This window comes from Athene noctua, chromosome 2 (assembly GCF_965140245.1).
Source record: "Athene noctua chromosome 2, bAthNoc1.hap1.1, whole genome shotgun sequence".
Taxonomy (NCBI): Eukaryota; Metazoa; Chordata; class Aves; order Strigiformes; family Strigidae; genus Athene; species Athene noctua.
In genome coordinates, this window is record NC_134038.1 from 14,744,785 (window position 1) to 14,866,680 (window position 121,896).

General features: G+C 41.9%; 1 protein-coding gene across 2 annotated transcripts; it reads left to right on the top strand.

Annotated features, from left to right (window-relative positions):
• Positions 1-5,888: 5,888 nt before the first annotated feature.
• Positions 5,889-121,132, top strand: SNTB1 (syntrophin beta 1). 2 transcript variants are annotated; one of them, XM_074898498.1, is made up of 9 exons: positions 5,889-6,489; positions 64,111-64,327; positions 79,527-79,734; positions 90,187-90,191; positions 93,138-93,153; positions 106,590-106,711; positions 114,242-114,438; positions 116,214-116,404; positions 117,690-121,132. In XM_074898498.1, the coding sequence occupies exons 1-9, from the start codon at positions 5,967-5,969 to the stop codon at positions 117,780-117,782; spliced, it is 1,572 nt and encodes a 523-aa protein (XP_074754599.1). In that variant the 5' UTR covers positions 5,889-5,966; the 3' UTR covers positions 117,783-121,132. The 2 variants fall into 2 exon arrangements, with proteins under 2 accessions (XP_074754599.1, XP_074754598.1); XM_074898497.1 differs by lacking the exons at positions 90,187-90,191; positions 93,138-93,153 and having other exon boundaries at positions 106,572-106,711; positions 117,690-121,131.
• The last annotated feature ends 764 nt before the right edge of the window (positions 121,133-121,896 follow it).

Sequence of the window (121,896 nt, forward strand, 5' to 3'; positions counted from 1 at the left end):
CACGCTACTTCCTTCTCTTAGTTCGGGGGCTGCTCTTGGGAGACAAACTTGTGCTGAAGTCATAGTGTGAGCTCAGCACCATCTTTGCAGGATCAGTCTTGGAGAATTGCCTGTGTCTAAATTACAAACTCCTCTCTTCATTTCCCTTCTGTCCTAGTAGACCATTTCTTCTTCCCACCACTCTAACATGTTGATTTATGGCCCTGGGAGTGGTATGGAAAGGGGGAGGATGACCTTAGTTCACCTGTGCCAGGGTACAGCTGGAGCTCAAGGCTGCAGAAGGAGCAAACTAGCTTTTCTAGCCAGACTGCTTTGCAGAAGGGAAGCAAACACTTCTGGCACCTGCACAGCAGCACAGCCTCTCTCCTGCTGTGGGGCAGCAGGCTTCAGGCACAGATGTCTGCAGACAGATGAGCAGAAAATACTGCAGGAGATCCCAGGGCAAGAAAAGCCCGAAGAACTCATAGGCAGTGTGCTTCACAGGCACCATAGCATGAGTGGGGTGAGAGGCAGGGCACCTCCAAGTGAGTTTTGCAGTAATGCACAGGATTTGACAGCTCGAGAACATGGGCATGAAGTCTTTGGGCTGTGGGGTCAGAACCACACAGTTGTAACATGTGACATGTCACACCACTGCAGCATTAAAAAAAAAATAGGTTAAGATCAGTAAAGAACAAGATGGTAGAAATGTTTTGGTGGCTTTGACACCCAACCAGATTAACCAGTTTATGATGAAAAGGAAAACCAGTGCTGAAACATGTTGGACGGAATCTGGAGTTTCACCTCCTTTTTCCTCATTATTATATGTTCAAGAATTAACTGCAATGCAAACTTCTGATGTTGGCATTTAAAACATTTTGGGCTTAGCTTAGGGAGTGGGGAGAGATCAGTATGCAAGAGAGAAAAAGCTAATTCAAGAAACAAGTGACAGGATCAAAATAACTTGGAATGAAAAAGTTAAGAAACTAATGCAGTGAAAGAGATCTGCAGAACAAGTGCAGAATACCAAGACAGGAAAAACTCTGCCATAGTGTCAACACTGTAGTTATGAACCTTTACTTTCAAAGTTTGTTAGTTTTAGTTCCTTCATAAAATTGCTTGAAGCCAAGACAAAACTTTCTAGGGTTCTAAGCTTGATCATGTCTATTTTAAAGTCTTTTACCAGTGGCAGGAACTAGCCCCAGATCTGCACACACAAGAAACCTAAATGCTTCCTGGAACCTGCTTCTGCATTCACTTGCCCCAGAGTTCTATTTGCAGAAGGGAAACATGTTCATTTGCAGCCTGACCCATAACTCCCCAGCTGTGGAAACATCTTCTCAGTTTGTCTAGCTAACATGTGACTCGGGTAGGTGCATATACAGATTTCACACATATACTTCTCTCACGTACACACAAGTATGTTCCTGATTTGAAAAACTGAATGAATAAAGTTTTTTCTGGCAAACAGCTATGCATTAATCTTATTTTCAAATGCCATGATGTGATGTGCACAAAAACCTGAATAGCTTCAAACTAGGAGAATAAAACCAATGCTTTCATAGTTTTGAAAATAAGTGATGATGTATCCTCCAGCTTATTAAGATCTTCATGTGTTCTTGACAGTTTCATAACCTCACCAGCACTAATGAGTCATGATTGCTGAATGCTGACTTTAAAGCCAACAGGGTCCCTCAACACTGAGGAAGGGGTGGATTGCTCGGGGGGATTAGGCAGGTTGCCAGCCCCTCACCAGCAATACCTTTTGCAAGGCATGACACCAGTCAAATGAAAGGTCCCACTGCTATGCAACAGGGACATCTGCATCAGGGTTGGAGCCTGCCCTGCTGCATCCCAGCATGTATAGACATAGGAGGGGCTGCCACGGGGGAACACGTAGGGTTAGTTCAGGCACATTTCTCAGAAAGACTTCCTTAAACTTGGCTGCTGCAGTGTTTGGGATCACTGAAGGAACTGGACTGCCTTCCAGCTCTCTCATTATTTGTCGGGTTTCCAGCACTGGGCTTCCGACACTGGACTTCCTTCCTGTCTTAGATCCGTCTGCCGAGTCGGTTGGTGTCAGGGTAACAACATGGGAACGTCATTATCCAGACCTGATTTTGTCTAACCTCCGTCATCTGAAATGTGTTCAAGGCTCATAACCATATTTCACATTTAAAGGAATTCTGGGTGAGCTGGCTTTGAGCTATCATTGCTACACTGATAATGCAAAAGTTAAAAATAAAAGGCACTGGAAGGGTTTAAGAGTCTTCCAAAAGTCCTTCAAAAATTACATCTCTGCTATAGAATAGCACAGACAGTTGTAAAGAAGTCACAGCTATAGAAAGGCTCTCTTGTGTCCTTACTTCTCTGCCTGAAAGTGGGGTAGAAGCTGTATTCCTTGCACTGCTGTCTGGGTGGTGAGATGGTGTATGTGGCCTTGAAATGTTTTTGCTGTTAGGAAGACACTTTATTTACATAAGACAAGAACGATGAACTCCTTGCCTAAAAACAGGAGGAAAAACCCTAAGAATAGGCAGTGTTGTGCCTTTGTCTCCAGTAGCTTCTCTAGCAAAGCTGAACCTGAGGAACCTCTTCAGCATTGCCCTCACAACCCTTTCTGCATTGGTTTTCCTGTATTTTTGTTCTCATGTGCATGCACAGACCACAAAGTCATTCCATTTTCTTGGGCACCCAGGCAGTGTCTCAGACATCACAGCTGTGCTTCTGACCTGGATGTGCTTCGGTACTTCTTGTCCTGGGAGGCAGTTTCTGTGTTTTCCAACCCTCTCACTTCTTTCAGTTCACTGAGTTCCTTCTTCCAGTTAGCCCCTTGACTTTAGCTGAGCCCACAGTCTCCCACAGATCAAAGACCTATTCAACAACAGCTATTAGCATTATCTTGCCTAACAATTTGTTTATATAGAAGGAGTGAAAGGGGCCCTAAGCTAATTCAGGCTTTTACATGATTCTAAAATACAAACGGTAAAAGATGATTATTTGACTTGTCTGAAAGCGTCCACTTTTCACAGCAGACACTTTCAGAAGGACAAGTGGTGGAGAGAGACTTTTGCTAAGCTTTCTCTGTGCTGGAGGCCTTTCTGGCAACTAGAGATGGGAGCTTGTCAGTAGAGTGCTTTGCCCATCCCACTGCACATCTTGGCTTCCTCACAAATAGTCACAGTAAACACTGCAATGGCAGTGTGCATATTTACAGATTATGTCAGAAACACTATTCTCAGGAGAAGCTTGTAGCTGAAATTAGGAGTTTGCACTCTGTCATGTGCTGGAAATGACTAGAGATCAGCAACTGACTTTGGAGTAACACTTTTTTCTGCTGCAAACCTGAGCATTCAATGACTGCCCAATTTAACACCTGTTTTTATCTTCTGCTCCTGCTGCATGAACCTGTATTTCAGAAACTAACCTTGCAGGTGTGATTAGCAGACCTGAGGCAGGGATGAGGATGGTAATGTTGGCAGGGTTACCAGCAGAGAAGTCTCAAGGCACCTTTTTTTTCTTGCAGCAGCCAGAAATTGTTCTTGGGGTACACAAACAATTATGAGCCTGCACTCCTAGGACAGGGAAACACAGGCATCAGGTATCACACTGTCTCCAGGAAGGGAGGTGATTTGGGAGACTGTTTGCCTTGGGCTTGTGCCTTAGCATCTCTTACACTATCTTCTTTTTACTGTTATTTTCAACATTAAAATGTCACCTCAGTTTTCATGCAACTCCAGCGTGGGGAAGAGGTGGAAGGAGGAGGCAATGAAGACTGCTATAAGACTTTTTCATACCAGGGACCAATATATTGGATGCTGGCCTTGGGAAACTTTATTATTTACCTCTGCTGGAATGGGAGAGGAAAATAGCTGGAACAAGCAGAGCTCTCAGATACATGCGGTGCAATTGTCTATACAAGGCAGTTCCACGGGAACCCCACCAGAGAACCAGACACACTCAGCAAACACAGGCAAGTGCACAGTGTGCCAAAGGAGAAGTGTGAGGCATTAAATATTTCTTTTCTCTATTACCTTTTCACAACAGGACAGAAATAATCTGAATATTTTTTCCTTGTAAATTTTCTGAAATTACTTTAAAAAAACACTTAGAGACACATTTTCATTAGCAGCAGCACTGATTCTTTACTAATTCATGAAGAAAAAATATGAAATAATTGGTAAGAGCTGATCCCTTGGGAAACAGAGATGCCTGAATTTATAACTTGGCCTGGTCACTTGGGTTTGGAGCTACACAGGAGCATGAATGCTACAGCAGCCAGCATTGCAACACCTGATTTTTTGCATGTCTGTCCTTTCCCCCCCATCCTTCTCTCACATACCTGAAGCTGCTGGAATAGAACAAGCATACTCATTCATTATGCCTGGCACCTGGGAATGGGATTTAAAACCAACACCAACCCAAACATCCAGGGTGCTCTACTTGAGCTACCTAAATTAGCTAGTAAGAAATGCTGGAGAAAAGGGTGTGTTGCAGCCTTGTCCTGTCTAGGGCTTAGGTGCCTTGTTCAGGTTTAGCGGGACATGCTTCTTTTCACTCCAGATTCACAGCCCTGAAAACTTAATTATAGCTTTTCACCTTGCATTAATTAACATGAGAAATGAATAGACCTCTCTTCAGTCTGCTTTTTCTCCACCCACCCGCTATCCTTGAGTGACCCACTGCCTGTGGGTTCCCGCTCTCCCGAGGCACAGGGTTGCATTCCTCCCAGGGAGGAGGGACCCATGCACAGCCTGGGTGTGGCTGCAGATGAAGGAGGGCTGAGGCCTCCTTCTGCCGTCTTCTGGAGGTAAGGGGATGTGTTTTGTGTAGCCCAGTAGCGAGGGGAATAGAACACCCTACTAAACCAAGGCAAGCTTGTCCAGGGATGATCCCATATGTAGGGCCCACACACACACTGGCGAGGTGAGTCCCAAGTTGTCCAACACATGTTAACCCAGGGCACTTGTCTATACCTGGGAGCAAAACCCTGGTATCAGAAGCGAATGGCATTGCTTCAGAGGAGCGAGATGCCACATTTAGGGACCCACCTGACTCATGTGGCCGAAATGAGTGGGAATAATAACCTCACTGGCCACCCCAGTCTCCCCAGATTCTTGCTCCCAAGTACACCGAATGGTCCAGAACCGCTGAAGTTTTCAGCCCAACTTAGGAAGGAGCCAGAGCTGCTCTTCAAGGAGCAGAAGCCGAGGCGGTCCAGGAGGTGCTTGCTGTCTGTAGAGTCACATCACCGTGGGGCAGCACCTCAGGCCTGCTGGTCGCAGTGTGAAAGCTTTGTCCTCTCTGGTGCCTGACTTGGGAGCCTTGAGCACCTCCCCAGGCACTGAATTGCCTCCTAGGAGGAAAGTCAGCAAGGGAAAAAATGCAAAGTGGGCAATGTGGCTTCCATGGGTCTTAAAAATTTGTAATCGGCCAAGTAAACAGTTTCAAAATGTGCAAAAGTATCCATGACAATCACCACCTTCATCCTACAAAGCCGTGAAACGACTTGGATTCTGCTTCCGTACAGTTGAAATTTAAGTACCTCTGTGCCACCTATGAATTTTAACACGCTTTATAAAAAAGTCTCTGGAAGACCAAAGTTGCGTTTCCGTTAACGCTCCTCTGCCGCCGCCTTCCCCCGCTCCCTGCTCCCGCCTGGCAGCGCAGACGGCGGCTGCCGGGGGCTGGCACGGCGGGGCCCTCCGCCGCCGGACGCCACCGCGCCCTGCCGGGACGTGTCCCCGCGGCCGGTGCCCGGGAGGAGCGGACAGCCCCGGCCGCGCGCGCACACACGCGCGCACACGCGGCAGCGGCGGGCGGCGCCCCCAGGTGCGCCCGCCCCGTCGCGGCCCGGGGGGGCGGCCGCGGCTCCTCGCCCCACCCCGCCGCGCCGGGAGCTCGCCGCCCCCCGGCTGAAGTCCGGTGCCTCCGCGCCGCGCCGTGCCGGGGGTGCCGTCACTCGGCGGTTCCAGCATGCGCCTAAGATGGCGGTAGCGGCGGCGGGCGGCGGCGGGGGCGGCCGGGCGCAGCGCAGCGGCTGGCTGGAAGTTTTGGTGCGGGAGCGCTGGCACAAAGTGCTGGCCAACTTGGGCGGCGAGGCGCTGGTGCTGAGCGGCGAGGAGCGCCCCGACGGCGCGGCCCACAACGGCCTGGGCGGCGATGGGGCGGCGTGCCGCGGGGCCGAGGGCGGCGGGGGGGCGGCGGCGGTGCGCACCGCCTTCACCGACCCCCCCGAGCAGGTGCCCGAGGCCGTCTCCAACAAGAAGCGGTGCGTGAAGGTGCTGAAGCAGGAGCTGGGCGGGCTGGGCATCAGCATCAAGGGGGGCAAGGAGAACAAGATGCCCATCCTCATCAGCAAGATCTTCAAGGGGCTGGCGGCCGACCAGACCCAGGCCCTCTACGTGGGCGATGCCATCCTGGCCGTCAACGGCACCGACCTGCGGGATGCCACCCACGACGAGGCGGTGCAGGCGCTCAAGCGGGCCGGCAAGGAGGTGCTGCTGGAAGGTAGGGGCCGGGGGTTGGGAGGGCCGCCAGCGCGCCCCGGGGCGGGAGGCTGTTGGGGCAGGTCGGCTCGGCTGGCAGAGTGGCGGCGGAGCCGAGCCGAGGCGGGGTGCAGAGGTGCCCCCGTGCTTCTCCGCACCTCTCCTCCGGGCGTCTTTCCGGCGGGGAGAGTTTATTGCCCCCCACCCCGAGCCGCGCCGGGACTCCCGACGGCATGCGCTTGAGGAGGTGGCCCCTCGGAGAGGGGCGAGCGGGCTGCCGGGGAGCTGGGCTTGAACTTGCCGTCCGGCTGCCAGCCGCCGGAGCCCCGCAGCCCCGTCCGAGCGGCCGCCGGAGCCCCGCAGCCCCGTCTCGTCTCGGCGACGGGTCGGCTCCCAGGCTGAGGGCTCACGGTGGGAGCCTGGCCGGCCCCCGCCGGGGCGAGCGATATTCAGGATCCGCCGCCTGGGTATTTTCGTGGCTTTCAGCCCAAGAAACGGCGTGGGAGTTGGGTGCTGGGAGAGAGGGGGGTTAAAGGAGTAAAGGACCTTCCTCGGGCCGTGAGCGAAGGGCTTAGGGGACTTCCCGAGCCAGCTCGAAATGCCCGAAACCTCCCGCTGTCCAATTCTTCCTTGCCCCCTCCACCACCCCACTCCCACCGAGGAAAGAGAGGGAAAGGAGACTTAAATGAAGCTGGGGGTCCCTCACTGATACATTAATCATCCCCTGCAAAGCTTCGTTTCTCAAGGGTGGCTGAAACAGTTTCCTAAGAAGTAGCCTAGAAACTGAGCCCGGAGTGAGAAGCAGCCGTTGGTGTGCGCGGAGGAGGCATGGAGGGAGGGCGTCCCCCCGGGACGGGTCGGGTTTTGGGGAGGGTGTGAGCAGAAGGGAAGAGCTAGGTTCCCCCGGACAGCGAGTTCATGAGCAGAGAGGCGTTCACAGGCGTTTAATCCTTGTCTTCTCGCAAGGATTAATTTACTTGCTCCACCTGAGAGAATGAACAGCTTCAGAAATGCCCTTGGCACGTGTTTGATAAAGTGATTACATATTTTGCTGAGAAGTTCCTTTAACCGGCGGTCAGTGGCATTTGAGGCATGGTGCTCTGCCTTCTTCCCCTGTGCCATCACCTGCCTCCGAGCCACAGGCGCTTTCATCTCACTGTGCCTGTAGCCCTTTTGGTACCTCACAGTTTTTCATGTGTGTCTTTTTGATGCTTATTCTGAGGAGCGAAGGAGGTGCTGCTGCTGCTTAGGAGGTGCAGCTGATATCAGCCATGAACAACCAACGTGACATAAAGTTATGGAGGAAGTTTGAAAGGGAGGGAAGGTGAGAAAATGTCATCCGCAGTAGTGCATGCTAAGAAACTATTTGGTGTTGTCCGCATGACAGTGAAAACTTCAAAGGAGCTACTGCCACGTGAGGATTTAAGAAGCTGAGGGCAGTGGTGTCTCCCCTCTCTGTACGCCCTGTGCTGCTTGCAAGGCCAAAGTGCATCTCGTGCTGCCTCGGCTGCAGCCAAACTGCTTACGAAGATACTTGTGAAGTCTTAATCTGAACTTCTCTCTGAGGTCTGAACTGAGGCTGTAGCATCTAAATTCTGTCACTGGTTTGTTTACACAGTTTAAGGGCTTCCTGGGGTGCAGGCCAGGCTATGGCTGACCTTTGGTGTGATCTAATGAGTAACGTATATAGTGCTTGCAACAGCCTTCCGCCCTCTGTGTAGTGCCTGCAGTAACAGCACCTGAACACGATGCTGCTGTGAGTCTTTAAAAACCTTCGTTTTCTTTCTGGTAGGACCAAAGATGAAGCCGTTTCAATGTGGACTCGGCATCCTCCTCTCTTCTACTCCTTTCTTCATCGCAGCTATTTTCTTGCAGTTCTTTGCTCTGTGAAGGCTGATGTGCCTCACTGGTTGTTTCTGCGATTGAAGAGCATATTTCAGTAGTCATCCCTATGTAGAATTAAAATATTCTGACACAGAACTCAGTATTTTGTCCTGCCTTTCTCTTGTGATTTCAGCAGAGTAACCAAAATGAGAGTTGGCCGTAGCATTGCCCGGGGAGGCACTATGCTCCTTCAGCAGGGAACCTCTCTGCGTGAATGGCTTGTGTAAACAGGCAGTTTAAAACAATTCCCTGCTATTCAGTTTCCCACTTTGAAGCTCCTTCTTCAGTAGCACAGTCTAAACCAGGGTTTTTTTTATTGCTAAAGGAAGGAAAATCCAGAAGTGGTGGTTTTTTGTTGTTGTTTTTTTTTTTTTTTCTTTCCCCTTTAAAGTATAGGAGGGAGAGCTGTGATCTTCCTTTCCTTCCAGACAATAAGAATTTGCCATTTCCTGACTTCTTGGAGAGTTATGTATTGCAAAAAGCAGCCTGTGCTGGGGCAGGGCAGGACCCCTGCGCAGCAGCTCCACTCTGGGTTCTTTTTCTAATTAACAGAGCAATGCCAGCATGTGCTTCCAGTGTCAAAATGTAACATTTACATTTTCAGTGAGATTTGAGACTTGCTTGTGACTTCCAGATCAGGAAAGCCAAATTTGCAAAGGCATGGCAAGGTGCAAAGCACGAGGGGCATATTTCCTGCTGCAGCAGGGCTCTGGGTATTGCCCAGTGCATTGTGTGTTCCTGGAAAGGGTCTTACAGTTGAGTGTTTCCTAGAGGTTATCAGCAGCGAAGATGTGGTCAGTATGGTTCAATACGCCCAACATCAGAGTGCTGGAGCCCATCTGTTATATAGTGTGCTTCCTAAAATTGCTTGCTCAGTGAGATGAGGCATTTACAAACTCAGCACTAAACTGTAGTCTCTCCTGCATTCCTGCCCAGGGAGGAAGGGAGTGGAAAATCCCTTCCCAGCCCTGTGTACCGTGTGCCGGCAGCAGGGCTGGCACTGGGGTGAGTGGTAGGAGGAGGAAGATCTGTGAAAAAGGAAAGGGATGGGACAACACTTCATTTTAACACTTGCCCCTTTTGCTGCATTGATCAGCGTCTCTGAGGTGGTAGAAACGGAAATTATTTGCTGGAGGGTTAGGGTTGGTATAGCTGCAGTAGCTGTGCTGGTGGGGGGTGGCAGAGCTGTAAAGCCAAGGGGAAGAGGTCCTACTCCAAGTTTAATAGGTATCCTAGGTTGTTCTAGGTTGCTCTCATTTTCCACCCTGAAGGACATGGGTGTGTCACAGTCCAGTTACTAAGCTAAACTTGTATAAATCAGCTCCTTTGTACAGGTCTGATCTGTGGGGTTGGTCAGGGTACCTTGAAAGCAGGTAGGATTTGATAAATGGGAGGGAAATAAGGCAACAGGTGACACTGCTATAGAAGGAGCTGGTAAGGCAGAAGGTTCAAGAGGAGAAGGAGGTGATGGTGAGGAAGGACTTGAGCCCTAAGAAATCTTGTGCTCTCATCTACAGGGATGGACTTCTTCTGCCTGCAGGGCTTAATTTCCTGTGAGCCGTCCATCACTGCTTTGGCATGGGTGCAGGGGAGCAAAGCAGCGGGTGAGCAGGGCCAGGGGAAGCACTAGTGTTGGGCTTCTCGGGTGTTCAGTACATCAGGACAGAGCTTCTCACCAGCATTCAGGAGTGAAAAAAATTTCCCTGTGTGAGAGATGAGACAGCCTCCTTGTACAGTGCATATGTGCAGGCGTGGAAGGCAGCTAAAATTCTCATGACAGCTATTGTTTGTACATATAATTTCCCTATAGTTCTGTTAAATTGGGTTGTCCTAAATAAGCACTTAAAAAATCTAGCAGCCCCTCTTGTGCTGTATGAAGCACGTTACATTCAAGTGACTTTCAAGACACAAAAGGTGTTTGTTTTTATCAAAGCATCCTAGATGAGCAGTCCCTTGGCATGCTCTGTAACCAAGCCAGTTGTACTTCACTTATATTCTCTGTGTGTTCGGTGAAAAAATGAAAAATTTAAGCAGCCTGTGCTCATGTCAGACAGGACCCCTCTGCATGATGCTGTATTTGGATGTGGATTAAAAAAACACATTAGTGTGGTCTTTGCTAGCTGACTGCAGGATATTTTTTTTAGATCGCATCACTTACTAACTTGTTAAATGTGTGTGGACGAGCTTCTGATGGTGATGGTGGCAGGTACGCAGTGGGTGGAGCATCCTTTTAGTGTTGCTAGTTTTCTGACTGGTTTTGAGCGATGCTCGGTTTAGCTAACAATTGCAAGGTGGGGCTTACAGCTCCCTTGAGAAGTGTCTCTTGCAGCCTCTGGGTTTGCAGAAATTTCCCACAGAGAGGCAGCCCCCTGCATAGTGAATTTTAGCATATGGACAGTAGATGATAGTCATTTTCTGTAGCCCTCTTGGGAGTAATCCACAGCTTAAAGCAGTGTAAGAGTAAGTGTGGTGCAATCTTTACTGTAGTAACACGTATTATTTTCCAAGCAATACTTCTGTAAGAATTGTAAGAATTCTCCCCGTCCTACCCTTTTAAAATTTTCTTTGGATGAAGCAAAGCAATTCTGCCTGTTTGAATTACATGTTGAAATAGTACAAAATAGGCATGGGCTGCTTGTTGGCTGTGTTTTTCTCTTTCTTACGTTCTCCTGTTTCTTTCAGTAAACTAGTGACAACAGGAGATTTCTGGGGGTTAACAAAATACAATATTTATCCAAGAAAGTGTATCTCTTGCAAGTGTAGGGAAAAAACCAAGGCACAGGGCACTTAATAAGTGCCTGCATGATGTAAATACTTACTACAGTCAGGGCTGTAAATCTTAGTGATTGCCAATTGTATGCACAGTTATTGCTCACATTTCAAGTAAACCTATGGAGAAAACACTTAACTTAAAAAAATTTTTTTTTGTTTACATTTTTTTGCAAATAAGCAGTTAGGGAAATGCTTTGGGCTATACCACATTTTATAGCCTGTGTAGCTGCCCTTGCCACGCATCACTTTGAAAGTGAAATTGAAAGGGAAAGGAGCAGGTAATCTTATGCTCAGGAATACTGGATCTAAGCAGTCCCCGAGAATCTCAGTTTTGATTCTTTCAGCTGCCTGCAACGGATGAGGAAGCTTGAGTGGAAACACTTGATGTGTCTTTCATTGATTAGATTAGATTACAGGCTAATTTAGCAGTCCAGACAGTCTGTATCACCTTTCACAGATAAGAATCAGTACATCCTCTTTGCAGCAAATCTGGTACAAGTCCTCTTTCTCAATTATTGTAAAGAAAATAAGGCATTTGTGGGCAACACATTCCTGGATTTATTTGGACCAAGTGCAGGGTTCCCCCTCAACCTCCCCCCTGCCCTGCCTTGGAAACCTTTCCTCCTTAGGATTTAGTACCAGCACCTTAAGGGTGTTTAGAAGATTAACTGTGTCTAGGGATGTGGGATTCAATTGCACATACAGAGTCTGTGTGTTAAGTATCATTAGGGGAAAAAAAAAAGCATTTTTGAAAACCCCAGCAGTAATTCCTTCGTGGAAAATTAAATTGAAAACTTGATATATGTCTTTGAAGACTTTAAACCATTAGACAGAGAGAAATTGAAAGCTGAAGTCTTTTGCTCTAGTAAATGGAACAGTGTTTGTATCTTAATTTTGTTATGGCAGGTGCCTTTTCCCTGAAGGCCAGTCCCACCCTCCCAGGAAGGCATTTTCACACAGCTGATTGCCTGTGGCACTGGCCTCTCCACATCCCTGCTGCCCACTGGGTTTGGGTCAGAAATGCTCTCTGCAGGTCTGTCCCGAGGGAGCTGGTGAGGAGTCTTGTAATTCAAACTGAAGTTTGGATTTGGGACAGCCCAATAGAGGTGATGATCCCAATAGATTGATGGTTTCAGGTATAGGTTGGGAACGATTTTTAATTTTTTTTATTTGCTTAATCTCACTGTTTTCAGAACACATGGGGTGGAACTCCTCCTGGTAGTAATTTGTAAATTTGACTTTAAGTATAGCATCCATTTGTGTGCATTCAGTTTGTATGTGTTGGAGAGTTTACCATATCTATTTGTAATCTGTTCCAGTGGTCACTTACTTCCAGGCTTTAAGAACACATTTCCATTCCACTTTTCTAATTTAGATGTTTGATCGTAGGATTATTTTGTACTTTATTCTGCAAGATTATGTTGCCATGGCTACTTGTTAGAATTGGTACAGTAGAAGGGAAGTTGGAGGACACAGTAGTTCAAGAGAGCAGTAGCATACGTAAGTGAACAAAATGTGATGGGAACAAATCTGTCCCAGTACTGCACAGGAGACTCTGGCTTTCCAAGCCTGAAAAAAATTTTTAAGCATCTCAGAAAAATAGTTGGTGAAGAAGGGATGGTAGCAGTGTTAGTAGAACATGCAAAAAATCTCTTAACTATGCATCATACACGCTTGTGAGTAGCCTATATGATATATCTGGCCTTGACATGGTGGGTGGAGGTAAGTGAGATTCATCTCTTACCCCCTTCTGACTCTCCGTTGGTCTCACTACAGTGGCTGTAGCTGGTGTGAAGTGAGCTTTGCTGGGCTTAGCTACATCACCTCTCCAAACAGTAAATTATGTTGAGCAGTGGAGAATACTGCTGTCAGCATAAGCTGTGTTTGTGCTTTGCCAGGACATCTGTACTTAGAGGAATCAGGGACAGCATCGTACTGTTTTGGTGGATTGGGAAAGAGCGAGTATTCTGGGTAGTAGGTATAAATAGTCTGTTTTGGCAGGGGCAGAAAGCTCATTGTGGAGATGGGAAGGAACACTGGGGGAGTGGCAGCATTTGGTACATGCCTTGAGGAGTGTCACTGCAAGGAGGAGTTAGAAGATGTCCAAGGTGAGGCATGGCTGTTTTGGGCTAGAGAAGTTTGTGAGAAACTACAAAGTATCTAGAAAGTGTGGAGTGCTATTTGTCACTCATGCTACCTGTTGGAAGGTGTGTTATGAGCCTCCTTCATGTTCTTTAATAAATGTCTGTGAGCTGCTATTATGCAGGACCAAGAAGGTTGCTCTATAAGGCTTGGTCTCCATGCTTTAAAAGATGGCTGTTGGCCCTGTCTTCTGTGCCTTGCAGTTCTAGAAGAGAGAGGATTTACTGAAGTTATGCATCCAGCATCTTGCAGTGTCTCAGAGCCCAGCAACACTGAGTAATGAACTAGGACATAAAAGCTTTTTTGTAACTCTGCTTGCAGGATAAGTGGGGAAAAGATGAAACTGGTTTGTCCATCATCCACTTAACTATCAAAAAGTACTTTTCTCCAAAACATGTTAATAAACTTGCTTATGAAAGGTTTAATCAACTGTTAGTAGTTCTGCGGATTGCTTCACCACTAGATAATTGCCTTGCTTTTGGGTTAAGTTTGTTCCTTCACATAAATTAAATTAAGGACATAATTTCAGCATAACTCTTTGGCAGACTTGAATTTCCAACTGCTGCTACTGTACACTTCTGTTACGGTCTGGCTTTAATTTTGTCTGTCTAGAATTTGAACTACTGAACTGGTTGCAGCTTTCACTGTGCGTATACTTGGGGCATGACAGAGTAGGTCACTGCCAAAGCAGCACATCTGTATTGTAGCAGTTGGGTAAAATGAAGTTCTTAATTGTAAGGAAATGAGCCAGAACAGTAGATGTGGAGAAACTGTCTCTGATTAGAGATGATTAACATACAGCACACTCCTTCTAAAAATGTTGTGAAGCTTTTTGCTGAACTCTTGGAAGTAGTGCTTGTTGGCACAGCTCTAAAAGTCATCAAAACGAAGGCTGTGGCTATGTTTATTCTGCGCTGCTCAGGGATGTTTCCATCTAAAGATAACATATATTCGAGCAGTGAGCCTGCTTCAGGCAGCACACGGGTGAGTAACTCCTCTGTGTGTGCATCTGTGTGAATAGCTTCTATTCACTTTAGTGGCAAGCTGAAAAATGGTAAATTCCTGGTATGGTGTAAGTATCTGAGAAACAGAATCCTTTTTCCCAGTATCTGAAAGTTAGAGACATATAATATAAAAATAAAATTAAAAAACCTTTTTTCTTAAAAAATGACAGTATCAGAATATAAATTCTCTTCTGGCAAAGGAGGCACAACTTAACTGATTTGCTCTAACAGATAATGTGACCTCATTCGACTATTTATCAGCCTCATGTGCCCTTTCAGGGAAATAGGGCCATTAGTTAAGCTTATGTTCCATTTGCCATGGGCATATTCTGCTGGTGCAATACCTATTTTGGCTTTTAACATAATCAAGTAGTTATGAGAGTGTATTGAAAGCTATACCCTGAAAATAATGTATCTCCACTCTTGCCTGAGTTACTTCAATAATAACTGTTTCTAGGATGATTTACTATACTAACACATGTGTTTTAACTGCTATTGACTGATTCTGCAAGGGGAGCAGGAGGCAGCTGTGTGAAGGTACAGATGTTAGAGAGGTTTACTGTTATCCAGTGTGTAGCTTTATCAGGCTGCTTTAAGCTAATAGTTTCAATTTAGGCAGTTGGAGTTTATCTATTTATCCTGGAGTCTGAGCTTTACTCACTGCAAAACAGCCTGGAAGGACAGAGCTGGTAGTGGGGCTGTCAGGACAGCAGTGGCAGACATGATTTCCCTCGTAGCAGGCAGATTCCTGTTGGTCTTACTCTTGCCGGCCAGGAGCCAGTGGGATCCTTCTCATGATGATGTGAAGCCAAATGAGGGATTTAATTGAATGTTCAGGAATATTTTCCAGGAATGAGGTCAGCAGGATTTACCTTCAGTACTTGCTGCTTGAATTCTTTGTGGCTTTTTTTTTTTTGTTTGGTTTTGGATTTTTTGGTTTTGTGTAATTTTTGTTTGTATGTTTTGTTGTTGATTTTGTTGGGGATGCTGTGGAGTGAAAAAAAGGTTTCCAAATTACCATTGTTTCCCAAAGAACATATTATCCTTGGTAAGTGTCTGCCCCATTTGTCCTGTGTCATGCAGTGGCAGACTCTCCTGGTACATAGCCTCCTCTATCAATCATGTATGGCTGGGATGGATGGGTGTCTCCAGAGAACCAGCAGGATTTCTGTAGGATTACTTACCATATAAATATGTACCTAGGCACAGAGACACACACTGTAAGATGTATTTGTATACATACTTATATAATGAACAGCCCCATCAACAGGCATTCCTTGTTTGGGGCTTGACCTTCAACTGTGCTTGAGGCCAACCTGGTTGTACCAGTGTTATGCTGCTGGGGCTTTGCCAGGTTTGGAGAGGCTGAGCTGATGCCTATGAGACCTATCATGTCTCTCTGCTACAAGGGCAGTGTGGTGGGCAGTGCTGGCTCAATGCTGCAGAGAGGCTTTTGGTATTGCACCCCTGGGAAGCCTCTTCCAGAACAAGGGATGTGGCTGGTTGTGAGCTCTGTCAAAGTCAGGAAAATGTGCTTATTGCAAGAGAAGGGGAGCAATCTTCAAGCTGGAATGACTTGGATGATGACAGCAGACTCTTTGTGAAGAGCTCCAGGTGTTATTACAGGTGTGCTTTGCCTAAATTAAACCCATCTAGATTTTAGAAGCTCAGGTAAATGGCTGGTCAAAGGGTTAACATAGCTCAAATTCTTCAAACAGCTGAGGAAGTCCTGAGCAAACTGGTGAGGAGAGACACAAGCAACACTTAAACCTGCCAACAAACCTCAGGGTGCTACAGATGCCACAGCTAATCTGCTTGAAGCCACTGTTGCTCTCATGGCTTTTGCTGCTTTCTTCTTTGCAGGTTGGGTTGCAGGCGGATGCCGGAATGTTTGTAGGCATGGCTCTCATCTAGCCCTGGGGAGGAAATCTGTATTTCTGCCTTAAAAAAAGGTAAAAAACCTCACAGTAACTTCAGTCTTCTTCATGTTTGTGGAACGCTGGAGAAGTGTCCAACCGAAAAGGCAATAAAAGAAAACAGTGTTTTAATTCAAAAGAATGCAAGTGAAAGCAAGTAGTTTTGAGAAGTTCCCAGTCCATTCAGTGAATGCCTGTCTGTATAAATAAGCCAGACCTAAGTGATGTATGAGGGCAGGTCATAAAGAAAACACTGCAGTAACAAACTAGTGGAATTTTCACTTAACACATTAAAATCAACCCTGAAAGGCTCCATTAAGGAAAGCCATAAATTGAAATTCTAAGAGATGGCATATAAAATATCGCTAAAACTAAAAATGATCCTCTGTCAGTTTTATGTTTTCCTTTCACTGTGTTATATCTATTTTAATAAACATGTGGGATAGACTATCAAAAGAGCAGCACTTTGTCTGTGAAGCCTTGAGGAAATAAATAGTGAGTCTGGGCATATTATAAATTTCATCCAATAAAAATAAACTTAAATTGATTCTGGGCTTTGCTTGTGTAAGGACTGCTATGCTAGGACCATTCTGTGTTGATCTTGTTTTATATATATATTGAACTTTCCTGCTAGACATAACTTGAAATGTTAGCATTTAATGCTTGAGTTTTCATTCAGGTACTGCCAGAGCTTTCTGTCTATGTGCATAAATAGTATTAAGACCTTAGAAAGGTTTCAGGGTTCACTCTCTTAATAAAATGTTGAGGAACAAATATATTTTGGTTTTTGAGGGAGGAAAGAAAGGGTTGACTTGAAAATACACAAATTTCTGTGGCTATCTTTATGATGTTTTAATTTGAAATGTCATATTTAAAAACAAAGCAATTTGCTTTCAAAAGGCTGATTTGAACTTGCATTTGAGAACTTTTCTAAATAAGACTTTCCATGTGGAATAACAGAAAATTACCCAATGTACCTTCTCCTCGTGGAAAATCTTTGCAATCATGTCACATGTCATAACACCAGGAAACTTTCATGGCTAAAAAGTTTTGACCAACTCAATGCAGTAGTTTTCTTCCCATTTTGTTAAAATACATAGTTCATTTCTGTAAATGCAGGTGTTTATTCTGTTCTTTGGAAACTGTAGACATGCTGTTCTCCTTAATCAGTTTGTTCTGTTACTTTTCTGTCAATACACACATTGTACAAAGTGGATAAGGATATATATTTGGTATGAGCCAAGACAGATACGCTTCCAGTGGAGAAGTCACAAATGATATATTACATGAATTCCTGTAAGACATTTATGTTTGATCTTTTCAGTTAGTCCTAGTTTTGGAGATATGCTTCCTTGTTTTTGTGAAACTCACAGTAGAAGCCTTGAGTACAGAGGGAAATGAGGAACAAACTTCTCAAGTCTCTAAACTTGCCTAAAATATCTCTTCTAGGTGTAATTTTAATATCTCCTCAATGCAGCTGTAAATTAAATAAGCCCTCTGCCTTTTTAGCTTTTGCTGTATTAAAGACTTTGTGTAGAACTGTATGTATATGAAGGAATCAAGAACTGTTCATGAAACTATAAAGGGTGGGAAATTATTTTTATGGGGGAATATGTGATGCATTATTTTGTTTCTTTATTTTCCCTTTGCTTTCTTTTTGTTCACTATTGCATCGGCTGATGTTGGTTTAAATGTGGCTGTTTAATTCCAGAGCTGACCTAGCTATAAATGTCTATCAGCAATATTACATGGGCACAAGGTACAAGCGGGTACACACACACAGCATACACCATGAGCTCGCATGCGTGTTGTGCATGTATTTGCTCATATCCAAGACAGAATTTGTTTGTTGTCAGTAACTATGTAGATTAAGTTAATTGTTCTATGAAAATTGAAGTAGAGTCTTGATTATACCGGCACTGGAGGAGTCTCTGGTTTGATTCATTTGCTGGAGTGCTTCACAGGAGACTGCACCTGAAATTTTGTTTTTTCTCGGGGTCTGTGTTCTCAGGGTCTGCTTCAGCTGTCTGCAGCTGAGCCCCCAGTGGTGAGCAGCAATGGCCAGGCTGGTGGGAATAACCTGTCATCTGCTAGAGAGTGACAAGAAGAAGGAGTGAATGTGGAACAGAAGGTGGGAGAGAGAAAGCCACCTCTGCTTCAAGTTGGCATGAATTTTCCCATTGTTTTCAGTGGGATTAGGATATTGTTTAGCAAGCAATATTGACATAAATCACTGGTGGGGAAAAAAGATGATGCAGCTTTCTGTAGCTGTCTCTGATAGCTACTGCATTAATTCTCCTTTAAAATAATATGGACAGATCTTTGATCCTTACTGGGTGACTCACTTTGCTGGCTTCCTACATGACTGAAAAGACCTGCTCACAAAATTTTCATCTGAGGCTGTATGTTAACATGCTGCTTTACTGTGCTTAGCAAACCCGATTTCATACTCCCCCTCCACAACCCTTTCAGCTTGTCCCTCCTCCCTTCCTTCTCCCCCCAAAGACTGATGAGCAAAAGCACTGTACAGTAGATGTGGCAGCAGTTCAGTCTCTGAGTTCAGTCATTTTGTGCAGTAATAATTGCTTAAACAATTGTTATTTCCTAATACACTGTTCAGTGCTAATCATAAAGGTTGAGTAATTTGGCACAGTTGGATCTGTGCCTAAGCCCAGGGTCCTTGTCTTAAATTAGAAAACCATCAAAATGTTACTTCTGCAGACCTCCATGGTTTCTCTTAAATTCTGGGGTGACAGATACTGTATCAACATATTTCCAGAGGATGTTTCTGGTTTTCTTTGCAGAGCTTAACTCTGACCTCTGCAACAGCAGCAACACAATAAAAATAATGTTTAATTGGAGCAGGAAGCAGTCATTGTTTTTGGAGACAACAAAAATGTCCTTTCAGGTGAAGGCTGGTTAGTAGAGTTACTTTTTCTCCAAAAAGTTGCACCCAGCAGAAATTTTACTTTTGAACAGGAGGTTTCTAAGTGCCTTCTCTGTAGCACTGTCAATGCATGGGTGGTTCTCCAGGAGAAATTAGAGTTTGCTACTTCCTTGGTGCCACTGCACTGTATAATGCCAGACTGTGACAGTTACCAGATATTCTGGGTTTGCAGAGTACAGCAAGCCCAAAGCCTCTGCATGTCTTGCCCCTGCCCCAACAATGTAATGCTCTTCTCACCCTGATTTTTCTGGATATCATTTGCCACCTTTCTGCCTTCTGCCTGCATCTTTTAGGATGCAAAGCAACATCAGAAAAAGTTTGATGTTTGTCAGCCTGATTATGCAGGAAAACCTGCAGTTGTAGCTGAACAAGTAATTGCACAATCAAAATGTTAGCTTGCTGACTTTATCCCTGCTGCTTTTTGTATCTGAATGCTGGCAGATCCCTGCTGGGGATGAACGCTGTGTCGGGGCAGGCTCCATCAGCTGCTGATGGCCACCTGGCTAACAGCCAAACACGATGGTTTTCTTTATCTCTGCAAAGTTGCAACCGAAGTTTGAGTGATTGAAAAGTGAAAAGAATTGGTGTTATCACAAGAGGGTACATAAACTGCCGGTATTTAGTGTCTGAGGTCTGGGAGAATTTGGGTTAGCTCAGGACCCCAGATGTTTTCAGGCCTGGAATGCAACCCAATTACCGTGTAGTTTTTTTTCTTTTAAATATAGGCATCATTAGAAAATATAGTGAGTTGAAACTAACCCCTAATTTTAAACCTGTAATAATAGCTTTAGAAGAGTGTTGCAAAGAAAGCACTTAGAGTGTATTACATGAATACCCAGTTAAAGTATAATAACCGATTCAAAAAAGGCAAGTGAGACACAGCTCTGCAATAATAACACCATGCTTTTTGAACATTATTTCCTTGATAAATGCTAGGAAAAAAAATAATGTGAGTCTGATTCAGTAGGCACTTCAGCTGCAGTGCCCCTGGCATCGGCTCTTCTGGGGTTCGGTTCAGGCTGCAGGACCCCCGTGGCGGCACAGCCCGAGCCCTCTGAATAGTCCTGCTGAAGGACACTGTGTATGAGCCACAGTGGCCAAGGAAATGTAGAAAAGAAGGCTTGTTAGTCTCAGCTTGCTCTGGGGGGAGGTTTGCTTCTGTCTCAGGAGCATTTCCTACCATGTCCCTGTTTAGTACAGGAGGTGGTAGAGGGGACGGAGCCGTGAGGGGCACTGGCAGCCTCCCTCAGACCAGCCTTCCTCACAGCTGCCTCACCCTAGAGGATCCAACATGGCTGGTTCCACGGCTCCTGTGCACAGGTACTTCGCAAAGTGATTGCAAACCAAAAGTAGGTCACGCTGTCTCTTCAACCTTTAAATATTGTATAATAACAATATATGAAAATACCAGTATGTGAAAACAGATGAAAATACTCCACTTTGCAGACTGAAGCAGGGTGGGCAGGCAGCAAGGTCAGGCAGAACGCCCTATCCAGCTCTGCAGTGTGTGTACAGGCTGAAGTTCAGTGTGTATAGGCTACTCTCTCTATGCCCTGATCCTGTAACTGCATAGATGAGGATGACCTTTGCATACATAACATGTCTTAATTGATTTCACCGAAGCTTAGTTTGGGTAAGGCTATGCAAGCCAAAGACCCATGATTTTGTTTTTCCTCTTTTGTGGGCATATGAGTGCTGATTGCACTATATAAAGCTGCTTGCTGTTGAGCCTGTCACTGTTCAAGGTGAAGAGAAAAAGTGTTCATGTTTTTATTATCATTCCTCCTTCCCGACCTATGCCGCACCAAAACAAACAAGCAAATGGTAGCAATTTCCAAGAAGAGAAGAACTGTTTTGCAGATCATAGCTTTTTCTGCTGGAAAAAATGTAGCCACGTTTAACTTCTTTTTAAAGAGCGGCAATGTTGAATATACAAATTAAACTCCAATTTACACAGTTGAGATTTTCCTGAGCAGTTCACACAAGTATTCTCAAAGCAAGATTTTGAAATAATGACATTTGCTAGGAACAGTCTTTGGGGAAATGGACAGTACTTGCATTTTTACCCTTCCCCCTTCGACAGCAGCCTGTGTCAGGCCAGTGATGGGAGCCAGGCGGGAGGACTGTGGCCAGCTCTGAACAGATTGGCCTTTGTCTCCCCAGCACAAACGTCCCTCTTTTTTCTGAGGGAATGGGCAAAACGGGTTCTGACCCATCACGACCGGCTGTTTGAGGCTTGTCTGTCAGCAGGAGAGAAGACAAGCACCTCCTCTGTGTCCCTGTTAAAACGCTGCTGCAGAGTGAACTGTCAAGCAGGCAGTTAAAACAGTTCAAATCTTTATAAGCCAAAGTTTAACATCGGCCGTGAAGTACTTCAGCTGTGTCACAAGACTGCCCAAGTTGCTCTGCAGAGGTTTTCTCCTCTGGTTAGAGGCTCAGAGCTGCTTTGCTGACCTGGAGCACTGAGTGGTACAGAGGTGCAGTGGTGCCCAGCAAAGCTGCTGCTGCTTGTTTCTTTTTCTGGCAGCTTAAGTCTTCAAGTGTTTAGTGGGAATACCTCTTGTGGGAACAAGTTAGCAATGACAAAATCCAATAATAACCTCTGTCTTTGTTACTTCAGAAGGTGTGCCCTCATGAAATTTAGGAAGAGACCTGGAGTTGATGTAAATAGTCTAATTCTGCCCTTTTCATTTACACGATGCCTTACACTGATACGATTCAAGTGCTTGGCATTTTTACTAGTCCTAAGTAAACTGTTCAACCGAAGTTACTTCCCAGGGTCCAAGAGCTATTCACTGGTTTTTATGAGCATGGTGTAATTTGCAGCACCTCTTACCTTCAGCAGCAGAAAGGTGGTATGTCAGGGACTGTAGTTTTGGGCTTTGTCAGTGTTAATAATATAGCTCCTTTGGCTTTATCTCAATTACCCATCAGAGGAAGAGAACACTTAAAAGCCATTGCTATCCAGAGCACTACTCAGCTGCTGCATCAGCTGGGATCCCTACTGCCTGCCCTTTTGCCTCTCAGCCTGGCACATTGTAAACTGCTGAGGTTAATCGGGCTGAACCTATCTGTAGCGAAGTGTGGAGTGTTTCCATCACCAGGGCCAATGCTTTCAACGCCCTACCTGCCACGTGTGGAGTGTGGTTTGATTTCTGTGTTTGCTAGTTCTCCAGATCTTTCTACCTCGGTTAATGACATGGAGGTGGACTTGGGATGTGGGCAGCCATGAAGCTGGAGCCTACAGGAGATGCGTACATCACCTCCAAATGTTCTTGTTTGCAGCAGTGGTGATGGACTGTGAGAGGTGTGCCCAGCTGGTGGCTGACAGAGTAGGCAGTATTACTAATGTCTAGTAAAACTGATCAGAAATCGAGTGCTGAAGAAGCCTTCTGCTGGAGCCAAAGTCCATTCTTTGTCCTCTAGCTCACTTGTTACACACTGACCCTTCTCTGCTTCTCTGTGGTTGTGGTCTGAGCTGGGCTTCAGCATGTAAAGCCAAGCAAAATGTATTTTCAGGCCTGGTTAGCTGGGATGTTTGCTTCTGGGTCATGGTTTTTGATGTTCATGCTGTAGAGGTAAGAACAGAGGGGAAAAGTGATTGTGATGCCTTGGCGTGTGGGGTCCTCGTGAGGTCTTCCCCCTGGGGCAGAGGAGCACTGAGCCAGCACAGCATGAGACTGGATTGTGGCTGAGATGCTGTCATCATCCACTGATGTTCATTGTATTCTGTGAGGCAGGAGGAAAATGCCCACTGATACCATCCCTGTATCATAACTGCCAGAGAAATCTGTCTCCTCTGTAGTTTCAGACCTTCTGGGGTCCCTAGCAGTGTCCTGCAGTCAGGCTGCAGCCCAGGCTTCTAGGTAGACTTTAATTTGCTATCAAGAACTATCATATTAATGGCTTAATATTTTTAAATCTATGAAGGGGATGTCATTGTTTTAGCACTCAAGAGAGTATATAAAAGAGCCCTTTACCTCCTAAATTTTTGATGTTCTTGAGTAATTTTGAGATACGCTAACAAGGAATGTGTTTTAACATAGATGCAGAACTAGAGGCCATGTGAAATGATATTTTAACCTAGGCTGTTATCAAAAGGCATTTGACTTTGTTTTGAGGGGTAATATATGGGACACAGTCTTTGCTCTTAGAGGAGCATTATCTGGTTGGTTTGAGCTTTTGCTTGAAAGGATAAATCATTCTCCCTTTTCCTCTTTTTTAAAATTATTTTTTTATATTTATAAAATGTACTTGCCTGTGTCTTTGAGTATTTCCTTTTTGCTGGCTTTATACAGGATTTTTTTACTGATTGTGTAGTGACCTTTGCCATCCCCACAATCTTAGATTTTAATTCTGAGAATTAAAAGGTAATATGCAGAGAAAGGTGCTTGTGATTTTGCTTTTGTTTTCCCCTCTCTCAGGGGTGTTCAGATTCCTCTGATGTTAGGCATTTCGGCTACACTGAGCATCCCTGCTCTCAGGATGGGCAGCAGAAACAAGCTGAGTGGTCCTTGGCAGATGCCACTCTCCCTCCTCACTTATTACAGGGATAGTAGTTTCACTTCCAGTTACGCCTCTTAGGTGTTTAAAGTTAATGTGACATAGAACCCTTCCTTATAAAGCTTTTCCAGATTTTTCTTTGCAACCCGAGGACAGTTCTTTATTTCTCCATTCTCACTCAATTACATGGTTCTCCAGAACTGGGATTTTGAGGGAAACACAGAATTTGTGCAGATCAGGATACAATCCAAAGAGCAGAAGGTGCAACATATCTTTGTGGAAAATAATATTAAAAAAACATATTTACTATTTGAGAATATTAGCATGTAATTGTGTTGTATGTTGGCCTTGGCAAGAAACTTGTATAAGAAAACCCCATCCCTGTGCTGCAGTGTACGTATTTGTGGTTGCACTGATTTACCTGTGTGCAATACCATGCCAGAAGCAGATTTTTTTTTTTTTAATTACATGGGATAAAGTTACGCTCCAGAAAGTATGTCATCTTTAATGCTTGTTTTTTTAGTGATGGAGTTTACAGAGCAGACTCAAAAGTGGTTGTGCTGGTAGAAGTGAGCTGTGCACTCCAGCACGACGCAGGATAAGCACTGAGGCTGGAGGAGGAACCCAGCAAGGTGGTTTTGTCACTGAAGCCAACATGTTGTGAAACTGCAGCCTGAGCTGAGCGGGACTTCCCTGCCCTTCTCCTGGCCTTGGCAGCTCATTCCTGCTCCACCTGACCTCTGACAACTGCTTCCCTGTGGCCATGCTGCACATTGGGGTGCTCCAGGTCTTCAGGTCAGCTGCCTGGGTGGCAACAAGGTCAGGGGAAGCTTGAGTCATTAGAGATTCCTTTTGGGGGACAGCTCATGTTTAAGATCCCTGTAAAGCCACTGTGAAACTACACCCATCGTGCTGAGGCTTGTCTTGTTATTGTCAACATGCAATGGGTAAAACCTGGCCCTGGTGAAACCAGCTTCACTCAGTGATGGAGCAGGGCCAGGATCTCTCTTAGTGTTGCAAATTGTGCTACAGTTGAGAAAAAACACCACCTTTTTTTTTTTTAAAGTGCTAGACTTCTGTGTGACAGTCTTGAATTTTCAGTGTGAATTGTGTCACCTACAAGTTCAAGATTGCTTCTTACCTGTTTTGTATTCCGCAAATCCCAGCTTTTATATAACCTTGTGTTGCTGCATAAAGGATTGATATAAATCTTTCATACAGGCTGTCTTCTGGATTGTGTGTGGGAGTGGGAAATTCTGCAGAAGTTAAAAAGTACCTGTCCTGAACAAAGGCTGGGTTGATTTGATAGCAAAAGCGATGATCTTACAGTTGAAGTGAGGAGCAAGGGCCAGAAAATCAGACACTCCTCACTACCTCTGATGAGTGAGAAGAGGGACAGCTGAGTCTTGTGGTGCCCAGGAGCAAAGCACAGACTCATCTGAGACTCCGGAGTTGTGCATGTTTAAGTGTTGATTTGGATTAAGACAGGAAAGGAGACTGAACTGCAGCAGCTTTACTTGTATACGCCTTGCTTAAGCAATAAATACCTTTTATTCATGAATGGGTTTATGTACAGTTAATCCCTTATTTTCATGCTCTCACTAGCCATGCATAGACATGTCTTAAAAGCTTCAATTTCACTATGTTCCTGGACATGCTAAATTCGGTCCATACTGTGCAGGTGATCACACTTTAAGTGAGGGAATCCTGTGATTTTTTTTTTTCTAGTGCTTGCACAAGTCTCGGATCTAGATGACTTGTTCTGTGCTAAACCCAGCCACACTGTATTTACTCTGCCTTGAGGCCATTTAGTTACGTTGACTGTCCTACCCATTTCACAGAGCTCAGCTGATTGAGTTGCTTTCTGAGATCTGCAAACTTTCCAAATGATCTAGTTTATTTATGTAAGATTTTTTTTGAGTATACTATTTCCTTCTGTATTCAGTCCCTGTCCTATTAATAACCAATTCGGGTTTTTTAACTTGCTGTGTATCACTTCTGTAGTTTATGCCTTCTTTCTTCTGAGTGTCAGTGACTCCAACCTAACCGTGCTGGTTCCTTGCACCTCCACCAGTATTTTGCTCCATTACATGCTCTTCCAACACATTAATTAATCTGGCAATGCTACTCAGAGTATCAGGTGTTTGAATGCTTGAACACTTCCTTTCCTGGAAAAAATATTTTATTTAAAACAAAACATTGAGAAAGCATCCCAAGAACTATAAGAAGCTTATCTTCATTAGTTAAATTAGAAAATTGTGAAATGTTGCAAAGATATGAGGGGAAAAAACTAGGAAAAATTGGGATTAGCAGACTGAAAGCTCTGAAAGGATCTTGGGAACTTGACTCACCATTCTGATTGTGCAAAGGGATAGTGACCCTTAGGTTTGGTTACAAGACTTTACTGCCTCATGCCCACAAGATGGCTTTATATTTTCTTGTTCAGGAGTTACAACTTACTACTTAGCATGAGGCTGCTTTCCAGGTCCTTGCTCTGGATCTTCCAGCAGATTGAGTGCTGCCGTGTGGAAATGCAATTTTAAACAATCTAGACTTCAGTGTATTGATCTGGGGTGAGATAATGCATGTTGGAGAACTTGGGGTATGGCTGCATTACACTTAAAATTTTTCTAAATGGTTGCTGCTGTGGTGCTGACCTCGTTCTACCCCCAGCTGTGTGCTCCTGACTTGTCTTTGTGTGGCTCAGGCATTTATCTGAGTTTCTAGATGTCTGGTTCAGAGAATTAAACCAGCAGTAAATTGTGGCTGTTTCACTGGCCATGCAGTCCTGAACTGTCCCTTACATGAATACTGGTGTTTTTGCAATCAGGCAGGGAGCTGGTTCACCCAGTGAACATGAACAGAGTGTTCTCATGTTTCATCAATGGAGTGAAAAAGATTCCCTACCCAAGCATCTCTTCTGATCCCTTTGCTGGCTCTTGCTCCGCTTGCTTTATGGTCGGAGTTACTGAATGGCACCTGACTGCATCCCTTAGACTTGTCCCAGTTCATATAATCCCTTTTATAGTTTCTCCCCCAATATACTGCCCTTAGCACAGCAGAGGGGGTGGCAAAAAATGATTCATGGATAGGACTGAGAAGTTGGCCTGGCACTTCTTAAACCTGCTGGAGAAATCACAATTACCCTCTAGCCTGTAGCTGGAAAGCATGGTTTGTAAGCTGCCACTGAACCCATTGCTTTCAGTGGCAGTAGTCTTCTTCACGTACTGAAACACTGTTCTGGTTTGGTGTTTTTTTTCTTTCCCGTTAAGTGATATGTTTTAGCATAATATCAGTTTATCTAAAACTTTGAAATTCTGGGGAAGTACGAGAAATGAGAACCATTGTGTCTGAAACAATGACTAACTCATTTTTTTAGGGGCTGTTTGAATTAATAGACATGACCAAAAAGCACTAGAATGGAGAGGCCATGGAAACCCTTTGCTGCCAGTAGCCCAGGTGGCATCTCTCCAAACTCGCAGGGTGGGCTGATAGACTGTGACACCTCATGTGTCCTTTTCTGTGCTATTTTATCATGTTTTTTGAGAAATATGCACAAAAGCTTTCCCTCTGGGAGAGGCCAATGGCATCCTGGCTTGTGTCAGCAATAGCGTGGCCAGCAGGGACAGGGAAGGGATCTGACCCCTGTACTCGGCACTGGTGAGGCCGCACCTCGATTCCTGTGTTCAGTTTTGGGCCCCTCATTACAAAAAGGACATTGAATGACTTGAGCGTGTCCAGAGAAGGGCAACGAAGCTGGTGCAGGCTCTGGAGCACAGGTCGTACGGGGAGCGGCTGAGGGAACTGGGGGCGTTTAGTCTGGAGAAGAGGAGGCTGAGAGGAGACCTCATCGCCCTCTACAGCTCCCTGAAAGGAGGGTGCAGAGAGCTGGGGATGAGTCTCTTTAACCAAGAAATAAGCGATAGGACAAGAGGTAATGGCCTCAAGTTGCACCAGGGAAGGTTTAGTCTGGATATTAGGAAGCATTTCTTTCCAGAACGGGTTGTTAGGTGTTGGAATGGGCTGCCCAGAGAGGTGGTGGAGTCCCCATCCCTGGAGGTGTTTAAGAGTAGAGTTGACTTAGCGCTGAGGGATATGGTGTAGTTGGGAACTGTCAGTGTTAATGGTTGGACTGGTTAATCTTCAAGGTCTTTTCCAACATAGACAATTCTGTGATTCTGTGTGACTGAACTGCATCAGCCCTTTTGAAGATGGCCTCAGCATGGAACTAGCTGTTTCCTGAGGTTTTCTGTTAAGACACAACCAACAGTGAAGACAGCAAGCCTGGAGATCATCACGGCTACATGAGTTACTGGGCTTCAAGTTACGTGTTAAGTATCCCTAAACAGTGTTAGGCTGTGTGCCCATGAGAAAGTACATGGTGGAGGTAGTCAGAAAACCTCCAGGGAGCCTTGGGTGTAGAGCAAATGAATGGTGTCAGTGTTGGTTTTAACACTTAATACAGTAAAATCGCCTTGTTTTCCCATCCTCTCTCTCCTTGCCTTCTGCTCCTCTCCCTGGTCCCCAGTGGCTGGTGTGAGCTACCAGTGTCCCTTTTGTTCAGAGATGCTGTGGGGTGGTGCTGGTGACACTGGGATGGAGAGCATGGCACAGGGCGAAGGTAGAGGACCAGACTCTATAGTTGTGCTTGATGTACCCATAAGGATGATCTTTTTGTCCTCTCCCTCTCCCCCTTCCCTCTTTCTTTTCCTCTTTTCCTTTTTTTTTGTGAGCATCAAATCTTTCACAGCACATCTCTACATGTATTCCTGTAGTCTTTCTTGCTCTTCTACACTCTTTTATCTGGTGCTGAAGGATAATTTATCTAGACTGCACAAGTGTTTATCTGTCATCCCTCCTTCTCCCCTAAACTTAGCTTTGTTCTTTCTTTTTTTCCTCTTTAACCTACCACCAAGACCAGGTGCCTAGGCAGCAGTTTTCAATACAAATGTTTGTTTCTTTGCTTTACTGAAGTTGCACCCTCCCTGAAAAGTCAGTTGGGCTGACCGAGGTCTGTGCTCTGTCCTGGAGTGGATGCCTCTGTTTGGCAAAGACCTTCATGGCTTGTGAACTTTCTGTATTAGTTACAGAAACTTCTCACCCAGTTTTAGTGGTGGGGCAAACCTGGGTCTCAGCTACACCTTTCTCAGCTCCTTGGAGAAGATAAAGCTATTCAAAAGTACAACACTTCAGAGCCTATCGGTTTTGCACAGGACAGGAAAGGTGGGAGGCTTTGGCATCTTTCTTGCAACAACAAAGGCAGGAGGAGGTGCAGAATGTGAGTTTAAAATTTATCTTGAAATAAAGCAAGCTGAATCTGGAAAGGAATTAAGGCATTAGTCTGCCTTAAGTTATTTCGGCAGAAGTGTAAGCCCTCTTTACATCAGTAATGTTCCTGCAGGAGCAGCATGGACCTCAGGAAGTATGCTTTCCTGTGCCACAGCAATTTGAACCTTTCAGTTTTGGAGTGAGCAAGTTTAGCAGATACTCTAATAAATGTGTCCAATATCGAAATATTTGTAAATATTGATGTTTACTCCTGCTGATAAATCTAGAAATCTCCTTAAATGAAGATGCAGATGGAGAGTTGGTAAATGTACTCTTTATACAGAGAAGTGTTCTAAGGAAGTAAAAAACACATCTCTGAAACCCGTGGAAATTAGAGATGAGGATTCATCTGCCATCTAATCCCAGGGACCTGCCAGAGCACAGTGGTGAAGCTAGGTGTCCTCACTTCTGTTCAGGATTTCTGATGAATTATGCTTGAAAATACCATTCTTAATTTCCATGACAGAAGAATACTGAGTTTCACAAATGTTTCCAATTCACACATAAAATAGATAAATGGAAATTTTTACCATCTACTGAAGCTTCAAAGGAAGTAGTTATGTTTAGTTAATTAGTTTTGCTGTTTAAATATCTACAACCCATCCTTTCCTGGTTTACAGATTTAGTAAAGAATCCATTACGGAAATGGATAGCCTGGGGGGAGCATACCTACCCTGTAAACCCTTTTAGCTGTTCAGTATTATGAATGTATGTGAAATGTCAGCTTTGTTCAAATGCAGGAATAAAGAATGCTTTTCTAATGTGCATTCTCTTAATCTGGTGCTTGATCAGAGGTTTTGGCTCCAAAGCCAAAGCAGTAGAGAGGGTGAACAGGAAACAGTGTAGAAAATAAAAAGGAGCCAAAGCATGTTCTTTGCAAAATATATAAGGCTGATGCCCAGAGAGTTTGGCAGTAAGGGTGTGCAATCAGGCTAGCACACCGTTTTCTTCATTTTGTCTGTCTGCATCTATGAAATATTCTATGAAGTGGCCCTTCATCCATGTGTAAGAGGAGCTCAGTGGTTCTCTGCTTGCCTTTTCTTTCTGCTCTCCTGTCTTCCAGATCACCATTGTTCATATTTTTTTTTTCTAGTTCCCTCTCCTATGTGTCACCTGGTGCTGCATCCTCATCACGGCAAACCCTCATTGCCTCTTTGACACTCAGACATGATTAAGCAGACTCTGGAGTTTGGTCAGTTTGCTCGCACAAATGCATTGGAGCTGTTGTGGTTTTGGGTTTTTCTTTTTCACACAGAAGTTGAACTACTTAAAACATCTATTATTTTGGCTTTCACTTTCAATTTTCTTGCTATTTCTGTTCAGTTTGCTTCACATGAAATACGTAGTCATGTTTGCCTTTCACAAACCTACAAAAAGTGCAATTTAAGGAGCCAATCTTTGTTTGAGGATTGGTTCTGTTACAAAGTGGCTAAGAAAACTGTCCTTGTATTCAGAGCAATGATATTTTCCACTCTTTTTTTCCCCCCAGTATCTCAGTTGCTGAAAAAAAAAGAGATAATGTCTCCATCAAAGCAGCGTGTTACACAAAGGCAGTATTAATTGAAGGCCCAAGTTGTGCATACAGGTGTTTGTGCATTTCCATGCACAGTTTAACCTGTTACAAGCTGAACAACAGAAATTTGCCCCCTTTTAAAATCAGCGGTCACTTTCAAAGATACTGATTTTAATGGCAATAAACCACATTGAGATTCTCTAGTGGAAAATGGAAGCAAGAAATAAAGTTGATCTGGCAAAGCCTTGCTTCCACTGGGTTTTTAATAATGAAATGATTCTTTCTTAAATTGCAAGGGAACAAATGTTACGGTTCATTTCAGTGGGATCTTTAAATATAGTTAGTGTTAATGTACTTTATTTGCTGTAAGAATGATTTTTTGTTGTGTCTTGAGTAGAAGATCAATTATAGATTCCTTTGAATGCACTAAGAATGTAGGATATTAAAAATAAAAGAGTGTATGTGTTTTCTTGAGTATCAATCAGGTATTGGAACCTAATCCAAAGCCACCTTAATTTGATAAGTAGAAAGTAGGAGTCTTTTCATTGACTTCAGGTTTCTTTGTATGAATCTTCAGAAGAAAAAATCATTTGGACTATTTTGTGATTGTATATGCAAACATAAGTAATGCATAGAATTGGATTTGTGCCTATACATTTTTAAACATTTTGGGTTTTGTTTGGATGATTAGGAAACAAACAAGTAAGATTTTATTTTAACAGTATGAAAATGTGCACTCTTCAGGTGGGTACCTTTGCTGGTGAATAGAATTTAGTACATTTTTTTCTTGTGGCCTCCTCATGGACTGTTAGGAATGTGATACCCCAGTTCTTTGGCAGGTTGAGTGTTGTGAACTTCTGATCAAAAGACCTCATGAGACTCTTCCTTATTTGTGCAGCTCTTAAATTGAAGAAACTTTCAAACCGTTGGGCTTTTGCAAACTTCCTCTATTTACTCAAGAAAAGCTTTTTTTGGGGATTAGACCATCTTTTTGTAGGGCTAGTAAGAGTATTGATATTTCAATCATCTTTATGGTGGCTAGGAGAATACTAATTGCAGGACTAGTTTGATTGATTTTGTCAGTACTTTTTCATTACTTGCAGTAGCAGAGACTTATTTAGGGCTGTAGGTGGACTTAGAGAAAAATGTCCTGCCTTGCAATAGTTTTCAATGCTGCTGGGAGATGCAAAGTGTTTTGTTGACCCAGCCCAACAGACAGACCAGAGATGTATTTTGTCTTGATCTCGTTATTGTGAAGGTATGAGATTACCTCTGAGAGGAGGAAAGCTGGAGAGAAAATTAGTCTTGGGGCTTACTCAGCCAGTCTATCTCCAGCTGAGTCATTTATATTTGTCAGTACAGTGTTGCCCTGGGGATTTTTTTGCACTTGTTAAAAATAAAGACAAACCTCAGGGGGGTGGAGAGTCTGGACAGTATTTCATGGGGGTGTGGGAACAGTTGTGGGCATCTGGCCTCCTTGCAACATCCTGTTTCCCCAAGTTATCACAGCAAGTCTGTGCTCTTTTTCCAGCCTGGCTTCCCGAGTCCCTCCTCTCACCATGCCCTCCTGCCTTTAACTCTTTTTCTTCCTACCTTGGCTAGAAAGGAGGAGGACTTGAGTGCTGGATGTGAGGCTGCTTTTGTTGCTGTTCCATGTGGAGCTAGAGGATGGAAGTGAAATGGACCTTGCCTGGTGTGAATCCAGAAAATGGTGACTGGGTCACCACTACCAAAGTCTAGGTCCTTGGGGGAAGGGACATCTACTGCAGCTTTGCTGGTTGTCATCACATCTTTCTGGGGGCTCAGCAGTTGACAAGCAACCCTGGAGAATATCAGTGAATGAGGGCTTCACCCCTGGCCTGAGATGGGGTGGTGAGCACACCTCTGGCCGCTGGACACTCTCTGAAGGACTTGACTTGGCAATGTGTAGGAAGTGTACAGGGCTGCTGCTGACGAGCAAGCTGCTTTCCAAAGCTGAGTGAAGGTGTCCTCGTCCTGCAGCTCCCCCTGGGCTGGGATCACCCTCAGATAAACCGTGTTACAGGTTGGTTCCTGTGCATGGACGTAAATGTTCCTATGGATAAGGCTGGATGTCTGACACCACAGGATCCTCTCACTTACGCTGGCCAGTAAGCTGGTATTTAGAGGGGAAAGTAAAAAAATTCTGCCTGAGGGTGAGGTGCTCCTTCCCTTTGTATTCCTTTCTGCATCCGGGCAGCTTGGGACTTCTGGAGCCAGGCACTGTACCCCAGCCACTGCATGTCATAGCCACCACCACCATAACCCACATGGATTTGTTTGAAGTCTTTTTTCAAGCCTTGGAATACCCAAAGCTATGCCTGCAATATCTTGCAGCAAGCAAATGTTTTACATGGAAAAAATACTTCTCTTTTAAGTCAGCTAGCTGATAATTTCACAGTATGCTCATTACTTCTCTGGTAGGAAAAATGATTGAATACTCATTGTCTTTTCTGTCATTTCCATCATCAAACACATTTTGTCAACATGCCACAGTATATTTAGTTTCCTGATATGTTTGGAAGCTGGCACACACTTACAGGCATCCTTTTTATCCTTCTCGGTGCCTTTTTTTTTGTTTTTCCAAATCTTTCTTGAGATAGTGACCAAGAGTGAATGCAGTGTTGGAGATGTGAGTGTACTATCAATGTATTTCTCTCTGTTGCAGTCTGATGTTCTCTGAGCCTCTTCAACTATCACATTTAGATTTCTTCACTGAGTTGTAATGGCTAGTATTAATCTCATCAGTAATCCCTTACAGGACTGTCTTGATGACCATACAGATTGGTTTAAAATAACCTTAAAAGACTTTTTGTCCAGCACAGGAGTGGGAAGCAGATAAGCATCACCATGAAGAGCTGAAACACCAGAGACTCTGATGGAGCAAAAGCAGTGGGGATTGAATCGATGAGTGAATTTGTCCTGTGAAGAACTTCTACTGGCTCTATTTGGTAGACGTGCTAGAAATAACACATTTTTGTCACTGCAACCCTGGAATAATTTCAGTGGCCATGGTGGAAAGCATATGGGGAGGTTTTAGTAGTCCTCTGTGACTCCCTAATGTATTTCTATCAGTGATTCCCCAGCTCGGCCCCTCTGTCTCTGACCAGATCCTTAAACCCTGACACAGACTCATTCCCTGGTGATGTGGTGGCACATCTGTCCTTCAGCTGTTATTTGAGCATCTAAATTACACCAAGAAGAAACTGCTCTTGAATTAATTGACTTGCATGGCACAGTTTCACCCTCTATGTCTGAATTTCACAAGACACAAGGATGGAGTTAGAGGGAACTGAGATGAGGTGAAGTCCTTCAGCAGACAAATGGAAGGAGTTGGGGGCCATGTCATGAGGGCTGCTGTCTGCTTTAACCTTCCAGCTGATTTCCAAGTACAAACCCGAGTTCAGTGACTTTAGTGTGTTTGTTTCAAGTTCCCTATAATTTAAGTTTTTTAATTAATCTCTTAATCTAAGTGGAAGGAGGAGGAGGAGGAGATGTAAATCTGGGAGTTGAAGGGGAGGAGCAAGATGGCCTCTGTGGAGGCCCAAGGTGTGCATGGAGGCTGATTGCATGAAATTGCTTTGTTTAATTGGAATAGGATTTTCTTTTTATTTTAATTGAACTCCTTTTGAAAACACAGAATTAAAATGGGACTCCCAAAAATTGGCAGCGTATGCTTTCTGTAGAAGTTTTAGGGCAACTCAAACTGCTGAAGTGGTAGCAGTTGCTGGCTTAGAAACCATACATTAATCAGATGCTAAGAGCATGTCATGTTTAGGGTGGCTGCACTATATTTGTAATTGGATCTGCATTGCCATCCAAGCAAAGAGTGATGCAAATAATTAATTTAAATTATTAGAATATTTATCCTATATTTGTTTATCTTCTTACAATGAGAAATGTACCAAATGTAATGTCAGTGTGTAGCTCCATGTCAGTATATTTTGATAATTCAATACTCACTGTTAGATAACCTTAAGGAAGAAAGATATAACTTGAAAGAAAAAAAAATGCAAAATAGTATAAAAATGTGATGTTTATTTACATCAAGGCTTCCCACTGCCTTCATTGCACCAGTGCCTATGCCAATCTCTTCCCATCTTCTCAGGCAGTTGAGTGTAATAATCCTTAAGCCTGTTAATTAACTGCACTACTTACTTATTTGCAAGCTCTCACTGGCTTGGACTAGTTTGTTTTTGTTGTTTAGTAACATCCCTTAATTAACAAGTAAGCTCTTTGGAGAGACTCACTAGCTTATGTGCTGCCTGACTTCTGACCCTGTTTGGCAGCATGGCCTCTCCTGGCTGGGTTAATGGTACGTGCCTAAAAAACCTGGTGAAGCCTGGGGTGTTGGCAGCCAGATATAGGGAGGCGGGGTGTCCCTTTTCAAAGTGCCCCTAGTCTATGTAAACAAGATCAGTGAGGGAGAGGGGGAAGGAACACAGCATATGCATGAGTGAAGCAGTATGTGTTAACGCTGTGTTAGCTCTGAAACTTTATTTTATTTTTTAATCCTCATTTTATGGCTTTGCCTTTGAAGTAACAGACTGCAGGAGCCCAGGTAGCAGCCAGTGCTCCACCTGCAGCTTTTTATGGGAGCAGGTGAGGCCACAGGTGGTGCAGTGCCTGCAAACCAGGAGGCAGTCACCCTTCTCCTCTCTTGGCTGATGTATGCAGCACATCTCTGCTTGCAGCGCCTGGGACTACATAGAAAAGCCAGATGCTTCCTTTTCTCTTCAAGGCACATGGGCTCATTGCTGGGCAGACCGAAGGCGGTGGAATTATCTCTGGGTTGGTTTTTCCTTCCCACTTTTCCATTTTTTAGTGATTACAAAGTAATAGTTTGAAAACTGCATCTCCTGAAAACAGCGCTTTTCCTTTTAAAAATGCTAATGAGAGAAACTTGGAAATAAGCACTCAAATCCTTACAGGACCTTCTGCAATTACAGCAGATAAATATACTCTTCAGATGCACTCAGGTACTGCATAGGTAAAACTCATAGCTCTATTCCACTTACATTACTCTTTACATTAATCCACCTAATCTTGCTTTTACTTACAACTGGCAGTTAGTTTTTCCTGCTGTGCTGGTGACCATAGCTGGTTTGGGAGAGTATGTCTAAAAAGAAACGTGGGTGTTATGAGGATAGTGCATTGCCCCAACCTTATTTCCAGAAGACTTGTGAGGGTGAATGCAAAGCCTGGATGAGTAGAGGACTCAGACTAAAAGGTGCTTGAGTGTCTGTGCTTGCAAACGGTGCTAATTTGGCAGCCCCAGAAGATGAAAACTGTTACCCCTAGAAATGGTATGTTACGGTACAGTCTTTAGATTTTCCTTTTAATGTACTGGAGACCTCATGTCCCCTAACCCAAATGTATCCCCTGTTCAGTTCTTAGCACACCAGCAACCTTAAGAGCATTTGGTGGTTTGGTCATGAAATTAAAAATGCAAAAATAAAGCCTTCCGCTGGTGGTTGAAATTCAGACCGTGTCAGTAGTGAGTGAATCCTGTTATCTGATGGTTCTTTAGTGACCTTAACAAATTAATAGCTTGTTTGGTTTCCTTGTAGTTCTCAGTGGATAAATACCTACATTACAGGAGCTGCTCATTTATGATACTTTTTTGATTTGTCTCCAGGTGCTGGGGTGTGTGGTTTTGTTTTCCTTCTCCTCCCTGAGGGATTTTACCCATTTTGTACTTATGGAGAGAAACAATCATTGAATCCAGTTTTAGGAATGGCCTCTCTACATGCGCTGAGCCATAGTGAGGGCTTGCTGAAGTGCTGGTTACTTTAATAGGGAAGAGCATGTATTTTTTAAAGATGTGACAGCTAATGCAAAAATGTCATTCTGCTGAGCACAGGAGGGGTGTGGGACAATACCAAAACCCAAGTCTTAGGCTAAGGAAAGTTTAATTAAAATTATGTTCAAATATGCTATGCTCGCTTAGAAGCAGCTCAGTAGGCTGTGTCAGACAGAGAGCTTTTTTCTTCCTTTATTTAGACAGGATCACACTGGGGATTTGATTCTCATGCCCTTTTTCCTGCCAGTTGCAGATGTGCAGCTTTTTCCCTGTCTTTTTGAACCCAGGAGGCGGCCAGATGTGCGGTTTCTCTTCCAGTCCTGTTCGCAGCTTGTCTGCTGCCTGTACTAGCTCCTTGCTCCTAGCCTGCTTGCTGGATTATTCAGAGCACAGAAAAGCCCCATTGTCGAAGTGTAACAGGTTATGTAAGGGTTTTGAAAGTACACCCTGTAGCACTTAAAGTCTTTCAACTGTTGAAAAAACAGTAATAGAAATTACAGGCTTGGTGGGTTTTCCTGCCAGGGCCTTTTGTATACGAAAATGTAGAATCTCTGGTAATGTTATGTTCTGCCCTCGCAGAAGGTGAGTGGCCAGACTTTTTTTACTACACTGATCAGTGGTTTCGTATAAAAACCCAGAGATAGTCCTACTACAGGTGTTGGATAACTTCGACATGAACCACTTAGATCTGGAATGGGTTGACAGATCATACTCTTTTTAGCATTTCTTTTTTGAGACAGAACTGGAAATATGAAAATTAATAAGAACTAAGTATTTTTTTCCTTTGTCCATAAAGTTTTGTAGGAATTTTTAACCTGGGTATAGAATTTAAAATACAGCCTTGCAGCACAAGAACTGTGTGTTGTATATCCAACTGAGAGATGGCAAGTTTAAGAGCAGATAGACTACTTTGGCACCAACTGCCAAAAATAATAATAATAATAATAATAATAATAATAATAATAATAATAATAATAATAATAATAATAAAGAAGCCCTTCAAAACTGCTGTAGTCATTTGATTACCTACTGTGTATTTAATGTTTTATTCATTTCTTATGCACAGTCTTCCTTTCTCAAGTAGCAGGTGATTCTACTCATGCCTTGGCTGCAGATTAAACTGTGTTGTATTTTGGGGTCTTCTATCATTATTTAGTATATAGTCCTAAGGGTTTTCCTATGAGCTGGTAATAGTAAGAGAGCATCAAGCTGTCTGTTGAAATGGTCCAGTTCCTGCAGGCTGCATTGCGGGCATCATGTGATCATGTATCAGTGGTACGAGACCAGACGGGCATGATGAACAGTAATCACAAAATCAAAGTGTCTGTAGTGGCCATAGATTTTTCAGAATCACAGCTGTGCCCTGAACATTTGTAGGTCTTAGTGGATGATGAAATAGTTGTTAATATGATTGAGGGACAAAGAAATCCAGGAGTCATGTGTTGCATGGAGGTCGTGTTTTGCCTCTATTACTTTGGCATGCTTGCTCCTCTCTCTTTCCTGATTTTCTGTTCATGCTAAAGAGATGTAGGTTTAGAGAGAAGAACCTTATCTGAATAGATCCACTGAAATTTAATGCTGATAAGATTCAGTACTTTTGTCATATTACCACCTAATCATTGCTCTAGATCTACCATAACCTTTTTGTTCCATGGGTACCTCAATAATCTAATATCCGGAGGTGAATTTTTCATAAGGATTAGAACAGCAAGTCCCAGATCCATGATTTCTGTTCCCTAACAGTCTTGTTTTGTAACCTCAAATTATTCATTTGGCCTTCTTGTAATCTACTTTGTCCATCTGTCTTGAGGTAAAGATTCATCAAGATGACTGTAATGAAGTTTGATATCATGAAAACCAGTCCAAAAGATATCAAGAATTAGACTGCCAAAAGGCAACATTTGTCATGTTTTTCATCCTAAAGAATGTGTTCTGCTGTTCATATTTCCCTTATATCAAAAATCCAAGAAGTTTTCTGGAAGGCTTTCATGTCTTGTCTGCAGAAGTTTCAAGGAAGATATTCAGTATGTCTGTTTATTCTGAACATCCTTCTGTACTTCAGTTTCATTTTAAGGGTGAAGTTGTTGACTTGTCAGCATTTAAAATCATATTTGTTTACAGATACACCTTAACTGGAATAAGAAATCTAGATACAGACAGTGATGTCTTTGCAGGCCAAAGACAGCTTGGTAGTGTTCTGCTGGTATTGCTGGATTCTTGTGATAAAAACAAATGGCAGGACTTGCACAAACCAGCAAATGACTTTCCTGTGGAAGAGGAAGCATCCATATGCTGTTATAGAAAGGAGACTGTGGCCATCACTGAGCTGCCAGAATGACCTGATCAGACTGAATTAAGTACTGGATAGAAGGCTTTTGGGTTTTGATTTTGTTGTCATTTTTGCTTCAGAATACAAATAGTGTGACTGAGCTGACTGATCTATTTAAAGTTTATTCTAAAAATGACTGTCTGGTCTGACTGATGTCTAACGGAGACAACTGAAACAAAAAAATCACATACAACTCAAATGTATGATACAAGACTTGTACTAGACCTTCCCGGTGGAAATGAGGAAAGAAACAAACTTCCTACAGCTCATTTATGCAAACTTGTATATACAGTTTATACATCTGATGTTCTTCCTACTTTGGGAAGTAGCTTTTAACATTATCTTGTTTATTTTTGACCTTATTGCAATGAAGACAGAATTTTTGAGTTTTTATAAGACATAGAATTACCAAGTGACATTGTCTTGAGATAAAAATATACTGGCATATTTTACTTGGGTCAGTATTACATTAGAAGTTGCCAGCAAGCTGTAGACCTGGTACCTTCTGATATCCAGGAAACACTTGGCTTGCAGCCTGAATAATTCAACAAAACTTTTGAAAATGTTCAGACCATCTCAAACATTTTTTCTGTCTGTCGTGCTGTTGACCAGAGTTTGTTTGCTTTCCTTTTAAATTTGGCTTTTTAAAAAAAGAAATAGTTTTGCAGATGAAAGGAGAAACATCAGGGACAAATTTAATGGCGCAAGCAATGCAAAAGCATTTCCTGAGCTATTTCATTGCATCTGGTAATTCTTTGCATAATCTTCTCTTCAGAAATCTTATCTAACCAATGGTATCCAGGCAACATTTTTGAGCCTTTAATCTTCAAAATCCACAGCGTGTGAAACTTAAAAATTTCCTAAAGACTGGATTAGTGGTAGAATTTGACACAAATGCAAAATGAAGCAGATGCTCCTCATGTCACTGACCCAGCTGCCAGGTTAGAGCCATGGTCAAAACCTTCCTGTGCCCTCAACCAAACTACACATATCAGCTCTGGGAAAGTGGGAATGACTCTGTGTGTGTATCCTCTATCTTAGTAGCCAGTGGATGTAGACTTTACCCAAGTCCTTCTTTTCCTCCAGTTCTACTCTCCCATCTCTGTGCTTAGTTGGGATTTTGCCAACACTTGCATTTCTTAAGGCTGCAGATTGCCCATAGTTGATATTTTTTAATTTTGCAAGTTGAAACAAGGGAAATTCCAATTCTGTATAAGGCAGAAAATCTTTAGAATGTGAGGTCAAACACTAGGACAAGTTGCCCGGAGAGTCTGTGTAATCGCCATCCCCAGAGGAATTCAAAACTTGCCTGGACAAAGCCCTGAGCAGCTGGCTCTTGACTTTGAGGTTAGCCCTAGTCTAAGCAGGGGGCTGGACCAGGTGACCTCCAGAGGTCCCTTCCAACCTACAGCTTTGTAACTTTTTGTTCAGTGATTAATTAAAATCTTCTGAAGGCTGGCAAAATGAGTCCAGGATAAGGAAGGTAAATATAGATTCCTTTGATTCATTTATCATTCCTTTTATAAATAATACAGCGTTTTACTACCAGTCAGAGAAGATGTTTTCAAAGAAGTATGCACGAAGAAGGCAGAAGTTGGTAGAAGGCAAAGTTTTTCTTTTGGTAATTTGCTGGTGACCACAGAACATTACTTCAAATAGTGCAAAGACAGGGAAAAAATAATCTTCCTTGAGGAACTTGTATTGGTTTTATGCAGTCTGGACTGGAAGTGTTGCTGTAATTAGATTCTGTATGTTTGGACCGTTTTTTATATCTCTGATTTTGGTAAGCAAACCCATGCCTGACAGCAGCCTGCCCATTGTACGTGCTAGCAAAGCCTGTGTCAAGAGGATATTCAGAGTCTTTAATCTTGTGAAGAAGTAGCTTACAAACTCATGCCCAAGATTCCTACATGAAATAGCAGTATTTCCCTGCAGGCTTATTTGTTTGTGGCAGCTCAGCCAAGTTGTCCTTTCAGCTCTGGCTATAACAAGGTTCTTCGTATTAGAAACATCCATGGCTATTTTGTGACCACCTCTGGGATTAGTGGTTTGTTTTTTTTTTTTCTCTGTGTACACCAGTTTCATGTTAACACCTTTGTATAGATTCAGGGTGACTTTCTTAATCTGAAATGTTTAAGGAAGGAGTCAAAAGTAGACCATGTTGAAGTTATAGAGTAACCTGTAGTATCTTCTTTTGTTCACCTGTACGAGGTGATAAAGCCTTCTTCATTAACTCTGGGACTGAATTTGGCCTTCTTTCTTAAAACCCTTAAAATGAGAAGTAGGCAAAATTCAGTCATGTGCTGATGTCAAATGACAAATCAATTATAAATGACAGCTCAAATGATCACGCTAATTAGCTGTGTAACTGGGTGGCTGCAGAAGTTGGAACAAGGTGGAAGGAAACCCAGGAGCAGAGCACAGGCTATCCATAGCCAACTCCTAGCAGCTGCAAAAATAAACGTGTCCCTATAAAATGACACCTCATCTCCAAGGAAAAAGGCTAATCAAAATGGAGAGGATGAATGAATTTTTGTTCAACCTCAGCATCCCTTTTGCATCCTTATAACTAATGCTTGGTCAGCTCTGCTGTTGTCATCAGGGCTTTCTGAGAGCACACCAGGAAGGGCTATACATTTTGATTTAGCCAAGGCATGTAGCTCTCTGTTGGAGATTAACTGTGATCTTGTTTCTATTGTAACCAAGAGACTGTCTCAGTAGAGGGGCTGTCTGGGTGCAGAATGGATTAGCTTCATTGTTGGAACAACTTTTAGCCCCTGAGTCTTTCCTCTGCAGCTACTAAATAAATTCCTTGAAGCTCTACGTCTCTAATCATTATCTTTACCACCCATCCTTGACTGAGATTATGGCAGAGAGGTTAGTGCCCTGTTTGTATTGTCAGGAAATAAAAAAGGCTTTCTATGCAAACAAAAATATGTTCCTTCATGCTCTGGTCAGCTTAGACCTCTATATATTTTTGGGTATAGTGTTGGAAAATTTGGGATTTTTTTTTTTGTTTTATTTATGCCTTGCCTGCTTTAAGGTAAATTTTCTGTGTATTTTTCCTATAACTTTGCATATTTACTTGTGAACACTCATGTAATTCTGACATTTGAAAAGTCAAGTTCCGTGCTCTCCTCTTCTACATACACTTTTTCGCATTTGGAAATGAAGATCCCCAGAATAATTATTGGTTGACAATCCATATAAATGTGCCCTGCCTGCAGAAAACAAGTCCTGAAAGACCTCAACCCAGAGCTTTAACTTTTAACTTGTACTTTGAAATTGTGCATATTGGACTGGAAAACATGCAGCAGTGTGAGCCTGGGAAATTAATGTGATGAAGACCTTGGGCGTAGGTGCCAGTTGTCTAATGTGTCTGTTAAGAACAAGGTTCCCATGTGGATGCTTGAGTTTTTCAGAGGGTAGTCAGCTTTGAGGGTACAAATGGTTATGCTTGAATACCAATTCCGACTAAATTCTGAAATAAATGTGTTCCAGACTAGTGCTTGCAGTAGAGAAAGTTAATTTATAATAGCTGAAATATTTTTGAATAAAGAATAAGGCAGTTCAGTTTCTCCTGTCTAGTTAAGACTAATTATTGTCATTTTACTGTAAAAGATAGAATAAAGTGGTAGCTGATTCAGTGATGGAGGCGGGTGTGGAGTACAGTTCAGATTTGAGTTTGTGCTTAAATGCTAGCTGGGGTTAAACCACGGCATAGTTGTATAAGTAAAACCTCTTTATTCTTTTAAACAGAAGAAAACATCACTTAAAACACAGACAACACATGATCTAATTCCTCTAAACTTTTTTCTTTTCTTTTTTAGTAAGTGTTATACTCTGAGTTTAAATCTTTCCTGAAAATAATCCTCACTTTTCAGTGCAAATGCATGAGTTCATCAGTTTCAACAGTAAAGCTGTTTGTAGTAAATATGGATAGCAATAGTAAGAGAAGTTAACTTAGTTAAATTTGCAGAAGTGTGTTTGGCTACACTGTGTTTTGATAGCTTGGCCTTTATTTTTATTTCTTGGTAGTTGCATTGGGAAGTGTCACTGAGTGGAGCAGTGGAGGGAAGGCAGTCAGAGGCTGAAGAACATCTGTTATCAGTGAACATCTCCCAGTAGTGAGACTGCTTAGCAGTTGTGTTTTGCCAGTTCTCAGGTTATCAGATGTAAATAGTACATAGCTGGTGCCTCACTTATGACCTTTGATTTGTGAAGACAAAAAGCAGGACATTTGAAAACCTTCAGGCTTCCATGAGAGATTTCCAAGGAGAAAGTGGCATTGCTGTAGGGGATGTATGTGGCATGGTGGCTCCTGGACCACCTAGATGCCTGTTGAGTGGTGTAATATATTGCTTGGTGATACGGATTTAGTGTTGTGTAACTGTATGAAAGAGGAGAATACATAGTTTATTCTTTGATGGTCATGATCTTTTAAATTTAGCTTTTTATTTAGTTTTGCCTCACACAGATAGTTACTTTAAAAGATTATTCAATTTCACACCTGCTGAGAAAAGTCTTTTTTTTTTTTATGATCCATCCCTCATTGTCTGTGCAAGATGTCATCAAAATAAACATGCCCAGAAAAATTCCTGAATGTCTTAGTCCTATCTCTGCCTACCCAAGCTCCATGTTGGAAACAGCGTAATCTATACCTTTGATTTGGAATAGGTTTGGGGAGGGATGGGAAAAAGAGAAATGGATGGGTTTGAGCTACCTCTTTTTATGATCCATTAGTTGGGACTTGCAAAACATAATGAACTGCCTTGCCATCTCTGGTTATGGTTTGCAGTTAAAAGAATAATGTATATGCATGTGATTTGGGTATGGTAATGTAATCAAAAAAACCTTATAGAAACTCCAGAGCATTTAATTTACTCTTATTTTCCTGTCTCCCAAGACTTTGCAGCACCACTTCAGCATTTACAAATTATAATTGGATGATATGACCTTGTATTGAAAATACTGGATTTGAAGCAAAATCAAATACATGTTGCTCAAGTGGAGTCTCTTGGTCTTCTGGGTGCAGTTTATCCCTCTGAACTTTAGCTAAGTGCTTGACACAGCTAGCTGAGACAAGATACTGACTCTTCCCTGTTGTTAACTGAGAAAAAGAGAAAACCTGGCAGCTCCAAAACCAGTATTCTTCCCACTCTACAATAACTGCTGCATGAATTGCCCTCTTGAGAGGTCTGTTTATCTCTGTGAACTATAAAGATTGCCATTTCCTAAGGTAGTAATTTAAACTCAGTGGATGCCTCCCTTTATGCCACATTGTTGGTCGTTCTCTTCATTCTAGATTTTAAGTTGTGTTAGATCACATTAAAGGCCTCCTTCTCCCCCCAGACTTTTAATTTTTAGTCATTTGATTTTGCCAACTTGATCACCAAGGGAATAGCAGCAAGCGTGTGTCTACCAGAAGCTAACTGTGCCAAAGCGGCAGAGACAATTAAATCATTTCCTGAAGTCTTGGGAGCTCAGCCAGTTTCTGGTTTCTGCTCTACAAGAAGACGCGTATTTTTTGTCTTAAAGGACCAATGTCACCATGCTTGTTTAAGCGTGGGGATTGATGATGGTGGTGACTCAAATCCTGTAGCATGTTAGGACCAGCTGCTGCACTGGATGCTTGTGATGCCCAGCTATTGCCATGATACTGAACTGAAAGGGCACTTCTACACAGAAGGGGTTTTATGGCTCTTCAGGTCTCAGTTAGCTACTCAGCTTCCATCAAGCGCTCCATCTGGCCCAGCAGGGAGCATTGCTAAGTGGGAATGACTCTTTGTTTATGGGTACTTCTGGAGAGGACTTGACACAGGCTGAAGGCAGCCACATGTCTTATACAAGTCAGTCTTCCCATTGAGAGGAAACAGGTTCCTGCTCAAACTGTTATTTGGGGCTTGGGATCTCTCTGTATATTCTTTGAGGAATCCAGTGTTGTTTTTGCTGTTCTTGTAACTGGACTTCTTGGTTATTTGCAAAAAAATAAGTCTGACAGACCCAGAATTAATGGAGCTTAGTTTTCAGTGAATCCCGTTTCATGGTGATTGACTCCTTAATCTAATTAATCAACCAGAAATATTGTAAGACTGTGGTGGGAACTCATGCCTTCTAGACATCAGAGTCCAAGGCCAAGTGTGACATTCATAATGCCAAAACACAGGAAACGTTTTGCTGAGCTTTTATACCTCTTTACCAAACAATCTGCACAGGGGAGAAAAATTTAGTACGATTTCCCTTCTGTAGATCTTCTGGTGTCTGAGGAGGGCATGCCTCTCTATTTCCCTTAGTAGGCCACTGATAAAGTCTGTCTGCTGTGTTTGAAAATATATTTGCCAGTCTTTCTCATCTTCAATCAAAATTGATCAGTGAATGCTGTTATTAGGAGGGGCTGATACAATGTGACCTCCTTCCATGCGATACCAGGTAAAATAAGCACAGGTTTCTTGCCATAGACCTTCCTGACCATGCAACAACAGCTTTTACTTGCTGTGAGGGCTGCAGTGCTTTCTGTCTTTAGTGAGGAGTGGGGCACCTCATGGTACCCCACTGTTGCTTTCAGCTGCGGGAGTGGGCCTGTTGGTTATTGACAGTATAGTACCAGAAACGAAAGGGAAGGGAAGAGGACCTTGGCAAGTTCAGCGTCACGCAGCGTAGCCACAACAGCCTGCTCTGCTCTGACAGGATGTGAATGTTTCAGCTTCTCTGCCGTAACTGCTCTAGGATCTCACCTACTTTCTGCTTGTGAGACAGATGTGATTTCTTGCAAGAGCAGGTGGTTTTAGGGGCTTTATTCAATCTTCCCACTAGCAAGTGTTCTCCCAAGAGAGGATGTCGTAAAAACCACTACAGCTTCTCTCTGTCTTTCCCCAGGCTTGGAAATCTTAACCAGCAGCACCTGACACATCTCTGTAGGACTTTTTAAAGTATGACTTTTACACTGATTGCAGTAAGTCTCTGGATTTTGGGTTGTACACCTAAGACTTTACAGTGTCCTGAGTACCCAAGAGAGAACTCAATTTCAGGGACAATTTTAGAGCAGGGCCTGAGTTGCCTCAGATAATACAGTGTTTCAGTAGAATCAGTGTTTATAACATTTATCTCCAGTATCCCTTCTGCTGTCACTGTCACAAATGATACATCAAGCTATCTTATTCTTAACTCTTAAAAATCAGATGACAGCTGTATACCTGAGCAGAAGCTAGTGCTTGTTTGTACACAGTATGCAGGCTTGTTCTTGCTAGCTGGCTGAAATGGACTGGATTTGATTTCCATACTATGTTTCCCACCATCCCAGAGGATTTATGCTGATGTAATCAGTGAAGTAGGAGCTCTGTCTGAGGGGGCAAGGGATGAAAGACATTGAATCTGAGCTTAAAACAAGCCTTTGTGTTATGCTGTGACTCAACTGCTCTGTGGTCCATGACTTCTTTACTGCAGATCATGCTTTGGTGACCACAGAGGTTTGTGCATCTTTATTTTTAGTATAAAAAAATTATAAGACTGTTTTCTCTATTAAACCTGGGGGGTTTATTATTTTAAAATATTTTTTTTAATTACATAACAATTTTGTTTAATCCAAGTGTTTGCACAGAGAATGCAGATTCAATTTAGGAATGAATCTCAAGCCATTCCTAAAAATCTACACCTCTCTGCATTGTAAGAGAATCAATATGATTTTGAGTATCAGATTAAGTTTCCTTACAAAGTAGTTTCAGTAATACATATATATTTCTTTAAGCTGTGTGTAGTAGTTTACATACAGGGGGAGTGAGAAGAATTAAAATACTTACCTTAGCACGGTAACAGTTTTCTGCTTCTCTTTGTGTAGATAGCAGAGATGCCTGATAGGTAGGGGGAATGAAACGTATAGCATGGGGAATTGGGTGAGAAGGGAAGGTTTCCAGACATTTCCTAAACCTGGAATTTCCTAACTTTCCACAGCACTAAATGTTGCATTTATCAGTATTCCCTGTATAGAACATGCTTCATTTTTAACCTCATAAACGGACAGAAACTTTTTCAGATGGAGATAAAGGTCTCACCTTTCAAGATAGGAATTGAAGTCCTGTCCACACCAATCTCATCGTCTGCCACAGTTCTGCAGCTTTCGGTGTCTAATGTTTGCTTTGCAGCTGTGTGTGTTGAAGGCACACACTGTAGTGTAGAGGCTGTGATTCTGTGCTTTCTCATTTTTAAGTAGAAGGTACAGTTTGAAATAGCTTATTCCTAAAATGGAGTGCATTTACAGGAATGTATTATTTTTATATAGACTTTTCAATTTTTGGAACTGATTATTGTCAGGGTAAAAGCTGAAGAACATGTTTTCTGTGGCTGAGATTCCAGGTTCATAAACTATGTCTAAGGTCTTTAAATATTATGGATATATTGATTTATTGATGATGAGTAGAAATACAAATGTGGGAATATGCTGGCAGAATTTGATAGTGTAATTTTTCTCTAACACACTGAGAAGAAATTATCTAAACTTTTTCTCCTTCAAAATATTTGAAGCCTTTGTGTGCTTATTGGGCTTTTCCAAGAGAAACAGGTTTTGTCATTAATACTGTGAAGAATTTTAATTCAGATGTTTGTTTCTTCCTCACTGGGTCAAAACTCAGAACATAAAAACCGCACAAAAGTCTCCCTCTCCCATCCCTCACCTCCCTTGCTCTTCCTTTCAAATTTACTTTCATTAGATTTAGGCTGGATTTTGTTCTGTTTTAGCAGGATTCATTCAGTGTGGTAGGGAGTGGATCCTTTCACCAGAAACAAACTTTATCCTCTGATATTTATCACAGGAAGAGCAGGTAGCCTAAAATTAATAGTCTGAATTTTGTGATGGACCATGTGGCAGTTGACTTTATGATGCAGAAATGGAAATTTAATGTCACTATTCAAGCTCCTTCTTATTCTCATTTACTTTTTTTTTTTTTAGTCAGCTGTCTGGGATATGTACAGTATCCCATGGAAATGCTTAAGGAAGAGCATGAAGGAAACAGGAATAACAGTGATGGTTTTGATATCACCTGCGTTAGGGACCAGATCATACTGTATCAGCATTGCCTGGCCACAGGCTGACGGTACTGCACTTAAACTGGAGGAAAACCAAGGTTTGAGGAGCACGTTTGGAGGGTTTGCTATGTTTGCTATGCTGTGCGTTGCGGTTAAATCTGACATCCTGATGGCTTTTTCCAAGGAGGTACAATATATTGTTTGTTTGAGGCTTGTTTTCCTTCCTCCTGCCCCTCCAGCTTTCAGCAGGATTGCTTGGACAGCTGTCATGCTTGCAACCCAAAAGCAAGACAGAATTTTTTTCATCCTAGCAAAATCAGGATCATAACCCTGCAATGCTGGGCAATGCAGAAGGAAGCCAGAGAGACAGTGCTTTGTTTGAAAAGATCAGCATTTAAAGATGAGGTGTGACAAGTGTGTGTAACTGTTGATGGGAATAAAATAGGGATTAAAGGTGAGAGTAATACTGGAAGACGATGAGCAAGCAATTACATAGACTTAGATTTGTGGAATTACTCAGCCGTGATCTACCTAATTGGTTGATCATAGGAAACAAATCAGACAGTAAAATAGAGCTAATCCCTGTTCTTTCCCCCCTTAGTGGTTACTAGCTGCGAAAGCCCTGTAAATTTTGTGGTAGAAGCAGAGAAATGACAGAAAGGGGTATCTTTAAAAAGATATGTAGTCAGGGCATTATAAGCAGAGGACAGCAGGAAGAGAACATTTAAATCAAGTGCTTGTTTGATGTTGCTGACGGACTATGGAGTATTAAATGGTGGATTGTCTAGGAGAATAAATAGGAAAAAAATAATCAATGTTTCTGTCTCTATTTCTGATCTGATATTTCTGTATGTGGCAGATGAAAGAAACATGCAGTGTTAATAAACATGTTGCTGTTGTGTGAGCAGTTGGGGCTTTTCTCTGTGCATGCTCGGAGCGGTGAGTAGGAAGGCCTGAGCAGACCGGGGAAGCAGGGCGTGCGTGGGTGCAAACTCCATTTCCTCCCGCTTAAGGAGCAACTATTGAGTTTAAAGAAAAACAAAGATGCTTCTAAATGTGATAGCTTATGCCAAAGGAGCCTGTTTTTTGTCACAGTGTGGATTCAGATGCTTGACTTCAGCCGGCTGTAGTTACAGCAGAGGGATGAGGGGGGATGGGGAAGATGGAGCGGGCCTTTGTGCTTGGGCCTGCCTCCTCACTTCTCTCCTGGGGGAAGAAGAGGCCTTGGTGCTACAAGAACGTTTTAGAAGATTTGGGAAATGTCTTTTAGTCAGAAGTGTAGGGCCGAGGTGGTAGCATAGCCCATTTTCCCCTCAGCCCTGCCGTTCAGGAGGATCTTGTCTACCAAGACAACCCTGGTCACAAATTTTGGGGTAAATATGTGCCTGCTTGTTCTTGAGCTTAATGGGCAGGTGTCAGCCACACACTCCTGGTGTATATTTTAAAAACCAATCATTTCTGATCATAAGAAGGAAATAGCAAGATCATTAGAGGTGCTGTAGGGGTGGGGGAGATGCATGGCTGGGAGACAAGCTGTGGGTGGCCCGTTGGCTTAGTCTTGCTGGAAGGTGAAATGTGGCTTAATTGCACGAGTTTTTCTATTACTGTTTTTTTTCTTCTCCTGAATAACCTCGTGAGCTTTCCATCTTCTGAGCACAGCAGCCGTCTGTGTGATTACTGCAGCATGATATGCAAAGAGACGGGAGGAGAAAGTGTTGACTGGGGGATCCTGGCAAACATTATTTAAACCGTTGGAGAAGTGCAACAGATTGACTCCCCGACCATCACTGCTGATAATGCTGCTTGTAGAGCTTGTCAGCATTTCAGCTTCACATTTTTATAACCATTTAATTACTGCCCATATTGAATATAGCTGGAATTCACCATCGCAGCTAACTATCTGGAAGTGTACTGTAGACTATAACAAAGTGGAGAATATCAAGCAGGCAGCCAGGCTGTAATGAGTTTGCTCATCCTGTTAGGTAATGTCTCAGTAACAGCCCCAACAACCATTCTGTTTGTTCAGTGTTTGGGTTTTTTTGTTGCGTTTTGTTCTGGGATTTTTGGTTGGTTTTTTTTAGGATACTGTGTCCTTCATTTGATAAAGTATTCTTTTCCATTATATCCACAATCCCTTTCTAAAAATGTAATTCTAATTACATATATTTTGTCTCTTACTTTCTTCTAGCTCCCTGTGCATGACTGAGAGGTGGTGGTGGGCCACGGGCATGGGCACCTTGTTGCCATTTATCAGAGGCTTCTCTTTACATGGAGGGGTTCTAGACTGGCACAGACCAACTGCCGCAGCTTGATCTCACTGTGGTGGGTGCTGATCTGTTGTGAAGTGATTTGAAAATACTGATATGTAGGTAGTGAATGCTCTGAACGTTGTAAAGAGATTTTGTCAGGGAGGCAATATTTATATGTAATGGTAGATAGCTAGAATTTCTGGCATGAACATGTTGGCATCATTCACCGTAGTTCAAAGATGTAGATTTGAAATCTAAAAAAACCTAAAGATGCTTCATCTATAAGAATCCCATGAGTCTTCTAATCCTGCCTCTGAAGGAGATGATGATTTGGCCTTTTGGTGGACTGAGACAAGGCAGTACAACAGAAATGGTGTGAAAAGCAGTCTTGAGGAAGCTGAAGTGACCTAGAAGCACTCTATTTACTGGCACATACTTCTGAACTGGTCTGCCCTCTTTGCAGTTAATAGGATTGTACACTCTCTAATCTATCATGCATTTAATAAGAGTTACAGAATAACCCTTGGTTAAACAAAGAGTGTATACAGCACTCCAGTGTTCTCAACACCTAACTTCTGGTAACTCATGGGCCATTATTTACGCATCCAGGGACTGAGTTTCTGACACTTCCTATGGTAGAAAAGGTATAAATATCACAGATGTACCTCTGCCATGAGCTAACTTAAATTTTCTTAAATACAGTAACCAACCAGGCAGATTGGTTTTAGGGTTCCTCCAGAGCTTTGCTTCAGGCTCTTAATCTGTCACCAACTTTACTTCAGCCTCTTAAAACCTCTGCAAGTGGTGCAACTGCAGAAGTAGGTTTCGAAGGGTTGGAGATGAGGACAGTATAAATATTGAATTGTTTACAAGTTTCTGACATTTGTGAAATCTAGAGTTTTAAAGTTGTCCTTTAAAAAATGGAGCACAAACCTACTATGGCAATAAGCCCAAAGGTCAGCTTACTTATGTGAGTGATCTCTTCAGCGATATGTCGATAATATTCTGATGGCCTTTGGTGTGCAAGATGAGAGAAGAGACCCTGACTGTGGGGACACAGACAGGCTGGTGTTTGTGATCTGTTGCTGAGGTATGGTCCTGTAAAGCTGAACTAAAATCTTTTTTCCACTGGTTCCATTTAGGATATCACTTGGTGTACTGGAATTCAGCAACTGCTCATGCAGCTACCTGTCGGGGTTAGGTTTCCCCCCATTTCCCATTCTTTCCCTCTTTATACACTGATCACATCTTCAGCTTTGACCATTAGATCTGAGCTAATTCCTGCTGAAGATGAACCCAGTGCCTTTGGCAGAAGTTGTGAAGTGACCCTGAGATCAGAAGCTTTTTGAGGCAGAAATTGTTTTTGATTTTTTTTTTCTGTGCCCATCAGTACTGCAGTTAAAAAAAAATGGGGGGGGGGGGGGAAGCACAGATATCATCTGATTGTGCTCTCTGCAAGTGGCAAGAGAGATCTGCCCTTGAACTAAATAAAGCAAACAAGCCTCTAGCAGATAGTTATCCCTGTTATGTATCCTCAAGCCTCTCTCTAAGTATAAATGATGTGGATGGGAAGACTGCGCTTCCACCTCCTCTTTTCAAAGGTACCCCTACACTGAAACATGAAGAGAACCAGTTATGCTAATAGCAAGCATGCACATACACCATCCTTTGCTTTCAGTCTGCCTTCACCTTGCAAGCTTGTTTACTTTTGCAACATAATTATTCTCAAGACTTGCAGGACAGACACATAGGGAGGATTTTTCTTCCCTTTTGTGGGAATTGGCCTGGCCATATGAGACCAAGCCAGCAAGTGTGAGGTTCAGCAGAGCTGCAGTCAATCTGCACACGTATTCTTTGCATTACATGTGCTTCAAGTGCAGTCCTGTCCATACAGGCTTGTGGTGGGTGGGCATCCTCGTCTGGTAGGTGCTCCCAGTTACTTGAGCTGTCCTTGCTTCAGACAAATGCTTTTATATCTATATCTATCAGCGGAATTCAAGCAACAGCTCCACTGCAAATACCTTTTATGCCTGAGGTGGTGCTGAAAGTTTTGTCTTCATGTAATCCCAAGAAAGCAGCAGTGGTAACAACACAGGGAAAATTCTTGCCACTACTAATTGCAAATGCATCCTAGCAGCTGTACCACCCTACTTGTATTTCCTTTTATTCCTCATGTTTTTCTAGTGTTTTTACAAACAGCACCTGCTACAGCTGTCTCCATTACAGGGGAATACAATACAACTGTAACAACACTGGGAGATATGTTCATCATTTTTACCGTAGGCTCTCTGCCTGCTTATTTCCTTGTCATGTCCCTATTGTCTCTGAACATGTACTTGATTTCTAAGCTTCTTGGGAGGGGACCAGCTTTTTGTTCTGTGTTTGCACAGCATCTGAGGCTGTCATGCCCCGGTTCTTTGCTAATCCTGGTAAGTGCTCCAGTAGTACAAATGGCAAATAAATTTGAGATACAAACAAATTAGCATTCTTCTAACCGATTAAACAAATGGTTGTCTTTGTGATGATTTGAACTGGAGTTGCATTTCATTACCGTCCTTTGCAGCTCAGCTGGGAATTGCCAGTTTCTTTTCCAGCCTCTGTTATCAGCCTCCCCTACTACTTGACCAAAAAGTACTTGGCAGGCAGTTTGCAGGCTGTGAAAAACAATAGGTTGTACTATTTTAACCTGACTTTGACCTAACCTGGAACAGTCAAAACTGGCATTTGGCATAGTACACAAATGTGTTTTGATGTGCCAGTCAACTGCACTTGCTGTTCAGCAGCTGCTGAGAGCAATCTGTGTCTGTCTTGACCTACAGAGAAGTGGGGGGACCATGCTGGTCCCAGCATCGGCGTGGTACCAGGCAAGTCTCAGTAATTCTCTGTAATAGGGCTTGAATGAAGCAGTGAATTACTTTGCCCTTAAACTGAAGATTAATGTGATTTTTTTTTTTCTGAGACAGAATACATTGCTTGTTTTCTGGAAGGATAAAGTGTCCACTGAAACAGGATTATATTTACATTATTATTGCAGGGTGATCTGTGAAATAGGCTTTCTGTACTACAGTAAAGAGCCATGACCCCTCACAGAGTTATCTTTTAAGCTTCATGCTAAACCCACGGGGGCTTATGGCTCAAAGCTAATGGGGATTTAACTTCTCACTGAAAGGAATTTGAAGCCTAACCCTATTTAGATGCTCTTTGCTCTCATTGATTAAATGCCCAGTCCACTGCAAGAAACCTAATGGAATCATAACTATGTGAATTTTCCATCTGACAAAATGGATGCTGCAGGACACTCCATGCAATATTTATTAGGAAATTAGTTTGATCTTAAAAAGACACTTTAAATCAAAATGCCAATTCAAAATACTATTTTGTTTGTAGAGAAAGGAATAAATTTGAATGAGAACGTATAAGAAAAAATTCAGTTTCTGAATTCAGGATTTTTATGAGGATTTTCACTGCTTCACTTGTTCCCTGTGTTTACTAAGTCATTTCTGAGATCCTGTCTACAGAATAGTTTTAAATGATGCTATTTAAAAATAATAAAACTGCCAAAAAAAAAAAAATCAATCTCTTTTCACCCCCAAATTGCACTATGCACTGGAGTTTTGGCAGGACCATATTCCATCAGGGATCATGGGCATTTTTTAAGATACAGTAAGTACAGCTCTTCGGGGATGAGAATAGAAGAGCTGTCATCTTGGTAAGAGACTTTGAGCTTCAAAGAGCAGCACGTGGTGGCCATGGTCCTATGGCAGCACAGGTAGGTTTCAGTCGTGGTCTCCTTGGGTACTGCAATTCTTACAATTTCCTGTGCTCAAAGTGCTGGTGCTTTCTGAATACCTTTAAGCTGGTGCTAATGACTAATGTACTTATTCTTTTAATTGTTGTAGTTTGTTTTAGGGTTTTGGTTGTTTATTCTGAGAGAAAACTGTAATCTCTGGGAGAAAAGGGCTCTGTTCAAATGGATACCCAAGCACTGAGACACAAGGACGTTGCTTAATGTTTCATTGTCCTTCTCTTTTAATCGCCCTTGCTGGACATATAGTCCTGCTTCCTCCACCCCTTGAACTACAAGAGGTGGTATCACCTGAGGTCTGATCTCCCTTCCAGTGCCTCAGCAAGCAGTCTCTCTGCTTCAGGTGGTTTTCTCCTAGCCTGTAGACCAGGAGATAGGTGTAGAGCCAGACTTCATTCCAAGTCTGCCACTTGCCTGCTGGGTTATCTTGCATATAAGTGAAGAAGAGGCAGTTTGAGACTGTACTTGGACTTCAGAACCAGGCAAAGGTGGTCTTGAGCTATCATGCCACCCCAAAATAAATGAAAATAGAATTGCTACATTGTGCTCACCCTTGATCAGTAAAACATCCTAGTTCACCACGATCAATTTAGGGACCTCTTTGGACTTGTGCTTTTTTTTAATTTCTTCGTTATATAGAAATCCTAAGACTAGTGTACAGATGTTCTTATGTCTTGTCAAAGGAGCTGTTGTGCTCCCACTGAACTGTGATGGTGCGGCAGATGGGAGATGGTGGTTTTTGGTGGAGTGAAGCGATTCCTGTGGGCTTGCAGTGTAGAACTGACTGGATGCTTCTCCAAATTTACCAAACTTTGTTATTCCCAGTTTAAATAAGGAGAGAGGTAGGCAGGCACATGGGCATTCATAGGAATTTTCAGTCCAAGTCACTGAACTTCAATCATGTTCATATTATATTTATCTATCTGTCGTTTTTATATAGCTGTAGGTATATACATATAAGTATTGATAATCACTGGCACTTGAGTGTTCTGGATATGGCCACTGGTCTCTCCTGTTGGTAAGGTTGCAAACCAGAGGATTCCCAAAAATAGGGACTTGTATGGTGATCTGATGCCTTTTGATGGATAGTCCAGCCGCAGGAGATGTGGCAAGTTTTAGCCGAACGAGTGTCCTGAGTTTGTTAATTTTCAAAGGTCTTGGTGTTGTCCAGTAAAAAATGAAAACAATGAACTTTGAAATTTTGCAAGTGATTGTAGCCTTGCTCTTCAAAATAAATCCTGGGGATCTTGGAAGATCTTCAAGGTCTTCCCACAGGGAGAAGATTGTAGACATTGTGAATCAGGTTTTCACTGGCACTGGGATCCCTTTGGGTTGTTCAAAAATGAAAAGATGTAAAGGGATAGAAATTAAGCTTAGTGCTGAGAACTCTTGTCACTGACTTACTGCATGACTTTGAGGAAGGCACTTTAACTTGCCTGTGTCAGTTTAGCCATCTGTAAAACAGGTACAGTCATACACAGCATAATAATTTCCCTCAGTGAGTGCCATTTTCAGTCTGTCCTGTACTACTTAATGATTTGTGTGACTGCTGAAATAACAGCATGCTCTAAAACCGTAATGCCCTTATGTATTTTTCACATAATCGCTAGCGGTTGAAATATTTGTTCTGACACTTGAGATTACTCATGTAAATAGAAAAATTATAGCATGGTGGTGATGCCAGACACCTTGAATTCCATCTGAGCATGTGGGTGATTGGAGAGGGATCTATAAATACTAACAGAGAGGAGGAAACAGCAAGCATGAGCAGCACATGAGAAATTCTGAATCAACTTATTCCTGAGATTTAGATAAAATATTTTAAAATATAATGTGTCAATATAGGGTAGGATATGGTCCTTAGTAATCTGAGTACTGAAAGTCTATTGAACATACGTAATTAGCTCAATTTCCCTGCTTTACATGAAGCCACATTTTTTTGTTGTACTTCAAGTAGAGTTACAGGGAGTATGATGACCTAGTCCTAGTATCATGTGACTAAAACCTCCCCCTTTTTTTTTTTTTAAACTCACGAAGCATTCTGCCTTGGAGACAAGCAGAAGCTCCAGCTGATTATCAATGAGTGAGTCACAGGTCCCACAGTGCCTTTTGTCAAAATGTGACTGCTAATTTCCATGTTTAGCTCCCAAATTGCTCATTTCAGATGTTTCCCACTTCCATTATGAAAGATTTGCATAGTTCTAATTGTAGAGTTCATAATGTCACGTAACAATGTAGCAAATGAGCTGTGTCACATTTGGCATAAATATGTAGTAAGTTATATAACTACTGCTTGTAGGTTTTGACAGTAGTCTTTTTCAACTTTTAGTTTATTAGATAAGGCACACTTGTGCAATGTAGCTGCTCTCTGTTACCACTAAGTAGTGTTTCTTTTGAATACAAGCTCTTCAAGATAGCATCAGTGTCTCCCAGACCAAGCTGTACGCATCTCCTTTTTCATCATACATTGTACTTCTGGGGTTTACAGAATATTTATACAATAAGTTTGTTTTTCAGATTATGAAGAAAGAGATATGTCTGTATTTATTTTGTGGAAGTATGTAATTTTTTTGGAAGATAGATGAATAGCTTATGGGACCCTGCCACTAAAATTAATGCATTTATCATTAGGGATTTATCAAAACCCAGAACTGAATACATTCAATCTGTTGAAATAGAAACTCTGAAAATTAAAATAAACCAAATCACTTGAAGGAAACATTCAGTTTAGTAGGTATTAGTAATGGAAATTATAATGGAAAGTATTGAGCAGTGTCTCTAGCTTATTATTAATTTGCCAGTTTGAAATTTTTGTGTACCAGATTACCAACAACCTGTGACTGCTTTTGATTGCTCCATCAGCTCAAGTGCTGGCAAGTGTCGTGTATTTAGAGCTTTGAAGCAGCCCAGTGATCCAGCCTCAGGTTTCATTGTGATTCTGTGTGACACAATTTTGTGTCTGTTTAGTTTCTGTTAATCTTTTTTAAACAGAAACACAAAAATCTCATCCTGTCTTTGAAACTGTTACTGCTTCCTTGAGCATGTGTGCTGTTAGCCTCAAACATGGACTTTATTATTAGAATCCAGTAATGTAACTCACAAAGGAGCTGAAAGGGGATGGTTAGCAGTGACCAGCTTCAAGTGACATCAGGGAGAAGTGGGTAGGAAATGATGACTCCAAGTGAAGTTTTCAGGCTGTCTTAATATAGGCTGGAGGGGAGTAAGATGTGTGATTTGCTCATGCTTGCTCTATGTGAAGTATAAAATGGTGGCTTTGTGGAGGAATGAAAATGGATTAACACTAGGTTTTACAGTTGACAAAATGGATATGCTGCATAAGATGACATTTAAAACCTTCACTCCCTAGAAGCTGAGGAAACTCAGAAATGGTTGAAGGAGTATGTATTGAAGGGGAACATCAGCCCGTATCATAGACAAAGTCTTAGGAAGGGAAACTGAGGAAAAGTAACTCTCTGAAGAATTTTTGATGTTATACAGAAGCATGGGATGGTCCAGGAATGTAATCTCCTACTCCACAAGTGCTGAAATCAGAGGTCCCTGGTGCAGGTGGGAATGAGGAGGCATTCGCAAGGACTGCCCATGGCTCGTGCCAAGACTCACTGCTGAGTTTCCTCCTACAGTTTCTTGACTTCTAAGACATCTTTGGTGCCAGGTTATGTTTTTTGAGACCTGCTATGGATGACCAGTGTGGCTGGTCACTGTGCCCTATTCAGGTTATCAAAAACATGAGGTTCACAGACTGCTTCCTGAGAGCAGCCTGTTTTCTCCCATTTTCTCCCATTTGATGGAGGCCTGGACACGCTGATACCTCGGTCTGCTGTCTGGACTGCAAGTCTTCTTACCTCATTGGCAAAGAAATTCTCTTAGCCATGCAAAACAGCTGATTGCAAGGTGCTTTGAAGAGGAACTGCCTTCATTTTTTGGGTGCAGGCATCGGATGGTGCTTATAGCACTGTTTAACGTTGTTCCACCATTTTTACAGAAGTAGCTGCTAATTTAAAGGAACACTGTGAAGTATTCTTTATATTTTTAAAATGCAATTGTTGACCTTTTTCACCAGCCTGTTTGTAGCCCACTGAAAGCTTGAACTTGAAGCCTAGTTGTTTACCAGCAGCCTTTTGGCACCAATTGCTAAGGCCTTCCCTTCAGATAAACTTCATCTTAAAGGCGTGTTTGTCCGCTGGATCTTTCTGAAGTTACTCTTTCAAAACACTCATTCATGTCTTCCATATAAAAAGTATAATAAGGGCATACATATAATGTATTTTAAAAAGGATTTTAAAACCAGCTCCTTACATTTTAGATCCAAGCCTGTTTCTTTAAGGAATGAATGACCATACACTGAATTCAGCTGAATTAATTTAAAAACAGCTTAGTCTGACTACAGTATGAGACATGGCCAAAGCATGAAGGAGATTTATCTTCTCACAAGGTGTTTATTTTAACTAATTCGCACCATCTCCCAGAGGTAAAGATGTGATGCTCTTGACAGATCTAGAGGTTTACTATTTCAAATCCCTTTCAGCATTGGGGAAAAGAGGATGATGTTAATGGATTTTACTTGTGTGAACGTAGTAACAGACGTTTCTGTAAAAAATGGAGTGGAAACACTCATAAGCAGGACTGTTCACTGTTTTTTTATGCCCACATTAAAGCTGTAGGAAGAGTCGTACCACATATCTTCATAGATGATCTGATTCATTAACTCTTTTCTTCAAGTATTTGGGTCTTAGTTTTGATGATGACACCAGCAGCTGGACAGATTCTCAGCTCGTTTTTATCTTCACTTTAGGGCATGTGGTTGCTTGAGTTTAATGGAAATTTGAACTGTAACATAAAACCTAGCAGACAAATTCTGGTATCATGATACTGAATTAATTTTAATACAGTAGACCTTTCTCCAGTTCTGTTTATCTCAGTTCCATTGACAATAGTGTAAAATAATCCGCATTTATGTTGGCATTGATTGGATACGGTTTATAAATTTAAATGGCAATACTTCTCCTTTCAGTTACAACTAGCTTTGAAACCATTTGGGTCATTTTGGTTTGTGCCTTACCAAAACTGCTAGAGTGCAAATTTTGTGTTTTGGTGTTTCATGAAGCAAAATGACAGAAGCGTGCTGAGTGACAGACTTGCTTGGCTGATCTGACCTTCTGAAGACCACATACCTGCAGTGATTGCTTCTGGGTTTTGCTACCATTCACTTATTTTTTCTTGGGAGAGTATAAATTCAGCAGCTATTAGATGTCCGAGTTGTTCACTTGGACTTGTAGTGGTGCTGTCTGCAACCTCAGAAGTGTTTGTCTTCATTTGTTGCCTCCTTTCCAGGTGGGAACTGCATACCTGCAGGTTGGGCCTCCTCTAGTTCTGCATTAGCAGCTCTTCTCAAACTAACTAAGAATCATTTCTGCAAGAAGAGTTTTTGTATGCCATGCTGCCCACAATACTCTTTCAGATGGTCTGATGTACTCGCTTTAGCACAGACCAGTCAAACAGTCCCTTCATACTGAATAAACTGGTAAAAGCAATTGATCTCATCATGTTCAATTTGTGGGCTTTGGTGACTCCAAAGGTTGATCCCTACAGTCCTAAAACATCTTAAGTACGGTGGAGGACTTGCCTAACACCTTTCTGGGCCTACTTTCACCTTAGAAACCAGACCAGATGAAGATGGATTTATGGGAACTTTGGAAAAACTATCTTTTTTGGATCTAGGTATCAGTAATGTTAGCAAATCCTTTGAAATAGCTTCAAGAGGTATCTGTGGGATATTTTCTACTTACCTTTGGTAGTTGTCTTTAGTAGTTACTTAGGAGAGAACGAATGCATAAGGAGGAGACTGTGGTTTTCCTCTGTAAAGGGGAATTCCTTGAACATACCTCTTCGAGCAGATTTGGGCATGTTGTTCCTTTTGCTTTCACACTGTAAACCTACGCATCCTGTCCCCATTCCTATAGTAACGAAAGAGCTTTGCTCGGGAGTGCTGGCTTCTCTTCAGTGGTCTTTGTCTTCCCTCCTAGGAAACAGTTTGAATGTGTCAGAAGAGTCCCAGTTCCTCAGAAATGTGTCTGGCCAAGAACCTGACCAAGTTGGTCTGTAGTATTTTTCTCATTAAAAGCCTGCTTCTTCTCCCCCCAAAAGTAATCTGTGAACAGTAATAAAGGATTAATTGTGGAGACTTGGGACTTGGCAGAAGTGAATATAAATGAAGTGCTTTCTTGGAAGCTACATTGCCTGTCTTGCAGATAAAAAAAAATAAATGCGAAATATTTCAATGTGTATCCATGGATTAATTCACTTGATTGCCACTTTCCTTCCTCTTTGTGGGGAGGGGCACTTTGGAGATTGGAATTTTAATTGCTTGACCGCAGTTTCTTATTAGTGGTGCACCAAAAGGGCATGGATCATTAATTAGTATTGAATATAAGGATCTCTGAGGTTGAGCTGTAGCATCAAACGGATGAGTTTAGACAACTTTCAACTGAAATTACAGTCTATCAGTAAATTGAGTTATAATAATGAAATCATTAGAAGTTTTTATCAGTTCCTGCATGTTGGTTTCTGTAATTGCAGAGTATATTCTGGTGGTCTTAAGGAATGAAGCATTCTAATATAAATACATATTTATTATTTGTATATATATTAGACGTGTATCTATTCTGAAGGCACGTATCTATACACATGCCTATAGAGCAGTTATACATAATTCAGAGTTGTTACACAATGGCATGCCTTATTTAATTTTATTAAATATTTTGGGGAGTTAATCCATTAGATAGTGTCATTGGCAATATATAAAAACATTGTTCTCTATAGCTGCTTTTTTTTATTTCAGTAGGTACCTGGATTTGTGCTACTGTATCCAAAGGGAGATCTTGCTCTTGAGTGTAATGTTCTGAAAACAGAATTTTATCCACATATTACTTTTATGTCCAGTAGTCTGTATCATATTTTTTCTGGTTTTAAAACTTGATGATGGAAGTGAATTGCATAACTTCAGTTATGCATTAACTTTGCTGCATCTAAGATTCTGAGACAGTGCAGTGTGGAATAAGAATATGCCTCTAATAGATACTGATATCAACTTGTTTTCTACTATGTGGATTAAGAACTGGTTAATGGACAGACTGCAAAATGTAGACATGTGTGGGGTCACCAGAAATTGCTGTGTGTGTAGTAGGGTTACTGATGCATTCGTATAAAACAGTGTTCTGCAGTGTTTGCATCCAGAATTTAGAGGTGAATAGGAAATAATTGCTGATAAAACTTACGGATCATCTGAACAGTGTGTGCCTTATTTCAGCTAAATGCATAAACTGGATTTGGCTATAAACTGGATTTGACATGTAATTATGGATATTGATGGGGCAAATGGAAAACAGTTGCTCTGAAATTTAAATAATACAAAAAATTGTATAAATGGATTAAGTTCTGCCACCTGTTCCACTCCCATATTCCATTTATGTATTTATATGTATCCATTTGGGGACTTTTAAAATATGAAACACATTTGAATATGCAAGAGCCATAAAGTCTGGTTTGTAAAACCCGTCAGAATTCAGTGATGAATCTAGGTAGCTGTGCTTGTATTTAGTGGAAGTAGGAAGTAATTAGTAGAAAACTGCTAAAATCCTTTTTTGTTTGGACAGAAAACCTACATTCACTTTATTTTTGAATTCTCCTGTAGAATTTTGTAGGAAGATGGTCTTCAGCAGTTTACCAGTATATTAATGGGTGTTTTTTCATGTAGGTCTCTGGGGCTGAGCAACCACCTCCTGTTGAGAGTAGAACATAGATGTCTGGGAGTTCAGGTGTCAGGAGTTTTCACAGGACATTTTTCCTCACAGTAGTTTTCTTGGCTTTCGTGGTGTTTGAGTCTCAGTTTGTGGAAAGAGGATTGTGTTTCTGCTCTCTCCGTCTCCTGCTTCCTCTTTCATGGGAGTTTCTGAAACACTGCAGCTGTCTGCCATGAATTCACTAGTGCGTCGCATGGAAACTTGGCTTCTTGGCACATGGAAGGGACGGCCCTTCTCTGTCCCTGTCTCTGGGGAATTAAATTCACATTTTGTGTTCCTGCTTAGGTTTAGAGCCAAATTTTTCACTTCAGCTTCCTTCCTCCCCCTGCCCCTCTCTCTTTCCCTTAATTAAAAGATGCTTGAGGCGAATGCATATAGCTGCAGCTGAAGAAGGATGAAAATAGAATGGATGAAATAGCTACACTATTGAGACCTGGACCTTTATTTAGCATCACATTTGCTGGCACATCACTGTAACGGAGTTCAAAAGCTGACTGGAGTACTTTTTTCAACATATTAATTGATAATCTCTAATTCTAAAGGGAACAAAATTTTGTTTGCAGCAAAACATGATTTTAACAGCTTCAGCTGTTCCTCCCATCTAAGTTAATGACAAAGTTAGATTTGTTCAGTGTAAACAGGAATAGATTCACCACATCTGTATGTGTTCAATCTCTGTGTTTCATGAAGGCTATGAGTGCATTCAAACTGAGAAGCCAGCTGCTAAAAGTGTGTGTGTGACACTGGCTAAAACGGCTTATTTTCAGCACCTTTGAAGATTAGGCAATTTATGAAGTACCCAAGAATGAGCACTGGTTTTGAGAGTCAGGTGACACAGGTTTATAGATAATGGACTTCAGGTAGGTGTCGACAAAAAGATCAAAAAAATCAGTCTCAACACCTTTTGCCTTAAATACTTTCTGGAAGCCGGGTAGAATCCCGTGCCAGCTCTTCCCTGAGCACGGAAGAAATTAATTTCGAGAATTACTCAGAATAGTATGGGGAAAAAAATCAAACCAGCAATGTTGGGTAGAACAGCATTTCTGATAAATCACAAATGATCCTTCTCACAAAAGAACATTCTGTAAAATACCTCAGCACAGAAGTCCTTATAATTGAAGTTAACAGTTTTTTTAAAAAGGAGAGAGAGAACAAGGGCAAGATGTGCATTAAGGTGTTTTGGAGAAGAGATGGCAATAAATGCTTACAGAACCTGGACTCTAGTTTTGTACTCTCTTGGTAAAGTTGTTATGAAGTGCCTTGAAAATAGTGTCTCTTGCCTTATTTGTGGTTTTGACAGATACACCGTTGTTCTTCTCCACTCCTCTGAATACACTTCCCTTGCTTTCACTTTGAACTTAAACTTCAGTCTGCTTTTCCTAATTTAACCTCCTTCACCACAATGCCCTTTTGTCATTTACCCATCTTTTTGTTATTCACTCATTCCCAGCTTCTTCAGCTGAGCTAACACGATGATCTGCACCATTTCTTTGAAATCTTCTCTCACAACATTTTAATAACTTCTCCAAATAAGTTCACAGTGCTCCTGCCCTTTTGGTTCGTGTCATCGCTGTTTGAGTCATGGGTACAATCAAGCGGCAATAGCCAGTTAGGCAGCCACAGCTGTGTACATGGGATGTATATGTTTAACCAGGGTGCTTAAACATGAAGTCTTTTTGTGGTTGAGCTCCATCAGGTTTGTGAAGGAGGAGGAGACTCTGACTGGCAGATTTGCCAAGCACATAAAAAGCAGAAGCAAAAGTGATCTTGAACTGCCAAAAGAATTCAAAACCAGGAAAAACATTGCAATATTTGCCTTCATAGAGGGAAATACGAAGTGTAAAAGAGGTATTGATTTTTGAATCCATTAAGATCATTTGGGAATCCCACATTTACTTTTCCTATCCATACTGGACAAAAACATTGGAAGAGACTGAGATCTAATCTGGCACCTCCACTCTCACAAAAGGCTAAAACTCAATTTTATTTCCTCAAGAAAAGCCTAAGAGGTGAACAGGGGTTTGTTTACACTCTTTCTCTCTCTATATATATGTACAAGTATATCAGCTAAAAGATCTTCTCAGCAAGCAGAAACAGCTGTTGAGATCAGTGGCAGGACACTGACAGGCGTGAACCAGAAGTGAGATGTGAGTTTGCAGCACTGGGAGTATTGCTGGAACATTTTAGGTAGGGGAATAATAGATTCACTGTCACTTGATTGAATGTCTTTCTTAAAAAATACCCTGTATCTCAGCCAGCTCACGGCTTCGATACATAGGAATTGCTGCATGAGGATTTATAGCCTGTCAAGTAGAGGTTGCATGGCTCTCCCAGTCCTACACTATCTATGTGTTCTTATTTCGCCTATTCTGTTCTTTTCCCTTGTTTTACTCGTTGCCATACTGAGATTAGCAGCAGTCAGATCTCAATCCTCCGTATTTGCACAGTTTCCAATGCCATGTTGCTGCACAAGTAGAAATAATAAGGTGCGCTGAGGGTTGATACCAGTTCAGAGAACTCACATGGGATGCAACTACTGAATATCCATTTATTTAATTATTTTCCTTTTTCTTTCTTTTTTCTTTTCCATAGTGAAATACATGAGAGAAGCAACCCCCTACGTGAAGAAAGGCTCACCTGTTTCAGAAATCGGGTGGGAGACGCCTCCCCCCGAATCTCCCCGCTTGGGTTGTGGCTCTGCTGACCCACTGTCGCAGCTCTCGCTCTCCATCCACAGAGACAAGAAGACAATACCGCTCAAGATGTGCTACGTGACGCGCAACATGTCTGTGTCAGACCCCGAAAACAGGTAGAGTGGGGGATTTGCCTGGGGCTTGGTTTTTGCCTTCGTGTTGAACTGTCATTGACCTTTTCAGTTTGGGGTTGATGACCAAGAGCTGGCAATGGGCTCTGGCCGCACACAGCAACCCAGTGAGGAGCAAGCGAGCACCAGTTTGGGAAGGGGGGGTGGTGGTGTCTGAGCTGTGTGGTGCTGGGTTCAGCTTTTGGGTTGTGCTAGAGAAACTCTTCAGTGTGGTAATCCAACATTTTTATTAGAAATGGAATCTCAGGGGTTTGTTTTCATCCTGATTAAGTGTCTGCTTTTGAAGGAAAAGACACTGTACACACTAATTGGTTACATTATCCAGGCTGGCTTGGTCTAATTCCACTAAATTGCATTTTCTTTTCTTTTTTAATGAATATTATTTTAAGAATAGCCTGTTTTGTCCATTCAGTTCTGGGCATTAAAGTCAAGAATAGAAGAAAAGTTCCACTTACAAGGCATTAATGGGGAATTTCTGTGACTTCTTGGTTTATTTCATAATGTTAAAAATAGGATGAGCTTTTACGAACCCTTATTTATAACATATGTAGAACAGCTGCACCACCCCAACACACTCTCATCCTTGCTTTAACAGCTGCTAATAAAAAAGGGGCCAGTCAAGTCAGTAATACAGACTGATTTCTCCATCCAAATAATGGCCTTTTTGTTTTTCTGCAGTGTGGTGGCTTGCCCAAAAGCTGGGTGTAATGGCTTTGATTCTCAGCACTTATGTATAGGCATAAATAAAAGTTACATTTTCATTTGCAGAGAAGGATAAGGAGAAGAGGGGAGAGCAGAAGGGGGTTTGGGGATGATGGACTGCCTGTAATCTCATGCACTGCAATTCAGAACCTTTATCAGTATCTGTGTAATTTTCCTTCTTTCTTTTTTATATTTGCCTGACCTTCTTTTAATGTTTGTTGTTTTGTTGTGGGTTTTTTTCCCCCTGTGCTTCACTGTTTAGTAATACTTTACTTTGCTTCTTCTCTTTTTCTCACCAAGTGGTTACCACCATAGTCAGTGATAACTGACCACTACAGAAGTGCAGTTGTGAAACAGCAATTACCCTAGCAGTGTTTCTCAAGTTTAAATCAAGGTGGTTATTAATCTTGGCCACTTTTTTTTTTTTTTTCACATATACCTGTATAGTTTAAGATACTGGGGTTTGAGAGCTGAGAGTTTGTTTCTGCCATAGAGTGTATTTTAAAAATACCCATGCAGGTTGCATTGTTTGAATCAGCACAATGTAACGATGCTTTACACATGTTGGCTTAATTCTTTCAGCATTTTTCCTTTTTTTTTTTTTTTTTTTGACTGTACTGTAGTTCCCAGCTTCTGTCACTCTCCTGGTCTTCAGTTTTGTTTGAATGCCAGGAGGGCTGATGCAGAGGGATACACACTCATTGTTCCTGATACTTCTGTGATGGAACTGACTTTTTCAAAGTGTGCTACAAATGTGTGTGTTCTTAGGTGTTACTAGGAAGTAACGCGTGGGAGAGTTGTACTGCTTATTTTCATGGTTTTCATTTCGTGTTGCTGTCATTTCCTGTGGAAAGAGTGACATGATTATTACTATAGGCCAACACAGTGCAATGTACAGTCTAAGCTGGATTTTTCCATCCGAACACACAGTACCTCACCATCATGCTAGCTGCAGTATAACAGTAGCATCCCACTGATTTGCATCTTCACCTATTACAGGAATTTTTAACAATTCAGAATACTGGAACTCCTGTTTCCCAGTAGAAGTGCTATTACAATGCAGTGACCTTTTCCCACTGGAATATATCCCAAGGTAGTAATCTTATTCCACAAAAATAATTTGATTTTCGTTCACAGTAGAGCCCAAACCATGTCCTTACATGCTTGTGACACTTCTGTTTCATAACCCAGTGACCTGACACACATAGCTCTTATAACCGATGGTGTCACTTTGCTGGATGGCTTTAGAAGAGTACTGCTGGTAGGCTGCCAAAGCATATGCTGCCCATAAAAGGGCTCCTTTGGATTATAGCTGAGCTAATTTTCATCTAAGACCAAGCGTAGACATGGAAAGCATGAGTTTTCTAGTGCAGATATTTCTCCAGTGCAGGCTAGAGATCACATCATATCAGGGTTGTGGGACCAGGCTGAACAAGTTTGATGTTCAACATAAGAAGATACCTATGTTAAAGGACCCAGAAGGAAATACCTGCTTGTTGGCACTGAATCATCTCCAGTTCTTAGAAAGCTGGGATTAAATATTAATTTCACAGGCATGGAGGAAGTTACACATACGGTTTTCCCACTAGAGCTGGTAGCCCTGCATTGGCTTACTGCTTTCTGTTAAAGACTGGCCCCAGTTAAGAGATTCCTAAGTCTGTGTCTACTGACAGATGGTTTGGTGAACCTGTTATTTCAGAACAGGAGTGAAGTTTCGTGATTTTTAGACCCAATGGTTCTCAGATGTCTCCTTTACCTAACCTGCCTCTGGGTTCATTCTGAAGGAGGTAGGGAATTGTCTTTGCTGTTACCTGATAAAAAAGCTGTGATACCAAGATCCTTAATAGAAGTCAATGCAGGAAAATTTTTTTAGTAGTACAAACATGGGAAAAGGAGAAAAGGTGCAGTGTATCTTAGTGGTACCTATGTTATTTACTTCTAGACACAGAGGTGATTGTTATATTTTAGACCAGAAGAAAATAGATTAAAATAATTGGTACTTAAATCTGTTGTTTGCTGGCGTTTTTATTGATAAGTGTCCTTGATGGCAGCATTAAGGGTTAATGTCAGGCCCCTCCCAATGAAGAGACATGTGGGAATGGTCACAGCTAGTAATACCAATAAGCAGTAAATCTTACTGCAGTATAAAAAGCTTTTCATCAATTTCTGGTGATTATATTAAGGAATAGGAGAGAAAAACCCAAACGAAATAGGTTTCTGAGGTGAAATTTGTTCTGTTGGTACTTTTAAAGTCTTGGGACATAATACAAAGCTACTTTTGTACACAGCACGGGAGACAGGACATTCCCTGGAGGAATGAGGCCGTGCTGCATGGAGTAAAAATGTTTTCTCATCTGCTTTTGAAATCACTGTAAAACCCGGCTTGCACTTCATTCAGCCAAACCCAGGAGGTATGAGCCTGATCCTGACAGCAGTTAGTGTGCACAGATCACGTTTTTCTGGTGACAGGAGTCCAGAGCAGTGTGATCCTTACGGGGAATTTCAGTAGGGATCCAATCTTAAGGATCAAGTTACTTGTTGGCAGGATTTGGCCCTATGATGGGAAAGGTTTGATTTGGTTTTGCAGCTAGGAAAAATGAGCCAAGGAGAGATTCGCAGCAGGGTGGTGCTGGCTGCAGCTGCACGCAGTGGCAGCACCGCAGCAAGTACAGGAGCAGTTCATAGACTTCACACCGAGGACACATGGAGAAGCAGATGAGGAACTTTTCTCACCTGTTGTCCATTTCAGGGTTGGATTGAGGATTATGAACAGAAGATAAAATTCAGCAGGTACATTTAAAAGGTGGTAGAATAATTGTGCTGGAATGCATTCTCCTGGGCTCTGTGGACTGAGCTGTGGCCAGGAATTACCTGAGCTTTCATGGATGACAGGAGGATGCAAGGCATACTGAGACCTGCTTACTCCAAAGGCAGCTATAGACTTCAGCTGCTTCGTTGCTTAAATATTATTTTTTTTTTCCGCACTGGGAAGTACTGATTCACTGAAAGAAGTCTTTGCAAGATTTATTGCACAGCTGTCGCTCCCTAAATTGATTCCTTTTTCACACATCCTTTTTTAATAATTTTTCTTAGATTATTTAATAATATGTCAGTAATGCATAGTAACAGGGTCAGTGAGATTTAACATTTTGAATTTTAATGGGTGTATAAGCATGTAATTTATGCAGTTTATGTAAGCATTAAATACTTTGTGTGTTTCTTAAATGAAACTTCAAAATCTTAAATATAAAACATTCTGGTGGATTTGGATGTATTTGCTTTTGTTACAATAAGGCATGAAAACAAAAGTTGAAAATTCTTGAAAATAAAAACTGAGTTTAAAACAAATTTAATATGATGTAGTGAAAACCAGTCCTTGTGCCAAAAAACCTGAGCCCTGAATGCTTGATAACAAGTGTAAGAAGTTAGCAGAAGAGTGTGAAAATGAAAGACAAGCATCTTTAAGTAGAAGTCAGAGAGCTGTGACATTAGTATAGGGCAGCACTGTCCAAAATGGTTGTCTTGAACATTTTTCTGATGCATTTTCAGCTGTGAGGCTGGTTGATTATTTATAAAGGTGGTGTGTGGAGTACTAGCAGAAACTCCATACCCTGTCAATAAAACTCTATGGAAGATAATCGCCTGTAGTTTGGGACCTGCCAGCACTCCCAGTTTCACTGCTAATCAAAAGCACATTTCTTCAAAATGGCTACAAGACTTGACATGTTCAGACTTGACATTAGGAAGCATTTCTGTACCGAGAGGATGGTCAAACACTGGAACAGAGGTGGTCCATGAAGCAAGCCTGTCAGTGTTTAAGATACTTTTGGACAATGCTCTTAATGACACGCTTTAACTTTTGGTCAGCCCTGAATTGGTCAGGCAGTTGGACTAGATGATTGTTGTAGGTTCCTTCCAACTGAAATTATTCTATTGTAATCGTAGTCGTGTTTGTATTCTAGTCAGGAATGACAGACATTTACCTCCTGCGCTTCTTCAAGCTCATGCTGGTGTAATTTAAGGGCGACCAAGGGGGCAGGGAGGCAAGTGTTAGGCAGCGCAGAAGAGTCTGGGTGTCTTGTTGAAAGCGTGGGCTGGCTCATGCCTCCACCCTGCCTGTTTCTTGGTTGGTAAACAGGATCATACTTTGATGTTACCAGGCGCAAGCAGCCACGGGTATGCAAAGCAAAGGCTGGATTCTCCTTGAAGAGCAGCATGGTTTAGGTGTGCAGCTTTGCAGCCCAGGTGTTTTTTTCCCCCGCTGCTGAGGGAGCAAATCGCCCAAGTTGTGTACCTGGTGTGGGGCTTGTAGAGGGCAGGGCACTGCTGCAGAGAGTGACCATGGTACCGAGAATGAGTTATAGCTGATCCTGGGGAGTTTAGGTCCCATCTGTCTTGCTTTTTGCCTCTTACCTCTTAAGAAGTAGTTTGATAACACGGGGCTCAGCCTGCAACACTGGCATGAATGGGGTGAGGTGCTGGGTAAAGACTGAGCCCTAGACCTTGGAATAAGGAGGTGATGGACACTGAAGCTGTGTCAGCCCTGGGGACACCAGTGGTTCTGTAGGGCTTCTAGGGGTGGAGGAAATCTTCTCTTCCTAATGGACAGTACAGATTCAGCAGGACTGGCCTGTGGTTTAGGAAACTTTTGTCTTTTTTTATGTTACCATGTGTTGTAGGTAGGCAAAAGAAAGAGAAAGGACTTAGATATGCATGGGAGATAGAGCAAAGGTAAAGATAATATAATGGGCACATTACCAGCATAAAAAAATCCCCCTCCATACCTTCCCAAGGAATTTGTGCCTTCCTCCTTGTGCTGTTATTTTGCTGCTCTCTGGCTGTAGACAGAATCTCTGTGAAATAGAGAGACCATACTTAATTCGCTACAATTCACTACAAATTCGCTCAAGCTACAGCTTGAGATCCTTGGATGAAAGACATATAGCACTTAATTATCATTATTGGCACAGACATGTTCTACTATTTGAATATCAGTAAGTCTTTTGAAGAAGTCATTGAGCCTGCTAAAGTAAAAAATCCTGATTTATATCAAGAATTTATTTTGCTTTTTTTTTTTTTTCTTCCTGGTGGGCTGTGTTTATTATCTGTTTAGATTACTGTTAAACTAGGGAAGAAATCAACAATCCAACATTAAAGTAAAGCAACTTGAAAGGATGTAATTCAAATCCAGAAAAGAACAAAAATTATGATAATCGGGGTGAAACTTTGGTTGACTCTTCCCTCATCCTTAAACCACCCTGTTATGCTATGCTATTGCAGTGTGCACGGTCTGTTGCCTTTTATATCGTTGCCCACAGAGGGTCATGAATTTAAGATCAAGGTGAACATGGGTTTTTAACCTTAGCTCCCAACTATTTTACTGTTAAGGATCAAAATCCTCCTCTTGTGTAAAGTTGGATGTTTCTTGTCAAGTTCTTGTTTGTTTATGCTACTATAACTGCTAATCTGTCCCCAAAATCTGCTCTTTACTGGAAGGGATGAACAAGTAGGTGACACTTGAGATTTATCTACTGTTCTCTCTTTTTAAGCTGAGAGAAGTTAAGAAATTTAGCTAAAAAGGCATTTGCTGTGTCCGCTTCAATACCCTGAGGATAGAAGAGGGAAGAAATTGGGGTGTGGGGTAGAGGAGTGGAGTGATGTGAGGGATGAATGGTTGGGCTATGGAAAAGACCTTCTTGTCCTCCTTGATATATTAACATGTCCTCTTTAAGAGTTCATGGCTGTGGGACCCTCCTTGGTAGCTACAGTCAATGCATTCAGGACTGGGGGTGTCAGATGAGAGACTTTCGTAAGACTGTATTTCTTCTCTTATAACAGAATTTTGGGGCAATCATTAACTGCTAGAATTAATAATTAGTTCAGGCTGGGTTGTCTAACAGTATATCATCTACATCATCTGATTTTTGGGCAGCTCTGCAATTGCTGGTGCATTTTGGAAGCTACAGTCATCTGTCTTGATAAGAGGCAGTTTTCCAACCCTGTAGGAGCTGAAGCTCTGAAGCCTCTAGGCAGAACGGGTGAAGTTTTTATTTTGTTTTTTCATTATTAGGAATAGTTATTTTCCATCATCTGTGAAAATCCCCACCAGCCAAAAAGGTTATCGTTTTGCTCTGGGTCATATGAACTTATGTCTTCGACTCAGTTTCTTCTCAACCTTCTTAGAAGGCCGCTGAGATCAGACACACCTGTAGGACCATCCCTTCTGTAGAGAAGAGCATTTTGGTTTCTTTTGAGTCAAATCACAAGCTAAGTTTTTTGGAAGAAAAAAAACCCCAACCAAACAGCTCAAAGTCAATTTTCTGCACAGCAGCCTCAGGCATATTCACTTACACAAACACATCAACAAACTAGGTTGAACTTAGAAGTTCATTTACTTTTGTTTACTTCAGGTTTATTTTTTATTCCATTAAATCATGTTAAAATAGCTTTCTAATGTCCTAAGGACCTGTTGTAGTCTCTGGGCAACAGTTTGAGAAGTGAATTGCTGGGGGTATGTGCCAGGATTTGGGGACAGAGTAGAAACCCCTGAGATTTCCTTCAGGGTGTTTGAGATACCAGTGTAGAACTGGATAGTTATGTCATGTTGTGATTGACCTTCAATCCGTGCAGGTTCTTGTGAATCTGGGATTAGTTACGTCTCCTTTTCTTGAAAAACAAGTTGCATCTTTTTTCCTGACATAATAAGATGTGGCTTTCTCTCCTTCTGGGCTGGACAAGGGAGCTCCTGGCGTCCTTCCCATCTCAAGCACAAATCAAATACGAATGGGCAAATCTCCTGCACGTGTTACTCAAGAAAAGTGTCTGCACATCCATGCAGATATGTGAGTGTAAATAAAACTTAGTGTGTCTATCTATGTGTGAACAAGGCCAAACGTGACCTGACAGGAATAAAATGTGTCATGGTGAGTGGGTGGTGAGGAAGGATGTGTGTGGTGTGGAGGTGGCAGTAACCAAGGCTGGCAGAACACTTTCAGCTGGATTTTTGATTAAGAAACTTTTAACTGGTCTTTCTTTTCTGTGAAAATATTTAAATAATGAGTTAATGGAGAAAAATAAGATATGCTGGTGGGATTTTTGTTGTATGTTGGGGTTTTTTTTCAGCCACTGCTTCAGTTAAGGGAGTTTTTAAAAAGTCAAAGAATTTTGATTTTTCCAACCGGCTTCAACTGTAGAGGAATAAGCTGAAGAATAGAAATAAGAGCAAAGGAATTAGAAATGAATCAGGGGAGGGGGAACAAGAAGAAAAAACTGCTTTGAGAAACATATGGAGGGGAGAGAGGGGAAAGAATTAGAAGAGGTGATGGAGAAAAAAGCCAGCCAACAAGATGGAGCAAACAACCAAGAGAGTGAAAATTGCAGCAGACACTATTTAGTGAACATTTTTGCAAGAATGAGAAAAATTAAAGCACTGAAGAGGTGGAGAAAGATCAATGCTCCAAGAAATGTGTTGCAGATTAAAGGGAAAGCAAGAGCTGTGTAAGTGCTGCAGGGCAGGAAAGAGGAGAGCAAACAGTTAATCATGTTTTATGTGTGTCTGTATGTAAAGGTATGTAAATACTGACATCCAAACTGCTGCTAAATAATATTGGAGAGCAATTTTAACACCCCTGAGATCTGCCAAATGAGGAAAGTTGATATGGAAGGGTTTCAGTTTCCTGCCATGCTCCTCGTCCCCACAGTCTTCATGTTATGGCATGGAGCCAGTGACAACCTCAATACCCTTTTTCCTGCTTGGCTGTTATGTGCTTAATGCTGGGCTTTCCCTTGCTTATCAGTGGGTCTGCAAATTGGATTTCAGTCTTACAGCTCTAATCTGGCCTGACCTACTGTTAGTCAATGAGCAGGATTTTCAGCTGGTGTATTTGAAGCTGCTCCCTCCTGCACCTTGTGCAGTCACTTGTATGGCAGCAAATTGCAAATTACAGCCACAGTTTAAGCCTCCGGTGGTGGGTTGCCATCACAGGTGCCCCAGCTCAGTGTTGGTAGGGGCTGAGGCTGGGCTTCAGTGTTTAGGCTGTACGTGCAGACATTGCTATTTTAATACCCTGTGGTCACTTCTAGCTTTCATATGTGTTTCTGCTGATGGAAATTCCTGTCTTCCTGTAGTAGGAATAAGGCAAAGTTACGCTGAAGTTGTTACTTCTCCTTGCCATTTATATGCAGCTTTTCCATTGATCTCTGAGTCTCTTCAATGGGAAGATGAGTTTACCACCAGTCGTGAAAGTGCTGGGAGGTGACCCATGCCCACTGTCCCTGAAGAGGCTGGCAGTGTCTTGGGGAGGCTGGCTCCCAGGTGGTGCTCTCTTCCCATTACTCAGAGGCCAATAATTGATCCAGAGCAAATTTGTGGTTTTGTTGTCATGGTTGTTGAACAGTCTGGCTTCTGTTTTGCTTCACTTGGCAACTAAGCAGTGATCCCTTGGATTTCTTGATCATGGAAGCCAAAAAGTAGATGTATAAAATAAAGAGACATTGAGACACATTCTGCTAGATGAGGTGGACCTGCTGTTTGTCTCTTCCAGAGAGATTGTCTTCCATGACAATTTATCCACAAGACAGAGCTCATCTATCAGCAGCCCTGCTCATTTGTCCCATTTCTCTATTAGTTTTCATCCATGCTCGCAGATCATGTCCCCTTCTTTCCCCTGAGTCTTACTGCAGCACTGCCTACCAGCAACAGTGGTGTTTCTTCTTGGAAGACATATAATTCTTCTTCAAGACCATGATCTCTTTTATTTGTGCAGTAGCATGAGACTCTCCGACTTCATCTCAGTCTGAAGGGGTCATTTACCACTATTACCAGCTACAGTCAAGTGCTCTTTGTTTAGCCCAGACACAGCTCTGGCTACAGAAGGTTTGCTTTGCTGCAGAAGGTTCTTTGAGGTTGGCTGTGGCTTTGCTAGAGGTGCAGCTTTTGTGGCCGAAACAATTATTTTTTTTTCTCAGCATTAATACACTTTCCCCTGTTGCTTTAGGGAACTATGTATTGACCACACCAATCACATCTTCTGGTCCTAAAGTTTTTGGGCATCATCTTTTAAAGGTTAAATCAAATTCCTACCATGCTTCTGAAATTATTTTTTTTTTTTTTTCCCCAAGTAACTGACCCCACTACTCCTTGAAACAGCATTTTTGCCATTGTTTGGTGCTGAATTCAATGTGAAGAAGTCTGAACTGGGTATTCCTGTATTACCAATATTCAGCATTATTACAACCAGAATCTAAAAGAAAAGTTAAAGAAGGAAAAGGATAAGAGGTCTTTTGGGCAATGCAAGGAAATTCTTCTTCTCCTTGACACCCATGGACATTTAAAAACTAATAAATGACTTCTGTAGTTGTTCTGGGTAGAGAAGGCAGTGTGTGATGTGCTCTGCAGATCGGTCGGTGTCAGCACACAGTGGTATGAGCAAGTCTGTTACAGAACCAAATCCTTTCCTTACTTGCATGCAGTGCGATTCCACTGATACATGATTAAAGCCCAGCTGGTGGCAAATAGAAATTAAATCAACTGTGACAGCTCATTAGTTATATCTATACACCCTGTGTTTGGACATCAGTCTAGTCCAGCTCCTAAGAAATTAGTATCATCTACGTTGTTTCTACCACTGTAAGTTGAAAGTGAGAAAGTAACTGTTAATACAACGGGTACCCTTGTGACGGTGAGGGGACTGAGAGACATTCACAGAGAAAAATTCCACTTGATTTCCAAATAGCCCTCACTCAGTAAAATTGCTTTCACCACCATTTAGGTGCGTCAAATGAAGATGCTTCTTCAGTGTATGCTGGGGAATTTGTTGCAAGCCTAAGAGTCTCTCTGTGGAATATTTTCCTTGCAGACTAAACCCAAAGTTTCCATTGCTTAATTTTAATGTATTTTATTCCTGGTTCATCCCCTGATGCTGCATGTAGAACTGAAAAAGAACCTTAACAGGGTTTTTTACTTATTTTATGAAAAGAACTACAACTATTTAAATATACTCTCTGATTGTGTTCCTCTAAATCCGTCCTTATGCTAGAAAGTTTCCTGTGTTTGTACACTCAGAAATCAACAAAATTATTTACCTTGCTTTCATGTGCAGACAATAATGGAGGAGATGGAGTGAGCAGTTTGGCCCTTGATCCCTTTTAAAGTTTGCAGTCAGTGGCAAAGTGTTCTGTTCCTGGCTATGCCGGTTTGAAATCAAAGTAGTGTGATGGACTCAACTCTGGCTCCAGCTTATCATTAACTTCAAGGGATTTACTCCACACTTTAATCAGTCACTGAATGCATAATCTGACCTGGGAAGAAGCATAAAGTGTAAATCAGTGCCTGGTTTGGTCCTGAGCCAATGCTGGTGGGAGAAGTGCTTTCAATAGATTTGATAAAAGGTATTTCTTGGATAATGAACACTCCTACAGAAAGGGGCCTTATCAAATGTGGAATGAGTATGGTCTATCAAACATTTGCTTTCAGCTTCTTCTGATCCTCTGTAAAGTAAAAACTCTGGATGATGTAGCAAGGGAGGGAGTTTTGGCCTCTCATGCGCAAGGTTACAGCATTTGGAGGCACTGGGGTTTGTGTCACCCCTGTCTTCTGTGGGTGGAGGAGGGGATGCTGGAAACACTCCTCAGCTCAGTGGGACTCTTTGAGAAGGAGAGAGAAAATTACTCTTTTATTATAAGGTTTGCCAAATGATCTCTGAGAAAATGTGATATCATTCATATGCAGTGCCAAGCTGGAGAGATGCCGCGCATCTTGGCAGCCATCTAGAGCTTACATATAATTCCTTTGGGTTGGTATGGGCTTTATCAGAAACAGCTCCATATGCAGTATTTACATAACTGTGGTGGAGTGTGAGAATAAACACAGCTGTGGCATTGCCCTAAATATTTCAATTCAGTGGGGAATTAAGAGAACTTTATCACTGAACTGCAGATAAACAGAAGTCAGTAAGCGGGGGTCAGTTTAGCCAAGAAACAAATCAAAGCTACAATGGTTGGACTGCTGGAAACATTTAAGTGCTTTGGTGTTGGACTTTAAGGTCACTGGTATTTTTTTTTACCTTTCAAAAAAATATGGAAATGCCATCAGTCATCTGTTACACAAAACACATCATCCAGATGGACTGGTGAATCAAAGCAGTGTAGGCTGAAAGACAGAAAAGGGAAGAGTTTATAGGGACACAGTGCTTTCAGCATCCGATTGCGGTCAGAGTCCGTGCATTTCTAGGAAGATTTTAAGCTTCTTTTACTATATTCAGCACATCTGACTGCAGACAGGAGTCCTGGACCTTTAGTGGAAATATGCAAGCACAGTTTCCTAAGGATAGTTTAGGGCCCAGGTCATATAGCAATAGCCAGTAGCAGAGTTCAGACAATTGAGGATTTAGACTTTTGTCCTTAAGGCATGAATAAAAAAGGTGCCCTACCTAGGAGCTTGCACAGGAATGATGCTTGCAGACCTATTCCTCAGGCTAGACCAGTGCTGTGGATAAAAGGATTCAGTTTCAGGGCTATCAAAGCAGCATTTATTCCCATTTTGAACTCACTTTTGAGAAGTGTAGCATGTATTGTCCAATCTTCCTGTCATTCACCTCAGGGAACTAGGTAAACTTTCTAAAGCAGTTGTTAGTGCATTACCATCAAACTTTGATGACTGACAAGCAGTCCCCAAAATAGCCTCATTAGAAGTCACTGAGGGATGATATTTTAAGAGTATTTTTGCAAGCATGGCTCAGTGTGTGTGTGTGTGCATATATACTAGAATTTATACGTTGATATATCAGTTGACTGTGTATATATTAGAATATGAGTAGTTTAGAACCCCTTAAACAGAATTGAGAGCTGTCTAAATGTCTGTTATTTTAGGGGGCAGAACTCTTGTACAAATACTTAAAAAGCCACCAGCAATGGAAATACACTTTGATGAAGGCCCAAGTAACAAAATAACTTGTTTGTATGCTAATCCAGTTGCTTTAAGAATTTAAGTGCTTTCCAAATTGGGGGGGAAGAGAGTTTGGAATCTCTGTCAGCTATGGATAATTTATTTTTAAACCAAAGCCTGCTACAACTCTAAAAGAAATTAACAAGTTTGCTGCTGATCCTTTGCAACTGAAAAAGCAGCACATTCTTCTGAGTCTTTATAGTCCTTGTTCAGCACTTTGCTTACCCCGCGAGGGGGTGGGAGTTCCCTTGTAGAAACCACAGGCTTTGTAAAGAGCATTGTTTCACACAATCCATGCGGTGCTTTAACATTTTTCAAAACCAGCACAATACTGCTATGCTGTCCAAATAATTTTTGTCTTTAAAAGAAATATAAAAATGGGAGGTAGAGTGCAGAAAATCCTGAGTGCTGCTACTGGCTTGTTCCCCGCTTTGTCTAGGTTATGCACCTTTCCACTTTTCAGCAGCCAAATGGGGATGCTGTCACTGACCTCATTTGTAAAATTGTGTGATATCTCGTGCCAGAAAGTTCTCTGTAAGTAATAAGCAACGTTTCACTGATTACCACAATGTACTTTGAAAATCCAAGCCTGTATAGTTTGTTTCCAGTGATAGCTGCCTACAGGAGCAAGTTCAAACTCAAGTTCATATGGCAGTGCGAGAGCAGTGTTTCTGATGGAAAGACAGACCAGGGTGTGGTAGCTGTGCATGATTGTAATGATCATTGGGCACAAATGACTAAATCATAACCATCAGGGAGATGGTCATCAGAAAAAATGAGAGTGTGATTGGGAACGTGCCTATCTACACACTCAGTTTTCTTATCCACGAGACCTGCATTATCTGACAAGAAATTTTTCTTTTGGTACCTGAAATTGAATCCTTGGTGCATCCTGAAGCAGCTAAATAAGAGCCTTTATTTTCAGAAAGTCTTGGGCTCCAGCAGCTTTACTGAGGAAACATGCATTATTGTGTTGGCTCAGTGCTTTCTGAAAAATCAACCCACTTTTTAAGCTATCCAAACAGTGATTTAGGACCCTGAACAGTTCAGCTGCTGAGTTTGGAAAATCATGACCTTTTCTATCTTTAGAGCAGTGTCTACGTGGAGACCTCCCCTTCCCAAAATGGACAACCGTGAGACCAGCGGTCCTCACTCTCTGAGCCCCAGAGAGCTACGCAGATTGAGTTGCCCTCTGTTCTAGATTCTGTTCTGGTTTAACCAATTAATTAAAACCTCTTAATTGTTAGTTAAGCTCCAAATGGCAGGATATTGTAATTGCATAACAAATATTTGCATTACAGTACTGTTTTGAACCTCAACCTGAATAAATTCCACTGAACTAATTACTTTTCTGCTACAGAAAGGAGTTGTTGTGTGTCCCAAAGATTGGGCAGCAGTACACAGAACAGAAATACGTGCTTAGGCTCAGATCCCAGGTCAAATTTGTGTGGGTAACATTCAGGGGCAGTCACTGTACATTTATCATGAAAAAGCACAAATGTGATATGGAGTTGAGTGACAGGCAATGGCCAGAGCTTGGTTTTATAATTGCTACATAAAGATAAACCAGACTATTACTTTGTGGGTTATTTAACAAATGTTTAAGTAAAAGTGTCCCACAAAGCTATAAAGAGCACATAAAGCCCCACTAATAACTAATAACTTCACTGAGAACAGAGCTGAAATAGCTGCAGTTGCCTCTCAAAGCATTTTTGTTGTTGTTATTAGCAAAGGTGTTGGCACAGATCCCATAACTGTGATGGACAGGATTAATTTTCCTGAAAACTAGATTTGTTTCTGCTTTTCAGACCACAGTGGTGAGGTGGAAGCCCACATGATGGTCTAGTAAGCAGGTTTGGTGTTGTTTTGTTGTTGGTTTTTTTTTAAATATCTCTCCACAGGAGTTTAGAAAACTGTAAAAGATGCCTGCCAGCAGCAATCATACAGTTGTGGTTAGCACTTTCTTGCTGACACTGTTAGCAAGGTCTAAATGAAGAACTGAGGACGTTGGTAACCCCTGGAGAAGGCCAACTGTGGTGGGTTTCTGGTTGACGCTTAGTGTTATCATTGAAACCACAGCACAGTCCTAAGAAAACTCCTCCATTTGGAATAAGGGTGGTTTTCATTTAGCTCTGTATGTGTAAAATAAACACACTGGGCAGCTCTGGGTGTGTCATGATACCAGCTAAGGAAGGCAGCAGCTTCTCTGCAGTCGTCTCCCATGCAGTTTTGGGTGGTTGCTGTGTTGATGAATGTTCCTCTTGTCTTTATATTTGAATCTCCTATTGACACACTAGATGTGGGTTGCATCAGCTCTGACACATCACCTTCTCTAGGCTTTTGCTGTAATGCCAGTACAGACCTGGCTTCAGTTAAGATGATCCTACTCTATTCAGGTGTTGTAAAGGTAAGTTTTTAATGCTAGGTCTTGATATTAGCATCTTTTTAACTCATTGCTAACACTAAGCAAGGTAATAAACTTAGCTGCCTAATGGTATCTGAGTGAACATAATGTTTCCCCCTCCCCCGTTTTTCTAGACTTATTGAAGTTCATTCACCTGATGCCAAGCACACCGTGGTGCTCAGGAGTAAGGATTCAGCTACAGCCCAGGCCTGGTTCAATGCCATTCACTCCAGTGTCAATGAGCTCATCCCCAGGGTGATTGCAGAGGTCAGAGACCAGCTGGGTAAAACAGGCGTTGCTGGAAGTCGAGAGATTAGACATCTAGGCTGGCTTGCAGAAAAGGTAATGAAAACATTCTTATTTTCATTTCTAAGCTCTTTCTTTTTTGCTTGCTCTTTGTTCCTGAATTCAGGCTTGTCTGGAAATGGAGAGGCTAAATGAGGTTATGGGATTTAGCTTTCTGTGAAGACCTTTCTTTTCTTAACATGCCAGTTTTTGTGCTTTAAAAAAATCCCCAAAACCAACAAAAAAATAGAAGATCCGCTGAGTCTTTGCATCTGTATGCCGATTAGCAAAGACTCTCCTGGGAGATGAAAAGTCTAAGATTATCTGTCACATTCAGGCGTGGGCATGAGTCACAAAAACTGACACCAGCCTCGAGCTCCCCTGCTGTTATGTCTCCTGTTCATGTGTAGGAGATGTCACCTTCCTACTCCCAGCCTGGGAAGTAACCAGTTACTTGGTCCATGGTCCACCACTCTGCTGTGCCTGACTGCAGAAGCTGGGCATAGTCTGGAGGTGGTGTCCCTGCTGCACCTGGGAGCATGTTCTTTATTTGTAACACTGCATTTGAGTTGACCTTTGCAGAAGGCTGAGCTCTTACCCCTTGTCTTGTATCGTTTGAGTTTCAAAATACTTTGTGCCACAGGGTAAAGCTGGTGTTCAGTTCAAAAGTAGTTTGGGATCTATTGACCTGTGGAAAGCCAACCCATGAATGCACAGGGATGGTATCAGTATGAGATGACCTGGTTTTAAATCAGTAGTCTCAGAATTTGTTTTAGGCATTGTACCAAATGATAAGTGTGGATTTGCTACGGTAACAGTGTTAGGATTGTGCCTAGAAATACCTCACATCCAGATATTGCCTGGGAAGCTGTTCAGAGTATCTCTTCCTCTCCAGCTGGGGTGCATGGAAAAATGGCCACTATGTACACACTGCCCTTTCAGCCAGCACAACTGCATCCAGCACAGGTGTGGAAAGCAGACTCTGGTTGCCCTGAAAAACATACTGTACGTTTTAGCTTTGTTTGGGATTTTGTAGATGAAAATACAGGAGCCACAGGTGCAGGTGCCATATTTCTATCTAGCGTGCTTTAAGAAGGCACACCATGAATTTTTAGGAAAACATGGGTCAGTTCTTACCACTTGTAGCAGGACAAAGACTGTAAAACCTTTCAGACAGATTTGGTATGTTTTCCTGTTCCTCCCTCCAAGCTTGCCGAGTGGGGAGAACAGTACAACTCTGTGAGTTAGTGCTGTAGAAAATGTAAAAATTTGAGGGAATAGATTGGGGTTAAAACACCAAAGCACTAGTAAGTAAATTTTAACAGTATTAAACTATAAAGCCATGAGGTCTTTAATCTTGTTGTCCCATTTCTATCCATTTCTATAAACTTATGAAAAGCTAAATATTAGGGGCTTTTTCTATTGCAAAATACTGTAATTTGAAAGGGTAACTGCTCTGTAGCAGATCATACAGACTTTATAAGTAAAGTATTCACAGGTCATTTTAAACTGATACATGGCATGCTTCTGGTTTGTGTATTTCCTCTCCTTACAGTTAATACACAATATCCCATTCACACACTTTTTTCCTCTTTTTTTTGCCTTATGGATCTCAATCTTTTTTCATGTTACTCATTATGGACCAGTTCAAGGTCCTGCTGAATTTAGTGGTGAAACTTGTGTTGCCTTTAATACAGCCAGGCTGTGGCTCTGTGCACGTTGCAGTGTATTTACAGTGGCTGTCATCAAGAGTTAGCTTTGAGAGATTTGCAGTGACACTGTTTCCCAAAAGTCAACATGTTTCTTTTGCTAAACTAACCATCCAGAGCTGTGCAATAGTAACGGAGTGAGGTCAGAAGTTCCCAACTTCTTGCGTTGGAGACTCGTTGAAAAGCAAAGAAAATCACTACATATGGTAAAAAGGGATGTGAAATTGCTTTTGTTTTTATTACTGGACTGTGGGCTGTAAAGCCTGGATGAACGAAAGGTAATCTGAAGCATGGGAGAGGAAGGTATATGTACTGTACATGTATATGCAAACTGTATACACACTTTCAGAGGAGGTTCAAGGCAGCTAGGTGAGATGTCGACCACAGGGGATTTCCTAGATGCTCCTTGTGCAAAACCTGGGTTTGCCAATGGGAAGAGATCAAATTCTGCAGTGATTTTTGGAAGCACACCAGGAATACCAGTTTTCTTCTGGGGTGAACTGCCCTACCACATCCACTGCTGGTTGGTTTCTAAATGCCGGAGTTTAGAAAGGGGCCTACCTCATTGTTACCAGCCACAAAATAAAACATGTGTCTTGTATTCCTCCTAATATTACCATTAATTTTTTCCTGTGTGTTTTTTTGGGGCATATCTTGCTATTTTTCCATGGACTGCAGTGGGAAGAAACCTGAACATTTTGAAAAGCATCTTAGACTGTAACTTTTAAGACAACTTTTATGGTATTGCATTATGTTAATTATGTAGCATATCTTTACAGTGAATTCTCAGCAAAATGGAACGATGCTAAGTGAGATGAATTCCTCTGCTTGTTTGGGGAATGCAAAATGTTATCCCATAGAAATTTCACTGTAATTTGCTGTGATTACTCTCTGCTTTCATTAAGCTATTTCCTGGTTTGCCATTTTTTATATGTCTCTGCTCTAAACTTAGCTCTAAACTTCAACCTTTATGGTACCACAAAAATAGATTAATTAGCGGAGCCTCCCTCAGGTGGGTAACATTAATATAAATAGTAGGTTATCTAAGGTACTATGCAATTGCATGCTAACAGGATTCTGCCACCTTCATTCAACTTCCCTGTGAAGACAGCCCTAAATTTGTGGTCTTCGGCATGAAACATCCATCTCTCAGTTCCACCATCAGGTCCCTGGCTGTGCCCCGGGGTGGGCAGTGAGGGTCCATTAGCAGGTAAAGATCTCAGCATCACTTAAAGAAAGCAAACAATCACTGTGGCATTATTATAGGTAAGGAGAAAAACAACCAGACACAATCATTAGACACGCCATATTCCCTTTTTCATTAAGGCACTAACATTGTCCTGACCTTGACCTTATGGCAAGGGTTTCTGAAGCTGACCAAGGATTAGGGAGTTATATTAGTCACTGGTGTCGTAAAACTTTTCTGTAACTAAGAGAAATGTCAAGTACCAGTTTGTAATGAAGTGTGTGCACTCCCCATCACCTTTTCTTTCTTGTATTTGTCTTTTCATTTCAGCAAGGCCTGTGAGATTAACAAGCATGCTAAGCGGAAGGGAACAGTTATATGTAGATTTTAATCTTTTTATGTCTTTCCTTTTATTAATGCTTACTGTAAAGATACATCTAGTGACCAACGACAACAAAAGAAGTTAGTAATATCCTAACTGAGGAGCTTTTCCATGTGTCTGTTAATTGCCCCTCTTTTTTCCAGGAATCCTTTCAGTCCTTGTAGAAATGTCTTTTCCACCTTCTTTTTCCCCACTTTTTTATAGTTCTGCACATCCTGTGGCTTATAGAGGAACTAAATCAGCCATAGATGCTTTTCTCCTTATGCTTATCCACCTACCATTGAGTTCCTTCATGAGGAGCAAATTCAGTTCTTGTGTTGGGTAGCTAAAACACTGAGGAAATGGTAGTTTGTTTTATCACTTCATAACATCTGTTCCAATAGACCAAGATATTGTTGGCAAATGCTTTATCTACCTTTTGGCTTCTTTAATGCAGACACAAAAAGGTGTTCTGGCAAAAGTGGCTTTGCAAAGGTGGGTTTTGCCAATTCAGCAGTCAGCCACACAAGCAAAAGCATGACTGGTTTCAGGGGAAGTTGAAGCTGTAGCCAGGCGCCAGGCTTGTAGCTGGGTCAGTTAAAAAAAAAAAAAAAAACAAAAATGAAACACCAAGCTCTGTGTATCTCCCTGTCCTTGCTGTGCCAGTGACGCTTTAAATGTAGGCTCAGAGTAAAAAAAAGGCGCTTCTGCAGCCAGAGACTGTTCTGCTTTCTGGATGCCAAATGTCTTACAGGCAGTGGACTTCTTAAAATGATCTTAAAGCTCCTTTGAGAAACTTAAAATAGGAGTTGCTGCAAGTTTTCTTTTATAATGTTAATATCTGAAGCTGCAGTAAAAGTGCCTCTCTGGGCTTTTTTCACTAGATCTTAACCCCAGTGCTTGGTTTCTGTTCATGTTGCTCAGCCTTCACAAGTGTGTTGCTGCTCCAACAGATCTGGTGGGGGAATTAGAGGGGAGAAAACACCTGATATTGAAGGGGAAATAACCAAAGCAGCATGGTAAATTGGAGTTGTTTTTCAGCTCCTGACACTATCTCCAAAATGAAAAGTTTGTTAATATATTACAGGCTGTTCAGTCTCCTCAAACCTTAGATAACTGTATCATTGTGTTAGAGCTGAAGTGTGAGGCATGTCACAGCAGAGTGATCTTATTCAGTATCGAGCCATATATTGCAGTATTGTATTTATCTTCGTGCTCTTGCTTCAATTCAGAGGAGGGATTGATAAAAACAAGACTGTGAGCTATGCAAGCTGTCCAAACAAGATTTAAGCAAATTATACGAGAGTATACTTGAAGGGATTTTTTTTCCCCACTACGAAATGAAAACGTTTCTGTTTTACCGTTTCATTTGGCAGTATGTTCACTGGTTAGCAAAACAAGAAGACAGCAACACAGCCACATTGTTATTCTCATCACAGATAAATGAGTTTTCAAAGAACAGAGAGAAGCTTCAGTCTTAAAATTTTATAGAATTTCCAAATTGTAAAAGCGAGTTTTAAATGTCTTTGTACAAGAAAACCACCAGCCCATCACATAGTTAAAACATTTTGCATTTATTTAACATTGTGAATATCCAGTTTTAACCAGCTTCCCATGAAGTCCAGCAGCTGCTAGGCAGCATTTTAAAAACCCTGACATGGCCATGTCCATGGTTGAGATGCTGCCATCCCCTTTATCTCTCCCAGCTCTTCCATCGTGGTGGTGGCAGTGCTTGTCTGACCTTGAGCCAGATCAGATAGTTATGCTGGTAGAAAACTCATTACTTTTGGTGGGGTAGCATTAGCTTTCTGCAGATTTTATGACAAATGCAAATCCCTGTGCAAGAGAAGTAGCAAGAGCCTGTGGTAAGGGGGAAGGAACTGGGAAACAAGGCTGCCTCATTAGGCAGTGTATAATTCCTCTTCAGGGCTAGCAGCCTCATCAGGCTGCACAGACTGAACCAGTGGCATGTTCACAAATAAAATCTGGGTTACACTAATCCCCAGGTCTTTCTTCTGGCCCTGGAAAGTACCTGCGCATGTTTAGGCTGAAACTGCAGCAAGCTTTGGGTTGTATTAACTCCCAGCGCAAATCAGTGTATAGTTTAACCAGATAAATAACCTGCTAGAAACATGGGCATTTGCTAAGAAAACTATTACTCAAATGTTTAATTTCTTTGCAAGGAAATTACATTCCTGTAGTGTGGTCTCCTTTGCAATTTCTAGTCTCTACAGGTTGTTTGTGGTTTTTTCTTTTCTTTTAGTATCTGTTTAATTATCTAGGCATGTTTTGGAAATACTACCCATCTCTAATACCCAGGAAGAAGAGTAAGGCAATTGGGTCCTGGCCTCCTGTTTTGAGTGGTTAGAAAAGGACCCGATTTCTCGTATTGATAATACACAGCTGGTGATAATCTTAAAATTGATCTGACCTTTTAGAGATTACACATACTTCAAATCAGAAAGTCTTCTGTGTGTCCTGAATGAGAAACTGTACTTTTAAATCCTAGCTAATTCCTCGCTGTGGAGCACTTACATCCAAATGAAGAGTCCTGCTTTTGCCCTTTGTCACTTACCCTTGCAGTTTATTAATTCCAGAACTTATTTGTTTGCTTTGTACAACACCACAACAGAGCGCTTAATTACATTAGCAGTCTTCATTATCTGGGATAACGATCAGACTGTTCTTAGGAAAGACGTAAACCTGAAATAGCATGAAGAGTAATTTCCTCTCCCAGCTTCAGCGAGGTTCCTCCACAGGCCACTTTTATCAGCAGTAACACTGTTCTGTTGTTGCTTTAGGTGCATTCAGTAAATGGATATATTAAGGAGAACTCGGGCTGAAAACAGCCATTTCATTCACCATACTGTTTTAAAGATTTTGCCAGTATATATATATCCATAACACGTTATTTCTTTCCATCCCAATGAGAGCTGAGCAAATGATAAATCTAAGTCAGACAGAAGTGCTCCAGTCCAGTACAGGGGGACTGGAAAGAAGAATAAGTTTAAATAAGTCATGAAAAATTACAGGCATATGATGGTAAATGGAAGGCATGAAGGACCTGAGCTTGAAAGTCTTTACTTCTGCAGTACAGGTTGGTTGTTACAGTGAAGAAAAAACCTTCTGTCAGATAATTACAGAGCACATTTAAATAGTGAGTAAGCACTGTTGTGCCTGCAGTAGCTTTCAGGTGTTAAATTATTCTTGCAGAAATTGAGCTGAAGTTTAAACTGGGGCCCTGCATGTCCCCTTTCTACAAGGGTTGTGTTAGGTCTAGGTCTGGCTGGATCCCAGCAGAGGTAATCACACCCTGCCCACTCTCCCTCAGTTTTGATCTAATAGCCCTAAAAACTGACTTAAGTTTTTCCATAAAACACAGCATATTGCTATCACTGTTCCTATGAACCCCAGGAACAACAACAAAGTTCCTTTTTAATGTCATCCTGCCACGAAGTTTTATTTAACTTCTCCCTTCCTGCATCAGGAGGAATTGTGAGCATGGAGACGTGACTCCTGCTCCGGCACTCCTGCTCCGGCAGCTGTGCCTGCACGGGCAGGAGGGGACACGGAGCACGGGTAGGACCATGTGGTGGCTGTAGCTCTGCGGTGAGAGGGACCTCTGCAGCTATTCCAATGACAAATGTGGAGCAGGGTTTGAAAGGGGAAATGATGGGCTGTATCTTGGAAGGAAGAGAGGATGCCAAAAGGAAGTGTGTGTGTGTGTGTGTGTTTGCTGTTTCTCCTGGTTTCTCCAGCATGCTGGGGTGGTGGCTGTGGGAACACATCCCAGCATGCTCTTGCCCACTTTGCACAGTGTGGCTTCCACCGCATGGATGCTTAACTCTTTCTTCTACATAACCCAAACCTGAACTGCTGCTTGATTGGACTGGGCTGGATTTTGCTGGACAAGGAACTTTCTAGATTTTGGTACATGAGGGATTTTCTTCCTAGATCTTGCTAAATTTTCAGGATGTTGGGCCTCTTCATCTTTTATCTTGGCAGCTGCATCTGTACAACAGGATCCACCTCCCCTCACGCATGTGCCAGGTCAGCTCACCTTTTGGGGTTTCTCAGGTTTGAAAGCCTGTGTTTGAACCTATTTGCAGTGAAGTTCAGTTGGAAAAAATGCAGGAAAGATACAGGTATGATGTGAAGGAAAGCTTTGATCCCCTTACTTCAGAAGCAGGTGAAAGGCCTCCTTTTTTTCTCTCAGCCTCTGACAGTAAATATTGCAAGAAAGACAGTGAAGCAATTGGAGACAGTGATGCTCCTTGTTTTCAAATGAGATTTAAATGCAACATGAGTCTCTCCTTAATAAAATACATGTTGCATAAGGAAGTAGAGATCTCTACTGAATCCAGCCCTGCCATCAGTGGGGAGCAGAGGGTGCCCTTCCCAATTATTTTAAGCACTAAAGCACCAAAACAACTGGTCTCATTCTGCCCCGACTTGTTTCTACCTCCTTCCTCTGGTGCAGGTAGGTTGTCAGCAGTGGCAAGGTAGAAAAGGGAAGTTTCTGTTCTTGCCCGGCTGAGGTGGGAAGAAAGCAGACCAGCATGTTGGTTGGGGAAGGTGTGGAGCTCATCCTGGTCATTTGGAGGTACTGTGGAGTGGTTATCCAGGCTGGGGAAGCTGCTATTAAGTCAATGCTTTGGGGCAAACTCAGCTGAAATGAAGAGCAAGGCAAATGCAGACTGAGCAATGGGAAAGCCCTGAGCATCAGTCCCATCAACTGCACTGACCCGAGCAATGCTGTGGACACCCAGCTTGCCCTCCAGCCCCTAGATCCCACTTCACTTGTACAGGACAAGAAGACTTATTCTTAGATCCCTGGGGCAGACTTACCCCAAGTACACATCTTTGCAATGTGATGGACGCTGAGAAAGACATGTTTTGCAAGAGTTATGCCCTTGCACTGTGTCGTTTGCTCATTTGTCTGCATTTATTTGGTTGTTGGCTGCATGTAAGAAGTTTGAAAGTAAAGGGATTGTCTATCTTAGAAATCCCAGATTTTCCAAACACGAAGTTCCTGTTGAGATGCGTTTTCTCTGTTTAAAGTCACTTTGTTCTCATTTGCTGGTTTTGTCCCTTGAAGTTAAAAATCACCTTAAGGGGAATGGAGGGTCCTGTTAGGGGCATGTTGACCTTCAAGCTATGCCTAGTATGAATTCCTCTCACCCCAGTCATCGGGGGTTTTTTTCTAGCACAACAGTACTCCCATTTCAGCTTTTTTATTAATGGCATGAATAAATAGATTAGAAGGCAGCAGAATAAGCCATAGAAGTTTCCTCTTCTCTCTGTCCTGCAGCCCTTCTCCCCCCAGAACCTCAGCTGATTGCCACTGAGAAAACTGCTGGCAAAAGCTGAGCCATTCCTAGCAAAAATGGCCTAATTTAGAAGAAAACATTTGGGGTTTCCCCCGACTTTTTGCATAGTGTTTCGCCACCCTGCTTGCCTACTCAGCTTGCAATCAGAGGTGTGTTGTCTCTAACCTCAAGTGCTTTTAGAACAGATGAGCTGGTTAATGTTTGAGGGGTGTTGCGGAAGAGCAGGGTATTGCTGTTGGTCCAAGCAGAAGCAATATATGCCTTGTATCCTGTTTTGCCAAACAACTGTTAACAGAGAAAAATAAACAGATTTTCTAAAAATATCTTGAGAAGAAGTTCTCTGTTGGAAAGAGAGATTGACCTTTACAAGAATAGGAGAGTTTAAAAAAAAAGTGGAGAGGGAAAAGTTATATGCGTTACAATTTTCAATGTGGCAAGACATTTACTCAGTGCAGACTCTACAAATCCAGTCCAATTTTAATCCTCAACCTCTGTTTATGTAATAGGTTCCTAAGGCTATTAACGCCAGTCTTTTACCTTATTATCGTATCCTGTAAAAATAAAATTATACCCATAATACCATGACAGCCCTTACAAAAATGTGCCATTAGACAATTATATTGCAACACAGCAACTCTGGAGACTGCAGGGAAGTATTTCTCATACAACCTAATTGTTGTATCAATAGCATTTTCAACACCCTTGGTTACTGAGGAAGAAAGAACATGCTGATGCCATATGTAAAATAGCATATTTTGAAGTACTGATTTCAGGGCCTGACTGTGGCAAGAGTGCTTGAATTATGAGTGAAATCCTCATAAGAATTGTACTTGAAACAAATCCACAATTGAAAAGGTTTCTTGCATCGTTCCTTTCTTCTTTCCCACTCTTAAACTAGTGTCTGTTTTATTTTAGTTATTTTAAGATGGGAAATGTTTTGACACTGCAGTTTTAACTAAAAGAAATAATAGCACTGATAAAAAAAAATCCCTTTATTCCCTTCCCCCAGATCCTTCAGCTCTGAGGATTTATTTCTGCCTGCAGAGTTATCCTCTCTGCTTAACTGGACAGTAATTGATAGTGCACATCACGATAATTAGTCTAACAAGTCTCCTAAACACCAAGTCCCACAGCTACCTTTAAGCTCCACATTGTCTTTACTGTAACATAAATAAAAGGTTTAGGAAAGGACTGAAAAAAAAATTGATGGTGAGGGAGCCTCCTTGCCCTCTCCAAGGGGTTTCCTCTTCTCATTTTTAATGAGGCCCATATTAGTTGTCATTTGTACCTTCCCTGATGAATAGTTTGGAAGAAAAGCTTTCTCTGTGCACAGCAAAATTTGTGCCAAGTTGCTGACCTTTGCTTATGGTGAGACCTCATTTGAGTCTTGGTCCCAAGCCCAAACATATTGTTGGATCAATCATGTTGATTTTTGGCTCTGATAGTAATGCGCAGCTAATGAGTTGTACGGTGTACACATTAACCTCAGACCCGACAATGCTAATGCCAGACACGTAGCAAAATTTTACTGGGGCTGCAGGAGAGGCATACAGTGCTGGCATCTTAATAGAAGATGACAATTAAAAACAGTAGAGCAGTATCACAGGTTCACTGCTTGTGGGATGTAAGATTTAATCAAAGCAGGAAAAACAAACCGTTGTCTGTCTGTTTGGGAAAAAAAAAATCTCAACACTATAAAGGTGCTTTATGAACTGTGAAATAGAGAGGAAAGCCTGAATGTTTAAACAGTAAGATAATGATTTTACTGCCAAAAGGGAATCTACTTTGGGGAACAGTCATTGAATAACATTAAATTTAACCTTGTCAGAGATTACCATCTAATGATTATCATGGCATTGCAAGGAATTTGGGAGCATTGTTATATTTTTTTGATTAGTAGATACCTTATTTAGCAGTACTTAGGCAAAGTTCTTTGTCCTCACAAGTAAAATTCTTAAAAGCAGTTGCTGAATTACCACAAACATCCAGCATCACTGGTTTTGAAAGCAGCTGTTTCTGATCACTTCCACAAGTAACACTTCCCTTGAAGGGCCAGATTTTGATCTCATTTTGCAATTGTAAATCTAGGAAGAGACAGTATTTTGCTTATCATCCCCATGGAGAGATGCACAAAAATCCCAACATGTACAATATCCTTCTCCTATCTGTTTTTCTCACTTGAAGGATGAGGAAAGGAATGAAGAGTTGCACAATGACTGCATAAGAAAGCAACATTTCCCCCTTTAATGTAAGCCCTGAACAACCAACTGCAGAGCACAGAGAAATAGAGACAGAATAAATGTGATTTCTACAGTTCACAGGGTTTTATGTCCTCCTCTTTGTGCAATGAAAGCTGATCAATAAGGTTGAAGGACCGTTACTGCTTCAAACAGAAAATCTAGTGAAATCAAATGGAAAACCCCAAAGTACATAGATATGCAATCTTTGGTGTTTACATTAGACTTTGGATGCAAGATAGGAGAAAAAAAACCCTGAAAGGGACAGGGTGAGAAGGGCGGTCAGTGGATAGGAGAATCCAAACCAGGACCTTCTGGAGGAGCAAAATTCTCTAGATGAGTGAGAAACTGCCCCATCCTTACATGGTTTCTGGTAGAGTTCCTCATACATGCAGCATTACCAATGCCTGGAGAGGGTGGACATGAAAGAAGTGAAGTGGCCTCACACTCACAGAAGGCACTGGGGACTTAGCCTGTCAGACATACCATAGAGGTAGAGAAGCTAGGTACTGTTTTATCACACCTGACCATATGGCAGAACCTCCTGGAATGACATTGGATTTTCTCTAGCACTAGCACAGCACACAGAAATAATGCAGCTTTATCAGAGATGTGGTGCACCATCCTTAGTAATAACTACATGGTAGCATCCTTGGAAAACTCTGCAGTCCATTTTAGAGCTGCTCTTGCTGGAATGTCCCGTGGAGTCACATTTTTTTTCTGATCTAATAGTGACTTTAATTGTTTTTCTCCTCTAACAGCTTAGTCTTTTTTCAGAAAAGTTGGACAGTAGCAGTAGAATCACAGGTATAACAAGCTATAGAAGTTAAACCTATTGGAGTTAGGGATCAGAAGAGTCAGAAGAAGTTGCTAAGAAGTGGTAGCACTTAAATGATACACTGTTATGAAGAGTGATCCTTCCTGTCAGCAACTCCAGCAACTTCAGCAAAAGCACACACGTTCTTACCAGCTCCGACTGCAAGACTGTTGAGGAGCATCTCAAAGATCTAGATGGATGATACCCTGGAACATCTCTTTTAAGTACAGGGATTTCTACAATGCTCCTGTTTGCAATACCTTCAGCTTCTTCTGTCTCTTCCGGTTGCCTTTGCCTTGCTAACATCTGCCCATAGTTTTGGGCATGCAGATTTAAACCCCTGTTCTGAAATTTTAGGTGGGAGAACATTAATGTATTCTTTAACCCTATGATTCAGGGATCCAAAGAACATAGCAATAATAAGCATTTTTAAAGTGGAATGAACACCTCTGTGTGTTTAAAATACAAGTTTTAACATATTTCCTTCCTGTAGGGCCCTGCAGAAAGCCTCACGTGATGAGCCCAGAGACAACACCATAAAACACTTCTTTTCATAGTAATGTACAAGCTTTTCACTCCACAAACAAATAGATAAGCTTCTATTTCCATAGCAGGCTTCTCCTCCAAGTGAACTTTTTAGAGCCATTTCCATAAACATTACTGACATTTCCACTATGAAGCATACAAGAGCAGCTATACCCATACTACACATCGGCAGCCTACTCTGGCCAATGTCTGCAACTATTTTCAGCACAAGATCAACAAATGAATGTTTGCACCGCAGCATCTGCTCAGCAGAAATGTATAAATAAAAAAAGCCCCAACAATAACATGATGTGTTCACACAGTTTCAGGAATCTTCAGTGCGGCTAACAGTCGTCAGTGTTCAGTGATTAAAACCAAGGTGCTTCCTTCCAGCAGCTGTTACTGTATGAGCACCTGAAACTCAGGGAATCCAAATAACATCTGAGAAAACCTTTGGTAAGTCCATTTGTCTTCAACAGCAATGTCACTATGTTGGGAGCAGCAGGTCCAAACCCCCACATAGAGTGTCCTGATGTGCACCCAAAGAAATGGCCACTTTGGCTCCAGAGCCCCTTTTCATATCCTGACTATTGAATAGGTACAACTGTACAAGCCAGTATGCCCTTCCAAAGGAGCTGCGTGGGGTAGTGTGAGAACCTTTTATGTGACCTTTTTGTCTTGAGGCTCCCTGCTTTTGTGGTTTTGGGGAAAGGTGGTTATTGAGGACAAGCTGACTTAACTATTGGGTTCTTGCTTTGTTGTTGCAAGAGTTTGAAATGAGGAATAAAGCAGCACTGATTCTGGTAGTGATTGCTGTGATTAATAACATAATATTAATAATTATTTTAGTATGAGAGGGCCTAGGGACTAGCCAAACCTGGAATGCCATGGTGTGAGATTGCAGCATATATGTACCAATAGGATCAGACCCTGTTCCAGACTCTTAACCACCTGAGTAGGCAAGGTAGAGGAATGAGGAAACATGGAACCACACATCAGATATATCTCTGTTGTGGTTCTTGTTCCTGTGGGAACTGGGAGATGAAGCTGAGCTACGGGAGCCTACGGGAAGGTGACAGTGGAAGGAGCAGCCCACTGATGCACTGCAGAGACCTTTGGGTGCAGACAGGTGTACAGATTGTTGAGTGGGCTGGAAGGTGTTGAAAAATCCCCTGTTGGCAAGAACAAGACCAGCCTTCTCTGAACCTTTCATAACCCTGTAAGATTAATTCTTCACAGCTGCAAGGACACCTCAAAGAGAGGATTTTTAGCTTCTCTGTCTTCTTTCACTTAAGATTAGACAGAGGGGCTGTTTGCACTCATCAGAGGTCATGTGCATCATCAGTTTCCATTAGCCTGGACACTGTCAGGTAAAACCTTAGTCTCTAGCCCCTTCAAATAACTTGAAACAGCTGCTTGGATATTTGCAGGCACAAGCAGAAGGAATGAGCTGTGGTTATAGGATTGCATTCAAGTGAGTGAACAGTTCTGTAAAACAGTTACGAGGCGCCAGCCACTGACTGATAATGGTTATGCACCTGTAGCCCTGTGTGGACCTGCAGAGGGGTTCAGAGTTTTGGAAGCAGCAGCATTGCAGGCTGCTCTACTAAAAAATGAAATGTAAGAATATCAATCTCAGAGGTAACACGGATCACAGGCTGCTTTTCTACTAGAAAAGCAAATAGCCACTATGTTGCCTTGTGTCTGCACCAGAGGTTATCAGTTTAGTACCCAGGATTCAGCAGCAGTAAAGGTTATGTGCAACATGCAGATCACAGCAAAGGAAATTTGCTCCAGATCTTCTCTCCTTTCCTCTTTTATCACTCTGCAGTTCTCCCCTGACATTCCCCATCACTGATTGCCCCTTCCTCTGATTTTATCTGGGTTATCTGAGGTTGCATGTTGTCTGAGGACATGCTTTTGAATAAATAGTACTTTAAAGGGGTGTTGGTTATATGCATGAAAATGTGGCAATAGCTAGCCTGATTTCCATCTGGCATAATTTAGGAGTAAATCCATTGACGTCAGTAGAATTGAATAGATATAAATATAATTGAAGTCAGGTCCTATGTTTTTAAGGTTAAGCCTAGAAAACACTGTAACTTACTCTCCCCCCTCTCTTTTCTCTTTCAAGCCCTGCCACAAATATGAGTCTTAATTGGAATTTAATCTATTTCTGCCCAGTTTAATCAAAGATCTGTCAGTAAAGAATTCTATGAGATGCAGAGTTGAAGCCCTGCTGCCTCCCTACCTATCTTTAGAAAAATCTCACTGGCTGCTGGTTCTGAAAAATCTCATCAGCAGTTGTTCTTTTTTCCCTTGGTCAGTTATATCAAGCAGCGTATCTGGAGCTATGTTTAGTTCTGAGCACAAACATGAGGCAGAAATGGAAGCTTTTTGGCAAGCAAAGAACATGATTTTCAGCTCATTCTCACAAAATGGTGTTAATTAATAGATTGTTTTCTGACAAATAGTTAATTGTGCCTGACTGTTTTCCATATGGCTAAGGAAATAAAAAAGCCAATGAGGACATGGTATTTAAAAATCCAGAAAATTCGATATGAAACCACTGGTATGAGATCCAATCGCATTTGCTATACTTCTAAAATAGGAATATTTGCATATGACAGCGTTACTGAAGTACATGGTTTTTGATTTTCTTTTTGTAGTTTTGTACTAGTGTTACTCAACTGAGTTACTTAAGATTTATTTTATACCAGTATATGTAAGATGTTTAAACCAGTACAAACTGCAAAAGAGATTTCAATGAAAAGACAAATATTTATCTTCATACTACAAATAAAACTAGAGGAAATAATTTGTAAAATTTCCCAGTGACTTCAGTGCAAATACATGTCTAATATCAAGTATAAATTAGGTGTAGTCACTTTGATAATAATCATACATGTTTGTCCTCGGGTTTTTTCATTTTCTTGTAGCTGCAGAAGTAATAGCAGTTCTATTATGTTCGTGTTATCCTCAGCCAGTTCTTACTGTAAATGGCTGGCACTTACTGGCTGGGGTGATTTATTAGCCCACAGCAGGAAAACGTCTTCCATTGATGAAATCAGTTGGTTCATGAGATCGTATATCTCTCGTGCCAAAAATAATTTCTCTTTGGATATGTGATGTGTTTGTTAAAAGATGTAAAAGTCTAATGCCATTACCAGGAAATTCTTTATTTTGTTCAATTATGTATTTCAGGGATAATTCCTAAATCTGAAACCTTAGTTTCCCATCCTGGTCCCAGGGAGATAACCTGTTTATCTGTTTATACTAGCTTTGGAAATTAACTTTATTTGTCCCAAGTTTTTCTTCTAAAGGAATGTTCAGTACTCAGTAGAATTGTCCTATGCGTAGTTAAATGCTGTGATTACTGAAAAAATATGAAACACTGAGAATTAGAACCAGATAAAGAGCATTAGCTTTCAAAATTACATAGCTTATAGCATGTAATTTGTTGATATTTGTAGGATTTGGGTCTGTAGATTGATGGCCCTAATTGTGTATCTTTTAGTAATCTAGATGAAATAACATGGCACAGCTCTAAATCCATTTGTCCTGTGTGGCTAATTTAAAGCTCAGCATAGATAACTGCCAAGTAGAAGGTTCTTTATGTTTGTCTTCCTCATATGGCTCTGCTGAATATTCATAGGTTCTATTAACACATGCCCTTCAATATTTGCTATGTTTTTGTCATAGATAGTAGATTAATTAAAAGAGCTGTTTCCATAAACCCCTGGGCTGTGATTTTGTCAGGTCTTGTAATATTAGTATCAGGTCTGGGAACGTGATGCCTCTTGAGAAGTGACAGCTCACATCCTGACCATAGGTCCAAACCCCATAGCTTGAATACTTTTACTTTAGGGATATTTATTCTACTGCCATCTTCTGAAATGAAGAGGTTTTATGAAAACTGAGCTCTCATTTTTATCATAGGTTTCTAGCCACAGAGAAAAGCTTGAAGCTGGAATGTCAGCAAAGCAAAAAGGCTTGATGGATCAGCAAGAATTAAAAATGTATTTTAAATACCAAGCAAACCTCAGACTGATTTTCAAGTCCCATGTGACGTCCCCAAGGGAGCTTTAGCTGGCTAGAGCTGGTAATACTGGTTTTCTATTAAAATTGCTTTGTCAGTTATTTGTGCAGTGTTTGGGATGTGTATGCATTTCTTCATGTACCAGATAGGTAGTGGTGACATCTATCCAGCAAATCACATGACCAGTGACAAACTGCAGTTATCTTCTGCTCTGAACTTTCTCATCTGCATTCTTCCTACTTACACATTTCCTCTGTAACCATCACTCTCCTGAAATTACTTTGGCAGGGTTAGAGTAATGACCACCTTAAAAGACATTTAGCTGAAAAAACAAATTTTGAGTTTTCTGTTGGTGTCCCAAGCATGTGCTGATACCTGACAGTATCCTCAGGATCACAGTGGCATGTGCTCTAGCATAGGCAACAATTTCCTAATGGTGAAACCGGCCAAGGACTGTGGCAGAGTATCTGGGGATCTCTGTCAGGGATGGTGTTACAGAACAGACTAGACAAAGTCAGTCCTTTCCCGAGCAGAGGCTGAATGAGTTGATCTTTCAAGTCACCTTCAACCCTCTTTCTATGACTCTAAGCATTGACATTTCTGAGCCAGTGATTGACTTAAGTCTTCTTAGAAGGCAGAAAAAATATATTCTCATCTTTTCAGTGAGGCAGGTGGCACTTTTTGATTAGATCCTCATTGTCATCTTTACCCATTCCTTAGAAAACTAAGAAATCCCAAATCAAACATGGCTCTCTGAAACAGCAAAGATTTTAAAATTCAACTCTGTCCTGGTTAAGAACTGAAAGGAAGTGAATTGGCTATTCAATGGAATAACTGTTCATTTCCTACCAATACTGGCATGCTGGGATCTGCCAATATTGAGAACCACCATGAAGACCTACTGAATGGTCTCCCATCTCTCCATACTGGTTGCCAAGGTGTAGCAAACTGGAAACCAATTTGGTGGGTAGAGGTCTCTTGGAGCTCATCTGGGTTTCTGAAAGGGAAAAAAAAAAAATCATCCTGCCCATCAGAAAATTTCAAATTTAACAAATTCTAATTAAAATTACATGTTTAAGTTCCTTTTTTTTCCCCAGCAAGGAAGCAGGTATGTTCCTTGAGTATCTTGAATAGCTTATGGAGGTCTGTCATTGTGCTGGAGGAGATACAGACTTTCTATCCATTTGAAGAAAGATATGGTCTCAAATAATTGAATGGCTTTGAAAATGACAACTAAGTAAATAAATAAATCATTAAAAAGACAAATATAGGAACTTTTTGTGATAGATCTTTACTTAGGCATCTAAGTAGGTTTGGATTCCAAATTGTGCTAATTTTCACCAAACATTTCAGAAACCCATGGCTGCTCCACATTTTTTCAAAATTAAGACAAATTACTAAGGATTCTACTTGAATTTTTGGGTTTTTTCAGTAAGGTTTTCAAATATTTCTCAGCATGTGCAAAATTCCAGTTGATGAAGCAAATAGATTTTATTAGTGTTTTTGAAAATAATACTTTTTTGTGCCCGGTGTGTAGTGAATTCGCTCATTTGCTTGGGGTCATTAGTTGTATTGCAATCAATTGGTATTATTAAACATTGATCAATAGCACAATACACTGAAACAATACAGTATTCTGGACTGTCCTTGAGACAACATAATAATAATGACAAAGAAACATCCATCTTGTTTTCTTTGTATTACTCCCCTACTATTTTTCCTTCCAGCACTTCTGATTTACAGTGACCCTCGAGTAAAGTAGTAACACCTGTCAGTCTTCAAAAGGTACCAGTCATGATGGACCATTATTTCTGAGACTGAATATTAGGAAAGACCGTATGATAGAGAAAGACACAGAACATCTTCTGGGACAGATCTCAGTTGCTATAGTTGTAATGTAGACATTGGTGAAGAACAGGTAATTATCAAACAGACACCGTAATAATTTCAAATGCCATTTTACATGTTTGCGCCATCATTAAAAACTGCAAGCTGCTTTCAAACCAAAAGTCCACCTCCAGCATTCATATTTGATTGCTATTGACATGTTCTTGAGCTGCTGATTAGAAATCCATGCACTTTTTACTGAATTGAAAGATTAGATGTATGTATCTTTGGAGGTAATCAGTCATTACTACTCATTTATTCTAATGTGGTACCCACCTGATCAGCTGAAGACAGATTCAAGTGTAAATTATAGACTCTTTACAGACAGTGAGTTGAAACTGTGGTGTGTTTACATTGATTCTGCTTCTGTACAATTACCGTTATGCCCTAGTGATGATGATAAACTCCCTAATGAAGCGCTTCAACTTGGCTTGAACAGAAAACTGCTCACAGCAAAGCTCCGCCATATAGCAATCTGCAGGGCATAGCAGAGAGTAGTGGTTGCTCTTGGTATCCTGGAACATATCTCAGGGAAACTCGTTTTCCCTGCCGCTGAGTAACAGTTGCACAGGAGCTGTAGTAGAGCTTCCAAAGTTCCCTGTCTGTTGTCTTGCCTCTAACTCAAAGCCATTCACAGGTGTGATCCCTTTTCTTCTGTTGCTGACTCTCATGTGAAAAATAGCTCCATGGACTGAAGAGGAAGATACAGGACTATGTCATGATCCTTCTTAGTGTTTCCTAGAAGCAAGCCTGGCTTACTGGAGGAAGAGGGCTGCTCCATTTTAAAGGAAAACACAGTTTTTTCACTCAGCACTAGGATTATTGTGCTTTGAGGTCCAGTGATTATTTCTGAGACAACATAGCTGCTCATCTCTTCCAGAACTGAGCTGTGTCTTAGAAGTACAGTGCTTCCCACCTTTTAATTCTGTGATTTTTATTTAAATATTTATTACACTTCAGGCAGCTGCCGTCACATAGCTTTTCGGTGGTACGTTCATGAGACATATTTCAGAAAGCAAGTTTGCAGCCACTCTAAATGGCAGTCTGAAGACCCCAGACATCTTATAGATAAGCCATGCATGAACACACAACAGAGTCAAAGATGTCTGCTAATAACATTTTCGCTTTTATCCTGAATGTATAGTGTGAGCATGGTGGAAGAGAGAGATTGCTGGGTGAAACAAGTTCTAGTAGGTCAAATACAGTTGTTGACAGGTCATGGAGGTAGGTAGTTGTGATTGCCCCCACTTTTGCAGAGGTTTTTATTTTTATATAGCAGCTTTGTGCTCACCTCCACTCTTCAGGCTTTCCATTCATTTGTTCCATCAGTATAACTTAATGTTCTTTCCTTCCCTTTTTTTCTCCTTCCCCTGTGCCTCTTTTATAAATAATGCTTAAAATGTGACTTCTTCCAGCACAGGTTTGTTCCCAGTCAAACTGGTTTTGAAGGCTACTTGAACTGTAGCTGTCCACTATCTCTTGATGAACCTCAGTGGCCAGTGGAGCTGGGCTGTTCTGACCTTCCCCCTTGTCTGACTTGCCTTCTGTCTCTGTCCTTGCGACTTACAGGTTGGACAGGTCTTTCTTGCCACAGCGCTTGAGTGATGAAATGCCCTCTTCCCTGCTCTCTCCTGGCAATTTCTGAGAAGCAATAAAATGAGAAAAGATACCAAAGTGCAGGTTTTTCTACAGAAATCATTTAGCTCAACACTGTATCTTTTCAGGAGTGGACCTTTTCTGTTTGCAAAGACTTCCTGTCATAAATTACCACTACTTCATTTCAGACAGTGCTCTCGTGGTCGGAAAAAGTTGCTATAGAAGAAAATCTGTTTTACTCAGAAAGCAGCAGAATACTTCTTAAAACACAATGGAGTTCCTTTCACCTTCTCTAAGATGAAAATCAGTGTCTTTAACAAATGGTGTGGGGCATTTACTATCTCCTGTGCTATCTCCTGTGCTCTCTGCCTGTTTTTGTCTTCTCTGGACAGATTCCTGACATTACCAGAAAGTTAGAGTCACCTGTCTCACTGCAAAAGAGCTTTACTTATGGACCTTCAAATCTCAACTTCATGCATAGCAAAATGATCCTGGGTCATGGAAGGGGTTTCTAAAATAGATGAATTACTATTTTTTAACTTTTTGAGTCCCTTGGAATTGGATTTCTCTGTATTTATTTAACCAGTTTCTGTGGACCCATAGATCAGGAGAAGAAAGAGATTTTTAACTTTTCTCCTGCAGTTGTGTGATGTATTTTTACTTGAAGTTATGTTGTCCAGTGAATGAAGTTTACGTGATACTGGGTTTTTCACTCCCTTGCATTCCTTATCTTTTGCAAGGAATCTACTGCAAAGGAAATCCAGAGTGTTAAACTCCATCAAGTCAGAAGGATCAGGGACACACATTTTCTGCAGCTCTAAATGGTTTGAGGTATAAGGTAACTACAAATCATCCTGCAAACCCTTAAGCTGCGATAACCATTTTACAAGACTATTGCATTCATTTTAATGCAACATTCCTGAAACACATATTCATGAAAAACTGCACGTGTATGGAATAATTATACAACCAACTTTAACTCAAGGGCAACCTAAATGATGACTTTCTCATCCAAATCTGGACTATTTTGATTTTTTCCTGTGTTTCGTAGACTTATGGAATAATACAGGTTGGAAGGGTGTTCTTGTGCTTCAACCACCCTGCACTAAGCAGAGACAACTAGACCAGCTTGCTTAGGGCTTTGCACAGTCATGTTGTGAGTATCTCAGTGGGTGGACATTTCACAGTCTGCTCCAATGTTTGACCACCATGACATACTGAAAAAGTTTTTCTGAGTGTCAAACCCAATTTTCCCTTGTTTCCACTTATGGGTGTTGAATCCCATCCTCTTACTGTGCAACTCCAAGAAGAATTTGGCTCCATATTCTCTGTAGCATGGGAGACACGAAGCTCTTCAGGCTTATTTCCCAGGGGCCTAGTCCAAAACCTAAAGAGTTATTAGAAAAACTCCAGTTGACTTCACCAAGGTCTGGGAAAACCTCCACTACAAAACTGGGTGGGATCAGGCATTGTTCTTTGGCTGTAGGAAAGGTCTCGGATCACCTGTCGTTCTTGCATGGGTGAGTACAGAGGACTGAGGTGTTTCTCCTGAGATTTAGAGGTACTTGGATATAATCAAGAGCTGTTTGAAAACCCCATTAGTCTGTCAGAACATTGTCTTGAACATACTGCCATGCTGATGTGGTTGACTGTGTTACTTTTGACAAAAGTTGGCTTGTATTTTGTCATTTTAAAGGATATTTAGAAGGAGTTCAGACTTCAACAGACTTGTCTTGAGAATGAGTGTCCTGTCCATACTCAGCGGTGCCTGTAACTGTAGCTGTCAGCAATATCCCTGGGCTCTGTTCGAGAGAGCGCAAGGCTTGGCTCAGCATGGTCCCTGCCGTGGTTCCAACCTGACTTGCATGGCTCTGGCTGCATGCTGGCAGCACAACAAAGCGTGTGCCATTGCTCACTCACTGCTCACGGGAAGCAATATTGTGCCCTTTGGGGGATTTCTGTGTTGTACACTGACTGTAATCCAGATCTGATAGTGGCACAAGCCACCTTTGAGCTGTCACTGAGGTCAGAGAGAAGAGCAAAACCAGACACAGTGTCATTAGCTTTTTTTTTTTTTTATCCCTAAACAATGTGCACATTATTTCCTCTTTAAAACTAGAAAGTTTAGCAGCAAAACACATCTCATCTGCGCGTAGCGTGGGAGGTGTTGATATGCCCTGCCTACGGCTGTCACTTACACCCACTCCTGCATTGTAAATTGCCTGCTGTCAAGTGAGCTCAGAGAAGTACCAGCCTTGTTGCATGTACCAGGGTTTGCCTGATGTATTTCTGCATCACTGCTGTTCGCCTTGCAAAAATCCTTTTTGGTACCAGCTGTTATTTTCGGGAACTGACAAGTAGGTTTCTGTAAATAAATCAAAGTTATCCTGAACATGGATGTAGCCCTTCATCAAAAGATGATGAAAAGGCAAGAAATAGATAGCAGAACATATCCCAGCCTGTGTGGAAGCTGACTCTTGTCAGTACGGAGAGATTTTAACTGAGAGAGAAGGGAAAATAGCAAGAGAAAAGTTTCTGAAAATTCTTTCTTGGTTGGTCCTCCTGTGCTCTGTGTGAGGGGATGGTGTAGCTCCAGGATTTGTGAGGGGGTGATGGAAAAAGCAGTTAAACCACTTACTCAAAGTGTAAACTTGTTACCTTCACAGCAGTTCTCTGAAAGGCCACATTTTGGATACTTGCTACAGGGGAGTCTGCTGGCAATATATAATTTGTTTACTAAACAGCTAATGTAATTGAAATGTCCCTTTTGAGTTAATGAAAATATAAAACAGCTTTCCAGAGTAGACCGAGGCCTCTAATTTAATTATCTGTGAGCCTCATAGATTAGAAGTATTCTTCCATCCATTCCTGGCAGCCTGAAGTAGATGAATAACTGAAATTCAAAGAAAAACCTTACGAAAAGGAGACCTGGCAGATGAAAGAGCAAAGGGCCAAACCATTTGTAAAAGGATTTATCTTCACTGAGATGCCCATTGTCTTTACAGCAACTAATTATATGTGAAAACAATTAAAGATTTGGAAGCTGTGATATCCATTAAAGGGCCAGGGGTCCCCATCGCCTGCAGGAAGAACAAGCTAGCTCTTTGAAATACTGTTTGCTATGTATCATAGGAGTTAGTCTTGAAGGGTACATTGCAAGCGGTGGCTTTAAGCACATGAGCAGTTGCCAGAAAACCATCAGGAGCGGTTGTACAGGTAGCATTGAGCTTGCTATGTTGTTTGTAGTGTCAGTCCTTCAGACCATGGATCCAGTCCTAATGCAAGGCCTGGAGTGATGCTGCGCCGCCACTGCGAAGGCATCCGGATCTCAGGCACATCTTTGGTGCAGTGGGGTCTGGTGTATCCTAATGCTGCGTGAGCTGTCTGCTTTGAGTATCGAAGCACTTTTGCTCTTGTGTTAGCCAGAGGCTGATGTAGCTCCTGAAATACGACGGCTGTTCTTGTGCACTTTTTGTCCACCTTCACATTGATGTCTGTTCCTGCTGTGTGTGTTAGAGCAGCACTTGCCACCCCAGCAGAGACTCTGGTGTCCATAAAGAAATGCAGAGCATATAGACTGAGTTTGCAGAGGAAGCCTGTGGCTGAGCAAGACATGAATGCAGGTCTCTTCTGGTGTCATCCCAGGCCCAACCGTGATGTTGTTATACAAAAACTTAGGTTTCATCCCTTCCATACATGAAAAATTTTCTGAATTTGGAAAGGTAAACCAGAGAGGTGCATATGGGAAAAAATGAGGTTTGAAGTTCATGGGGTGAATATGTGAGGAGCGAAGAGGTTTGCGAATAGCAAAAAGGATGTTTCACTGCACTTCGGGTTTTTTTGTTAGAATACATTCTACCCTTTCAGGTTTGTACTTGAAGACTTTGATCTAGAGGCATAGTGTGTCTAGGAAAGAAAGAAAACAAGTTTGCTTCTGTTATAAGCATTTATAACAGTCATTGTTTATAACTTCATTGACTTGAAGTGGAATTTCACTTTGGAATATAAGCAGTTACCTCATCTGAGATGAGCAGAACATGGAGAGAGGGCATTGGTACCTGTTGCTTAGAGTTATCTGAAAAAGTGCCCTGAAGACCAGCTAAAAATTTACTGATTCATTTTATTGTGGTGGGAGGTTTGAGGAGTACTGGTTTTTCCTATCTCTAGTTCATCTAGATTTGATCTAAAATTTTTGACTTTGAAAAAGGGTTGAGTTTGAAGTTTTTTAGAGTGGGTGGTGATTTTGTCTGCAACACAGTTCAATGCACTTTGAATTGTACATGTACAAGTGGGAACTGGAGCAAATAAACTATTCCAAGTGCCAGAATTCTGCAAAATTCTGGCTAAGAAGCTGGCCCTAACCATCGTCTGAAATGGTGCCTTTAAAATGTATCTCAAATGATACTTAAATTTACAGAAGTATTTCTTGTTATCTTTATATGTCAGATTTTAAAACCTTTAAAACTTGAACAAATCCTTCACTTAACTGCCTGTAAGCAGCATGTTTTTTGCTTTTGTTTTGTAATTTGCTATTATACTCATGCTTGGTATGACACTTGCTTGATCTGGATTAATTTCCCATGCTGATTTGTTCTGAATGTGCCCCGTAGGCTAATGGTATATTTGCAGCCTCTCTTCTTCCTTTGTAGAATTTGCTATTACCATTTACGGGACAGCATGTTCTCTTGACACTTTCCAGAAGTGCCAGCTGCCTGTTGAACAGCACGGCATCAGCTGTTAAAGCCTGATCCAAACCCCAGCGAAATCAGGGAACAGTAATGCAAGGTTTTTAAGGAAAGGCAATATCTTTTATTAGATCAGCTGTTACAGTTGGAAAAAAACAGATGAGCTTTCAGGCGCACAAATCCTTCTTCAGGTCTGAAATAGCAGCAGTATTGCTTACACCAGCATTCCTTAACACTGAGACAGCTATGGTCCCAGCAAGGTTTAAAAAATGTGTTTAAGTGTGTATGGCAATGGCCCTTCTTACTGGGGAGGGCCTTCTAGCAAGCATCATTCTCCTCTCTCCCCTTCCCAGTATACACCCTGCAAATAGGGGATACATCCTACAAGGAGGGGCAGTAGAAGGTCACTTACTCTTGAGAAAAAGCCTTCAATACCTTATGACCGAGCCACATCTTCTCCATACTCACCCCGCTTTTGTGAAGGACTGGGGCAAAGCCATGGGCTTCACTGTGCAGGTGGTAACCACAGGATATGCACTGGAAATGTGGCTCCTAATGTTTATGTCTGTCCAGCAAATAGTTGTGGGACCAGCTGGCAAAATGAATCTCATTCCTTTTCGTGTGGTTGCTTTGCAGGGAACAGTGTTCCCCAAAGTTTCTGGAGTCACAGCTGACTGAGTAGACACCTAATAGCAAAACTTGTGTTTGAAAATGCTACACAGGCAGGATGGTTCTGCAGAAAAGCTGTGAGCAGCTTCCCATAGTCTTTAGATTGCTTGTGGTCACGGCATTGAAAAATAAGAAGTAACAGCCAGCACACTGCCTGTTTACTCCAGATTATGGATCTGAACATCCTGCAAATTTTTCATCATATGAGAGATTTCATATTTATCTTCCTTTTTCTTTTCTGGAAATCTTCAAAAGTATGTACTAAAATCTTTATAGTTAAAGAAGACAGACAAGTGCTCAAAAATTAAGTGTTAATAATAACTGTAACATTTATTAAATGTGAACATTAACTGTAACATTTATTTCTGTATTCCCATACTAGGAACTGGGGTGATAATTGTAGTTAATAACTGTGGTATTAAGAAGCTGAGGATGCTTTTTGCTCATGTGAATATTTCCATGGTACACGGCCTGGATTTTGCATTCTTTCTGGAGTGTATTAATAGACGTGTTAATTATATGGCTTCTCTATTCAGCCCTATTTCAAAATAAAAGGTTATATTTCAAGAAACTGTCACCACAATAAAATTATAAATAAGTACTGATGCTTCTGAAGAAATTAGAAGGATAAACCGTTCATGACTTTTAAGTTGATTAACACACAGACATGAACAACTGTTTCAAATGTGGTTTTCCATCTGAATCCATCACTTAAGGCACATTGTACTTAAGGATGTGAATCACCATTCCTGGCTGGGCCACTCCCAGCCTGGCCAACCTTTGATTGATCCCTTTTATATGTTTCTCCAGCCAGTGATGTGCCCCCTGACACATGTCCATGGCAAGCAGACTGGCATCAACCATAAAACAGCATAAACAACTGCTTCTCTTTCCCAGAGAAGGTTTTAATGGAGGAGTTATGTAGACAACCGGATTCTCTGGTGAATTTTGGAATTTGTTTAATTCCTTTTAATACCCAGCCGAGATGTTTGGGTTTGAAATCATGGCTGTGAGTGTTACTGTATAACAGGGTTTCCTTTTCTTCGTGTGCACCAAAAGGAAAATTATTAATTTGTCTGTGAAAGACAGGAGCTTCATTCTTACTTGAAACTAAGACCCTTCCATATTGCCATCACGTTTAAGACACTTCTGTGCTGCCAGAGTAGAAGTAAAAACCAGGATGATCCCCATAACAGTAATTATGTAGCCCTGTGGACTACCACATGTCTAATCTTCAAAATACAATTCCACATCTGGATTCTGCAGCCAGTAAAGGGCTCTGATGCCTCAGTCTTTAGACATCTTCTACAGATGGTTTGAAATGTAGATGCAGATCCATCACTGAGTCAGTGCTTCAGATCAAACCAATGTTTAGGTTGGATCTCTTTATAAAACTGGCACTTGTAAAACTGGAAGAACAGTGTGAAGGAAGAAGAAACAATTAAAATGTGAACTGCTGAGAAAAAAAGCATCTGCTCCCAAACCACTGTTTCCTACTACCCAGGTTAATATGCCAGATACACATAAATGGTGCACGTTACAAATAGACATTTAAGGTCTTTTCCTGCATACTGCAGCTAAATAGCAGCCAGCTCTGTCTCGGTGTTCTTCAACTACTGGGTGGAGTAGCCTGTAGTAGGGGAAGGCTGCAAAGAGGGCTAGAAATGGCAGTGCTAATGAGAGCAGCAGATGTCATTGCACTTTATTTCATTTCTGCTGCAGCTGGTTATAAATTCATGTGGGAGATGTCAAAAAGCCAAAGAAATAAAAGTCTTTTGTTCATTTTCTCACCTAGGACTCGACTTTGATGGTAGCTTTGTCTCTTGTTTCACTGAGGCTTTGCTCTTTTTCAGGTGCCAGGAGACAACGAGAAGCACTGGAAGCCAGTGTTAGTGGTCTTGACAGAGAAAGACCTCTTAATATATGAGAGCATGCCACGGATGAAGGAAGCTTGGTTCAGCCCTTTGCATACCTACCCCTTGCTAGCCACCAGGTACCTGTGCTTTTTTATTACAACCGCTTCAAGAGCAGTGAGAACAGCTGAGACAACTAGGAACAGGTATAGCTGGGGCACAGCTATATATCACACTTGAAATGTTGTGGTTTGAGAGGCAGATTCTCCTTCAGTGGGCTGATGTGCTCAGCTTAACTCCTCTCTTCTGTTTCAAGTTCTCACTGAGGCTGATGGCCAGAAGCACACCAGAAGGATTATGGATGTGGCCATTTGGCCTGGATCCAGAGGCAGGAGTGATGAAAAAGCTGAGAGCTTGATCTCCTGAGATTTCTATCTCAGTGTGCAGACCTGAGGGCTTGGCAGAAGCACTCAGATTTCCAGCTGCTCCTCCAGGCTGAAGAAAGTGAAATTGTTGCCCTGAGTTGCACATGTTGGTGTGGCAGTTCTGTACCACCAGTTTGGGGCTTCTGGAGGATTGCACATGTGATGGAGACAGTCTTAGTACGGCTCTGTTCCTGCTCTAGCAAATTAATTTCTGGCTTTTTTAGCTTAAAATGGTGAGCTTGGAAGACATATTCTTGAATCTAGGTTGGAAATAATAATCTGCATTATTTTGAAGGTATCCATTCAGAGAGAGCTTTCCTGTGGTTGTCTTTAGGCAGTGGAAACTGTGCTTCTTGTTGTGAATCTTAATCACATTTCTCTGCCAGTGTGGTCAAAGGGCTTGAGAAAGAGCTGCTGTTCCATTGTTTTGGCCTTGCTACAGGCCTCTATTATACTTTTTTCAATGAGTTCTCATTCAGAAGGGCTGGTTGCACATGGCCAAAAGCAGTGAGTTTCTTACTGCACTCTTGTTAGTTAATTTTTGTTCTCAGTGTCTTAGTTCTCTCCCCAGATGAACTGAGGCTTTGCTGCTAAATCATTATATAAAATTGAACTCAGTGAATTACACTGATGGTTGTTTTGTCCCAGTCTACCTACCCGTGATGGAGCTTTCAGACTTCCTGGGAAGCCAGCTTCTGACTCACCCTTTGTTACTGTAACATGAGGGGAGAGCCCCAAGCGTTGCAGCTTGCAGCCTGCTGCATGGTGTGGCAGTGAAGGTTGACAATTCCAGGTGACAATTCCCAATGAAAACTGGGCAAAGTATTGGAGCCGGAGGCTCCATCCGGGTGTTTCACTAAGCCTTAGAGTTTGTGAAGCAAGAGTACCCCAGCAGAAGGTTATGCATCTCCTCTCCACTGCTTTGTGGTGTCATCTGTACATGCAACCAAGTCCTCTTCCTTAAAGTGACTGGAGATCCTGCAGCACACCCTGCCCCTTCCTGCCCACACATCATCACGTGTAAAGGTACCCCTTTGGTGGGCATCACCAGCGCCCATCCTCAATGACCACTGATTTACGGCAGCAAACAATGTAAGTCCTCATCTTGGAGGGCCTGTTACTTAATGACTTTTTCTTAGGAGTTCAGATTTTATAGCAGACCAGCTTGCTTTGCATGGGGATGGTCATGTCCCTGTCGGATAGGATTCCCATGTGAGTGGAGGCACTGAGAAGTTGCTCAGCACAGGTGTCAGGCTGCTGAAGGGTCTTTACAGATTGCTAAAATGGTCTGTAAAGAAAGACAAGAGGCAGTTCGGAAAGGATGAGTGCAAAGTTCAGTGCTAGGGAATAATCAGCTGTGGTTGTTTGGCATGGAAAATGAACAGGGAAGTAGTTGCTCTGTCAGGAAGCATCTGGGAAGTGCGACAAAATTGCTTAAGTCTATGGTGTTATGTTTCTGAGAGGGGAAAATAAGGACAATCATCTTGCATTATAGCAGAAGTGTTGCATGTTGCCAGATGTAGTAATTATACCTAACTACAGAGCGTGAGTAAAGCCTCAGGTGATACATCACCTTCATGTGAGGCATTGCACTTCAAAAAGATGTCACTTAACTGTGGAAGGTCGAGAAGAAAGCAATGCAAATGCAAGACCTAGAAAACACTATCAGCAGAGGAATACTTACCACAGAATAATAAAATGGTTTGGGCTGGAGGGGACCCTAAAGACCATCTAGTTCCAACCCCCCTGCCATGGGCAGGGACACCTTCCACTAGCCCAGGTTGCTCACAGCCCCGTCCAACCTGGCCTTGAACACTGCCAGGGAGGGGGCAGCCACAGCTTCTCTGGGCAACCTGTGCCAGTGTCTCACCACCCTCACAGAAGAAAATTTCTTCCTAGTATCTAATCTAAATCTGCCCTCTTTCAGTTTAAAACCATCACCCCTCATCACTATCCTCCCTGATGGAGTCCCTCCCCAGCTTTTTTGTAGGCTCCCTTGAAGCACTGGAAGGCCCCTATAAAGTCTCCCTGGAGCCTTCTGTTCTCCAGGCTGAACACCCCCAACTCTCTCAGCCTGTCCTCATAAGGGAGGTGATCCATTCCCCCTGTTCATCTTTGTGACCTGCTCGAGCAGGTCCATGTCCTTCTTACACTGGGGGCCCCAGAGCTGGACACAGCACAGGAGGTGGAGTCTCATGAGAACAGAGTAGAGGGGCAGAATCACCTTCCTTGACCTGCTGGTCACAGCGCTCTTGTTGCAGCCCAGGATATGGTTGGCTTTCTGAGCTGCGAGTGCACATTGCTGGGTCATAGTTTTCCATCTACTACTACTCCCAAGTCCTTCTCTGCAGGACTGCTCTCAATGCACTCATTGCCCAGCCTTTACGTGTGCTTGGGATTGCCCTGACCCATGTGTAGGACCTTGCACTTGGCGTTGTATTTGTCCTTGTTGTTACTTAAGAAACTTTAGTTGTTTAATCTAGAGAGGTCCATGGAAAACATGTCAATAGTTTTCAAGTATGAAGATGAGACACAAGGAGGACAAGGGAGCACTTTCTCCAGGTCCCTCCTGGGTACAAGACATAGTTGACTGCATTTGTGGCAGGGGACGTTAGGGGTAGGTCCTGGAAAAAACTTGGTGGGTGGGTGGGTGGGGTATTGGATTAGATTCTCTAGGAAAGTTGTATGATCCTCATCACTGCGAACTTCAAAAGACGGATGACACTGTAACCCTCAGGAGTGTGTTGGCACAGTTAGCCCAGCTTCGGGAAGTGGAATGCACCAGGTGACCTCCTGAAAACCATTCCGGCCCCATCTCTGTGCTTCCTTACTAATATCACTGTGAATTTAACACTCAGGTAAAAAGACTGCAGATATACAGAACTTGACATTCAGAATGGAATCGCAATCTGATAAATACATGTAAATACATGAATCCCCAAGGTGAGCAGATTACATAAATGGACAGATCCCTAAATCATTACACCTACTGTTTTGGACAATTTTGATTAAAACCCTGCAGGATCCTCCTTTTATCATCTGTCACACTGAGTACAGTTATACCAAAAAATACACAGGGTTTGTTGTTGGTATTGACTGCTGTGTTCATGCTTGGTCAGTGATTATCCTCCTCGTGACGGGTTTTTTAATCCCCTCTGTGCATTGATCAGTGCAATTTAGAACTTTTCACCTGGAAAGTTTGCAGACCACATGTTGTAATCTTGGCTGCTCCCATCTTTCAGATTTTTATGAGTCCTTGGGAAAACGTTTTTGCTTAGCTAATGCATATTTGAAAAGCTGCTGAAACTGGAAAACTTCAGTGCCAGATACTGTACAGAGTCATGCTTAATCTACCCAAGACGTAATGAGCAGAGAAAATTGGAAAGTAGTAGAAGGATTACAATCTTCTTACAGCATTTAAACAGCAGAATTTCAACATGCCCTTTTTGTTTGTTGATGTTTGCCTTCAACCTATGGATGCTATTAAGATCTAAAAATATTTTCCAGTCAGTCTTTCCCAGCTTTGTGTGGAATATAAGTAATAGCTCAAATAAAACTGAGATCAGGAGATTTAAGTTGTTCCTTTAAATCTCTGCACCAGGAGGCACAGCAGCTGGCTCATAGCCCTGACTCCAAGGACCTTTTTGTCATAATCTCTGTTTCAGTATTTCCTTATGCCTGAATAACAGTGCCTCCCTCTAGCATGGGAATGGGGCTTAAATAATTACATCTTAAACGTTTGCAATCAAATTCCGTTATCTATCATAGCCAGATATGAAATGAAAGGGGAAAAAAAAAAAAAAAAAGCCAGGCCATGTTGGATTCTGATTAAAGTTCAGGTAAGTAGCTTTTGTGTAAAGGTGAGGTCTGTAATCAGAAAGTATTAAAACAGTTTGATAGTTAAAGCTGTGGAAAGTTGGGGAAGGAGTTTGGGCACCAATTAGTTACCTGTGCAAGTGGGCAGAGGGACAGGTGGAAAGCACTGGGGTCCCCGAACACCCCAGGGAAGGTGTATGAAGTGCTGTGCAAGTTGTCTGCTTGTCCTCCCAGGGCAGTGAGGGTGGTGTGGCTCCCTCCATACAGAACTCAGATGAATTGAGAGCATGTGTTTCCAAAGAGTACAGCAGTAACAGAGCAGGTTTCAAATGCTAAGTGAGGGTAAAGAGTGGTTTCAACATAAGAAAGGTCACATGATAGTAGCTTTCTACTGGGCAGAGCTGCATGTCTGTTGATGCACTTGGATTAAGGTCTCATTTGAGATAACTCTCAGATGAGTGGCTAAACTTTTGCATTGAATGTCAGTGCTGGTTTCACTGTCCTTTTTGAAGAGGCCCTTAGATTTTGTTGTTGCAGTAAATAGTTGAAACTCTTTTCATAGCATTAGGATGAGAAGCAGCTCCCAGTGCAGCTCACCCAGCCCCAGCACTTCATGTTGGACCATACCCATCTTGCTATCACACATGTGCAAAGAATAATGCTAAAAAGGTCCCCAAAACATAGAGAGGCAAGGGCAAAATTAGAGAAGATTAGAAGTGTGTCTGTAGCTCCCTGGAGCATGCCAAGAGTTGCATTTTACAGCCACTGCCTGTTACCTACACACTGTGCAGACTTGATGGTCACCAACCTTCTCCTGCCCTCTTGCGGCTCTGGCTGCTCCAGGGAAGCGTGCTCATGCTCCTGTGCGTTCACAGGCATCTCAGAAGCCTCCACCAAGCCACATAACCTTCAGGGATTGCAGGTGAATATTACCAGAGCCAGCCCTGGGGTGCCTTTTTGGCACTGGGGTGCAGCATGCACCACACACACAACTTCTGCTGTGGTCATAGTGACAGGAGGTAGGAGCGAGGGGAAGCCTTCTGTGAAGTTTCTAAGACTATTTTTTGCCTTATAAGGTGTTTTTGTGGTCTTTAGGATAAAATACCTTTAATGTAAATGAAATCGCTCATGCGATTTTATTAAAGCTTGGGAATCCTTTGACCTGTACCCAAAGACATCAGTACTGACAGCTGGTACACAAATACCGTGAATTGTTTCTCTGCATATTTATCTAGTTCATGTTTAACTGCATGATTTTCCAAAGCACAATCTGGAGTTGTATGATGGAAAAGGATTTTTAAATAGTGAGACTGAATTTTTAATAATGAGGGGATAATGCAAATGAGAAGGCAGGCAAGAAACAATGTTCATGTTGGATATGTCCACATATTTTAATTTGTAAAGTACATCTTCATTCTATCCATATGCTGAAAAACCTGCAATGACAGTACTATGGATAAAGCATAAAGATGTAGGGGAGTGGGGGAGTGGATTTGAATGGAATTAAAGCATTGGAACCATCTGTCTGTCGCGTATTCAATATCACAGGTATTAGAAAACAATTTTTATCACTGCTGATGAGCACTGTATAAAGGAGAAGAGATGACCCAGGGAGAGGCTGGAATAGTTTTATTTTTAATGGCAAACTTGATGTGATTTTTCCAGGCTGCTTTCCCGCAGTCATGCCTGGCAGCAGAAGGCAGCATGAGAGCAGTGGCTGTGCCTGCACTGGGGTGACTGACAGGGGACAGGCAACAGCAGAGGTCACCAGAGATTTCAGTTCCCTGTCTCCTGCCTTAAGTGTCAAGGTGCAACTTCCCCTCATAGTTTGCACCTCCTCACACCAAATGAAAGTGAATTAAAGTTTTGGGGCTGTTTGCTGCTGATTTCCTGACTACAAAAATCTGCCTAGGGTGCAGTTAGGAGGCCTTGAGTATCAAAGCTGAGCTGGGCTTTAACACAGCCCTTCTAGAGGCAGAAAAGCATTGAGGAAAGTGGTGGTGCCTCTCTGGAAGAAGCTTTCCTGCCCAGACACAGGACAGGGCAGCTCTGACTGGGATACTCTGCATCTCACTTCCCAGGACTTCCTGGGACCATGAAATCAAGGCGGATGCTCGAAATCCAAAGAAAGTGAACCTGAGCATGAAAAAAATCTCGCAAACCTTCTAGTGAGGTATGAAGGAGGAATGGATGCATCTGTTAGGCACAGAGCGGATCCTAAACGTCTGCAGGGACTGCCAGGGAATTGGGGAAAATTTCAGATGCCCTGTGGTTACTGTTTCAATAACTGAAAAGCTAACGTTGTGCTTTTTCTTTCCTTTCTGCTTTTTTGTTCCTATTAAAACATCTCTGTTTGATGGCATACTTCTACAGTGTCAGCTAGCAGGCAGCTATTCTTCCAGATGCAAAACAATAATTTGAGGGTGAATTAACATTCAGTAGATGATTAGTATAATCTAATGTTTTATCCTTCAGCACAAGTATTCTACTACCATGCTACATACTTTATAGTCTCATATGAAGTATTTTGTTGGACTATAGAAAAGGAAACAGGAGACACAGAAATGAGCTTTTCAGAAGAATTTCATTTTGTGACTCCCTCTGAGGATCTCTGGATCTCAAAGAGTGATGAGCTCCTCTGAATCAGTGTCATGTCGCTGAGTTAATTCTGTATTCACTGTCCACACTTCTGCAGGGGAAAAAAAAAAAAACACCCAACAGGTCAGTCTTAGAGAAGAATTAAATATTATGAGGTGTTGATTTTCTCACTCAAAAATATTCCCTGCAATTAGTGTTTGTCCAGATGAACAAACCTTTCCTTGTCACAGGAGAAGCTGTTGATGCCAGGCAAAATAATGTTAATTGAAGCAAAATGTGAGAGAATTTCAGATTACAAGTAGCTGCAACATTTTGCATTTTATGAGTTCCTTATGTGAAAAGTATTCACCAGACAGTACTTTGGCATCAGTGTATTTTATGGAACTTCATAACTTTATCCAACAGCGTTTATCATTGAGTTTGTCTGCAGGTGTTTAAGCTTTATGACAAATGCTGTTTGACAGTGAGAGTTGGATTCAGCTGCTGTATCTGAGCAAACACTTGTATCTGTGGACCAAACCACATCACCACAGACCAGTCAGTGATTTCTCTCGGTTCCTCATCCAAAGCAATTCACTAGAAAATTTTGGGACATCTCTGTCATCACCTGCATGTCTGGCTGCTTCTGTACTTGAAGCCTTGGACATTCACTCTTCTGAGTGAAACAAGGAGTCACTTTAGGCTCAAATACAGAGGAGATGCAAGTTCTTGAGCTCCCAACCACATGCATTTAGGAATGTACAGAGCTGAGCTATGCTCAGGTAGGGATTTTGGCACAGTGTGCTGTGTCAGTGTTATAATCCACTGTTGTGTTTTCAAATCCATTTGCAGGTTGGTCCATTCTGGCCCAGGAAAAGGCTCACCTCAGTCAGGGGTAGATCTGTCTTTTGCCACCCGTACTGGTACAAGGCAAGGGATTGAAACCCATCTGTTCAGGACGGAGACTAGCCGAGACCTCTCACTGTGGACGAGGAGCGTAGTGCAGGGCTGCCACAATTCTGCGGAGCTCATCACGGAAATCACCACATGTGAGTAACACCTGCAGTGTAATGTCTCCACACCTCCTCATAACACTTGTGGGTAGTTCAATCTCCCTTCTGCTAGAGGTGATTCATTTCTTAAAAATGTGCATACTTAGGGTTCTGTGTGTTTAAAATACCGTCCCCATGGTTTCTGAGCCAGTTCCATCTGGTGTGGTACCTGTGGCCAGTGACGCAGTTGCTGTCATTCCGACTTTTGGCCTTGTTTTCGGCATGTTGTTTCAGACACAAGTCTGTAGTCAGCCATATAGGTCTGTGTGTCATGAAGGAGTGATTGTCAGAGGTTTGTCCAGAAACCCACAGAAGAGGGCATTTTTCTGAGATTCAGGAGACTCCTGAGAGCCTGGCAGGAGCTTCTCTTGCAGAGGGAGGAGGCAGAGGAGAACAGGCACATTCACAAGCATGAATTGGTCATTTATTCACCCAGCTCTGTGCACTTGAGAAGAGTTAAAAAATACAAACTAGTCCAATAGCCACATTTTGATGGCTAATCAGTTCCCTTCCTGAACATCAGTGTCACTTCTCAGCACTTCTGTACATGCAAAATCAACTGGAATAGAAGTAATCGACCACAGATGCTCTGGAGTGATGCCCTGTTCACCTGGGTAGCTGGTAGCCTGGGGTAGCTCTGGGGCTCTGAGGCTGTGCCTTTCTCTTGAGTGCCCCCAGGATTTGGCAGTCCTTCCCCCTCTAGCCCTACAGTTGGTGGGGCTATTAAAGTTGAATGTTATCTCCACTTATTGCCTAAAAATGTGAGAGCAAGAGCCAAAGCACAAATGCCTCCACAACAAAGGGCAGCTCTGATTCTGTGAAGCTGTCAGACACAGCCACATGCTGCTGAGCATGGGGACACCTGCCCGCAGGCTGCCAGGCCCTGGGCCTCGCAGAGTGCTCCAGCTGCTTTGCAGTCGCCTCTGATGTGGGAACCACGTCGAGGGCATGTCCATCTTGTCAGCCCAGTGACATGGATGCCTTTCTTTCCTAAAGCAGGAGGAGGACATTACCCCCTTTTTTATCGCAGTGCTTTTATCCCAGTGCCAAGGACCCTTCTTGGCAAAATTGTTCACAGGGAAGTGGTGGAAAAGAGAATTTGGAATGTGGTTACCTAAACTCTTCATTTTTTAATTTGGATCATATCCTGTGTTTCTGAGCTGAGGGGAAAATGCAGACTTTCTGCTGCAGTAACTATTATATACAATTATCTGAGCCCTTTTTCAATTACCACAACACTAACGAGGACTCAGGAGCATCTTCATCTTTGTCAAAATAGTTTAGGGAAACCCTTTACAGTGTCTAATTTTCTCATGCATTGTGCACCGTGTTTATTGATTTGGGCTATGTCTGTCAGATGTAAGAAGAGTAGCTGTGACTTTGTCAAGGTTTGGAAGGAGGAAATGCCAGCCTGAGCCTTCTTAAACTTCAGTAGATTGGTTTTGAGTCAGCATGTGGATGTATGCTGCAACATAAAGAATGCAGTGAATACCCAAAAGGACTGACATCAGTACTGCTATTGCCGAGAACAATGTTGGTCTGTGTGTTTACACCATAACTAACAAACCTTGCTTGGACCTTGCACAGCAGAAAGATTTCCATTGTTTTTCCAAATCTGCAGGTTTACAGTGAGAGCATGATTAGCGCAGTTTTAGGGAAGGCTAGTTTCCACAAGATCAAATGATATCAAATGTGAAATGCAGATACCTGCAGCCAAATGGAATTTGTTGCTTTTAGGAACGTTACAGACTAAATTTTATTTCCTTCTTCAGCTTGCACATATAAAAGCCAGGAGTGCCGTTTGACCATCCATTACGAACATGGATTCTCTCTTACAACTGAACCGCAAGATGGTGCCTTCTCTAAGACAATTGCACAGTATCCCTATGAAAAACTGAAAATGTCCTCAGACGATGGGATAAGGATGCTTTATTTAGACTTTGGAGGAAAGGATGGAGAAATTGTAAGTACTCTGTTTAGCAAAGGGAGGCATGTGACCACCTCTTTGGTAGTTTTTTAGGCTGTGGGGGTGAAGAGCACTACTGGAAATTGGACGAGATGATCACTGTAGGTACCTTCCAACTGAAATATCTCTATGCTATGCTATGCTATGCTATGCTATGCTATTCTATTCTATGTAAAACTATGCAAAAGAGGGATGAAAGATTTCTTACATTTAAGAACAAATTATATCTCTAAATAGCCAGATGTTAGAATTTTTGTATGTATTCATTTCTCTTTTTAAGTGGCTGCAGGTGAAAGAACTTATATGAGATATTGTTAATTCCAACGTAAACATAGGGACATTATGTTATGACAACGAGCCATGTTTTAGACATTTTTGAACATCTAGCTGCTGGAAAAAATTTAAGACTACAGGTGTAGCACAAACTGTCTGCTTAGGCCTCTAAGTTAGCTGTCACAGTGCCTCAAACTAAGGTGCTTATTCTTTATGAGCAGTTTAGATACCATAAATTATGCATGTAAACATGGTCTTTTGTGCCAGATTTTTTCAGCAGCTCCTGAGCATGTTGGGTGCTTAATTCTGCACATCACCTTTGACAACATATACTCTGCAAACTGCTTATTGTCAGGCTTTCAGAAGGGAATTTGTTACTAGATCTCAATAAAGTTGATATGTGACTGGTAGAAAGGCACATCTGGTTTGTTTTGATGTGAACCTACTGTTTAACTTGCTGTCCACACTTGACAAGTCTGTCATGCTTAGCAAGCCTGTGGTGAGATCATCTGAACCATGACTATTGTAAAAAAAGTCTCAGTTCAGTCTCACTGCTGGCTGTGTGAGCAGAGGAGCCACCATGCAGCATCAGCTGAAGGTGCGGTGTCCTGGCTTCAGCTGTGACCAACAGTGAATGCACTGGGTACTGGACACAGCAGTCCCATCACCATCCCTGGTCAGAAACAGAACCTGAAAAGATGGAGGTGTTTAACCTTTTGGAAAACTGTTTGAAGCATCTCACTCGGTTCTCTGCTGCTTACCCAGGTGGATGGAAGCCCAGACACACCAGCATCTCATCTGCTCTCAAGATGCTTATTACTTGTAGTAACCTAAATATTTGCAGCTGTATGCAAGGAAAAGACACTGTGTTGTAATAAAGGGTTGTTATTAATAGAAGTCTGTTGAAAATACCAGGCAGCAGTTAATCAAGTACTCCGTAAATGGTTGCCTTATTTGAGCTGTAATCTCATCTAATCATTCTCAACTTGATTTCTTTCTGTACTTTCAGCAACTGGACCTTCATTCCTGTCCAAAACCAATTGTGTTCATCATTCATTCCTTCCTGTCAGCAAAGATCACAAGACTTGGCTTGGTAGCATAAGTGGGATATATCTGTTTCTTCAAAGAAAGATGGAGCGACCATGCTAATCTGAAGTACAGTCAACATCAGCAACCCGTTCCAGCTAGCTTGGGGTTCAGTACTGGGCCCTGGTCATTTCTGCAGTCTTCCAAGGCTGAAGTTTCGTTTTCATCAGCTAAAGAAGTGGCATGACAAGGAAAACAGTGAATTTCACTGTAAATAATGGGATTTTAAAATCCCATAGCAGACAGTAAAAGTGTGTAGTACCATACGTGTAAATGTTTCAGAATCATAAATTGTGCCTATTTTAATGTACTTGTTTATATAAAATAAGTAAAGGGCTAAGCAGACAAGAGTGGGTGTTGGCTGTGATGCAAGCTCAAGGTGGTTTGAGTAGTTCTCCAAGCAAGATTGTCCCGCCATCCAAACATACAATATTTTTTCTGTGCTAACCTGTGCACCACTTAACAGCAGATGTTTCTTTTGGGGCACTGTCAGAACCTGTTGCTTTGGATACACAGCAGAGCATCTAGATAGGCACCTTCGAGTAGGATGCTCTAAAGCAGTACAGCTGTGGGCAGTGAACAGCTGGAGGGTCTCTGCAGAGGGGCACTTTCAGATTAAATGATGAAGACATCTTGCATACATTCCTAGCGATGGACCCAAAGCAAGACTAGCTAGAGCGATGTACTGAGAGCCAGCTGTCAGTGGGGCACAGGTAGGAGCATCAAGTTACCTGAATCCACCCTGCAGTGTGACCTAAGCTTCTGCCAGCATGGTTCCACAGCAGTTTTTCAACAGAAAGCTGTGCTGAGCTTCCTGTCCTTTTTACCCCAACTGCATCACCCCTTTACCTCTGCTTGAGGCTGGTTGCATGGTCTTGACAGAAGAACAAATGTGAGGAAGGAGGAAGACTGGGTTTTAATTTTTTTTTTTTAGTTTTCTGAGTTACTCAAGCAGCTCCACAACAGCGAGGAAACACCGGGGCAGGAACATGAGCTGCACTGCCAGAAAAGCCTTAATAGGGAAGAAAGTGCTCCTGTGAGCATGACTTGGCAAATACAGATTTATTCCTCGCTAGTGAAACGTAAGATGTTCATCTCTGTACCCATAACTTACTAGTTCCTGTTTTGCACCACAGATGACAGTTGCAAGTAAAAACATTTGGATCACTGAGTTTTGGCCTTGTTAACAGTTACATTGGGCACAAAGCAGGCCGCAGGCAGGAACGCTGACCGTCCTTGTCAGGGATCATACACACAGCTTGCACCTGGAACTACTAAATTGGCTTAATGTGGTTGGGTGGGAACAGAAGGAAGCAGAACATGGATGGCATTTATGTTGCCCTTACTTTGTAAACAGCTGCTTCATAGAGGGGTGGGTTTTTGTTTGCTTTTAGAGTTTTGCCCTAAAAAAAGACACACTTTGAAGGACAGGAAGTGTACAGAAAGTAATAAATCCAAAGTTTGTAGAAGTTTGCTTGTCATACTCAAGGCTTCCTTTTATTCTTGAGAAAGCACACATTTCAACTTAATGTGACTGAGCTGGCAAAGAGGAAAATTAAAAACACAGTTGGGTTCCACGTTGTTTTTAAGCTGTGTTGAGCGTTAAGTCATGCTGTTTATTCACAGAATTAGTTTGTGGTGGTTTCCATAGATATCTTATTGAAACCAATTAAAAAACTAAGAAGATGTGCTGAATTTGCAAATATTGAAAATTATTATTGAAGAACAATAGCTAAATTGCCATTTGGAAGAGCAGCCTCACTCCCAACACCTCCCACCAGTCAAAAGCAAGCCTGGGAGACGATTCACCTAGCTGTGAACTTTGTTTTTACTGTCATGGTACTTGCACTTAAAAATTAATTCCTCGTGTAAATTCACAAGGTAGGAGATAGCAGGTTACATAACTTACCAATAATTTCCAAATGGACATTTCTCATTTAGTGACTGCTGCCACTCACATAACGTTCTGTGGCAGTTGCCTGGGTCTCCTTTGGCTTGGAGCTTCTAGGAGAAGCTGAGAGCCATCGGTACACTGGGGGACTGGGTCTTTGAACTCACATCACATCACCAAGTAAACCATTGTGTGAAGTTTCTGAAAAGTGATTCAGGACACTCGCATTGTTGTTCCAAAGTGTAACTTAAAAATCTGGACGCAGGCTCCTATAAAAGTTCCCGAGGTTAAAGTGAAAACTTGCATACTGTGGGGTAGGTTAAATAGATATGTAAACTATACTGCACTATTTCCTTATTCCTTTAACACTTACAAATCACTGGAATGTTATACTTAACATGTATGTGCATTGTAAATATTACAAATTCCTATATTAGTACCAACAATTAAATGATACAATATGTAATCTAAGGTGCTCAGTACTATATGAAGTATAAGTGAATAACTGAACCGTTTGCAAAGAAAATTCCTATTATATATATTTATAGAAAAAAATAATGATAATTACAGATGCTATTTCTTCATTTTCAGATTTTGGACTGATTCATATTTGGATGGGATAGACAAATGAAATACAGACCTACTCCACATTTGTAAGAGTATAGTGAATATTTATATTTTAGAGGGAAAAAAAAATATATTTAATAAAATCATTTATTGGATTTTTTGTGAGGTGAGCTTACTTTGTACCCAAACAAGCTGTTTGGAAGGATGTCCTTTGGTTTTGGGCTGGAGAAAAATACATTTTAAACTTTGGTCATTCTGTTATGAATTCAGTTACTTGAGAGAACTATTCACCATATCAACGGAACGACTTTTAAAATAAAATTTTAGAAAAGTATTAATGCACTGTCAATGGCGTGTTGGTGCTTTCTATCAAGCTAGCTCAGTGTTCATGTGATAGTGGCGCTGTTGATGACAGGCTGAAAGCGTAAGTACACAGCATTTTTTCTACTGCCTGGCATTTACTGAAAGCCCAAAAGGATGTTCTGGGCAAGTCGTTCAGGCTTACCTGCTGAAGTTACGATGCTTTCTCTGTTGCTTACATTTAAGTGAGCCGTTACGAAAGTAATAAAAAAACAGAACAGAAACTTCTGCTCAAGCTTCTGCATTCAAGGAGTGAGGCCAACATGTGCCTTGCTTAGTTATTGTGAACAGTTTAGAGAAAAAAAAAAGGCTAGTTTTCTTTCTTTCTACTTTAATTCTTAAGATAGTGGCCCAAATCAAAAAGCTAACTGCAGTCTGTTCTTTCAGTCTGACCCAAGGTATGGCAGACCAGCCTCATGGAAATCCTAGAGGGGTATACTACAGTTTCATTCTTTTCACAAAATACTGACTGTAAATTGAACGGTCTGATCAGAAAGTCTGTATAGCAGCTTCACCATTAGAAAGACTCGGATACATATTGGAACATACATGTTACTGGAAAAACGTGATACAAAGTGTTTGTTAAAAAAAAAAATAAAGATGAACTGATGGTGTTCAGGTAAGCATCCTGGTGTTTCCAACAGTTTTGCTCTTTAAGTGGAACTAGCATCTCTCGTGAGGCACTTTATAAATCAGAACACAACTCTTTATGCACTACCGAGTAAATCACTGCCACGACCATCGTTAGAATCAGTCTTTTCCAAATAACGAAACGAGTGTTTTCTCTTTCCGCGGAAGGTGAGTATTCCTTCTTCCCACCAGACACAGCAGCATGCTCTATCCAGCTCTTCCCATTCAGAAGCTTGGCTGATTTGAAGTACTGGTTGATCTGATTTCCATCTGCAAGGATTCTCAATGTCCTCTTACCCATGTTTAAAAGTTAATTGGAAGTCAAAGCAGAATTGGAGCCTAAACAGATAATGTGCTCCAGATTGTTAGGCTATCACTGATCTTTAAGTTTATCTTGTTTTTCGTAAGAGTCAAACTGGCAGGTATATAACAAGCTATTTACTAGGCCTATTTACTATATATATATACACACTATTACTATAGTATATATTACTACATGTATGCACACACTATTAGTGTATATACTGTTACTATAAAGTGGGAGTTATATCTAAACTGGACACTCTTGAATTCAGTGGTGACTTTGATGTTAAAGAACAGGTATTCGTAACACACTACCAAAACTTTGAGAAACTCAGCCTACTGGATAGAGGTGAACTCCTAGATTAGCCAGGGCAAAATT

Excerpts from the sequence above, each read along its gene's own strand:
- SNTB1 (XM_074898498.1), top strand. The coding sequence starts at position 5,967 with ATGGCGGTAGCGGCGGCGGGCGGCGGCGGGGGCGGCCGGGCGCAGCGC. Across the intron at positions 64,328-79,526 it reads GTGTCAGACCCCGAAAACAG|ACTTATTGAAGTTCATTCAC; the intron begins GTAGAGTGGGGG and ends CCGTTTTTCTAG. Across the intron at positions 114,439-116,213 it reads CATCACGGAAATCACCACAT|CTTGCACATATAAAAGCCAG; the intron begins GTGAGTAACACC and ends TTCCTTCTTCAG.